This window comes from Pleurodeles waltl, chromosome 3_1 (genome assembly GCF_031143425.1).
Source record: "Pleurodeles waltl isolate 20211129_DDA chromosome 3_1, aPleWal1.hap1.20221129, whole genome shotgun sequence".
NCBI classification, from domain to species: domain Eukaryota; kingdom Metazoa; phylum Chordata; class Amphibia; order Caudata; family Salamandridae; genus Pleurodeles; species Pleurodeles waltl.
This window is the reverse complement of record NC_090440.1, coordinates 1,935,478,254-1,935,622,432: the sequence shown is the minus strand read 5'-3', so window position 1 is coordinate 1,935,622,432 and position 144,179 is coordinate 1,935,478,254.

The window sequence follows — 144,179 nt, the reverse complement described above, 5'->3', positions numbered from 1 at the left end:
CTGGACCACCATCACCGCAGATGTGACCCGCACCATCATGAGCAGCACCCACTCCGGAGCCCCTATGGATCCCTGTCTTTACCACATTTTCAACAAGATTAAAACATCCATTGCACCCGAGGTCCTACACATCCTCAACTGTTCCATAGAGACAGCCATCTTCCAAGAGGATTGGAAGCACGCTGAGATCCGCCCACTCTTGAAGAAACCCACAGCCGACCCCCTGGACCTCAAGAATTACTGCCCCATCTCTATGCTGCCTTTCCCAAATAAGGTAATCGAAAAGACCATCAACACTGAGCTCCGTAAGCACATCGAGGACAACAGCATCCTGGACACCTCCCAATCAGGCTTCAGGACCAATCACAGCATGGAGACTGCGCTCCTTGCCACCATAGATGACATCTGATTACTGTTGACCGCAGCCATACAGCAGCCCTCATCCTACTGGACCTATGGGCTGCCTTCGACACAGTCTCACACATCACCCTCTGCTCTAGGCTCCACACAGACGGCATCCATGGAAAGGCCCTACAATGGATATGCTCCTTCCTGTATTGCCGAACAAAGCGAGTCAGACTCCTGCCTTACCTGTCAGAACCTATGGAGATCAGCTGCGAAGTTCCACAGGGCTCCTCACTGAGCCCCACACTCTTCAATGTCTACATGGCCCCTCTCACATCCATCATCAGGGACCATTGACTAAACAGATGAAGAAAACCTGCTTCAAGCTCAACTCTGACAAGACCGCGATCTTCATCCTTGGACCATCCTCAACAGTCTGGGACGACTCCTGGTGGCCATCGACCCTCGACACCCCCAAACCCCAACAAACCACACATGCAACATTATTCACCATGGCACGCCAAGTCAACTCAGTACCATTCTCCTGCTTTCACACACTACGACTTCTCCGGAAGATCTACAAATGGATTCCAAAGGACTGCTGCAAAACCATAACCCACGCCTTGCTTACCAGCAGACTCGACTATGGCAACGCCCTCTATGCTAGAACCACCCAGAAGAACCACATGAAATTACAGCACATCCAAAACGGCTCTGCCAGACTCATCCTGGACATTCCCTGCCGCGCATGTCTCCAATCACGTAAGAGACCTCCACTGGCTTCTTATCCAGAAGAGAAATAACTTCAAGGTCCTTGTCCACGCTTACAAGGCCCTCCACGACTTAGGACCCACCTACCTCAACAACTGCATCACCTTCCACTCCCCCACCAGAACTCTCTGCTCTGCTCAACAAGCACTAGCCACTGTACCGCGCATATGGAAGACCTCAGCTTGTGGGAGATCCTTTGCCTACCTCATGGCAAAGAGCTGCAACACCCTGTCCCTGCACCTCAGGCAGTCACCATTGCTACCCCAATTCAGGAAGTACCTTAGAACATGGCTCTTTGACTGAAGCTCAGAGGACAAGCCCCCTTAGTGCCTTGAGACCCTTATGGGTAAGTAGTTGCGCTTTATAAACCCTGATTTGATTACATTTTGATGCTGCCCCAGAGTTACGAGGATTCGTAAACCTGAGTCAGCACCAAAAACTAACGCCACCCCAGGGTCCTTACAAGTACTTTTATTTTTCCTCGTTTTTGCTTTTCCTAATTGTGCCTGCATTCTGCAGCACACATAGGAAGAGCAAAATGCCATGAATGATTGTTTATGTGCAGGAAGATGTCCCCTCCTGCATATGAAGAATCATTAAATAATGATGATTTGCCACTTCAATGTGTGCTCCATTCTGCAGTACACATAGAACTAACAAATCACCAATATTGTTTTTTAACCCCTCCCATGCCCAGGACGAGCTGGTCTCGTCCAGGCACACGATTGTTGTGTGCCTGGGACGAGACCAGCTCGTCCTGCACCCGGCCCACAGGGGGAGCCCTAGTGCTCCTCCAGTGTGCCTCCCTCCCATACCCCCTAGTCTGGGATGGAAGGGGAATCGCTTCCCCTTCCACCCCCGCAAGCCTAAGTGACGTCAGTGCGCAAATCATGCGCTGACCTCATCAGCGGTCACCTCGGATCGCGCTGGAAGCATGCCGACCAGGAGGTGGGGTGGAAAATGCCCACTAGACACCAGGGATTTGTTTTTAAGGGATTATCAATAATGGGAACGGCCCCTTGGGCAAGGGTCGCTCCCTAGGGGGCCGTATTATTTTTAGGCCATTTCTGCCCCCAGGGCGGGCAGAAAACCCTTAGACACCAGGGATATATATATATTTTTTTTATATGTGGGGAGCAACCCCTTAGGCAAGGGTCACTCCCCAGGGGGCCAAATGATTTTTAGGCCATTTCTATCCCCCGGGGGCAGATCGGCCTAATTATATTAGGCCGATCAGCCCCCGGGGGGGGGGGGCAGAAGCCACTAGACACCAGGGATTTTTTTTTATACTAACGCATAAGGGGAGTGGCCCCTTGGGCAAGGACAGCTCCCAGGGGGAGCAAAATATTTTTAGGCCTTTTCTGCCCCCTCTGGGGGCAGATCGGCCTAATATAATTAGGCCGATCTGCCTCCAGGGTGGGCAGAAACCGCTAGACACTGGGGATATATATATTTTTTTATTTACTTTATGTTTTTATGTGTAGGGAGCAACCCCATAGGCAAGGGTCGCTCCCCTGAGGGGCAAATTGTATTTAGGCCATTTCTGCCCCCCTTTTGTTAGGCCAATCTGCCCCAAGGGGGGCAGAAACCACTAGACACCAAGGATTGGTGTGTGTGTATGTGTGTGTTTTATTTGGGGGGGGGGCAGCTCCTTGGGCAAGGGTCACTCCCCATGGGGCACATTACTGTTGGCCATATCTGCCCCCCCAGGGGACAGATTGGCCTATTTTTGGAAGGCCCATCTGCCCTCAATGGTGGCAGAAAGCTCACCAGATTTTTTTTCAAAACAAGAGGTTGGGGGTATGGCCATACCCCCACCCCAAATAAATGGGGCCAAAGTTGTTCTGCCCACCAGTGGGCAGATGGGGCAATTACCCCCGATCCACACCACGGGGCAGAAAGTCTACTAGATGCAATGGAATTTAAGAAAACAAAAAATAGCGGGTGGTGGCTACCAACCAGTATGGGCCTGGGTATGCCCCACCCCACCTGAAGCGGGTAACAGTCCCTCAGCTCTCCCCCGCACACTAAAACAACTTATCCCATGGCAAGCAAGAGGACATTTGATTATTTTGCGTTTTGGTTTCATATTTGGGCCATGAGAGCTTGGTAACTCTCAAAATCATCCCACTAGGAATGGTGAGGGCTGCACTTTTTTGGCTTTGGGATGCTGCCATGTAGACAAATCTACAAGACCTAGACACATCGGAAAACTAAACATCTGGTTGAGTCCAGGGAGGTGTGCTTTACATGCACCCCGCACCATTTTCTTACCCACAGTGCCCTGAAAACCTCCAACTTTGCTGGAAATCACACATTTTCCCCACATTTTTGTGATGGAACCTTCTGGAATCTGCAGGAATCCACAAAATTCCTACCACCCTACATTGTCTCATCTATACCAATAAAAATTCTGCTGCACTTGTCAGCCTAAAAATGTTTTTTTTCAAACTGCCCTTTTGGATACTCTTTGGTTCCCCCTCAATTTCGACATGGTTTTGGCTCTTCCCCGTCACAGGCACTTGGCCCACCTACACAAGTGAGGTATCATTTTTACCAGGAGACTGAGTGGAACGTTGGGTGGTAGGAAATTTGTCCCGATGTGGTGATCCCACACAGAAATGTGGGAAAAAGTGATTTTATAGCTACATTTGAGGTTTGCTGAGGATTCTGGGTAAGAACACATTGGGGGATCCACACAAGTCACATCTCCCTGGACTCCCTTGGGTGTCTAGTTTTAAGAAATGTCTGGGTTTGGTAGGTTTCCCTAGATGGCAGCTGAGCCCAAGACTAAAAACGCAGGTGCCCTCCGCAAAAACAGGTAGTTTAGTATTTGATAATTTTGATGTGTCCAGATAGTGTTTTGGAGCATTTCCGAAATGAGAGGAAAAAGTGTTTTTTTTTTTTGCCAAATTTTGCGGTTTGCAAAGGATTCTAAGTAACAGAACCTGGTGAGAGCCCCACAAATCACCCCTTCTTGGGTTCCCCTAGGTGTCTATTTTTAAAAAATGTGCAGGTTTGCTAGGTTTCTCTTTGGTGCCGGCTGAGCTAGAGGCCAAAATCCACAGCTAGGCACTTAACAAAAAATAGCTCTGTTTTCTTTGGGAAAATGTGATGTGTTCCCGTTGTGTTTGTGGGTATTTCCTGTTGCGGGCGCTAGGCCTACCCACACATACCAAACCTGCACATTTTCAAAACTGGACAGGTTTGGTAGGTTTCCCTAGGTGCCGGCTGAGCTAGATGCCAAAATCTACAGCTAGGCACTTTGCAAAAAACATGTCAGATTTCAATGTAAAAATGTGATGGGTCCATGTTGTGTTTCCTGTTGCGAGCATTAGGCCTACCCACGCAAGTGAGGTACCATTTTTATCAGGAGACTTGGGGGAACACAGAATAGCAAAACAAGTGTTATTGCCCCTTGTCTTTCTCTACTTTTTTTCCTTCCAAATGTAAGACAGTGTGTAGAAAAGACATCGATTTGAGAAATGCCCTGTAATTCACATGCTAGTATGGGTACCCCGGAATTCAGAGATGTGCAAATAACCACTGCTTCTCAGCACCTTATCTTGCGCCCATTTTGGAAATACAAAGATTTTCTTGATACCTATGTTTCACTCTTTATATTTCAGCAAATGAATTGCTGTAGTCCCAGTATAGAATAAAAAAAACCACTGCAAGGTTCAGCTCATTTATTGGCTCTGGGTACCTAGGGTTCTTGATGAACCTACAAGCCCTATATATCCCCACAATCAGAAGAGTCCAGCAGACGTAACGGTATACTGCTTTCAAAAATCTGACTTGGGAGGAAAAAGTTACAGAGTAAAACGTGGAGAAAAATGGCTGTTTTTTTTTACCTCAATTTCAATATTTTTTCGTTTCAGCTGTTATTTTCTGTAGGAAACCCTTGTAGGACCTTACTGCACATAAACAATCATGCACCACAACGCAAACACCCTTGTACTGTTTTGCAAGGGTGCCTGCGTTGGTGCTAGGCAGTTAATTTTAGCGCCAGCGCTAGGGGAACCACAGGGCTGTGCGATATTTTTGTAAATATGGCTCATCCCTGCGTTTCTGAAGTGACACAGCTCAGCGCTGCAAATTTTGTAAATGGGGCCCATGGTCTTATGTTTAAGGCAAAGAAATGTACATTTTGTTGTAGGGAATCTCTTCCTTAGGAGTTGATCTCAATAGAGATGTGGTTAGAATTATCCAAGCTAAGCCAAGTCCAGAGAAATGGGAAGAAGTGCATACATTTTGGTGGGTGGATGAATTTTATTCCAGTTTTGCTGGAAACCTTATGAAGACATAGGTGGTCATTACAACCCTGGCGGACGGTGTTAAAGCTGCGGAAATACCGCAAACAGGCCGGCGGACAAAAAAAGGGAATTACGACCCTGGCGGAAACCGCCAACTAAGACAGCCACTTTAACACATCGCCCGCCACGGCGGTACAGACAAACAGCGCGGCGGTCACCGCCAACAGACAGGTGAAAGACAATGTACCGCCCACAATATCACAACACACCAATCCTCCACCTTTCCCGGGGCGGATTCACCTTGGATAAAAACACAGCGGAAACAGCTTGTGCTATGGGAAAACGCTCACCTCAACACATCCCACGAGGAACGAGGACACCATGGAGCCGGAACTACAAATCTTACCTGCCTTTGCATTCCTGCCCATCTACGACCAACAGCGACGTAGGCACAGAACATACCGGTGAGTACAGCACCTACGACACGGGGGAGGGGGGAGGCAAAAGTTACGGGGACACCCACCAAACACCCCCACCCTCGCATATTACAACATACACACCAATGCATTCACAAAAATCACAGTAACAACCCACAATCCCCCCGGAAGAATGCAAAGACAAAGCGAATAGCTGTCAAACTTTGTATTCTGCCAATATACTACTCATTAAAAAATATACGGATATATATATCACGAAATCTGTAAAAAATAAATGTACAATACAAGAAGTAGTGCAGAGATGAACACAACAATGTCCGTGCACCAACAGTCCAAAAATGCATGGGCGACGCCCACAATAGATACCTGACCAAAATCCGAGAGAACACTGCCGGGGCATCAGATAGAAACAATACAGGCACCTCAGGGGGAAGTGAAGGGGGGGCACCTCAGCCAGATGAATGCGAAGCCAGATCCATGACGGGGCTCCATGCCCATTGATGTATCCTGGGGAGTGCAAAGCCACAGTCTCTCGTCTCTACAGTGGGTGGTTTGCCCACTGTTCAATCCTGGGGAGTGCAAAGCCACATCTTCGCAAGTAGATGCAGTTCTCTACTGGTACTGGGTGGGACTGGTGCCCAGACTCGATGAGTCTCCCCGTGAAAGTACATGTCCTGTCACAGTCCCAGCTGCACATGGGAGAACGATGCCTGATGTGCCGGACTATTCATACCCACACGGTCTTTGCCCTGTTCAGCGGTCTTCACCATGGCGGTCTTTGCCCTGTTCAGCGGTGCTTAGCCATGGCGGTCTTTGCCCTGTTCAGCGGTCTTCACCATGGCGGTCTTTGCCCTGTTCAGCGGTCTTCACCATGGCAGTCTTGGCCTTGTTCAGCGGTGCTTAGCCATGGCGGTCTTTGCCCTGTTCAGCGGTCTTCACCATGGCGGTCTTTGCCCTGTTCAGCGGTCTTCACCATGGCGGTCTTTGCCCTGTTCAGAGGTGCTTTGCCATGGCAGTTCTGGTACGGATATTGGTGTGTTGCATTACGATCTCCACACTGGACATTGGTGTGTGGCATGACGAACTCCACACTGGACATTGGTGTGTGGCATGACGAACTCCACACTGGACATTGGTGTGTGGCATGACAAACTCAACACTGGACATTGGTGTGTGGCTTGACGTTCCATCATTGCCCAGCGGGGCTGTGGGATTCTGGACACTCATGGGCTGTGACTCCGGCGGTGGCGGTGGTCTCCTGACCAGTAACGATACTTGGGCCCTCCTGGGCTATGACTCTGGCGGTGGTCTCCTGACCAGTTACTACTTGAGCCCTCCTGGGCTATGACTCTGCCGGTGGCCTCCTGACCAGTAACGATACTTGGGCCCTCCTGGGCTATGACTCTAGCGGTGGTCTCCTGACCAGTGACGATACTTGGGCCCTCCTGGGCTACGACTCTGGCGGTGGTCTCTGGACCAGTGACGATACTTGGGCCCTCCTGGGCTATGACTCTGGCGGTGGTCTCCTGACCAGTGACGATACTTGGGCCCTCCTGGGCTCTGACTCTGGCGGTGGTCTCTGGACCAGTTACGATACTTGAGCCCTCCTGGGCTATGACTCTAGCGGTGGTCTCTGGACCAGTTACGATACTTGAGCCCTCCTGGGCTATGACTCTGGCGGTGGTCTCCTGACCAGTGACGATACTTGAGCCCTCCTGGGCTATGACTCTGGCGGCGGTCTCCGGACCAGTTACGATACTTGAGCCCTCCTGGGCTATGACTCTGGCGGTGGTCTCCTGACCAGTAACGATACTCGGGCGCTCCTGGGCACTGACTCTGGCGGTGGTCTCCTGACCAGTTACGATACTTGATCCCTCCTGGGCTATGACTCTGGCGGTGGTCTCCTGACCAATAATGACGGTGCTGGCGGTTGTGTCTGGACCGCTGGAAATGATGGCGCACTTCTCCGCCGTGACACTCACAACAGGTTGGGGAGACTTCCTCGGGACCTTCCCCACCTTCTTTTGAGTTACAGATGACTCACCAATCGCCTTGGATCCCATTTCACTGTTTGTCCCACCAGGAGTCTTGACACGGTCCCGTCGTCCACTCTCGAATTGCGGAGCGTTTACTGGGGGTGGGCTGACAGTGCCTTGGCTCCGGGTCCTACTGCCTGCCCTGGTGGACGGGGCACTCCAAAAACCTGGTACACGCACCACTGGTACTGGAGGCTTTTTGGCTGAGGCGCTACGACGGGACTGATGAATTGGAGGGGGGGTGGGGGAAAAAAGGTCAATTTCACAGAGGGACAGTTTCTGACGTACACTGGGATGGGTAGCTGGAGGGGCTCTGGGAGTGGAGGAAGAGGAGGTGGTTGTAGGAGGTGTCACTTTAGCTGTTTTGGGTGCAGGTACTGGAGGCTGTCGTGAGGTGGATGGATGTTGGGTGAGTGATTGCCGGCGTTTGGGTACTTTGGGAGGGGGCGTCACAGACACACTGGGAGAGGACACAGGGGACGTGTAAATGGCAGTGGAGGTGGTGAGTGCAGGTGAGCGGCTTGTGGTGCTGGGTGTCCTGGTGCGAGTCCTAGTGCCTGTAGATGTGGTGCATGCAGGTGTGTGTGTGTAGACGAGACTGGGAGGGAGGAGGGAGAAGAGGAGGAGGGGGACACAGTGGAGACAGTGGATGTTGCTGTGTCTGTATGGGTCTGATGCTTGTGTGAGTGCCTGTGGTGTGTGTGGTGCCTATGTTTGCTTGAGCTACTTGTGTGTGTTGACTTGTGTGCATGCTGGTCTGTAGGTGTGCTTGGGATGGGCTGGGGTACAGGGGATTGGGTCTGGGTGGAGGAAGTTGGAGGGGGGAGGCTGGACACAGGGACAATGGCTGCCATCAGTGCTGAGGCCAGAGATTGCAGGGTTCGCTGAAGGACAGCCTGACCAGAATGAATGCCTTCCAGGAATGCATTACCGTGTTTCAACTCTCGTTCTACACTCTGGATGGCATTCACAATGGTAGACTGCCCAACAGTGAGTGACCTGAGGAGGTCAATAGCCTCCTCACTGAGGGCAGCTGGGGTGACTGGGGCAGGGCCTGAGGTGCCTGGGGCGAAGGTGATTCCCACCCTCCTGGGTGAGCGGGCACGGGGCGAACGCTGAGGGACTGCTGGGAGGGCGGTGCTGGTAGGGGAGGTGGTGGCTGTACCTGTAGTAAGTGGGGCGTACAGATGGTGCCACCACCACAGGGGAGCTCCCATCGGCGGACGAGTCCGTGTCGCTGTTTGGTGATCCTGTGGCCGACGTGAAGCTCCCCTCGCCCTCCGTCCCACTGGTGAATTCAGAGTCTGTGGTGTGGACCTCCATGGCCATGTGGGATGCAGCTCCCTTGTGCTCCGGTGCCACTGTACCTCCGCCTGTTGATGCTGATGTACAGAAGGACAGGGAGAGCAGAAAAAGGGTGGAGACAGAAGAAAGAGAGTTTTAGTGCATGGCATACCGCTACCGTTGGCGGACAAGACAAACGCAGTAACCCCCTGCATTACGCCGTGCTCCTGCCCTCTGCACATGCAATTTCTGGGATATGGCCTACATGGCAATGGTAGAAATCTGCCCACATGGATGGCAAGGGGGCAACTATACATCAATTTGCCATTTTTTTGAGCTGGGGTAGAGTGCCACATGGCCTACATAACAGAGGGGCCTTGCCTACCTAACTCGCCCTGGCCTAGGGACACCCACAGCCCACCACCGCCACCCAGACAGCTCCACTGCATGCAAAGTCCATAGGATGAGGTTGTACTCACCCCCCTTGTGTCTGCTGTGATGTCCTTAAGCGCCCATCCAACTCCGGGTAGGCCACCGCCAGGATCCGGAACATCAGGGGGGTCATGGTGCGACGGGCACCCCTCCCACGTTGGGAGGCCATCTCCAGCTGAGCCTCCGCCGTCTTCTTGCTGCAGCAGCGAATGTCCTCCCATCTCTTCCGGCAGTGGGTGCCCCGTCTCTGGTGGGCCCCCAGGGTCCGGACTTCCTTGGCGATGGCACGCCAAATGTCCCTCTTCTGGTGGGCACTGACCTACATGACATGCACAAGGAAAGTGGAACAGTCATTACCTACAGCACCGTCGTTGTAATTGGCCCCCTCCCAACTCTATCCCTGTGGCCCATTCATCCCCATGCATGACTGTTCTATGTACTCTGCCCCCTTCCCTCATCCACCCAGCCCTCTCCACCCAGGCCTATCCCATACAACGTGCTCCCTGTGTACTAACCTCTTGGTCTGGAGGATCATAGAGTAGCGTATACTGAGGGAGGACCCCATCCACAAGTTTCTCCAACTCCTGTGCAGTGAAGGCAGGGGCCCTTTCCCCAGACGCAGCAGACATCGTCGCTTCCAGACCGAGGTCACAGCAGCACTAGCAGTGTAGGTCCTCTCCTGTCGAAGGTCAGGTATCTAGTGATTGAACAGATAGAAAATGGTGGTGACGTCCGCGGCGGTGACGTCCATGGCGGTGCGCATCATCACCGCCAGCGCACCTGTTCATTGGCTCCTGGGACCCATAGGGTCCAATGTTAACCAATGCAGTATTGCGCCGCGCTCTACGACCGCCTACCACGACGGTGTCCAACGCCAGCGCAGTTACCCCACAATTCCAATGTCCCAGTTTAGAGGTCAGGCAGCCGCCATTTCAGGGGCCCACATGGCTTCAATTACTACTGCATCACACATACCGAGGCCTACACTCAAAACCTTTCCCGGATGGGTTAATTGTCTGGTGTAGTCTTGTGTGTGACTGCGGGCACATACCTGGAGGAATGCTGACAGTTTCTTCGCTGTTGTCCTTCTTAGGCACCGTCAGTTGGGACATATTGGAAGATGGCGGAATCCGCCGGTGTACCGACCGCTGGTGGACCTGTTGACAATGGAAGAGCGACATGTCATCGTGACCTACCGGTTTGACCGTGCCACAATCCAGGAACTATGTACCCAGTTGGAGCCAGACCTGATGTCACCAATCCGCCATCCTACTAGAATCCCTCCTGATGTGCAGGTGCTGTCAGTGCTCCATTTCCTTGCAAGTGGGTCTTTTCAGACAACAGTGGCCATGGCATCAGGGATGTCCCAGCCTATGTTTTCCAACGTGTTGTCCAGAGTGTTGTCTGCCCTGCTGAAACACGTAAGGAGATACATCATTTTCCCTGAGGTGGCGGATTTGCCTACAGTGAAAGGTGACTTCTATGCCCTTGGACATATCCCCAACGTCATAGGTGCCATTGATGGGACCCATGTAGCTCTGCCCCCCCCGCAGGAATGAACAGGTGTACAGGAACAGGAAGAGTTATCATTCCATGAATGTCTGTTTGGCAGACCAGTACATCTCGCAGGTAAATGCAATGTTCCCTGGCTCAGTGCATGACGCCTACATCCTGCGGAATAGCAACATCCCTGATATGATGGGTGAACTCCAGAGGCACCGTGTATGGCTTTTGGGGGACTCTGGTTACCCCAACCTGTCCTGGCTACTGACCCCAGTGAGGAATCCCAGGACCAGGGCAGAGGAACGGTACAATGAGGCCCATGGGCGGACTAGGAGGGTGATCGAGCGGACCTTCGGCCTCCTGAAGGCCAGGTTCAGGTGCCTCCATATGACAGGTGGGTCCCTACTCTACTCACCGAAGAAGGTGTGCGACATCATCATCGCCTGCTCCATGCTCCATAACTTGGCATTGCGACGCCAGGTGCCTTTTCTGCAGGAGGATGATCCAGATGACGGTGTTGTTGCAGCGGTTGAGCCTGTGGAGCCTGTGGACAGTGATGAGGATGAAGCTGATGAAGATGAAAACGACAACAGGGAGTCAGTCATACAGCAATATTTTCAATGAGACACAGGTGAGTACAATTTCATGTTTCACATTATATTACATTTCACACGTCTACCTCTATCCTGTACCTACATTTCACTCCCTATTTGGTAACTGAGTTGTCCCCTTCCATTTCAGTTTCAGTAATGTGGTAAACTACGTGTCAACAGCTTGCACCCTTGAAAGGCTTGTGATGTGTGACATTGGTATGTTGACATTCCAATGGGTAATCTTTTTTAACACTGTAATTGACAATACAAAGTTCACAATCATTGACTGACTCCAATATTATTGAGGTTTCAAGGGTGTTTATTGAAGTGCATAAAAATGTAGGGGGGTTGTGAAATGGGGAGAGGTCATGGTGGAAGAATGTCCATGGCAGAGTCCAGTCTATTAGTCCCACAGGTACATTGCACATCTGGCCATTGGAAGTGGAGCTGGGGCAGTTCCAAGCTGGACAGGGTAACAAAGTGGGACAGTGGGGGGACAATCAGGGTGGTCTTATTTCCTGGCGGGGGTCTTGCCATCTTGCTCTGTCCTGTTCCTGGATCTCAGGGCCCACTTTCGTGGTGGTTGTCCGTCTGCAGGGGGTGGGGTGCTGGTGTGTTGGTCTTGTGGCGGGGCGTCCTGTCCACTAGTGCCGGCGGAGGTGGTGGGCATTTCATTGTCCTGGCTAGTGTCAGGGGCCCCTTGGAGTGCCACGGTGTCCCTCAAGGTCTTTTGAATGTCCGTCAGCACCCCTACGATGGTGCCCAGGGCGGAGCCGATGGTCCTGAGCTCCTCCCTGAACCCCAAATACTGCTCCTCCTGCAACTTGTCCAGGACCGTTGCCATCGTCTCCTGGGAGTGGTGGTATGCTCCCATGATGGAGGATAGGGCCTCGTTGAGAGTAGGTTCCCTTGGCCTGTCCTCCCTCTGTCGCACAGCAGCCCTCCCAGTTCCCCAGTGTTCCTGTGCCTCCGTCCCCTGGACCGTGTGCCCACTACCACTGCCCCCAGGTCCCTGTTGTTGTTGGGGTGGTGGGTTACCCTGGGTGCCCTGTAGTAGTGGACACACCGCTGATTGACCTGTCCTGGGTAGGGAGGTATGGGCCCGCTGGGTGGGTGCTGTGCTGGTGTTACCAGAGGGTGTAAGCTCGGTGTTGGGCTGTGGCTGGGCAAGGGGAACCGAGTGTCCTGAGGCCCACGATGGTCCGGGCTGGTCATCAAGATCCAGTCGGGCAGAGCTGCTGTTGTCACTGTAGGCCTCTTCTGGGGGTAGAGTGGTGTTGTCTGGACCCTCTGGTGTGGTGACGTTCCTTCTGGTTCCTGCGGGGATATAAGTACATGATTATTGCATGTGTGTGTTTTATGGTGTGCAATGGTTGGGTGTGCGTGAACCCCAGTGCAGGCATTCCTGTGTGGGGGCTTGTGTGGTGATGTTTGGGGGGTGTTGTGGGTATGTGCAGTGGGCATGCTTTAGTGATGGGTGTCCATGCTTAGTTGTGTCATGCAGGTCTTGGTGTTGGGATGGGTGGTTGGTGTTATGGGTAGATTAGTGAGGAGTTAGGGTGATAGGGGAGGGTGTGAGGGTGGGGGTGTGTGATAGCATGCAGGTAGGGTGGGGGATATGATAGTGAAGATTTGACTTACCAGTGTCCGTTCCTCCAACGACTCCTGCGAGGCCCTCAGGATGCAGGATGGACAAGACTTGCTCCTCCCATGTTGTTAGTTGTGGGGGTCCGCCGCCAGTCTGCTGTCCCGCGATGTGGTGCCTGGATACCGTGGAACGCACCTTCCCCCGTAGGTCGTTCCACCTCTTCCTGATGTCCTCCCTATTTCTTGGGTGCTATCCCACAGCGTTGACCCTGTCAACTATTCTTTGCCATAGCTCCATCTTCCTGGCTATGGATGTGTACTGTACCTGTGAGCCAAATAGCTGTGGCTCTACCCTGATGATTTCCTCGACCATGACCCTGAGCTCCTCCTCGGAGAAGCGGGGGTGTCTTTGGCGTGACATGGGGTGGTGTGTGTGATGTGTGGGGTGGTGTATGTGTTGATGAGTGTGGTGAGTGTAGTGGTATGTGGTGTTTTGTGCGTGGATGTTGTGTGGGTGATGGTGTAGTGTGCCTCTGTGTGATGGTGTTATCTATTCTGTGCTGTCTCTCTCTGGCCTTCGTCTCTAATTTGTGGTCGTAGGGGTTTGTGTGTGATGTGGGTGGGTGTTTTATATTGTGTTGGGTGTGTGGGAGTGGTGTGTGTATGTGTATCAGGTGTGTGTATTTGTAATTGTCCAATGTGGCGGTGTTTTGGAGGTGTGTGTGTATTTTGAGTGCGGCGGTGTGTACCGCCAATGGAATCCCGTGGTTGAAAGACCGCCGCGTGGATTCGTGGGTCGTAATAGCATGGGCGTGTTTCTGTTGGCGTGGAGGTGGAGGATTTGTTTCCGCATATTTATCGCTGACCTTTGGTGTGGCTGACTTGTGTGGGTGTCTGCATTTAGGCGGAATCCGTGATGTGTGTCATAATAGCTGTGGCGGTCTCCCGCCGCCGCGGCGGTGTATTGGCCGTCTTCTGCACAGCGGTAAGCGGCTTTTACCGCCAATGTTGTAATGACCCCTATAGTCTTCTTAAGAAAGATGTAGAGTGTAACTGGAGTGAAGAATATGAACATGATAGAGTTAAGAAAGATATTATGGGTTCTCAACTCAACCAGGGTTTCTTTCCATTATTATCTTGTTACTACTGATGCCAGTGGAAGAGGCGTTGATGCAATGTTGAAACAGAAAGAGGAAGGTGAGGATGTCACTATTGCGTTTACTTTGCAAGTGTTACAAGGGGCTGAGTATAAGTACTCTACTATTGAAAAGGAAGTACCTGCAAGCTTTTGGGCTCTAAAAATTGTTTTTAATTCCTATGAGGGTGCAGTTCGAGGCATAGTCAAATCATAAACCACTACTGGAAACAGGGTTTAGATGCTATCTTCTCAAGAATATGAAGATGGATTGTGGAATTACAGGAGTTTTGTTTTGCAGTCAATTATATTCCAGGTTTAACCAGTCGAATGGCTGATTGTTTGGGACATAGGCCTCAGGGGGGAGGGTGTATGGGGAGTGACTCCCCACTAATACGTACTTAGTTGGTCTTGCCTGGCTCTGTCAGTCGGATCTTCTGTTTGCAGCAACATTGATATCAAGTCACTATTGCCACGTACTCCGTAGATGTGGCAAGCCAACATATTAGTAGTGAGACTCGAGCCAGAACCAGGCTTGGCTCTAAAAGTCTAATCATGAGCAGAGACATGAAAATATTTAGCATGTAAATCATGCAACAAACATCGTAAAATTGTGATAAATTTGCTTTAAAAAGAGTATGTCTTTAACAATTGGATGTACTGCAGTACTTCAGATTATATCAATGCATTGAAAGGCATTTATTAAAATAATAGTTTTAAAACCTAAGCTTAGAAATATTCATACCGCCTTCCACTCTGACAACAATGCCCTACTAGAACCGGAGGCAAGTCAATTGTCATGTGTAGCCGATATGTGGCCTGCATTATTATCGATGGAGCAACATTACAGTATAGTCTGTTAAACATTAGAGTTGTTTGTACATTGCACTTCCTGAACTCACACACTTGAAGGCACTCTCATTTGTGATATTGAAGAAAAAGAAGTATCAGTGAAATAAAATATTTGGCTAGAATCAAACATTTTTTGAAAGTGAGGAAGCCAGGATTCATGCAAGATTTTCTGTTTTCGCTTTATGAAATGCAGCTACTACATAGGTATCTCTTTCCCTCACCCACTTCATCGAGTTGTAAATCAGGCCCATAGTTCTGTTGGAAAATCAAAGTTGTATTGTACCTGCTTTAGATGCCACAGTTTGTCTTTGGCGCTGTTGGGTTTATGATGCCTCTGTGATCAAAGCAGAGAGAAGAATGCATTCCAATGTTCTAATCCTGACAAAACATGAATATCCAAGTTATATTTGAGTACAGTCACTAGTCAAAAACAGTAATTAAGCAACGTGTTAGTTTATAACAAACAAAGTCATAGAAATACCCTATTGGGTGGCAGTTATATTGATAACATAAGGACATAAATGCACGTGTAGTTGGTTTGTGTTGATTAACATATCCATCACCTTACCTTTTTTTTCTGTGAGAGAGGAAAGAGAATACTGAGAATCTATTCAGAAAGAAGGGGATGTAGAAGTAGGGGACATTGTTGAGAAAGGTAATAGATACAATGATGTGAGAGACAACTTAGAGAGAAGAGAGTACAGGTGGGAGAAAGGTGAGATACAACGAGGTTAGAAAGACAGTTCAAAGAGGTGGGGAGGTGGACAGGTGAGAGAGTGATAGATGAAGGCAGGGAGAAAATTGAGAGTGTGGCAATACAGTGACACAGCTGAAAAGGATACAAAGGTGTACAGTTCAGAAAGAAAAAGAGACAGAGACAGGTGAGAGACAGACAGACAAGAGAGTAAGAGATGTGTGGGAAAGGTGAAATAGAGGTGAAAAGAGACATTAAGGGCATTAAAATAAGTGATAAAATTGATGCTGTGCCGCTCTGTGCCTATGACATATTAGTATATAAGAAGGACTGGGTTGGCTCAGTAACATCTGTGCCTCATAATTTAGATTATTTTAGACAGTACTCTGGACTGAGCACTAACTGCTGTAAGTCACGCCTGTTCCCTTTGGGAGCAATGGCCATGGGACAACTGCCTGATTTAGGATTACAGTAGCAGCATGATCCCTGAAATATTTTGAAACACGTGTGGCCCATTCAAAGGCAGAAGAGGTAGACTTGAAAATAGACAAAATACTGCAGGGGGCGCTGCACTTTTTCTTCCTGGAAGCAGTTGCCACAGTCATTGATCACTAGAGTGGTTGTTGTTAAAATGATCCTACTCTCTAGATGTCTTTATGCTTTTCAGAGAGTGATGGGTTTGCATATGGTGAGGAGCAGGTGCTGCCCCAGAATTAAGCTCACTACACTGAATTTGCCATATATGCAGGGTGGGTTAGCCCTACCAGATTTTAAATGCTACTACTTTGCGGCTCTGTTAGAATTCCTTCCGCAGTGGAATTTATAGGGCTCGCAGCAGTGAAGGATTATTATTTCCGGGTTGTTACCCAGACTCAAAATTGCTCACATGGCTCTAAAGCTTGAGAATCAAGAGACTCAGGCCCTTATTATGAACCGTGCGGTCTCAGGACTGCCAGGTTTGCTGTGGCGGTGTGAGCCTCATATTACGACTGCGGCGGTCGTGCTGCAGTTGGATTGCCAGCACCTCCAGGATTAGTCGTCCCATCAGTCTGGAGGTCATGTCAATCCTAATCCACCAGGGAAGTGCTGCCTTGGGGATCACAACTTTGTTCTCTGCCAGCGATTTCATGGCGGCATCACTGCCATGAAAATGCTGGTGAAGAACGGGTGCAGGGGGCATGGGCAGTGCAGGGGCCCCCCTGGCCAGCACCGTCACAATGTTCACTGTCTGCTTTGCAGACTGTGAACATCGCAACGGGTAGTTGTGCACCCTACGCACTACAGCATTGCCGCTGGCTCTATTCTGGGCCATTACCCGCTAGGCCAGCGGGTGGAAACTGAGGCTCCGCCTGCTAACCCATTGGGAAACTCGTAATGGGCCCGGCGAGGAGGCAGCCACAGTGGTGGCAACCTCCCTGTCAGAATTTCGGCAGACGTGCGTTTCCTTCCACCAAAATCGTAATGAGGCCCTCAATATTTGATATTGCTGATGTCACAAATATGGGACCGCCTGAGCATGATCATTTTAAAAGGGACCTCTTTTATGGCGGGTGCTGGAATATGGGGATACCCACACTTCCAGAGATAATATAGGGAGGTGTGAATCTCTGCTTAGATGGGGGGTGGATACTGTGTACTGAGTGACTTGTAGGAAGGCCTTTATAACATTTGGAGTGACAGACAAAAATGTTCAAATGGCGCAAAACAGTCCCTGACCCTCACTAAATTATACTGCATGATTGAATTGGGGGAGAGGATTCCCTGGATGTCCCCATGAACCCACTATTCTGACTAGCTTAACTAGTCTCACGCAGGATGGGTGACCCATATTGTATATCTATACAAAAGTTCTGTGGGACCGGGCAGCTAACCCAAGGAACATTAAGGAGACATTGACTTGGACAAGATACCCCTATACCACATGAGGGTGTCTAGCAAAGCACAGTTTAAAGTAGTGGTTCCCAACCTGTGGTCTGGAGACCACTAGGGGTCCACGAAGCCTACTTAGGGAGTCCACAACTGCTTAGAAAATAAATAATATTCTCAGATTAATAAAGAAAAAGCAAAACGTGAATCTGAGCATGTTAAAATGTTCTATAATTTTTAAATTGGAGGCTAAAAGTTAAGTAAGTGTCCTCATTTTGATTAGTTGAAGCAGTGGAAGTGCATCAAAAAGAATGTAGTATGGACGACTAGTGGCCTCAACTGCGTTTTTTGTATATTCGTCTGAGAATTACGTAAATGATTAAATATTTTGAGTTTCTGTTTTATAAATGCTTGTTTCTGTATTTAATGTATATTGTTTTGCTGTTCAAATCATCGAAAATGCTTAGACTGGGGTCTCCTACTTCAAGTAATGACTCAGTGGGGGTCGTCCACGAATTTCAGTAGTGAATCATTGGGGGTCCCTAGGTTCCAGTAATGATTAAGTGGGGATCCAGAGGAGTCAAAAGGTTGGGAACCATTGGTTTAAAGTGTTAAGGTTTATCTCACCCAGAGTACACAGCAAAATATATGACCAGGTTAGGAGACTGCCCGCACTGTCGTCAGGCAGAAGCAGATTTTTACAAATGGTGTGGGGTTGGCTGATGGCCGTGGACTAGTAGCGACAGATGATTGCTGCCTTAATGAAAGTGCCACCAAGAACAGTGACATGCTCAATAATACACTGTATACTTTGTTTACGTTGTAGGCAGAAGACTGGAAAAGTCAAAGTTTTGGGCTGCTGGTAAAGCAGCACCTAAATTATCCACTGGTTTGTAGCCACAAGGCTCCTCCAAAGAGCCCTCATGTATGAAAATAACAGGTGTATGAAAATGACAGGAAGTGATGAAACACCCCATGTGACAATCTCTATGATGAATTGAGAAGACATAGAAACTAGAGAGAAAAAACAGCCATCTTTAATGAAATTCAAATTCTCCTGTCATTTAATTTGAAGAACCGCTGTTCTGGAGTCAGGTCTGATTCATGGGTATCCAATTTAGCTTCAATGTCTATTAAAAATGTCCAGGATAACTACCGCATGAATAAATTCCATTTAGATTATTTCAGTGAAAATGCTCCTTTTGTGCAGAATTTCTGGCATGGCTCCAGCAATCCTAGATTAACGTCTCAGAAAAACAATGTCTTTTCCAGCCACACGGTGGCAGCAGATTCCATTAATACGTCGTTTCCACTAACCCTATGAAGGTGGGAAAATCAGGACACGTGAAAAAATTGTTGCTTTGTTTTTTTGTTGGTCATTTTATGGCGCTTCGTGTCACCTTATGCCCGTCTCGAAGCGTTGACGGAGTGGTAGCGGTCAGAAGTAATGTAAAAGAGGAATGGGTGGAGGGAGGGTTGAAGGCTGGACAGAAGAAGGAAAGAATGCGACAAGAACTCTGGTGAGTGAATGAGTTTACACCTGAACACGAGCATCTAAGGACGTGGAGATTACCTTATGGCAGCTGAGGACTTTATAACCCGTTTTTATATAGCGCAAACTGGGACCGAAGATATTGGAGCACTTTACATGAGCACCAATTACATTCCTCAATCATATTTCCTAGACACTGTGAGATTAACTGATAAGTCACAAGATGTTGATCCGAGGCGAATGTAGTTTCCCAGTTCAAACGTCACCTATGACCGTAGCGTCTCGACCTTGCGCGTCTTGTTTCACAAAATTCATCACCCTTCCCGCCTTGCCTTTGGCTCTTTAAAGTTTCACACCACACAAGTAGTCGTTTCTTTGGCGCCTCACGTCCTCTAAGGACTTCCTGGGACTGTGGCCTGCTGTTTACTGCACTAAAAATCTGTAAACCGCGCTTTTTATGTATATTCTGATATTCCAATAACTTTTTTTACTTTACTGGGACTCTAGTGACGTGCTCACCGGCCCTCCCGCATATTTCAAGCAAATGAGAGTGAGAGGGGTAGGGAGAGAAAATGTGTGTCTGTATGTATATAGTTCAGCAACGCGGTGACTTTCTGTTAAGAGCTGTTTTCAATGATACGAGGAGTGTAGTTTGGGCACACGGGTGTGGGAGGAGCAGTGGCGTAGCGTGGGTTGTCAGCACCCGGGGCAAGGCAAGTAATTTGCGCCCCCTAACCCGTGGATTTTAGCACTCGCGAGTGCGAGCGCGCCCCCCCCAGATGATGCGCCCGGTGCGGCCGGCCCCCCCTGCACCCCACGCTACGCCACTGGGGAGGAGGGCTGACGGGAGGTGGATGGGTGCAGGAGGAAGTCATCTACCAAAGTGTTCTAGCACCTTCAAGGGGAGCAGGAAGAGGCTTCTTTGTAGGTGGTACAGACCTTGTCATTTGGAGTTTTTAAACTTTTATTGATTTGGCCGCCTGCGAGTCGTTGCTGGTTCTGTGCTCTTTCTCAGATAACTCACTGCCTTTTAAAGCCTGCCTTTACAGGGCAGACAAGCAGGTCCCATTTGGTTTACTAGAGCCAGTTCAATTGACTTTTTGAGTGGAAAACATTCATGCGCTAATTTTATTTTTTCTTAAATTAACGGAATGAATCCCTTTTTTTCTTGATGAGTTTGGTGACCCCTCACTCCTGTGTGGTAAGGTTCATGTTGCGTTACAAAATCTTGAAAAAACACAAGAGCAGTCAAGTTCTTTTTAAGCCTGGTCTAGAAACTGCAGACTGCTTTAGTTGTTTGGTGCTTCATGTAATAAAAATTATTATAATTAAAAATGCATGCATAAATTCCTCCAATTCGAGGACTTTGGGACAGCTCACTACCTCCATTTGTCTGTTTGAACACACAACGAACCATCAACCCACTTGCATCACATATACATATCCGCCTGAAAGAAGTGTGTTGGTATCTATACATGTTCGAAGTATTCCCATCTGCTAGGAAACACCCATTATGTTCTATTAAAAATAAATACAGTAGTTCATTTTAAAACAATAAATAAATACATTCTTTATTGCAAGTTCATGATTGTCACATCTAGGCAGTGTCGCTTTTTCTTTGTGTTTTACTTTAGGACCAGTCTACAGACAGTTTTAGCTCTATAGATAATCCCATCCTTTCCTGAAAATTCATGCATCTATCTATCTATCTATCTATCTATCTATCTATCTATCTATCTATCTATCTATCTATCTATCTATCTATCTATCTCTATCTATCTATCTATCTATCTATCTGCTGTCTGTCTGTCTAGTCTGTCTGTCTGTCTCTCTGAAACACAGTGGCAGTTGCTACTATGTAGTTGAGGGTATACCTCACTGTATATTGAAAAAAGCACTTTTTAATTTGCTTATAATGTTTTAGCCTGTGGTCGGATTTGCATGAAACTTCTAACTCACTCAGTTTTGGCATGCCAATTTTTGTGACGAACTGGGGAAAAAATAAAATGGGAAAGAAAAAGTGTATCCTTTCCCATTTGAGGTCCCATACAGTGTTTTGCCGTAAGACTGAGCAAAAAATGCTGAATGCGTTTACACCAAACTTGGCATGAGAGTAGAACTCAGAATCAGGGACATATAGAACACTTCCGCAGCCCCCACAGTGCAGGGGCAGTCTTCTCTACACAAAAGGGGCCACTTCAGCCTGTCTGTGCAGTGTGTGTCTCTCTAAAGTAGCTGCAGTGTGCTGCTTGCTTTGAGCTGACCCAGCGCTGGCCCAGAACCTTATTTGTTTCTTTTCAGTCTGAGCCTGCCAGGCACTTTACAGGAGTGGGTGGGGTCCCCTGAGAGAGAGCGTCCTCGTCACAGCACTGCTCATTTTAGAGAGAGGAGGCAGCACAGATCTTACTGGAGTAAAGAGGGAGAGTTTCCACCTTGCCCAGAGAAAAATGCTCTTCACATTTTAAGATTTTGCAAAAGGTCTATACGCTTTTGTTAAGTGAAATAATCTGTATTTATCTTAACATTGGCTTTATGTCGTTGTTCACTTAAGTTATCAGTCAGGGGTTATTAGGACTGCTATAGAACACATCTTAAAAATTGTTCATCCTAGATTAGCTGTTTAAAGTATGTACTGAGAAGGACGAAAGCCATATGGCTAGGACATTAAATGCTTGTCACTGTAGGTGATTTCACAATGTTTCCATTAAAGGATCTGATGGAATCCCTTAGTTCTTGTTTTCCTCGGGCATGCTTTGAATAACTTTGAATAATGTGCCAGGTCAAAATTAAGAGGAAAAATGCATTGAAAAACAAAAGTGATCAGCTTTATTGAAATATTTGCAAGATCTTCATGTATTTTTGTTTACACCAAAGTAAAGCTTCTGTGTAACATAAAAAGGTTCTGTCACTTCAATATTTAAATGACCAAATTAGGTATTCTAAATCAGAGCTCATACCCTCTCTCTTGTCAGATGTATCTTTTCATTAAACCAGGGTCTTGTTATTTTGCTTTTCCCATTATAAACAGGACTACAAGTACCAGAATGCAATTCATCACCTATTCATAACTGAAATGGAAAAATGTGAGGTCACTGTGTAAGGTCAAATGGATAATTTATTGTACACATATGGAGCATAGAAGCCTTTTTCTTTCATTGTTTCCACAAACTACGTTTTCATACTGGTAGCTCCCTTTACAGGAATGTACAGCAGCACTGGTTATTTTAGTTTCCAAAATAAAATCATTTTTTAATGTATATAACAAGGCAGTCAGTGATACTAAGGCAGAGTCTAAGGGGCTATAAGGAATGCGCGAAACACATGATTTTATTGGGCATGTGATGATAGTGGCCAGCGGCCGTAAGGGAATTATTGCTAAAATGGGAGTCATGATCTTGTGAGAGGTTCAAATTGTCAATATGTATTGCTAGGTAAAATTCCTGACACAATTATGGTAAACTACTTGAAAAGGGTCCTTGAAAACACCTCAGGGAAAATTCCAGCTATGTGTGCACAAAAATTAGTTGCTTGGGTCAAAGACAAATTATTACCTGTGGTGTCACTCAGATGAGGCCTGAACATGTTTCACATTAGCTGCTGTAAACAATGAAATGTCACACTCAAGCGGACTTAAACTTGGTAGCCCTGTATAACATAGTTGTATGTAGGCACGGTGTCCCCTGCATATGCAATAAATTAAGGAGATGAGTTCTGTCAGGTCATGTGATTTCTTTTAATCCAAGGAAATGCACTGAAAGGTGACCGCATCCCTTGCACTGAATGTGAACCCATCAACAAGTGATTTAAATTTGTTACCAGTGCCATTGGAATTATGCAGCATGGAAGGACAAAAATATGTGGCAGCATTGACTAAATAATGCAGCAACAAAAGGCAAATTATGCAATGCAATGTACTGCATTGTGTTGATAGTATTACTGTATACTTTTATAATTTTTCAACAAGTTAAGACTGCCTGGGTAAACGGTTGACCTAATTTGTACCAGTTAAACATACAAATGCAGTAAAAAGCAAAAGAAAGTTTGCTTGTCAGCTTTTGCACAGGACCTTCTACTGCACAGTAACACATTTCACTTAGATTTTAGTAACCTTTAATCCATTTGAGTTAGAAACAAATTTTGTTTTGTTAAAATCTGTAGCGTATGCAGCAGAGGAGTTATGTATCAAATGCATAATAATGTGGAAAACAACGCAGCTGCAGAATCACATGATTCCAGTGTTCCTGTCTATGACCCAAAACAGCAATTACCCATATTACCCATGCCTGCGTGGGCCATTACATACATCTGCATTATTTTCGCAGTATGTGATGTTTAAAATACTGCTATACAGACTATCACTGGTGTCCCTAGAAGTGAACTTTACCAGGGGACACTCATTAAGGCACAGATAAACTGGTGCTCTACCTGGGCACTCAGTATAAGACATTAAGTAAAAAGGGGAACTGTAAATTTTATAGAACAGCAGCTCCTCAAAATTATGGTAGATTAATTTGCTCTGCCAAAATGGAAATAGCCTGCTTAATCTTCAACATTTTGGTGACTAGATATAATCTGTATCTGCATATCCCTTACAAACCTAGGGCCAGATGTATTATTCATTTTTGCGATCGCAAAAATGCATTTTGGTATTTATGAATTCCAATTTGCGATTCAGCAACTTGTTATCGAATCGCAAATTGGAATTGAGACTACATACCGATTCGATATTAGGAAGGGGCATGTCAAGTGTGTCCCTTCCTAATACCGAATCACAGCGGTATGTAGGAATGGTTTGTGACCCAAATGCGGTTGCAGAACATTTGCATTTTACACCCTACTTCAAGTAGGTGGTAACCTAATTGCAAACGGGAAGGGGTCCCCAAGGGACCCCTTTGTGAATGCATGCAAAAACATTTTTTAAGAGCAGGTAGTGGTCCCAGTGATCACTGCCTACTCTTAAAAAATGAAAAGAAAACTTTTAATTTTTCTTTTCTAAACGCATCCTGTTTTCCTTTAAGGAAAAAAACAAAAGATTGCTTTGTTTAAAAGCAATCACAGATATGGTGGTCTGCTGAGCCCAGCAGGCCACCATCCATCTGATTATAGCCATTCACAATGGGTCACAAATGGCTACCTACCTCATGAATATTAATGAGGTAGGTTGATTTGCGAGCCATTTGGAGTTGCTAAATGAAACTCCTGTAGTTTCATACATTCATAAAGCAATTACGTAATTGCGATTAGCAGATAATCGCAATTAGGTAAGTGCTATTTGGATAAATTATACATCTGGCCCCTAGTCCCCTAGTTAGGTGTAAATGAGGGGAACATTCACTAAGCCCCTAAAGTTGAATTCTGTTAGTAAAAATAATGATCATGTTATAATATAAAATATGAACACAACTCGATTTTTAATGTGGATGTATCTAGAACATGCTCATCCCACAAGGATAACGTTTCTCTCTTTGATGGTAACATATCACGGAAACTCCTGCTGATGGCAGGATTTGAAGGATTTACAATTTTATATAGCTCTGCCGTTCAAACTCGAGTCAATCCTGTCAATCACATTCTGAATTTTTTATATACAATGTGATTGACTGGATTAGGGGTGATTTGTTTCTGCCATCATGAAACTAGAATGTGAACTTTGACTCAAGAGTGTCACAGTGTACAAAACAAAACTTCCACAGCTGGTAAGGAGCCATCCCCAAAGGTAGATGACATAAGGGCAGTGGTGAGGGGTGCCTAGACACACAGGAAATATAAAGAATCCCTTAGAAAAAGCGTTGTTTTCAGCTTCTGACACTTGAGTCAGATCTGACTCACAAATAGCCACTTTCAGTGCTGGAATTAACTGCCATATTTCCCCTGTTAGGCTTTACTTCTAAGACAGGAGATAGGGTGCAGGGCCTGACCTCAGGCCAGGCTCTGTGCCCAAACCCCAGTGCACAGCACGCCCCCCTCAAAGGTTAGGCACAAGGTCTGGCTTGGCTCATGCCCTGAACCCAAACATTGATTCTCATGGCTGAAGGCTGCAGGCTGTGCACAGGTGGGCTTGGCAACAAAGGTGGGTTGGGTGTAGTGCCCAGCCACAGACCATGTGGTCAATCCCTGCAGCCACATGCCACTGTGCACGCTCAAAGGCTGTATGCCAACTGGATTGAAAATTAAGTAAGTTATAAAAGAATGAAGTTCATTGACAAAAATGCGTCAATTAAAAATTTAGTTATGGTTCTGTCTTAGACTCATCAAACCTCTGAAATGTTCCTGTTGTGATTAGTACCCCCAAACAACACATGCCATAACTCATGTCACCCGCCCTGAGGCAATGTTGTTATTTTGATCACCCTTTGGGTTGCTTCCGATCTTTTGCCAAATTGGTGTTTTGAGCATGGCAGGTTGCATGAGTTATTGTAAGTTTTTTACTTTTCCCTATACTGTTCCTGGATTATGTGCAGGTGGTGTTTGAGATGTTGGATATGTCTTGTCGACAGTGGAACAAGATCCCCGAAGAGCAACTCTTCTCAGCACTCGCCGCCAACCAACCCACCATCACCACCGACCCCAACGACGCAGCCCTCAGCCTCACAAACTGGATCTCCAACTGCGCAGACTAGCTTGCTCCGCTCAAACGCACGCATCGACAGACCAACACCAAAAAACCTCTCTGGTTCTCTGACACCCTCAAAGAATCAAAGAAAACTTGTCGCGCCCTCGAGAAGGCCTGGCGGAAGGACCACACCGCTGACAACATGACCGCCCTCAAGAACGCTACCCGCGAACACCACCGCCTGATCCGCGCTGCTAAAAATAACTTTTTCACCCACAGACAGGACAAAAACAGCCACAACAGCAGAGAACTCTTCAGCATCGTCAAGGAGTTCTCCAACCCCAATGCCAATGCCGTCACGCCCTCACAGGATTTGTGCGAATCCCTCGCCACTTTCTTCCATCGCAAGATCAGCGACCTCCACGACAGCTTCGGACACCAGACCCAACATAACACCACCGAACCCGCACCCCCGGCCATTACCCTCAACAACTGGACCCACATCAACACTGAAGAAACCAAATCCATCATGAACTCTATCCACTCCGGCGCCCCTTCGGACCCCTGCCCTCACTTCATCTTTAACAAAGCCGACGACATCATCGCCCCGCACCTCCAGACCGTCATCAACTCTTCTTTTTCTTCTGCTACCTTCCCCGAATGCTGGAAACACGCCGAAGTCAACGCCCTACTAAAGAAACCTACGGCTGACCCGAGCGACCTGAAAAACTTCCGCCCCATCTCTCTTCTGCCTTTCCCAGCCAAGGTAATAGAGAAGACCGTCAACAAACAGCTGACCACCTTCCTGGAAAACAACAACCTGCTCGACCCTTCACAAACCGGATTCCGAACCAACCACAGCACGGAAACCGCCCTCATCTCAGTCACTGACGACATCAGAACCCTGATGGACAGCGGTGAAACAGTCGCCCTCATTCTCCTCGACCTCTCGGCTGCCTTCGACACCGTCTGTCACCGCACCCTAATCACCCGCCTCCGCTCCACCGGGATCCAAGGCCAGGCCCTGGACTGGATCGCCTCCTTCCTCTCAAACCGTTCCCAAAGAGTTTACCTCCCTCCGTTTCACTCAGAACCCACCGAGATCATCTGCGGCGTACCTCAAGGCTCATCGCTCAGCCTGACACTCTTCAATGTCTACATGAGCCCCCTCGCCAACATCGTTCGCAAGCACAACATCATCATCACTTCCTACGCCGACGACACCCAACTTATACTCTCCCTCACCAAGGACCCCGCCAGCGCCAAGACCAACCTACAAGAGGGTATGAAGGACGTCGCAGATTGGATGAGGCTCAGCCGCCTAAAGCTGAACTCTGAAAAAACAGAAGTTCTCATCCTCGGCAACACCCCGTCCGCCTGGGACGACTCCTGGTGGCCCACGGCCCTCGGCACTGCACCGACCCCCACAGACCACGCCTGCAACCTCGGCTTCATCTTGGACCCTCTTCTCACCATGACCAAGCAAGTCAACACCGTGTCCTCCGCCTGCTTCCTCACCCTCCGCATGCTCCGCAAGATCTTCCGCTGGATCCCCGCCGACACTAGAAAAACCGTGACCCACGCCCTCGTCACGAGCCGCCTGGACTAAGGCAACACCCTCTACGCCGGGACCACAGCCAAACTCCAAAATCGCCTGCAACGCATTCAAAACGCATCGGCACGCCTCATCCTCGACGTACCCCGCAACAGCCACATCTCCGCACACCTGAGACACCTGCATTGGCTCCCAGTCAGCAAAAGGATCACCTTTCGACTTCTCACCCACGCACACAAAGCCCTCCACAACAAGGGACCGGAATACCTCAACCGACGCCTCAGCTTCTACGTCCCCACCCGCCTCCTCCGCTCCTCTGGTCTCGCACTCGCTGCCGTCCCTCGCATCCACCGCTCCACGGCGGGTGGGAGATCTTTTTCCTTCCTGGCGGCCAAGACCTGGAACTCCCTCCCCACCAGCCTCAGGACCACCCAGGACCACCCCGCTTTCCGGAGACTCCTAAAAACCTGGCTATTCGAGCAGCAGTAACCCCCCCTTTCCCCTAGCGCCTTGAGACCTGCACGGGTGAGTAGCGCGCTTTATAAATGTTAATGATTTGATTTGATTTGGATATCTGAAGCAGAGGAGACTTTCAGGTAAAGACAAGTGAGGTACAGAGAAATGGAGGTGACCTAAAGCTAAAGATGTGGCTGATAAATAGGTTCTGTAGATGGTGTAGAGAGTGGGCAGTGTGAAATGGAAACAACAGCGTATTGAGGAGTAGAGAGAGGAGTGAGGAAGAGATACAGAGGTAGACACGGAGAGTGATGACAAAAGAAAGTGGTAGTGACGGATGGGGCAGAGAGGTGCATTTGAGAAAGGTGAGTGCGAGGGTAGGTACATAGAAATGTAGAAATAGGTAACAAGAGAGAGGTAAATACAGTAGAGAGAGATAGAATAGGTGAAGTAAAGAGCTAGGAATGATCCAGAAAGATAGGTGTGGTATAGAAAGAGAGCTAGAGCCTGGTAGATAGGTGAAACAGAGAGAGACATATTTGAGGAGTAGATAAAGAAGTGCAGTAGGGGGGAGATGGGAATTAAGTAATTGGCAAGAAGTGTAAGATTATGTATACAACAGAGAGGTTGAGAAAGATGTGAAACAGAGAAAGGTGAGATAGCAAGGATAGGGAGAGGTAAAGAGAGAGAGGCGAGGTAGACAGAGGAATAGAGTTTTTCAGGGAGTTCGACAAAATTCAAACGAGGTAAAGTGAAGTGAAGCCAGGCAGAAATAGAGATGACAGAGCAACAGCCCACTTTGTCCATACCTTAAAATGCCTCTGCTGACACCGACAACTAGAGGGTGGCATGGTAGAGACTAGGCCATGAGCTGAAGTTCTGCAAACATCTCCCTCAGCCACATAAACCCAGTAAACATGTGAGCTCCACATGTGAAAAGCAGAAGAGAAGACATTGTGCCACAGAGTGAGTGTTGCTATTTTATTGGCATTAGTATATTGACAATCTGTCACTGGTGCTCTCTGCCTGCTGCCAAGAGTCATCATCGTTGTGAAGAGGCAATAGTTCCGATAACCCAGCCCAAACTTAGTCTATTCTCTAGAGTGAGTGTCCATGTTGCACATACTCAGTAGAGCAGTCCATACTGAGTCTGGGAGGGTGCCCATGTGCTAGGACAGGGTTCTGCAAAGTCGGTCCTGGAGAGCCAGGTCCATGCCAGATTTTTAGCATGTCCACATTTAGAAACATGTAGATTTCTGAAACATCTTTTTTCTAAATGCGGATATGCTAAAAATCTGGCATGGACCCGGCTCTCCAGGACCAACTTTACAGAACCCTGTATAGGACAATAAATGACGCACATATAGAGTAGAGCAGTCCATACTGAGTCCGAGAGGCTGCCCATGTGCTGGGACAATATATGCTGCGCATACAGAGTAGAGCAGTTTAGACTGAGTTCAGGAAGATGCCCATGTGTTGGGACAATCAATGTTGCATACGCTTAGAAGAGCAGTCCATACTGAGACTAGAAGGATGTCCATGTGCTGGACCAAGCAATACTGCACTTACCTTGCAGAGAAATCAAAACTGATCCTAAGAGAGTGTCCCTAGGCATTTATGCGCTGGGCCCACAGAGCAGCCCACAAGGAGTCCACTGTTCAAAGCGGGCATCAATGTGCAGAGCTAGAAGTGCACATACTTGTCAAAGCAGTGTGTATGGAGTATGAATGGATGCCAATACACAGTATTGCATTTTTTCACAGAATGATCCAAATAAAGGTCGGAGAGGAGTCACTATGCAGAAACAATGCTGCCTACACCCACCAGGGCTGTACCTACTCGGGTGGAAGTCTAGTAGTTTTAATACAATTATGCAAAGACACCATCATGTGTACCTGGTAAGGCTGTCTACTGAGGTGGGTTCTAGTAGTGCTGTAAAAACACCTCAGCCTATACCTGGTTGTGCTGTTTGTAATCACGGAGTGGTCAAGTTAGGGTCACTGCACTGCATGGAGTCACTTCTGCCAGAACCCCGTCAGAGTGTCTGTATTGAGATGGCATCCTAGTGCTAGGGTCACCTTATAATGACTGTGCTGTATATACCTGGTTGGGCTATCTATATATCGTATAAGTGACAGTCTACATGTTAGGGTCATTGGGTAGAGAAACTACCGAATATACCTGGTTGATGACACTATTGCCTTTAACAGAGTGGAATTTTGTTCTTGGCTTGGCTGTCTAGTATTGTTATGGTAAATGTGCAGAAACAGTACTATCTAAGGATGGTCTGCTGCCTAAATCATGGTAACAGTTTAGTAGTGTCATTGGTTATTGTCTATAGAGACTACTGTCTATACCTGGCCGGAGGGGGCCATTCATCGTGTTAGGGTCCCTGTGCAGAGACACTCTTGTCTCTACCTGGTCAGGCTGTCTGTATCGAGGAGACAGTCAAGTAGAGTTTGGGTCTCTGTGCAGAGACCCTACGGCCTATACTGGTCGGGACGCTTATATACCAGGATGACAGTCTAGTAGTGTTATGGTAAGTTTGTAGATATACTACTGCTTATACCTGGTGGGGCCATTTGTCTCAAAGCGAGTCTGATAGTGTTACGATAAATTTGTTGACTCTACTTTATATATCTTGTCTGGCTGCCTGTATCAAGGGGATGGTTTAGTAATGTTGTGGTACCTTTGTAGCAACACTGCTCTTATGCCTGGTCAGGCTGTCTGTAGCTTTATGGGAAATGTGTAGAGACAGTACTGTTTATGATTGGCTGAGCTTTTCTACTGAGGTTGCCATTCAGTAGTGTTAGGTTCACTGTGTAAAGCTGTTAATGAATGTGGGTGTCAGTAATGGCTATTCTGTGCTGGCTGTCTAGTGTGAGGGTCACTGCAGACATTGTGTAGTCCAGAAGGGTCTATCACACTGAATCCACTGTTCAATGAAAGAGTCACTGTATGAAGGCAGCACTATAGAGCTCGAGGAAGGCTCTAAGCGCTAGGTTCATCTCAGTCTAGGGTGTTGGTCAATATGCAAGGCCCCTGGCCTCCCTGCCTCTCGCCGGTCACTGCTTCCTGTGCTTTGGCAATAGAGTTTTGGAGAGGCATATGTGAATAATCATACCCTAGTGGGTTCTTTCTTGACCTCTCACTGATTGCATTCAAAGGGGGATTTAAGCAGAGCGGTTGTGGCTCAATTCGCCCCTGTTCTCTCCTAAATTCCAATCTTTGCATTCACCCTGGTGTGGAGTGGAGGAAGGCCCGGTACTTAGAAACTATGGTGTATGAGGGACCTCTACTTTTGAAGTTATAGCTTGTGCCTCGGCATGGCACTGCCTGCTTCCATCTGCAGTGGTTGCCTTCTTGTGCCAGGTGACTGCAGGTGAAGTCCTACTTCCAAAGGCATAGGATTCTAGCCCATCCACGTCTACAATGTCACTGCTTCCAAAGGCATGGGATCCTGGCACTACTTCCAAAGGCATGGGATCCTGGCCCATCTAGGTGTACAGTGTCACTGCTTCCAAAGGCATGGGATCCTGGCCCATCTAGGTGTACAATGTCACTGCTTCCGAGGGCATGGGATCCTGGCCCATCTAAGTGTACAACATCACTGCTTTCAAAGGCATGGGATCCTGGCACTACTTCCAAAGGCATGGGATCCTGGCCCATCCAGGTGTACAATGCCACTGCTTTCAAAGGCATGGGATCCTGGTCCATCTAGGTGTACAATGTCACTGCTTCCAAGGGCATGGGATCCTGGCCCATCTAGGTGTACAATGTCACTGCTTCCAAAGGCATGGGATCCTGGCCCATCTAGGTGTACAATGCCACTGCTTCCAAAGGCATGGGATCCTGGCCCATCTAAGTGTACAATGCCACTGCTTCCAAAGGCATCGGATCCTGGCACTACTTCCAAGGGCATGGGATCCTGGCCCATCTAAGTGTACAATGTCACTGCTTTCAAAGGCATGGGATCCTGGCACTACTTCCAAAGGCATGGGATCCTGGCCCATCCAGGTGTACAATGCCACTGCTTTCAAAGGCATGGGATCCTGGTCCATCTAGGTGTACAATGTCACTGCTTCCAAGGGCATGGGATCCTGGCCCATCTAGGTGTACAATGTCACTGCTTCCAAAGGCATGGGATCCTGGCCCATCTAAGTGTACAATGCCACTGCTTCCAAAGGCATGGGATCCTGGCACTACTTCCAAGGGCATGGGATCATGGCCCATCTAAGTATACAATGTCACTGCTTTCAAAGGCATGGGATCCTGGCACTACTTCCAAAGGCATGGGATCCTGGCCGATCCAGGTGTACAATGCCACTGCTTTCAAAGGCATGGGATCCTGGTCCATCTAGGTGTACAATGTCACTGCTTCCAAGGGCATGGGATCCTGGCCAATCTAGGTGTACAATGCACTGCTTCCAAAGGCAAGGGATCCTGGGCCATCTAGGGCCCATATTTCTACTTTTTTAGCGCCGCATTTGCACCGCTTTTTGACGCAAAAACTGCGAAAACTTACAAAATACAATTGTATTTTGCAAGTTTGCGCCGCTTTTGCATCAAAAAATGATGCAAATGCAGAGCTAAAAAAGTATCAACATGGGCCTAGGTGTGCAATGTCACTCCTTCCAAAGGCGAGGGATCCTGGCCCATCTAGGTGTACAATGTCACTACTTCCAAAGACATGGGATCCAGGCCCGTCTAGGTGTCTAATGTCACTGCTTCCAAGGGCATGGGATCCTGGCCCATCTAGGTGTACAATGTCACTGCTTCCAAAGGCATGTGATCCAGGCCCGTCTAGGTGTCAAATGTCACTGCTTCCAAGGGCATGGGATCCTGGCCCATCTAGGTGTACAATGTCACTGCTTCCAAAGGCATGGGATCCTAGCACTACTTCCAAAGACATGGGATCCTGGCCCATGTAGGTGTACAATGTCAATGCTTCCAAAGGCATGGGATCCTGGCCCATCTAGGTGTACAATGTCACTGCTTCCACGGGCATGGCATAATGTCTCTGATGGAAGAGGAAGCTGTTGAAGCTGCTCCGGCACTGGAGGTACTGCACCTGTGCCTTCCACACTAGTCTAGATCTCAGGAAAAAAGAGAAATTACTGCCAGTCCATGTCCCTGGCGGCGGTACATCATTTGTGATCCAGGAAGAAGGTGAAGATATTCCTTGATACAAAAGATTCGAGGAGTAGCTGGCACGTGCTGAGGAAACAAACATTCAAGAAGTCACTTTACAGGGAATCTTAGCAATGCTTTCCAGAAAAATTCCTTTCTGAAAGCCATGCTGCCAGTTGCCGATGCACACCCTGGAGCTTTACTGAAGCTGTTGCAAAATGGTCGCTTTCTACATCCGTTCAGCTGGATATCTGGAAGCTGCGAGAAGTCCCAGCAGGATCTAACTGGTGGTCTTTCTTTTGACACTTTTGGGCTACTTGCTTAAGAGACATAGGAGACCGGTTTTATATTTCCTTCATGACAAGTGCCCCAAAAAGATGTTTAATATGTGTGTGTTAAGTTTTACTGCATTAGGCATCGGAAATGTCAGAGCTTTCATGTCCAGCTGCCTCTTTTTTTCACTGGCCCATTGGTCACCTGACAGAAGACCCGCCTCTGAAAGCAGGTTAGACTGACACAAATATGCAAGCCGGTGATGAGCTGTCGAAACAAATACCGAAACTCAAGGTGCTGCACTCTGAAGGCAATCTCGGTGTAGAGTGTCTGGCCTCAAGCCTGAGAGACTAACGAAACTACTGAAAATGGAGCTCGACAGGAAATATTTTCTTTCTTTCGGAATGCTTACTAATATCCTGCTTCAGCCAAAACAACAAAACTTCACACGCCTGTGACTAGGATACATAAAGAGGCCCAATTTACCAGCATTAGCAGCAATATTGATACAACAGAATACCCTTTCAACATCACTCCTTCAACTCTTGAAACAGAAGTAAATTAGTGTGAGGGTACTCATGAACCCGCAGGACTTGCTGTCCATGAGAAGTACTGAAGCATGGTGAGAAGTGCCTGCATGCTGCCTTGCAAATAACATTTGTGCAGGTTAGGAGACCATTAAAGTACCAACACATTTTTAGGTTGCGGGCAGAAAATCCTGATTTCAATAAAGATGGCACATTCTCCAATTAGGAGGGCACCGGTAGGCATCTTACATTCCTCTTCAGCTTCCCTTGCCACACAATCCACACTAAGGCCCTCATTATGACCCTGGCGGGCGGTGGTAATAAGGTAGAAAGTACTGCCAACAGGTTGGCGGTACTTTCCACCATATTATGACATTGGCGGTTTGGCTGAAGCCAAATTGCCAATGTACCACACCGACCGCCATGGAGGTAACAGCCGCGGGCTGGAGATATCAATCTCCAGCCCAGGGGGAGGAGCCAAGATGGCGGCCGGGACGGTCGCTTGATCCGAGCGCTCCGTCCCCGGCCACTCCGAGATATCCTAGTAGGCGCCCCCCCCAGCGGCCTGGCAGTGACGGCCGGGACGGCGGCGTGGCTGGGGGAGACCGGGGCATTCAACTCGTGCTGCGAGCGCTCCCCGGACCTCGTGCGAGGCGAGTCTGGGACTCGTCGGTCCGCGTCGGGTGCAGCGCGAGGCGGGGGGAGCTGCGGCTGCAGCCCCGGTCGCACTCTCACCGGGCGCGGCCTCTTCCTACCTCCCCGCCTGCCCGCGACTGGGAGAGCAGGGGAGGCGCGTCCGGAGGAGGATTGTGCAGTTTGTCCTGCTGTGCGCCCCGGGACACCGACTCGAAGAGCTGGGGCGCCATTTTAGATCTCGGCGGCTGGCAGGAATGAAAGTGGCGGAGGAGCAGTGAGGAGGCCCGGTGAGGCAGACGCGAGGCGGCGACGGCTCAGCAGGCAGCGGGGATTCCAGGATCAGAAATATTTTAATTTAAAAAAAAAAAAAAAGAAAAGGGGGGAAAAAAAAAGAAAAAGATAAATTAAAGAATAAGGTGAGGAGGGCGCCTACGAGGAGGGGAACACCAAAATTACACGGAGGAGGTAAACCTAGGGGACGGCAAGCGGCCCCCCCCCCTTCACTCCACTGCTCCATCCTCGCAACTGGGCAAGGCAGATGCGGATTGCGTGCTCCTGGGAGCACAGCTTATTCACCAAATGCAGAATGGATGGCTGGGCCGGACTGTGGATGCGTGGACTGCCCTGGACTTCCTAGCGGTGGGTCCCTGCCGCAAGTGTTCCTAGCTGCACAAGGTATATTCGCAGCACCCCGTGAGCGCCTCAACCCGGGATCTTTCCCGCGCCTCGGCGCCTCACCCGACCATCCAGCAATTCTCCCCTCTATCTGAGGGAAACCTCTGGCACCAAGCCCTGCCGCCACACAAGAAGAAGCAAGTGTTCTCCCCTAATGACAGTATCCTCTACGCATTTCAACGTGCCCGGTGGACAGCTCCACGGGAACGCAGAGTTAGACCATTGAACTCATTAATGACTGCAGTATTTGTCACTGAACACACAGGCCATAATAAACCAAATTAGGACTGGATGCTCCTTTGCTTTGCTGCCTAATCGCAAGCCCATCAGTGCGAAATCTCTGCAGACCGGGAGGCAATCTCATAACAGCCAAAATGGCCGGTAGAGCCAAGTCAACCAAGAACCCAGATCGAACTACCCAAGCGATAACGCCTACAGATCAACAACTTGGCCCATCCTTACAATCTCTGGAAAACACACTTCTAGCGCATTCTGCTCAGTTCGAGAAAGTATTGCAGGCAATACTGGACACTAAGTCATCACTGGAGGGCAGAATTGATGCAGTCGTGCAAGACCTGAACCTCCTACGAGTGGATCATCGTAGCCTAGCCGAAAAAGTAAAAACAAATGAAGCTGAGATAGCGGAACTAACTCCAATAGCGCAAGGGAATCAAAAACAAATTCAGCGCATGGATGAAGAGCTGAAGATACTCTGGAGAAGATCCGAGGAAATGGAGAGGAGGGCGCGCCGAAATAACGTGAGATTTCTGGGCTTTCCGGAAAGTATGCGTCAACCGGAATCAAAAATTTCCCTAGAGCAGTGGCTAATTAAAGAGGTGTTAAGTGGGGCTCCATCCAAGTTTTTCTCAGTTGAAAGGGCTTACAGAGTTCCGGGTAGGCCTCCAGCCCCCGGCCAGTCCCCCAGACCATTGATTGCCAGGTTCTTAAATTACAGAGATCGAGACGCAATATTGAAACAATTCCGCAATAAGGGCCCGTTCAAGTATGAAGACTCGAACATCAATGCCTACCCAGACTTCACGCAAGAGGTGCAGAATCGGCGTAATTCTTTTGTTAAAATCAAGCAACGCTTACGAGAACAGAACATAAAATATGCCCTGCTCTTCCCAGCCAAGTTAAGAGTAGTGATGGAGGACCGTACCCATATATTCACCAGCACCGAGGACGCCTGGACATGGCTCCATGCCAAGGGCCTTGCACACCCCCGGGAAGACGCAGAGGAGGACGAGAAACGGGGGAGATCCACTGCAGGGACGCGATCCAAACGGCGTACCAGAGGCCAGCCCAATGTCTGGCAAGCAGCAGAGGAAAGAGCAAAAGTGCTTAAAGAGACGCCGCTACACATGCAAAGCAGCAGTATAACTCCCGGTGGGCTTGTGGAGCTGGAACTGGATTCAGACACAGCCAGCTCCGCATCCATGGTAACAGGAGAACTAGGTGGGCCGAAGGTCACCCCGAGATCTGCCGATGAACTATAAACTATTGGCTCAGATCCAGAGTGAACACTAGGGATGGCAATTGCAACTGGAAAACCTACAGAGACTCCACGATACTGCCGAGCTGCGGGGATAGAGTGCTTCCAACAATATACATCTTTGATATAAGCACTAAGCTAAGTGATTTGGGGCACAAACAGGTGGCAAGTGGCGGGCGGGTTGGGCCAGAGGGAACGGAAACATGCCAAGGGGGGGCGCCTGAAGATATTGGCAGACTTAGTCTGCGGCATGATGTGAGCCCCCTACAAGAGCCACATCTGTAAGATATGAGAATCCCACTAAGCAAATCCAACTGGATAAAAGTTATGTTACACATTTTTAAGTTTTGTAGTTTCACTGCAGTTGTAAGTAGTATAGGGGGTTTAACTAGGGGGGTGGGGATTAGTAGTTTAGTAGAAATGCAGCGATCGGAATCACTTAATGCACTAAAGATGGACCTGCACCCGCTATATCTAAATATTAGCAGCAGAAAGGCAGAGACCAGGTGGGCCAACATTAAAACCCAGGCCCACGATACAGCAACATATCCCCTGCACCCTACAAGATGTCTTCTAGAAGCAACATGGGGAACCAGTATATTATATTAACATGGAATGTCAGGGGCCTTGGGATGCCGAACAAACGGGCTAGAGTGCATGCTCGACTTAAGAGACTAGGAGTGCATATCGCTATTTTGCAAGAGACACATATGCTTGAGGGGGATTTACGAGACATGCGCGTGAAGTGGGGGGGCCAGTTGATAGGCACAACATATTCGACCTTTGCGAGAGGGGTGCTGATTTGGATAGCAGCGGGAGTTCCATTCCTCATGTCAACACACAAGATAGACCAGGGAGGGAGGTACGTAGTAATGGAGGGCAGATTAGATGGTAGACAAATGGCTGTGGTCGGGGTATACGCCCCCAACAGTGGCATCACAGGCTTTCTTACCACTCTCACCCCAACGCTGCTGACCCACCCCATGCCCCTTGCCATCTGGGGTGGTGATTTTAACAGCACCCCAGTAGCAGCATTAGATAGAACTAGCGCCCACCAGAGCGCATCAAGTAACAGGAAGCTCGTAAGTCCCCTGCAAGAATGGGCAAACGTTATGGGCCTATATGATGTATGGCGGTTAGGCCATCCAGAGCAAAAATAATATTCATTTTATTCGGTCCCACACAACACCCACACTAGAATTGACATAATATGGGGCACCCGCGGAATAGGGGCGCTGATCACTGAATCCGAATACTTGGCAAAGACAGTCTCGGACCATGCGCCTCTGCGGGTCACCCATAACTGGGGCAGGGCACGTCAGGTAATTCCCACTTGGAGATTCCAGGCGGAGGCTCTACAAGACCAAGCATTCGCTGCATCACTGGGGAAATCTATAGGCCAATATTGGGAAATAAACGCTATGTCTGCAACAACCCGGGCGATAGAATGGGATGCCCACAAAGTAATGGCCCGTGGAGTATGTATGCCCACTACGTGGGGAGTGAGACGCTCCTTACAGACGGAAATTAGCAAACTCAAGAAGGAGCTGCGGATTGCAGAAAAAGCGGTAGCACGGGGGGAAATTACCAGCACTGTCCTTAAAGAAAAGCGCTTAAAATACAATGAGGCAGATAGCAGGCTCCGCTGCCACGACTATAAATATTACTTAACCAGGTTGCAAACGGAAGGAGATAGATCAAGCAGAATGCTAGCGTGGCTACTCCGCGAGGATAGACAGCAGGCTCCGATAGGGGCCATCCGGGTGGGCGCGCAAGAAATGGCTACTACACAAGCAGAAATAAACGAGGTGTTTAGGAATTACTACTCTAACCTATACACTAAACGTACTTCGTGCACAGCTACACAACTAGAGGCCTTTCTGGCGGACTCCTTCCTACCCCAACTACCACAACTAGATAGAGATGGAATTGAAACCCCTATAACAACAGCAGAAATAGAACTAGCCCTTGCACAGCTGCCCAGGAACAAAGCGCCCGGCACGGATGGCCTCCCCTGGGAGTATTACAAAGCCTATTTACCCAGCCTGAAATCCCATCTGCTAGGAGTGTTCCAAGAGGCGTGGACTAAAGAAAGCTTACCCACATCTCAAAGGGAAGCTATGATAGTGGTACTCCCTAAACAGGGTCGAGATCACACGGATGTGAAATCTTATAGACCACTATCGCTGTTAAATACAGACTGCAAAATATTAGGCAAAATATTGGCCAACAGGTTAGCCCCCCTCACTTATTGATACATACAGATCAGAGTGGCTTCATCCCCAAGCGTAACACCTTCCTGAATATTCGAAGATTGCTGGGCATAATAGGAGACACCCCCAAGAATGCATAGGAGGAAATGGTGCTCTCATTAGACATAGAAAAGGCCTTTGATACGCTCGAGTGGGACTTTCTGTTGGCCACGATGGCCCGTATGGGAATAGGCCCTAATTATATCCGCTGCGTTCGCACATTGTACTCTAACCCGAACGCCAGGGTGAAATCAGGCGGGGTGATTTCTGATAGTTTCCCGATTTTTAGGGGGACACGGCAGGGATGCCCCTTATCCCCGCTACTGTTTGCCATAGCAATGGAACCGTTAGCGGCAAAAGTTCGCCTCATGGAGCACGAATGGGGAATTATTAGGAACGGGTTACATCACACGATTTCATTATATGCAGATGATGCGTTGATATATATCAGGAACGGTTGTGCAGCTATCCCACCTGTAATATCTTTATTGGCTGAATTCGGAGGCCTGTCTGGCCTTGTGGTAAACTGGGAGAAATCGTGTGTCTTTCCCCTGGTAAAAAGGGCTCCCAACAATCACGATCCCCCAGAGGTAGGACATCTTAAGTGGTGTCCTACAACATTTAAATACCTAGGGATAAACATATATCATGCCACGGAAGACTTAAGAGATGGGAACCTGGGGAAGGCGCTAACATCTATAAAAGGCTCCCTACAATTCTGGAACAATCTCCCTCTCTCGCCACCCGGCAAGGTGGCGATTGCTAATATGTTGATTCTACCTAGGCTTTTATATTACTTTGCGGCCCTACCGATAATTATTCCCAAAAGCTTCTTTAGCAATCTAAACACAGCATTGCTGCAGCTCATTTGGGGAGTTGGCAGAGCGCGAGTGGCGCTATCCACACTACAACGCCCGCTGGACAACGGTGGCCTAGGAACTCCGAATTTTGAAAAATACTACGCAGCCGCACAACTTCAATGGGTCCAATATTGGATCCACAGACCAGAGCAAGCGGAACCTACGAGCCTAAAGCCTTGGCGGAACGGGACTCCCCTTTTAAATTGGCTGTCGACGAAGCCCCCCAAAGTGGCACTGGTCAACCCATTGCTTGCAGCTGCGTACGCGTGCTGGGCCAGATATGTGCAAAAAAGAGCGGATAAGATCCCATACTCTCCACACGTACCGCTAAATTACCTATTGGTGGGAAATGCAGCCAGAATGCAAGCTGTAAAGCTGTGGAATGAAGCAGGAATACTGACCGTAGGGGATTGCTATGAAGACGGTAAATTAATGACGTTCGAGGCCCTCCAGGCCCTCACGGAGATAAATCCGGGACAGTTCCTGACATATCATGCCGTATGTCACGAAATCAGGAAAATATGGGGAATGGGCACCTCGGAACCAGAGATCTCCCCTGTGCTTCACCAGCTTCTACAACATAGCGATCAAACAAAAACAATATCCAATCTATATAGAATCCTCAACAAGACCCCTGATACACAGACAGGGAAAGCATGGGGTAGATGGAATGCAGTACTCTCCACCCCGATCCCACTGGAAGACTGGCCCAAGGCCCTGTCCCACATCAGAGGTGTGTCAAGGAATCCCAGATTTAGATATACCCAATTCAATTACACGCATCAAACATATCTTTCCCCAGCCAGAATAAAGCGCATGTTCCCCGATGCAGTATCAATATGCCCCAGATGCAGATTGCCGTCAGCACCCTTTTTCCACATGGTATGGGATTGCCCGAATATACAAACGGCCTGGGCGGAGGTGGTAGAGGAGGTATCTGGACTTACGGGACTGGCACTGGTAGCAGACCCCGGGTCCTGCCTGCTGGGACTTAGGAAGAGACCAAAAAAACAAAGACATTTACATAAATTTATAGACCTGGCCTTTTTAATGTATAAAAGGTTAATAGCAATGCATTGGAAAGCCTCTAAGGCTCCCGATCTGAAATCCTGGCACTCTCTAATAACACGCTGGGCGTGCACTGAATATCAGGTACTAAAAAGAATGGTGCGTGAAGGGCGACAACATACAGGATGCTCTACCTGGGAGGATATGGTAACAAAGCTGGAGGCCAAAAACGATGAGAAGCCTCCTTGAATCGGGGCGCGCGTATTCGCAACAACCACAGCATAAATTCCCCTGCACCCCCCATCACGGAAACAGAATTCATAAGACACCCAGACAACACAGTGCACATACATCATCTCCTCCCATCTCTCTAGTAATAATCGCCCACTAAAACTATGTCACCACAGTGTTAGCGCGGCGCGGGGAGCAGAAAACCAGGGGAGCCACCCGCATACACTAATCTAGTTGATGCCCCCCCCTCAGACACTTAGGGAACCCATGCACGCAAAGCAAGGTCCACACTGGTCTCAAACGAATGCCTATATAAAATAAACAATGAAGGATAAACCTATGGAGGGTGCAACCAGAAATGATACTGCAAGATTAGAAGTGTTCCGTGAAGTGCATATTGGGGGGGTGTGTATCTGTTTCATGACTTAGATAATTAGCCATTGTTTTGGTTTATCCTGTAGTTGCAAATTGAACAATTTGTATCATATTTTGAAAAATAAAACCAATAAATATATTTTAAAAAAAAAAAATCAATCTCCAGCCCAGCGGCCGTCACTGTACCGCCTGCGGGATAATGTCCCCGCCTACCGCCATGGTTTCCATGGCTTCCTCACCGCCATGAAAACCATGGTGGTAGGCACTATCAGTGACAGGGAATCAGTTCCCTGTCACTGATAGAGGTCTTCCCCACCCCCCCCTCTCCAGATTCCCCCCAATCCCCTTCCTCTCTAAAACCCCACACATTCATGTCCTCCTTCACACACACACACACACACACATCCATACACTCACCCATTCCCACATGCATCCACGCATGCATACATCCATTCACACACACATCCGCACACACTTTCATACATACACACAGACATGCATTCACAGACCACAACATACACACACTCACACCTCCATACATACACACACACACATTCAACACGAAACACACACCTGCATACACGCACGCACATTCACACACACACTCCCACACACACACAACATCCCCCACCCTCATCCTCTGTTGGAGCACCCACTTACCTGTGTTCAGGGGGTCCTCCGGCAGGAGGCGGGACGGGGCGTTGCTACCACCAACAGTGTCCGCCAGCAGAACACCCGCCAGGCCGTATTAGGGTCAAAATACGTGTGGCAGCAGTCTACTGTTGTGGCGCTGCTGGTGGCAGCAGCGCCACCTTACCGCAATCCACCGGCATGTCCACCGCTGGATTTCCGCCATCCTTCTGGGAGAAATCTGGCTGTGGTCATAATACGGCGGATTGCTGGTAGCCGTGGCGACGGTCTTTTGGCGGCCGTTACGGCGGTTGTAGGCGGTATTTACCGCTAATATCATAATGAGGGCCTAAGTGTTGAAGGTTCTTTACATTTGAGCCTCCGTCCCTTTCTTTACCAGAAGAAACACATTCCTTTAGATCAGTCTTCATCTAATCCTTTTACTGCAGCGGTCACTGCAGCAGGAGGCGGGGATGTTGAAATTGGTTTGGGAAGTGGCATTGAAGAGAGTTTCTGGTTGACTCCTTTAGAATAGTGTCAAGAGGGAGTCTGCGGAGAACTTGAGCTTGAGTGTCAGGGTTGTGTTTGGTGATGGGAGTTCAGGGGTTGAGGACAGTGATATGGACAGGGGAGTGGACAATGGGGCAAAGTAATGCTGGGAAGCTTACTGCTAGGAAGTGAAGGGCTAATGCCCAGTAATGGCATACACGTGAATAGGGGAGTGTTGGCGAACCTGGAATCCTACATCAGTAGTGCAAAGGATCTCCTGTGGGTGACAACTGGTTTTGAGATGAGAATATTTAAATGCTAGGAGTAGAATGGCACAAGGGAGAGAATAGAAAATTGTGTCCAGCCCTTCATAGAACATGCTGGTTAAGTCAAGGGACCGATAGTACAGGACTATACTTACTGTGACAGGGGAGTGGTGGGATTTGTAGGTATAATGTGATATAATCACAGTATAACTGATTAACTCCAATAAATGCAAAGGCATTTGCAATTTACCATACCCATACAGTGAATAAGGCAGTGGTTCCCAACTTGTGGTCCGGGGACTCATGGGGTCCACGAAGCCTCAGCGGGTCCATGACTGCCTAGAAAATCAAATAATATCAACAAATCAATGTAAAGAGTATATGCATGAAGAGACTAGATGCATAATTGAAACATACTGTAAATGTCAGGGAATTTGATATTAGAGGCTAGAAATTAATTCAGTATCCTCAGATTGATTCATGGGAGTGCAGGTGCATCAAACAGAATATAGTATGGGCGATGTGTGACTTCAATTGAATTTAGAAAAGCTCTAACCTTCCTATTAAAGTTAAAAAGAATGTTTATATTTGTTTGAAAACTAAGATGTGTTATCATTTGTGTATGTGTTAGATGGAATGCTTGTTTAGTATTTTTTGTGTATTGATTTACGGTTCAACTCATCAACAGTGGTTAGGCCTGGGTGTCCTGTCTTCCAGTAATGACTCACTGGAGGGTCCCCAAATTCTAATAATGATTCATTAGGGGTTCCCGGGTTCCAATAATGATAAAATGGGGGTCAACAGAAATCAAAAGGTTGAGAACCACTGTTATAGGGTATATTAGTGGCAGAGGAGAGGATATTTCAGGCAGACAGTATTTTACATTCTAGCATAGCAGAGAGAGGTTTTGCACCTGAGCTCTACTTCAGAGCATCCAACAGGAGCACCCAAACATGAATTTTAGCTTCTACTATCCATAAACACTTTATTAAGTGCCACAAAGCAAGTCAGTTTCTTTAGTTCACTATATAAATGGTTATGAATTATATAATTACACACGCACCTGCCATTCACACAGAAGACAACATAAATATGTGACATTGAAAATGAGCTTGAAAAAGTGAAGAACACCTTCAAATCTCTGTTTGTCTCATGGAATCCTGCAAGGTGATTTGAGAGTGTGTTTTTGTTTGCCCTCGTGTGGCTGATATGTTTGGTGCTAGGGTGTGAGTGTCCCAAGCGCTCCTCTCCTTGTCATTTGAACTCCAACCACTGTATACAGCAAGGACACAAATCAAACATAGTTAATTACTGATTGTCCATCAAGTGAGCTGCTTATTACTGGGTGGTACACTGCTGAGGAAATCTAGATCTTCTTGCTCCGAAAGCCACAACCTAGGGGCTTATTTAGAATTTGGAGGAACAGGATCACACTGTCAATTTGTAGTGCTCCTGCCCAACTTGTGCTTACCTGCTCAATTTAGAGTAGGGGGAGAGATGTGTTTACATTCTCAGAGACTTCCCTGGTGGTGCCAGTATGTACCACTGACCTGCAGTCCTATCCACCAAAGTGCTGCTGGGTCATAACTTCAGCCATCCCACCCAATTGACATCAGGAGTGACTGTCACTCAAAAGTTCCATCTTGTATTAGAAAAATGAAATGTACACTGTTGTATTCAGTGATGGTAATAAATGTGTACTGAGAAACCAGCACCAATGCTCTCCTTCTCTCGAAGACCAAGCAGTTTAATATTCCCCATGATCCACTGGTGATTCAACATTGTGGGGGTGGGGAAACTTTGTTGGTGCTCGGATACATCCCCTACTTAAAGTTTAATCTCACAACAATACCACTCATCTCAAAAGCACTCTCTTTAACAAACCTGCATTTGCCTCTGAGACCTAATTTATATTCCCAACCGGCTGTATATTTTAGGCTTGTGACCAAATACCTACGATTTTCTTGTGATTTCTGAACATAATGCAAAAAGAAGAAGAGAGAATCCTTATTTTCTTCCTTATAGGAATCCATTGGTTGGTTTTGGCCTAAGCCAGGCCAGACACTTCCCAATATTCCATCATCCTTATTACAAGTGCATTAGGACTTTCAGCACCAAAGGAAAGCCTTACATTTCCAATAAAGCAAGGGCGTGGCGTTTGTCAGGCATCCTTCAATGCTAGTTTATTAGAAATGGTTAGCACAAAAGAGAAGCCTTAGATTTCCAATAAAACAAGGGCAGGGAGTTTATCAAGCATCTCCCAATGCTGATTGGTTTGAATTGGTTAGACGCTCTTCCAGCTCTGTCCAATGGCCATGTGAGCCTGAGGTGCTGGAGCAGGCAAGGAGGACATTACCAAGTATAGAGTAGTTCTTGGCACCCAACCCTCCATCAGCCAGTGGTGTATCCTCACCTAACCTTCCCTTCACTTAGCAGAAGCTTAAGAAGCACTGGAGGGTGTGTGTGATCAGCACAGAAATGAAGTATTCCAGAGGCCCCCTTGAAAGTCTCCCTGCTTACCTTCTGCCTAGACAAACATAGAAGGGACCCTGCAGATGGTGTGGGAGGGACTTTGCTAGATACAGCTGCTTTTAACCACAGGTCTGTCCCAATATTGATGTGTATTTATGCATCAAGGCCTTCTATTTTGCGGGTCTCTCAGGCAGAGAAGTTGGCAATAACATTGATGAGCTTTGAAGTTCTGGCTGGTACCAAGCGCTGCATCTCAAATGGGTTCAGGAATTCCTCCATCCTCTATGACCACTTTCTACTCTTGGCTGTCTTGGGTCTCAAAATGACCTGTGAACTTGGTTCCTAGTCTTTCAGCTGACAAGGAGGAGGATGAGGCATTTTTCACCAGCCGTCTTGCCAAAAGCTTTGCCTCTGCCTCTGTTATGCTATCCACATCTCTTTAGTGCAGGCACCATTAGTATGCCTCCAATGTGTTTTCTTTATGTCCGTGCTTCCATTTAACATGGTTCTGAGTTTGCCATTGATTGGGTGTATTTGGGTGTTAGTAATGTCTTAAATGTCAAATTTACTAAAATTAGGGTTAATGCGAAAGCAAAATGGGCTTGAACCACAGAACGATTTTTATTGTGTGTTAAGTGTATGGATGGGTTTGCCAAAATACATTCATTTGTTGTTGTGCTGGGTGGTCTATTAACCATATCTTGGCCTAAAAAGATAGTTTTATATATACTCTTGCCCCTAGCCAGGTATATAGCTATGATGTCATACTATACATGTGAAATTGTGGTACGTTTAAGCTACCTTTAGCTAACTGTTCTAAGATGTATGCTATTGTAGTGCAAAAACCCACTAGTTGGCAGCCCTTTGCTAACTATAGTACATTTGTGCCATATTGTGGACAGAAGCATGTCAAAGTTCTTTCTAGTGCAGCGTTTCCCAAACTGAGGGTTGCAAACCGATTTTTGGAGGGTTGCTAAAGTCCTAGCAATAAATAAATATGTCTTTAAATTCTGTATTAATCTTGTCACTTTTGCTAAGCTTCACATTCAGTGGTCAAATGTCAGGCTTTGACTTCTGCACAGTTGCTTCCTATTTTTTTATTATTGGTATTGGTGTTTATAAACTCCTTCCACTTTCCAATCAGAGAAAGAAAACTAAAGTGTATTGTGTGATAGTCTTTGTGGGGTGTAGGGTGTATGAAACACAAGGTTAAAGGATGTGATTTCAGGCCTCGAAAAATCCACTCACCCACTCACTATGGCAATTCATATTTTATCAGGTCGACCTATTTTTAGGACTTACTCCCCCTTCTGGCGAGTTGAGAAAGACCAGGTGCTCTGTTCACGCACAAAGTGAAGGAGCAATAAAGATGCCTTTAAATCTTGTTCTTACCTTGTGACATTTGCTCTTTGTTCAGAGACAGTGGTCATTGCAGAGTTTCAGGATTTTGTAAGGTGACTGATCTGCTGTACAAAGACACACAACATGTAAATAACTAAGTCAACTGTGTAAACATTTCAAAATATATTTCACTAGTTGTGAGAGCCCAGTTTTTGTACTTCTGTGTGCTGAAAAAAAACATTTTAATAGCATGAAAACAAATCAGAAACCTTTACTTGGTGATGTGCAAAAGATAAATATGTTTTCTGAAACACAATTTTCACAGATTATTATACTAAATAGTTTTATCAGTAAAGCTGCAAGTTAGTGGGAAGGTTTTGGAGCATTTCTTGGACATTTACTGTCTGTAAATAACAGTGTGCTACCACATCATGCTTTTGGTAATATATTTATTAAAAGTGAGTATTTAAACATAAACTGAGAAACACTCCTTCCCTGATGGCAATGGTATTAGTAAACTAAGGGGCAAGTCATGGATCATGTGTCCCCTGTAAGTGGGCTACATTTGTTTTATACATGGAGCAAACGTTTAGTCTATTTAATCAAACGAAAGAGGTTTTTTGTACAGCAGAGAAGCTGAGCTCACATATTTAAAGGTGCTCTTATATATGAGAATGAAGAAAAAGGTGACTCTGTGAACTAAAATATTTGCCTATGATCACACATTTTGAGACCTGTGTACGGGTCAAGTACATTACAGTTAGTTTGACTAGATTATTCAAGTTACTCGACCTGTAGGTCTTGAAACATTTTTATATCTTTTCGAGGCCTGCACTTTTTGTAACACACAAAAAAATGAAAAGAGCTGCAAATGAACGAAAACACATTCAGCAGTTAGGAAAGCAAAAATGAAGCACACTTCTTAATTCCAAAGTGTGATGGAAACAAAGATTTTAACAGAATCAGAACAAATAAAGACACTTTACTTGGTGATGCACAAATGATAAATATTCTTTGGAACCCTATTTCCACACATTATCATTTATGTGTATTATAGTTTTATCAGTAAAACTGTGGCCCTCATTATGACTGGGGTGGTCTTTTCCCAAGACTGCCACAGCTGTGGCCACTGGAAGACCGCCAGTGTTGGTGGTCTTCCGACTGCCGTATTATGATTGCCACCGGATATCCGCACCGCTAACGGTTGGATATCCGGCGACATTCACTACGGCAGTTGGCGGTTGTGAGAAGGTAGCCTCTTTCTAGCCTTGTTACCCCCACTTTTGGCCTGTTTGTGAGTGTATGTCAGGGTGTTTGTCACTGTTTTCACTGTCTCACTGGGATCCTGATAGCCAGGCCTCAGTGCTCATAGTGAAAACACTATGTTTTCAGTATGTTTGTTATGGGTCACTGGGATCCTGCTGGTCAGGACCCCAGTGCTCATAGGTTTGTGGCCTATATGTATGTGTCACTGGGACCCTGTCACACAGGGCCCCAGTGCTCATAGGTGTGCATGTATATGTTCCCTGTGTGGTGCCTAACTGTCTCACTGAGGCTCTGCTAACCAGAACCTCAGTGGTTATGCTCTCTCATTACTTTCAAATTGTCACTAACAGGCTAGTGACCAATTTTACCAATTTACATTGGCTTACTGGACCACCCTTATAATTCCCTAGTATATGGTACTGAGGTACCCAGGGTATTGGGGTTCCAGGAGATCCCTATGGGCTGCAGCATTTCTTTTGCCACCCATAGGGAGCTCTGACAATTCTTACACAGGCCTGCCACTGCAGCCTGAGTGAAATAACGTCCACGTTATTTCACAGCCATTTTACACTGCACTTAAGTAACTTATAAGTCACCTATATGTCTAACCTTTACCTGGTAAAGGTTAGGTGCAAAGTTACTTAGTGTGAGGGCACCCTGGCACTAGCCAAGGTGCCCCCACATTGTTCAGAGCCAATTTCCTGAACTTTGTGAGTGCGGGGACACCATTACACGCGTGCACTACATATAGGTCACTACCTATATGTAGCTTCACAATGGTAACTCCGAATATGGCCATGTAACATGTCTATGATCATGGAATTGCCCCCTCTATACCATCCTGGCATAGTTGGCACAATCCCATGATCCCAGTGGTCTGTAGCACAGACCCTGGTACTGCCAAACTGCCCTTCCTGGGGTTTCACTGCAGCTGCTGCTGCTGCCAACCCCTCAGACAGGCAGCTGCCCTCCTGGGGTCCAGCCAGGCCTGGCCCAGGATGGCAGAACAAAGAACTTCCTCTGAGAGAGGGTGTGACACCCTCTCCCTTTGGAAAATGGTGTGAAGGCAGGGGAGGTGTAGCCTCCCCCAGCCTCTGGAAATGCTTTGTTGGGCACAGAGGTGCCCAATTCTGCATAAGCCAGTCTACACCGGTTCAGGGACCCCTTAGCCCCTGCTCTGGCGCGAAACTGGACAAAGGAAAGGGGAGTGACCACTCCCCTGACCTGCACCTCCCCTGGGAGGTGTCCAGAGCTCCTCCAGTGTGCTCCAGACCTCTGCCATCTTGGAAACAGAGGTGCTGCTGGCACACTGGACTGCTCTGAGTGGCCAGTGCCACCAGGTGACGTCAGAGACTCCTGCTGATAGGCTCCTTCAGGTGTTAGTAGCCTTTCCTCTCTCCTAGGTAGCCAAACCCTCTTTTCTGGCTATTTAGGGTCTCTGTCTCTGGGGAAACTGTAGATAACGAATGCATGAGCTCAGCCGAGTTCCTCTGCATCTCTCTCTTCACCTTCTGATAAGGAAACGACCGCTGACCGCGCTGGAAGCCTGCAAACCTGCAACATAGTAGCAAAGACGACTACTGCAACTCTGTAACGCTGATCCTGCCGCCTTCTCGACTGTTTTCCTGCTTGTGCATGCTGTGGGGGTAGCCTGCCTCCTCTCTGCACCAGAAGCTCCGAAGAAATCTCCAGTGGGTCGACGGAATCTTCCCCCTGCAACCGCAGGCACCAAAAAGCTGCATTACCGGTCCCTTGGGTCTCCTCTCAGCACGACGAGCGAGGTCCCTCGAATCCAGCGACGCTGTCCAAGTGACCCCCACAGTCCAGTGACCCTTCAGCCCAAGTTTGGTGGAGGTAAGTCCTTGCCTCACCTCGCTGGGCTGCATTGCTGGGAACCGCGACTTTGCAGCTACTCCGGCCCCTGTGCACTTCCGGCGGAAATCCTTCATGCACAGCCAAGCCTGGGTCCACGGCACTCTAACCTGCATTGCACGACTTTCTAAGTTGGTCTCCGACGACGTGGGACTCCTTTGTGCAACTTCGGCGAGCACCATTTCACGCATCCTCGTAGTGCCTGTGGCACTTCTCTGGGTGCTACCTGCTTCAGTGAGGGCTCTTTGTCTTGCTCGACGTCCCCTCTCTCTTCAGGTCCAATTTGCGACCTCCTGGTCCCTCCTGGGCCCCAGCAGCGTCCAAAAACGCCAAACGCACGATTTGCGTGTAGCAAGGCTTGTTGGCGTCCTTCCGGCGGGAAAACACTTCTGCACGACTCTCCAAGGCGAGAGGGATCCGTCCACCAAAGGGGAAGTCTCTAGCCCTTTTCGTTCCTGCAGAAACCTCAGCTTCTTCTGTCCAGTCGAAGCTTCTTTGCACCCGCAGCTGGCATTTCCTGGGCATCTGCCCATCTACGACTTGCTTGTGACTTTTGGACTTGGTCCCCTTGTTCCACAGGTACCCTAGATTGGAAATCCACAGTTGTTGCATTGCTGGTTTGTGTCTTTCCTGCATTATTCCTCTAACACGACTATTTTGTCCTTAGGGGAACTTTAGTGCACTTTGCACTCACTTTTCAGGGTCTTGGGGAGGGTTATTTTTCTAACTCTCACTATTTTCTAATAGTCCCAGCGACCCTCTACAAGGTCACATAGGTTTGGGGTCCATTCGTGGTTCGCATTCCACTTTTGGAGTATATGGTTTGTGTTGCCCCTATCCCTATGTTTCCCCATTGCATCCTATTGTAACTATACATTGTTTGCACTGTTTTCTAAGACTATACTGCATATTTTTGCTATTGTGTATATATATCTTGTGTATATTTCCTATCCTCTCACTGAGGGTACACTCTAAGATACTTTGGCATATTGTCATAAAAATAAAGTACCTTTATTTTTAGTATAACTGTGTATTGTGTTTTCTTATGATATTGTGCATATGACACTAAGTGGTACTGTAGTAGCTTCACACGTCTCCTAGTTCAGCCTAAGCTGCTCTGCTAAGCTACCATTATCTATCATCCTAAGCTGCTAGACACCCTATACACTAATAAGGGATAACTGGGCCTGGTGCAAGGTGCAAGTACCCCTTGGTACTCACTACAAGCCAGTCCAGCCTCCTACATTGGTTGTGCAGTGGTGGGATAAGTGCTTGAGACTACTTACCACTCTTGTCATTGTACTTTTCATAAGAGAAAAATATACAAAACAAGGTCAGTGTATATACACATAGCCAAAAAGTTTTGCATTTCCTCTTTTCACTCTTTTCTAAGTGCTGAAAAGTACTTCTAAACTTTCAAAAAGTTCTTAAAAGTTTAAAAAGTTTTTTCTGTCTTTCCAAAAAATTCTGAAAACTTTTTTCTCTTTTTCTATCACTTTAACTCTCTCTAAAAAATGTCTGGCACAGGCAAAAATGTTGAACTGTCCAAACTTGCATATGATCACCTTAGCTGGAAAGGAGCAAGGAGTCTCTGCATAGAGAGAGGTTTGAGTGTAGGGAAGAATCCTTCCTTAGAACTGTTAATTAATATGCTTAGAGTACAGGATAAGGCCATAAGTGCCCAATCTGGTGAAAAAGTAGCTAATGGTTCTCAATCTGATCCAGGGACTCCCCCAGGAAAAGGTTCAGGAAAGAAACTTCTCAGCCTGCCCATTACTAGACAGTCTAGCATAGTTGGTACAGAGGTTGAATCACACCATACTGATGGTGTGCTCTCACATTATACTGGTAGCCAAGCTGTTAGGGTGCCCTCTGTAAGGGACAGGTCTCCTTCTGTTCATTCCCATCATACCTCTGTATCTAGAAATGTCCCTCCCACCCACCCTGATGACAGATTGTTAGAAAGGGAGCTCAATAGATTGAGAGTGGAACAAACCAGACTGAAGCTCAAGAAGCAACAGCTGGATTTGGATAGACAGTCTTTAGAATTAGAGAAGGAAAGACAGAAGTTGGGTTTAGATACCCATGGTGGCAGCAGCAGTATTCCCCATAGTCATCCTGCAAAAGAGCATGATTCCAGGAATCTGCACAAGATAGTTCCCCCTTATAAGGAGGGGGATGACATTAACAAGTGGTTTGCTGCACTTGAGAGGGCCTGTGCTGTACAGGATGTCCCTCAAAGGCAGTGGGCTGCTATCCTATGGCTATCATTTAGTGGAAAGGGTAGGGATAGACTCCTTACTGTGAAAGAAAGTGATGCCAATAATTTTACAGTTCTTAAGAATGCACTCCTGGATGGTTATGGCTTAACCACTGAACAGTACAGGATAAAGTTCAGAGAGACCAAAAAGGAGTCTTCACAAGACTGGGTTGATTTCATTGACCATTCAGTGAAGGCCTTGGAGGGGTGGTTACATGGCAGTAAAGTTACTGATTATGAAAGCCTGTATAACACAATCCTGAGAGAGCATATACTTAATAATTGTGTGTCTGATTTGTTGCACCAGTACCTGGTAGACTCTGATCTGACCTCTCCCCAAGAATTGGGAAAGAAGGCAGACAAATGGGTCAGAACAAGGGTGAACAGAAAAGTTCATACAGGGGGTGACAAAGATGACAATAAGAAGAAAGATGGTGAAAAATCTCAAGATAAGCATGGGGATAAGGGTAAAACCAAAGATCCCACTTCAAATCTTAAACACTCTTCAGAGGGTGGGGATAAAACAAATTCTTCCTCTTCTTCCCAACCTGCACACATTAAAAAGCCTTGGTGCTTTGTGTGTAAAAACAGAGGCCATAGGCCAGGGGATAAGTCCTGTCCAGGTAAACCCCCTGAGCCTACCACCACTAATACATCAAGCTCTAGTGCCCCTAGCAGTAGTGGTACTAGTGGTGGGACTGCTGGCAACAGTCAAGCAAAGGGTGTAGTTGGGTTCACTTATGGGTCCATAGTGGAAACTGATGTCATCAGTCCCAAGACAGTTTCTGTCACACCTAGTGGCATTGGCCTTGCCACACTGGCTGCTTGTCCCCTTACAATGGATAAGTACAGGCAGACAGTTTCAATAAATGGTGTTGAGGCCTTGGCCTACAGGGACACAGGTGCCAGTTTCACTTTAGTGACTGACAACCTAGTGCACCCTGATCAACACATCATTGGACAACAGTATAAGATTATTGATGTCCATAACTCCACTAAGTTTCTTCCCTTAGCTATAATTCAATTTAGTTGGGGTGGAGTTACTGGCCCTAAGCAGGTGGTGGTATCACCTAGCTTACCTGTAGACTGTCTCTTAGGTAATGACCTAGAGGCCTCAGGTTGGGCTGATGTAGAGTTTTATGCCCATGCAGCCATGCTGGGCATCCCTGAGGAATTGTTCCCTCTCATTTCAAGTGAAATGAAAAAGCAAAGGAGAGAAGGCCTGAAAACTCAGGATCCCTCTCCATCAACAGGTAAAAAGGGTATCACAGTATCCCCTAACCACCCTACCATTCAGGATACTATTCCTGTGGTGGGAGAAACCTCTCCTGGGGTGGCACCTGTTCCAAGGGAATCATCAGCTGGCAAAGCTGGACTCCCTGAGGTGGAAGTACCTCTCTGTGGGATAACTAACATTGGTGAGAAAAACAGCACCATTTTGGTTAACATGGAGCATCCCTCCAACCCTCCCAGAGAAACTTTAGTGCAGAAACTCTGCACTGCCTCACAACACTTAGGACAGCATCCCTGCCCTAGTGTGGAGCTGATAGAACAGCATCCCTGCCCTGCTCCAACCCAAGAGAAACAGCATCCCTGTTCTCTCTTCCAGCCATATGGACAAAGTTTTTGCCCAGCTATGGCTTTTCTGAGACAGCATCCCTGTCTGGCATTTCCATCACTACAAATAGGTTCAGTGGACAATTCCCACTGCTCTAAACTAAAACTTACTGATAGAAACTATGAAAATACATCTTCACATTGTTGCTTAGCTAAAAAACTTCAAACAGGGTGGTTTACATCCCCACAGGGAAGTAACCATATAGTGGATGATAAAGGGAGTAACCAGTCTATTGCAGAGCTACTCTCTACTTATCACCACTTAGACAATAAAGTCTCAACTGGCCAAGGTTAGCCTTATTGTCCTTCGTTTGGGGGGGGGGGTTGTGTGAGAAGGTAGCCTCTTTCTAGCCTTGTTACCCCCACTTTTGGCCTGTTTGTGAGTGTATGTCAGGGTGTTTGTCACTGTTTTCACTGTCTCACTGGGATCCTGATAGCCAGGCCTCAGTGCTCATAGTGAAAACACTATGTTTTCAGTATGTTTGTTATGGGTCACTGGGATCCTGCTGGTCAGGACCCCAGTGCTCATAGGTTTGTGGCCTATATGTATGTGTCACTGGGACCCTGTCACACAGGGCCCCAGTGCTCATAGGTGTGCATGTATATGTTCCCTGTGTGGTGCCTAACTGTCTCACTGAGGCTCTGCTAACCAGAACCTCAGTGGTTATGCTCTCTCGTTACTTTCAAATTGTCACTAACAGGCTAGTGACCAATTTTACCAATTTACATTGGCTTACTGGACCACCCTTATAATTCCCTAGTATATGGTACTGAGGTACCCAGGGTATTGGGGTTCCAGGAGATCCCTATGGGCTGCAGCATTTCTTTTGCCACCCATAGGGAGCTCTGACAATTCTTACATAGGCCTGCCACTGCAGCCTGAGTGAAATAACGTCCACGTTATTTCACAGCCATTTTACACTGCACTTAAGTAACTTATAAGTCACCTATATGTCTAACCTTTACCTGGTAAAGGTTAGGTGCAAAGTTACTTAGTGTGAGGGCACCCTGGCACTAGCCAAGGTGCCCCCACATTGTTCAGAGCCAATTTCCTGAACTTTGTGAGTGCGGGGACACCATTACACGCGTGCACTACATATAGGTCACTACCTATATGTAGCTTCACAATGGTAACTCCGAATATGGCCATGTAACATGTCTATGATCATGGAATTGCCCCCTCTATACCATCCTGGCATAGTTGGCACAATCCCATGATCCCAGTGGTCTGTAGCACAGACCCTGGTACTGCCAAACTGCCCTTCCTGGGGTTTCACTGCAGCTGCTGCTGCTGCCAACCCCTCAGACAGGCAGCTGCCCTCCTGGGGTCCAGCCAGGCCTGGCCCAGGATGGCAGAACAAAGAACTTCCTCTGAGAGAGGGTGTGACACCCTCTCCCTTTGGAAAATGGTGTGAAGGCAGGGGAGGAGTAGCCTCCCCCAGCCTCTGGAAATGCTTTGTTGGGCACAGAGGTGCCCAATTCTGCATAAGCCAGTCTACACCGGTTCAGGGACCCCTTAGCCCCTGCTCTGGCGCGAAACTGGACAAAGGAAAGGGGAGTGACCACTCCCCTGACCTGCACCTCCCCTGGGAGGTGTCCAGAGCTCCTCCAGTGTGCTCCAGACCTCTGCCATCTTGGAAACAGAGGTGCTGCTGGCACACTGGACTGCTCTGAGTGGCCAGTGCCACCAGGTGACGTCAGAGACTCCTGCTGATAGGCTCCTTCAGGTGTTAGTAGCCTTTCCTCTCTCCTAGGTAGCCAAACCCTCTTTTCTGGCTATTTAGGGTCTCTGTCTCTGGGGAAACTGTAGATAACGAATGCATGAGCTCAGCCGAGTTCCTCTGCATCTCTCTCTTCACCTTCTGATAAGGAAACGACCGCTGACCGCGCTGGAAGCCTGCAAACCTGCAACATAGTAGCAAAGACGACTACTGCAACTCTGTAACGCTGATCCTGCCGCCTTCTCGACTGTTTTCCTGCTTGTGCATGCTGTGGGGGTAGCCTGCCTCCTCTCTGCACCAGAAGCTCCGAAGAAATCTCCCGTGGGTCGACGGAATCTTCCCCCTGCAACCGCAGGCACCAAAAAGCTGCATTACCGGTCCCTTGGGTCTCCTCTCAGCACGACGAGCGAGGTCCCTCGAATCCAGCGACGCTGTCCAAGTGACCCCCACAGTCCAGTGACCCTTCAGCCCAAGTTTGGTGGAGGTAAGTCCTTGCCTCACCTCGCTGGGCTGCATTGCTGGGAACCGCGACTTTGCAGCTACTCCGGCCCCTGTGCACTTCCGGCGGAAATCCTTCGTGCACAGCCAAGCCTGGATCCACGGCACTCTAACCTGCATTGCACGACTTTCTAAGTTGGTCTCCGACGACGTGGGACTCCTTTGTGCAACTTCGGCGAGCACCATTTCACGCATCCTCGTAGTGCCTGTTTCTGGCACTTCTCCGGGTGCTACCTGCTTCAGTGAGGGCTCTTTGTCTTGCTCGACGTCCCCTCTCTCTTCAGGTCCAATTTGCGACCTCCTGGTCCTTCCTGGGCCCCAGCAGCGTCCAAAAACGCCAAACGCACGATTTGCGTGTAGCAAGGCTTGTTGGCGTCCTTCCGGCGGGAAAACACTTCTGCACGACTCTCCAAGGCGAAAGGGATCCGTCCACCAAAGGGGAAGTCTCTAGCCCTTTTCGTTCCTGCAGAAACCTCAGCTTCTTCTGTCCAGTCGAAGCTTCTTTGCACCCGCAGCTGGCATTTCCTGGGCATCTGCCCATCTACGACTTGCTTGTGACTTTTGGACTTGGTCCCCTTGTTCCACAGGTACCCTAGATTGGAAATCCACAGTTGTTGCATTGCTGGTTTGTGTCTTTCCTGCATTATTCCTCTAACACGACTATTTTGTCCTTAGGGGAACTTTAGTGCACTTTGCACTCACTTTTCAGGGTCTTGGGGAGGGTTATTTTTCTAACTCTCACTATTTTCTAATAGTCCCAGCGACCCTCTACAAGGTCACATAGGTTTGGGGTCCATTCGTGGTTCGCATTCCACTTTTGGAGTATATGGTTTGTGTTGCCCCTATCCCTATGTTTCCCCATTGCATCCTATTGTAACTATACATTGTTTGCACTGTTTTCTAAGACTATACTGCATATTTTTGCTATTGTGTATATATATCTTGTGTATATTTCCTATCCTCTCACTGAGGGTACACTCTAAGATACTTTGGCATATTGTCATAAAAATAAAGTACCTTTATTTTTAGTATAACTGTGTATTGTGTTTTCTTATGATATTGTGCATATGACACTAAGTGGTACTGTAGTAGCTTCACACGTCTCCTAGTTCAGCCTAAGCTGCTCTGCTAAGCTACCATTATCTATCAGCCTAAGCTGCTAGACACCCTATACACTAATAAGGGATAACTGGGCCTGGTGCAAGGTGCAAGTACCCCTTGGTACTCACTACAAGCCAGTCCAGCCTCCTACAGCGGTGCTTAGGCGGTTCCACTGCCTGCACTGCCATGCCAGAAAAAGACCGCCCACAGAATTATGAGCAGTAATTCTGTGTGGCAGTCTTTTTCTGGTGTGGCGGTGCCGGCAGTGGGAGTGCCGGATCTCGTCCTCTCACGGAGAAGCACCTCGTAAGACGTGGTAAGGGTTGTCCGAAGGGGTGGGGTTTGGGGGTGTGTGAATGGGTGTCTGTGAGTGTGTGTATGCGTCTCATGAATGTGGGGGTGAGGGGGTGTGATTGTGCGTGTGTGTCTGTGTAAATGTGGTGATGCATGTGTGTATGCATGTGGACGGAAGGTGGGGGTGTGTGCATGGGTGAATGAGGAACGGGTAAAGGGGGTGTGAATGAGTGCATGCGTGCAGGTGCGTGTATGTATGTTGTTGAAGGGATGGGGTGGGGGGATGGAGAGGGAATGCGTGTGTGTGTGATGTGTATGATGTGTATGTGTGTATATGGGGTAAATGTTGTGAGTGTATCTGTGAGTGGGGGAGTGTCTGTGTGTGATTGTGTGTGTGTGGGTGCATGCATGCGTGTGTGTGGAGGTGTTTAGGGGGTATCCCGGCAACAGGAACGCAAGTTCCTGTTATCGGGATACCTTTCCGCCAAAATTTCGTGGTGGTGAGACCACCAGAAAAATGCTGGTGGTGTCCCTAGTTGGAATAACCTCATCGGTTATTCGACTCCTGCGGGGCTGCAGGTGGAAACTCCAGCCCAGCGTGCTGCGGTAAAGCGGCGGGATGCGCGGGGATGCAGTGGTTTGGCAGTCTGCACCACCGGTCCCGCGGCGATCAGACCACCACAGTGGCCCTGGCGTTCCATGGACTGCCAGGGTATTAATGAGGGCCTGTATGTTTGTGCCATTCCAATGTAATATGTGTTGTCTGTAAATGACAGTGCAATACCACATGTTGCTTTGGTTACATCAAAAACGCAGCTTCCTCATGTGCATTAAAGTTTGGTGGATAGTAAAAAATAGATTTTCTACAAATTGGGCCCTGGTTCTAAAAGTTTTGGGAAACACTGATCTAGTACTTTCTTGTAATGCGGACTTAAGGCTCAATTTTGTCAACTGCATGTGGTGGAGTTTTTTCTCGCTTGCGACTCTCCAATGGTAAGCTGGCAAGAGTGAGCGATATTGGGTGACACCTAGCATGCTTTTCGGTCGCTAGAAGGGCACCGGTTGAGATTTCTGCAATGCAGGAGGTCGTGACCATTCGCGGTGAGAGAGCTGCCTCCCGAATAGAAATTCTACTCGAGCGCAGCAAAATCAACTCAATAAGCAGTGCCCTCTGGTGTGCTGAATGGTGCTATTTGCACTTATTTTTCAGAATGGAACAAGCTCCCACCATTACTTGCCTATTTCCGCTCATTCAAAGAATTGCATGGAGTTTTCATGTAACTCCACGGAATTTCATGGAGTGTAACTCCCTGAGTTCTGCCCACCCCTAATTGTTAGGTAGAAACTGCTTTTGGGCAGTGCAGTGATAGCCGATTTTGGCATATGGGGAAGTCTATTGGGTTTGTTGGATGGAATCTGTCTACTAGAGACTGATTTGCTGATTGTGTGGTGTCCTTTGTGTTTGTGTGATGTATGCATAATAGACATGGCTATTATTTGACAAACCTCTGCCACTTTGAATGCATGTGGGGTGTTAAGTCAGACTCATTGAAAGTGTGATCGTCCTGTGGGAGAAAACCAGGCAGAAGAAAGAAAACGTACAACAAGGTAGAATTTAGAAACAACAGAGAGCAGACACTTATGTTATGTTTTGTTGTTTGCTTGCATTCATGCAGTGGGCTTCCACTACCTGCATGACCCCACAGCTCTCTCGAACCATAACAGTTCAGATTGTATTACTGACCTAAGCCAAAGTGGTCTGTCTGCGTGGCACCTGGTTGTGTCAAGCCTTTCAGAAGAAATCCACAAGATGGTTTTATTCATTTGCTGCGCACCACACCAAAATATGCATGTAAAACAAGCAATTTCAGAAATAGGCACTGTTGCTTTAAAAAACTTGTCACGTGCATGTGAGTAATGAACTGTGCGTTCTATTGAAATTGCCAAGAGGATCCCCACTGTCTTGTAACAGTCTGCAAGAAGCACCTGGTTCGTGCATTGACTGTGGATGGTTTGAGCAAAAGGGAACTCAGGTTAAAAATGCTATAAAGTGTAACACAAAAGAATAGGTGAAAATGGTGAGGCTGGCGCTAGATTTGCAGTCACATTACTTTATCAAAATCTCTGTCGTACCTCCTAGTTTCATCTTTTAGCACTGCTGAAAGCCCCTTCTTGGCCAAGTATTTTGGGTAAAAACCAAGTGCCTGACCTTGTACTGAGTTACAAGAATGAGTCCGATCAATACAGAGCAGCTGGTGCTTTAAAATTGTCCTTGGAAAAAGTAACATGTGTATCAACATCATATTAATTGTATAAGTCAAAAATGCAGTTAATATAAAAGCAGTAGTACTTAAAAGTGGTGCTTAGACTACCCTGGGCTTTGAGTCCTTCACTGCACTGTCTATAGCTGCAGGTCTTTGCAATTATAAGTAAATGTGCAGTTAGAACGTATGCATTCTCTAAGGCACAGGGCAAAACATAAATATAAAATATGCTTCAAAACATTCAGCCATTATCATAAGATGCCCATACGTATGTGTATTTATATAATAGCGCCTGTTACAAACATCGTAGGATGATATTTAGATCCAGTGATATTCATTTTTGCCAATATAAGTGCATTGGGAGTTTGACAATTAGGCGATTATCCATACTTCAGAATCTGACTATCAAAGTAAAATGATTAGGTATTTCGAAGTTTGAAGGCCCCTTAAAATGCGTATTACTTGTCGAGGTGGCTAAATACAAGGGGACAGTCCCCTGTAACATTTACTTTGAAAATGTTACCATCTAGCGTACATAAAAAGGGAGTGGGGTATAAAACAGGCTAATATATTTTTTTTAAGAATCTTAACATCCAATCAGGAGCCTAAATATATTTCGGTCTTGAGCCAAAGTTGCAAATTGTCCAGTCCGTTCAAGTGGCCAGGTAATCTTCAGGGGTAATGTTAAAACACCTAAATAGTGGGAATCCATGGAAACTGCCTGAATTATAGTGACACTTTTTCATTATTTTGCTCTCTCGTTCTGCCACACAAAAATGACTCTTTGCACAACAGCAAATTTTGCTCGCAAAAGAACTCCTGCACACAACCGAATAATTTGATTCTTGACTCTAGAACAGCCAGAAGAAAGAAACAGCAGGCCTGGCTTTAAAGAATAGGCAACTCCTGGGTTGAAATTGGTGCTGTAAAGACAACATTCTTTACTGCATTTTTTGTTCTTCTGATTTCAGCCTGATATCTTTCGTGGAAAGTCTTTGGTGTTTGGATACCTACAACCTGGATCTGGAGGAACAAGCCTCTGGGATTGGTTCACTGTACATGCACCTTGAAAGTCTAGTGGCTGTTTGCTGTGCCCAGTAGAAGGTCTGGGCCCCTCTCAGGGGAGAGAATATTGTAGAAGCTCTCCCAAGTAAGATACAATGATTCAGGACTATGGGCATGAACTAATTAAAACAGTTTCTGTCCTTGTCCTATTTTTATCAAGATTTTGAATTTCATTTTTGGCAGCTAAATTAGATGGCAGATATTTCGCTTCCAATTTATGTGTAAGGCCTGCATAGATCTGGGAGCCATTTAGGGTGCTAATTTTCAAAACTTTCTGTTAAAAATTCAATCAAATGACTGCAGCCCCTTTGGCAAGCAACTTCTATGCTACAATGAACTTTTTTCATTTGCTTATTCTTAGCCTTACACTTTCATGTTATACAATACTGCAGTTTCTCCCCAGAGCACACTAAAGCATTTGTGTCACCTTACATGTTTTAAATAGTGTTCTCCATTTGCACAAAATCATTGTGCTTGAATTCAGAATCCCCTATGTTATGAGTCGAGATACACTAGTCTCAAAAGTAAATCTGGAATTGTGTGGACACTATCTTCGCTAAATGCATTATGTAAAATCGTAAAAGCTTGGTTGTTGATATAGGCCGCTATATGTTAAACAGCTGCTACCTGGGTAAATGGCAACGCGTCACATCCCAGAATTAGCGCAGTTGAGGTTTCGTCCACTGCACAGCACTGAAATGGCCCTTCTAGCATGGTGGATGGCCTTCAAAAGCCAGCCAATGAGGCTGAGCCCTCAGCTCTTGTGTTATTAGATCTGTCCACTGCATTCGACACGGTTTCACATACCACCCTACTCCCCAGCCTGAGGGAGATAGCTATTGAAAATAGGGCACGAGACGGGTTCAAGTCCTACTTATCAGACAGGTCACAGTATATCTATTTCCGTTTATATCAAAACACAAGACCCTGCTCCAAGGGGTGTCCTAGAGGTTAGCACGCAGAGTGACACTTTTCAAAACTTATAGACCCCGCTGGTGAAATTATTTAAAAAAATCTTTTGGCCTTCGGTGTATGAATTATGCGGGTGACACCCAGCTTATTATCTCCTTAGGTTGGTCAGGTGCTGACACTTTGGATGGAATCTTTCCATCTGTGCATGGCAGTGGTCTCAGCAAGGCTTCAACGAAACTCACTAAAATTAAATTCTGACAAAAAGGAGGTGCATTGGCTAAAACATTCTCATATCCCAAGCCCTTTGCTCCCAGATTTCTGACTCCCTTTTTTGGTCCACCTTGCCTGTCCCGGCTAAGGTGGTAAGAACCTTTGGGTATATCGGATGCCAGATCTTTCCCTAGCTGTGCAGGTTATGCAAACGGCTGCAATGGGTTCTATCTTCTCAAGGTGCTCAAGAAGATTCTCCCTTTCCCTCCAAGGAGTGTGTAGTAAAGTGATGTAACCCAGTGATGCAATATGGAATGTATACAGGTTCTGAGGAGTAGAATCCTAGTTAGTTCAGTTGAAGATAGACATTAGATAAGACGCTAACTATAGAAGATTAAATAAACAAGTATTTAAATATAATAAAATATAAATGTATTTAAATACCACAGAGTGCAAATCGAGTGGTGATTCAGGCGACTATACTTAGTCTCCTGGATTACTGCAACTCTCTTTTTCTGGGGCTAGATGTCGCCTTATGATGAAGTTGCAGAGGGTACAGAATGCTGTTTCTTAAATGGCATTAAGACTCCCTTGCTTCTCCTCTGAGGCTTTAAAATCTTTGTACTCACTTCCAGTGATAAAAGAAAGATGTTTTCAAGGCCTTCTGCACGTTTTTCAAGCAGTCCATAGGATTGGACTCGACTATTTAGTACAAAAATGCACCTACTTTACACCTTCTTGTTGCTTACACTCTTGGAATGTTCATCTATAGGTCCTACCTAGAACCAAACAAACTCATTCAGGTGAAGAAGCTTTCTCAGTCAGTGTGGCCAGGTTCCACAATGAGCTCCCCTGCTTTTTTTTGCAGAAGATCTCCTTCCTATTGCTGTTTACAAAGTCTTCGGTCTTTACAAATTAGGACAATTATCTGTAGGGCCTTATCAGGAAATTTTGGTACCATCACACCAGTATATTGAAACCCGTCTACCTCGGTTCCAACACATGCTTTGGGATATTTCTTACACTCTAGAATTGGTATAACATAGCATAACATAACATCCCTAGACAAGAATGGTTTTAGTAAATGATTGTTTAATTTCAGTACAATAAAGTACGTTGCCCATTTTTTAGTCGTTTTTTGTCTGTACTGACCATGGTTGTTTGCAAGTACTATGAAAATCAGAATCTTGCCAAAGGCCAAATTTGGCCCAGTATGCAAACCAAGCCTAGATCGAACAAAAATATAGTTGGGCTGACAGTTGTGTTCTGTACTGTAGATGAAAACATCATATTAGACAGTGACCACCCACATTAGACTAGACTGATGTATTGTTTATTTATGCAGTATATTAAGATGAGCCTGTTGGACCACCTCCAAGATTTCTGCATAGATGTATGTGTATGGATATGTCTGGCTGCACATTCATATTTTTTCCGTTCTGCTGGAGAGTACGATTGTCCATTATTGAGTTTGGAGAGGATTTCATTTAAAGACATCTTTGCCATTGATGTGCCTTGGATATTTTGTTGTGAGCACGTGATCTAGCATACTTATATTAATTTAACATTCTAAGGCAATGGTGGTGCTTAGTCACTTCCCAATGGCTCTCTCTGACCACTCCAAGCCATGTGTCCAGTGTAATTAATAAACATGCAAACTACTCATTAGTCATGAATTTGAATTTTAAATATTGAAATATTGTATTGTCTGGCTGTACTCATTTGTAGCTATTACCCGTATTTTATCATCTCTCTGCAAAGATAACCAAGTATTTCTGGGTATTGAGTATTGAGCTTTACTTACTGCTTCAGATCTCCACAATTATGTGGATAGATGCTTTGAAACACCTTCTTGATGTTCTCCAAAAACCTGTGCACTTCATCCCAGAGGTTCCAGGGTTCTCACTTCCATAAGTTCAGATTCACATAAACATGAAGAGATAATGCCTATTTTGGATCTATTCCAGCTCTGCTTTTGAGCGATATATAAAAAGTGGTCCCTAGCCCAGACCCTATCTGCAGATCAGAAAAGAATGGATTATTTAGAGGGCACTACAGACTCAGTCCAGTACAAGACTCTTCCTTTGAATAGCAGTACAGTCCCAAGTGATTCTTCTTTCCAGCCCTCTTTATTGCTGACTTGCAGGAGCACTGCCATCTACTGGCTGGTACCGGTACAGGGGGTAAAATGGTGTGAGAACAAAAGGTGCATGCACACTGCACTCATTCCCCTTCAAACATTGTTTGTAATTTTTTAACTGACTCAATCAATCAATTAATCAATCACTTGTGAAGCACAACTTGTCACCCGTGGGGTCTCAAGGTGCTGTTGCTGGCAGGCTGCTCACTCAAAAAGCCAGGTCTTGAGTTCCTTCCTGAACTGCTTCAGCAAGGTGGCCTGTCTGAGGTTGACTTCAGCAAGGTGGCCTGTCTGCGGTTGACTTCAGCAAGGTGGCCTGTCTGCGGTTGACTTCAGCAAGGTGGCCTGTCTGCGGTTGAGTGGGAGCGTGTTCCATGTCTGGGCTGCGAGATAAGAGAAGGATCTGCCTCCAGCTGTGCTCTTCCTGATTCTGGGGATGTCGGCTAGAGTTAGTTGGGAGGATCGGGGCTTCCTGGGGAGGGTGTAGAAGGTCATGTGGTGGTTGAGATAGGCCAGTCCTATGTTATGCAGTGCCTTGTAGATGTGTGTCAGTAGCTTTTAGGTGATGCGTTTGTCAACTGGGAGCCAGTGCAGGTTTCTGAGGTGGGCGGAGATGTGGATATGGTGGGGGTTGTCCAGGATGAGTTTGGCTGCTGCGTTCTGGATTCTCTTTAGTCTTGTTTGGAGCTTCTTTGTGATGCCGACTTAGAGTGCATTGCTGTAGTCTAGTTTTCTGCTGACAAGCACGTAGGTGACCGTCCTTCGTGTCTCAGTAGGGATCCACTTGGAAATTTTCCGAAGTAGGCGCAGGGTGTGGAAGCAAGACGATGAGATGGAGTTGACTTGGCAGGTCATGGACAGTGTGGAGTCATGGATGGTGCCCAGGTTGCGTGTGTGGTCAGTGAGGGTGGGGGTGTTTCCTTGGGCCATTGGCCACCAGGAGTATTCCCAGGCGAAGGGGGTGGAGCCAATTACGAGGATCTCTGTCTTGTACGAGTTGAGTTTGAGGCAGCTGTATTCCATCCATGGGGTGACTGCTCTCATTCCATTGTGGAAATTCCTCTTGGCTGTTGATGGGTCGTCTGTCAAGGAGAGGATCAGTTGGGTATAGTTGGCATAGGATACAGTGTTTAGGCTGTGCTGTCTGATGATTTTAGCAAGCGGGCCATGTAGATGTTCAAGAGGGTCGGGCTAGGTGAAGACACCCTGGGGTACTCCACAGCATGCTTCTTTGGGTGCTGAGGTGAACGGCTGGAGTCTGACACTCTGGGCTCTTGCAGTGAGGAAGGATCAAATCCATTCCAGTGCATTTCCATGGTTGCCGATGTCGTGGACTCTGGTGCAGAAGTTGGTGTGGGAGACTGTGTCAAACGCGCCGGAGAGGTCGATGAAGATGAAGGTGGCGGTGTCTTAGCGGTCCAGTATGGCGCGGATGTTGTTGGTGGCTGCAAGGAGGGGCTGTTTCAGTGCTCCGGTTGCTCCTGAATCCGAACTGGGAGGGATCTAGGACCTGGTTTGCTTCGTGGAACTTCGTGAGTTGCATGTTGATGGCCTTTTCAGTAACCTTGGCTGGGAAGGGGAGCAGAGGGATGCGTCTGTAATTCTTCAAATCCCTTGGGCCGGGGTGAGGCTTTCTTTAGGAGTGGGTTGATCTTTTCGTGCTTCCAGTGGGATGGGAGGGTGTCTGTTTTGATGGAATAGTTGATAGTCTGGCAGAGCTCTGGTGGGATGGTGGCACTGGCCAGGTTGAAAATGTGATGTAAACACAGGTCTGAGGGTGCCCCTGAGTGAATGGACTTCATGAGTTTCTGGGTGTTTTCTGTGGAGATAGGGGCCGAATGGCTCAGTGTCTGGTGCAGCGTGGGGTGCATGGTGGTGCTGGTGGGTGGTAGGAGTGGCCTTTGGTTCTTGAATCCTTCATGTATGTCCTGGATTTTCTGATGAAAAAAAAGGACAAGGTCGTTGCAGAGGTCTTGAGAGGGGGGATGCCTGAGGTGTCAGTTTCGGGATTTGTAAATTCCTTGACTATGGTGAAGAGCTCCTTGCTGTTGTGTGCGTTGGTGCTTGTTAGAAATGGGATCTTTAGCTGGCAGTTGGTTTGCACCCTGTCCAAGTAGGGACCCTCACTCTAGTCAGGATAAGGGAGATACCCACTAAGATAACCCCTGCTCACCCCCTTGGTAGCTTGGCACGAGCAGTCAGGCTTATCTCAGAAGCAATGTGTAAAGCATTTGCACATAACACACAGTAATAAGTGAAAACACTACAAAAGGACACCACACCAGTTTTAGAAAAATAGCCAATATTTATCTATATAAAACAAGACCAAATACGATAAGAATCCAACATACAGTAAGAAAAATATGAATTATACAAGATTTACTCAAAACTACAGTTCCTTGAAGTCGATAGCTCCACCTGGGGCTATCACGGCGTCGTGATCAACAAAACCAACAGTTCAGGCCGGCCGCAGCGTTGCGGGCCAGCTACGGTGTCGGGAAGACCTGCAAACAGTACCTTGGATTTGCAGGGCATCGTGATCCTCGCGGTGAGCTCCAGAGGCGGTGTCACTGATGTTGCGGTGTCGGGTCCAGAGTAGGTACAGGAGTCATCGGGCCCTTGAGGCCACACGCGTTGCAGATCGAACTCCAGGCTGATGAAGTCAGGTGCGCCGGCATGGATGGCGTCGGGGCTGCGGTGTGAAGTGGGACGATGCGACGTGCGGTGCCCACAGGTCACAGTGCAGGCAGCGGCTCGGTGACGGCATCCAGCGGCGTCGGTGAGACCAGGGCTGCGGTGTGAAGCGGGGCGGTGCGACATGCGGTGTCCACAGGTCACGGTGCAGGCAGCTTCGTCATAGTTGCTGAAGCGCTGTCGTTGGTAGGCCCAAGCCAGCGGTGCAGGACAGGACGGTGCTTCGTGACCCTCATGAGCAGTGTCCACAGGCCACAGTGCAGGCAGGATGCCTGGTAACGAAACAGGATTCAATGGTGCTGGCGTCGGTGGACAGGGGCTGCGGCACAGGACAGTGCTTCGTGTACCTCATGAGCGGTGTCCACTGGCAACGATGCAGGCTGTGGTGCTGGTGTCAGCAGGAGCTGCATTGTCGGGGATGCCCAGGCTGCGGGGTGAGCAGGGGATGCCCAGGCTGCGGTGTGAGCAGGCGATGCCAGAGTGCAGGGCCCACAGGTCGCGGTGCGAGCAGCGGCTCAGTGAAGTCGTCTGATGACGGCGTCAGGGAGACCAGGGTCGTGCTGCGAAGCGGGGCAATGCAACTCCGTGTGGTGTCAGCAGGTCACGGTGCAGGCCAGCGGCATCGTTGGTGGCGTTGTGGTGGTTTCTCCTCTTGAACAGCACAAAACACAAAGTTCCCAGTGCTGCAGGTCAAGGAAACTGAAGTCTTTGGTGCCCCTGAGACTTTCAACAGGAGGCAAACTCTACTCCAAGCCCTTGGAGAATTTTCTTAAGCAGGACACACAGCAAAGTTCACCTTTTGCACTCTTTTCAGGCAGAATCAGCAACTGCAGGCCAGTCCAGCAAAGCAGCACAGCAAAGGGACAGTACTCCTCCTTCAGCTCTTCAGCTCTTCTCCTGAGCAGAGGTTCCTCTTGATTCCAGAGAGATTCTAAAAGTCTGGGGTTTTGGGTCTTCTTCTTATACCAAGTTCTGCCTTTGAAGTTGGCAAACTTCAAAGCAAAGTCTCAAGTGTTTGCAAGATCCTTCTTTGTCCAGGCCAGGCCCCAGACACACACCAAGGGGTTGGAGACTGCATTGTGTGAGGGCAGCACAGTCCTTTCAGGTGTGAGTGACCACTCCTCTCCTCCCCTCCAGCACAGATGGCTAATCAAGATATGCAGGCTACACCCCAGCCCCCTTTGTGTCACTGTCTGGAGGAGAGGTGTGAACAGCCCAACTGTCAAACTGATCCAGACAGACAGTCCACAAACAGGCAGAGTCACAGAATGGTATAAGCAAGAAAATGCCTACTTTCTAAAAGTGGCATTTTCAAACAGACAATTTAAAAACCAGCTTCACTAAACAATGTATTTTTAAATTGTGAGTTCAGAGACCCTGAACTCCACATTTGTATCTGCTCTCAAAGGGAATCAGCGCTTTAAGGATATTTAAAGGCAGCCCCCATGTTAACCCATAAGAGAGATAGGCCTTGCACAGTGAAAACCGAATTTGGCTTCGCCAGTATTTCACTGTTAGGACATATAGGACACACTAGTATATGTCCTACCTTAAACATATACTGCACCCTGCCCATGGGGCTACCTAGGGCCTAACGTAGGGGTGCCTTACATGTAGTAAAAGGGAAGGTTGAGGCCTGGCAAATGGGTACACTTGCCAAGTCGAATTGGCAATTTAAAACTGCACACACAGACACTGCAGTGGCAGGTCTGAGCCATGTTTGCAGGGCTACTAATGTGGGTGGCATAACCAGTGCCTCAGGCCCACTAGTAGCATTTGATTTACAGGCCCTGGGCACCTCTAGTGCACTTTACTAGTAAATCAAATATGCCAATCATGGATAAACCAATCAACAGTACAATTTCTATAGAAAGCACTTGCACTTTAGCACTGATTAGCAGTGGTAAAGTGCGCAGAGACAATAAACCAGTAAAAACAGGCCTCACAAAATAGGAGGAAGAAGGCAAAAGGTTTGGGGATAACCCTGCAAAAAGGGCTATTTCCAACAGTGCTGATGCATTCTTGAATTGCAGCTTTCTTGGAGGTTGTGATGAACTGGTGGTGCGTGGTGACTGCGAATTTGTAGGCTGTGTGGTCTTCAGTTGCTTTGCTGTTTTTCCACTTTCGTTCCAGTCTTCTGCAGGTGCGATTAGACTCTTGGAGTTCTGTCGTGAACCAGCTTAGTTTCTTGTGGTGATGGTTTCTGGCAGGTTTTCAGAAGGGGGCTTTGCTGTTAGCACAATCTGTGATCCTGCGGTGCAGGCGCATGCTGAGTCGTTCGTGGTGTCATGTGGGGGAGTGGCTGAGTGCATTGGTGAGCTGCACTTTGGTGACTTTGCCCCAGCTTCTGCTAAGGGCTTGGGGGGTATGGTGGCATGCGGTGGTCTTCGTGAAGGTGAAATGGATGCAATTGGTGGTCGATCCACTGGTGTTTAGAGGTGTGAGAGATGGTGATGATATGTCCTGCCTAGAAAACGGGGTCGAGGGAGTGATGTGCTGCGTGAGTGAGGAGGTTGAATTGTTGCTTGAGACTGAGGGTTGTGAGGTTGTCCAAGAGGGTTGTGGTATTTGAGCCATCGTGGTTGTTGAGGTGGAAGTTGAGATCACCAAGTAGGATGTAGTCGGTGGAGGTGAGCGCATGGGGGTAATGAGATCCGCAAGGGTTTTTCCAGACTGGGTTCGGTGCCCAGGTGATCTGTATGCGAGCGTGCCATGGAGAGAGGTGTTCGGGTCAGTCTGGATCTGGAAGTGTAAATGTTGTAGGGTGGATAGTAGGTTCTTTGTCTCGATAGTGGTTGATAGGCAATGGGTGTATCTGTACACTATGGCGATGCCTTCTCCTGGACGATTGGCTCGGTCTTTGTGGATGATTTTGTAGCCATCGGGAATGGTGGTGGCGATGTCCAGGGCTGAGGTGGGTGATCGAGGTCTCTGTTAGGAAGGTGACCTTAGGGGCAATCTAGTCAAGGAGGTCCCAACCTTCTACTGCATGTTTGACAAGAGAGCGGGTGTTGAAGAGTATGCACCTGAAGTGTCCGATGCGGGTCATATGGTGGGTGGAGGCAGGTGAAGGAGCATAAGTGGCAGGAGAATAGTCCATGAGTGTTCTTCGGGTCGGCTAGGTGGCGGGCTGAGGATCTTCCAGGGTTGAGGGCGTGCAGAGCTTCAGCGTTGTACCAGAGGGTGGCATGGGAACCAGGATCCGTGGCGCTTGGCACGGTCCAGGCGAGGATGGGTGCAGACAGGCTTGCTTTTGGCATGCCTTTGCACGCCAGCAGCCCACCACCTGCACGGCCGTGCAGCTGCCACCATTAAGAAGGAGAGGGAGGAGGGACGGGCTGGTCAGCTGGGAGGCAGAAGGGTGGGAAAGCCCTTTCTGGGGAGGGGGGTTGTACCACAGGGGCTGCAGGGGCAGGAAGGGAGCGTGGGGAATGGCGCAGCATGAGAGTGCAAAAGAGAGAGGAGAAAAACAGACAAAAAAAAACAGGAAAAAACAGGAAAGACAGAGTCTGAAGGAAGCAAATAGCCACTAGGCCACCAGGGATAAGGCACAGGCTGGTGCCTGCAGGTGGAGGCGGGCCTCGATCTCAGAGCTGGCAGGCTCTTAAGGAGATCGGATGCAGAGGCAGCAGCAGGTGGAGCTGGGCAGGAAGGAGCGAACGGACGCTGACCAGTGGGTCAGTGGAGTGGTCCTTCACTGCGCAGCGGCCACCATTAAGAAGGGAAGGAAGGGGCTAGTCAGCTGGGAGGCAGGAAGGTGGGAAAGCGCTTCGCAGGGAGGGGGCGGGCCACAGGGGCAGCAGCAGCAGGGAGGGAGCGTGGGGAACGGCGAAGCACAAGAGTGCAAAAGAGAGAGGAGAAATTCAGACAAGCAGACAAAAAGAGTGAAAAAAGCAGAAAAAGCAGAGACAGACAGAAACATATGGCCAGTAGGCCACCACGGATGAGGCGCAGGCGGGTGCCTGCGGTTGGACGTGGTCCTCGATCTCAGAGCTGGCAGGCTGTCGAGGAGATCGGACGCAGAGGCAGCAGTAGGTGAAGCTGGGCAGGAAGGAGTGAACAGATGCTGACCAGAAGGTGAGTGAAGTCGCTGACTGACTGACTGACAGAGATTATATGAAATGATTAGAGTATTACCTGGAATGATCAAATGTCTCTCAACCCGTATAGATACTCTGAATGCCTTAAAGCAGACTTTTACCCTGGTTCCCCGGGTTTCTTCATTGAAGATGTTGGATTGCTCAAGAATATTAGAGGGTGTTTGAATGCATTCTTCCCTAAAAAGGGATAGACCTAGACATAACCTTTTATATGCTGATGATGTGGCAATATTTGAAAGGTATAAATGTACCATTAAAATTATTCCATAAGCCTTTCTTGAAAAGTAATATGTCTAAAAGGAAATTGATAATATTTGCCAAATGAAGCACCTTTTTTTATCTGTTGTATTGACTCGGACACATTGGAACAAGTAAAACAATATACACATCTCTTTCTATTCCTGTTACAAAATACGTCACATAGGTCATGTGTAGTCAAGCGCACTAGGAGGAAGATAACACTTGGCAGTGGGATTGATAATGTGTACAAAACTCTGGGTAAGAGACATTTGACTAGTTTTGCCGAAATGTATGAGGTAAAGATTCCCCTAACGTATCTTTTGGAGTTGATTATATATCACCTGAATGCCAGTCCATTTTTAATGTTTCCTAAGGAAAGGTCTTAAATCTATATTGTCTGTTAGGCAAAGCATTCGGGTGCAAGGCCTTCGCTTAGGCCCTGAGTTACCAAGTGATAATTACAACGCTGTAGGTGCTATTGCTTGATGCTCCTATTGTATATGAATGGCCTTAACTGATAGCTTGAGGGTTTGTTTGTGAAAGTCATGGTTCTCAGCACCTGGAGTTACACTTAATCTCATAAATAATTTTAATTTTGTACAACGCTCTTTGAATATGCAGTATTCTGACTAACTAAACTGTGATTCAGGTAATCAAATAAGGTTGTTCATTAAAAAGGCAGTCAAGATAACTAATGTGTTTTTTTAAAGAAAACAAACAGTGTTCGGATGTATTGTGTTATAAATATTTGAGCAGTGTGACAGTGCAAAATCCAGATAATAATTTGCACAGCTTGTAGAGCACATTGCACAGGTTTTGTCTTAATTTAAGACACTGCAGTATATTCTTGGGAAGTGTAATCGAGATTTGTTCTTTGTTAGTCAGAGCCGAATCTGTGTGTAAAGGCTGCAATCTGGGGATAGAAGATAGTAGAATAAAGGGGCATATTTATACTCCGGGGTCGCGCTGAACTTTGCCGGGAACCGAGGAGGAGGTGGGCAGCAGCTGTGTGCTGCCTTCAATCAGGGCAGGAGCCCTTTAAAACCACGTAAGCGCTCCCGCTCCGCGGGTCGCGCTGAACTTTGCCGGGAACCGAGGAGGAAGTGGGCAGCAGCTGTGTGCTGCCTTCAATCAGGGCAGGAGCCCTTTAAAACCACGTAAGCGCTCCCGCTCCGCGGGTCGCGCGCGGGCGGCGCCCGGGCGAAGCCCGGGCCAAGGGCGGGCCCGTCCTTGCCCGTCATTGCCAGGAAGAGGCAGGGCAGGGCCACCCCCCTGATATTTACCTTAAACTGTGGTCCCAGATAACCACTCTCCATTTGACTGCCCGAAGGACAAACTCAAGCCTATTTACACTGCGTTGGGGTAGCTTTCCCCCAAAGCTCTAGGCCTCTACCTAGCTAGTGGTCAATTACCATTATTAATCTGCCTTTGCTCGCCCCGCTGTGATCCTACTTGAATCTCCCACTAAATTTAAGGCCCTTGGTTTTTAGTAAAATGGGCCGACGACGTGTGGGGGGGCTGGACGGGAAATTGCACTCTAACAAAACCCTGGACGGCTTTTTACAAAAGGCCGTTGGGGAACTTGAAAGAGAAATAGAATTAGTGCAACGTCGCCTTGCTGCCCCTCCTTCTGCATCCATTAGTTCAGCCCATGATAGCCCAGTCTCACAGCCCCACCCGCGACTAGAGCTCCAGTCTGTCCCGATTATCCCTTCCCCTTCTTCGTCCAAAATTCCTCAAGAGATCCAAGATGATACTCCAATTGCACCTGCCATTTGTGCCGTACCAACTTTGTTGGTCCAGTGTCCCCCAATAGAAGGTTCCCTTACTTTAACTGAATCTAATATCAAAGGGAAAAGGAAGCGTAGGGAACCTGTCCTCAAAAATAAACGATCTAGAACCTTGAGTCCCTCTAACTTGGCCCAACCTTCTATTAAGGATATGGCATCAATCTCCTTACATAATACCAATAACTCTCATGCAAATGAGTTTATTAGGGATCTCATAATAGATGAGCTCTCTAAACTACTTCTTCCTATCTCCAACCGTCTTCAAATAATTGAGGACAAACTTGAAAGTCTTACGAGCAGTCAGCTACCAACAATTTCTTTACCTGTAGAAATTCAACCTAATCATGACTCTATTGTTGCCAATAGTCACATTGGCCAAATACCCAAAACTTTTCCTCCTATTCTAAATCACGACTGGCCTAGTTCTGCTAAAACCCCCAGTATCCTGACGACCAAGCCCCATATGGCCTTAGCTCCCTTATCAAAAGGAATCGCCTCATGGAATAATCCAGCAACTAATTCGGGAGACGGCACCCCTATTAGGGAATTCTCACAATCAGCATACCAGAAGAAGGTTAAGAGTAGGGACTCCCAAGAACCTAAAGTGCTCCATTTACCACCTGAATCATGCCCTTATGTTCTTATTATATCAAATGTTCCTGAACTCAAACCTCATTTTTCCGAATCCTTCATCGAACTCAAAAACAAGGTTATCCACTGGTTGCATGTGAATGCGGGGTTTGCTTTTTCCATGTCATCTTCAATATTGATGGTGAGAAGGGTAGGGTGGGTGGGCGCTAGAAGGGTGGGTGGGCCCTCTAGCGAAGATCGGTTTTGGGGATTGTATCGTTATTAATTTTAATTCCCCCGATCTTGTCCAACGACTTTCTTTAAATGCTAACAGACTTTATCCTACAACTGGCAAAACTTCTCTTTGCAGGTTACAAGTGTTTTATCCACCTTCTATGTCGTCCTGGAGTACTCAATCACCATCATCACACGGGGCCGGCTCGGTTACCCACACACTGCCTACCCCCGTAATTGGTCCTAGACGTCCTCTATCCTCGCTCTCTGAGGCAGATTGACTAGGAGATGCCTTTCAGGATGTGGTATTGTCTAATTGCGAAGCTGAGTCCATTTGCCCTATTGGTCTTAACAGCTTGGCCGATTTTGTTGTCCCGGGTTCACCCAAAAGTTTATCATGTCAAGCAACTGAGGAATGCATTTCCAATCTGTCAAACGCTCCCTATACCTTGGGTCACATCTGCATGGTCAACTCACCAAATCCAAACACTATTGGGGTTACTTCCAGTGAGGTTTTAAAGACACAGAGCGAGAAATCTTCTGGTCTTAATCCTCCCGAGGGAAGCACCATGGTCTTTAACAGTCCCCCCCTAGTATTCTATATTCCCAGAATAAAGTTGGGTCCTCATGCTCAGAGGATCTCGATAAGGTGCTCAGCTGGAATATAGCTGGATTGGAAAGCAAATTACATAGCCCAGGTTGGGGTAACCTTATTGATGATCACTTGATTTGTCTTTTTCAAGAAACATGGGCATTAGAACCCAAATATAGACTCGGTTTCAAAAGCTTTTGGGTTCCGGCACGTAAGTCATCTTCTGGGAGACCTTCGGGAGGGTTGCTCGTGTGGCTAAATACTTCTCTCAGGTGCAAGATAGAAGAATTAGACACTGGTTGCCCGTACCTGCAAGCCCTATTGTTAATGATTTCTGAAGAAAAAACCCTCCTTTTAATTAATATCTATAATAGGAATGTGAGTCCCCACTTTGAGTCTGACGTTCTGTCGAATTTGGACTATGTTCTTAAAAGTAATCCCTCCTCTTTTGTCTTAATTGGAGGAGATTTTAATGTTACCTTTGAACCTAATCCTTTAGTCCAAGGAATTTGTAAAGAAGAGGATGCCCATTGGGTCATCCCCCAGTTAGTCTCCAACAAAAAACCAAGATTGAACAAATCAGCACGCTTTTTGGCTGACATTGCACTAGCTCATGGCCTCCGAACCTGTAATGGCCGCTCAAACTCAGATGCTATTTTGCGACCTACTTTTAGGCGCGGAGAACATAGCAGTCGCATCGACTACATATTTCTTGATATCCGTCTTTGGCGTTACATGGTAGATATGAGGGTAGATGAGCAGCCCGTGAGCGACCACGATCCTCTGATTCTATCAACCAGAGGTCTTTTTCCTTCGTTTATAGTGCCTCACTCTAGGTCCAATGTTTCCCAACTGGCCCTAACCAATAATAGATGCAATCTTAAATGGGAATCTGTTATCTCCTCCCCTAAACATTTAGCATCTATTTACAGCTTGCTTGCAAATCATATGGAGTGTATGATCTGGTTAGATGAGTCTGAGGAGGGCGATAGCCTTCTTACAGCCCACACTGATCTCTTCCAATCTTTAAAACAACTTTTCACAAAAGAGACTGTTAACAACTCCAATAAAAAACACAATGCCCCTTGGTTCAATAACTCTTGCAGAATAGCACAACTAGCTCTCCTGGATGCAATTAAAGAAGGCCATGCTGCGACGTTGAGAATAGCCAGGGGCACTTATAAGAAGGAATGCTCAAAGGCACGCAGAAGCTGGGGGGAGGCCAGATGGGCCACTATTCTGGATTCAGCCTTATCTAATAATACTTCCAGATTTTGGAAACTAATAGCTGATAATGACAGTGACTCCCCAGCCGCGCCTGGCTCTACAATTCTCTCAGCAACTTGGGTAGAGCATTTTGGGCAACTTTATGGAGGTCCACCAGAAGTTTCTCTGTGGCCCCCCAATGATTTAACAAACCAAGAGCTCATTCCAATTTCTTTTTCTCTATCCGAAACTAGAGCTGCAATAGACTCCCTGAAATGGGGGAAGGCTCCTGGCCCAGATAAAATCCCAGGTGATCTATATAAATCTAGACCTGATATATGGGCTCCCTACCTCAATTTTATCTGCAATGCTATTGCAGCAGGCGCTCCAGTTCCATCTTCTTGGAAAGGGGCTGAAATTGTACCGATTTTTAAAAAAGGAAATCCAAACATTCCGGCTAACTACCGTCCAATTAGTCTCCTCGATAACTTCCAAAAAATGTATGCGAAACATCTTCTGTCCCACCTTGAGGAATGGATTATTGAGTCTGAAGCCCTTTCTGATTTACAAGCGGGTTTCAGACCCGCAGTGAGCACAGTTGACCAAGCTCTAAGATTTATGTCAATAAAATGGAAGAATGTTGACCTGGGGGGGGGTAACCTTTATGTGGTCTTTATAGACCTAAGAGCCGCATTTGACCTGATCCCCAGGAATCTGCTGTGGTCAACATTATCAAACATGGGAGTGCCAATTGGCCTCCTGAAACTTATAGCTCAGTTGCACCAAAATACCTTTGCCCAAATCAGCTGTGGACAGGGGGGCGAGCTGACTGACCCTGTAGCTATCAAAAAAGGAGTTAGACAAGGTTGTGTTTTGGCACCTACTCTTTTTCTGCTCTACATTAACAATTGCATCCACTACCTAGAGAACTGCATAAATGATTCTCCGAAACTGGGTGGGAAAAAAATCCCCTGCCTGCTATATGCAGATGATACGATCCTACTATCAAAATCGCCAATGGGAATTCAACACCCGATCAACCAGTTCTGTGCTTACTGTAGTGACTATGGTTTAGATGTTAATATTAAGAAAACTAAATTTATGATATTCACTACCTCTAAAAAACGATTGCGTACTAATATTGAGATGAATTCAACCCCATTGGAGAAAGTCGAAGAGTTTGATTATTTGGGTTTCAGATTATCTACATCAGGCAAATGGAAGGCAGCTATTGACAAAGGGGCTCTGATCATAAGCCAAAGAGGTGGGGCCTTAGTCCGCAGATCTAGAAAGGCTCCGAGCCCCCCTCTGAACATTCTCGCGGAGATTTATAATGTTCAAATCAGAGCAGCAGCCCTATATGGAGCGGAACTTTGGGGGTCCCATAAAAACCTGGACATTCTGCAAACCAAGGAAAATATTTTCCTTAGGCAGGTGTCCAGGCTAGGTACGGGTACACCAATGACCCCTTTAAGGCTTGACCTTGGTTTAAATGGCATTAAAACCATAGCGGCCTTAAGACCCCTTTCCTACTGGATTCGTCTATGGAAATCTGCTGAACTAGAACCATATAGGCTGGCTATAAGAGAGTTGATAGCCGCCCCCAAGGCATTGGAGAGAATCCCTTGGCTGAAAGAGATGAAAATTGCCTGGGACAAAATGGGTCTTTCCCATTATTGGAATCACCCGGATCAAATCCCTGATAAGACTAGGAGATTTGTTACAAGCAGATATTGGGAGAAAGTTAACGAAGATTCCCTGCACCAAAAGAGGGCGGGTAGGTTAACAATGGATTTTCTTCAAATTAAGCATGAACCCTGGGCTGAGAATTTCCTGAACCTCCCTATCACTCCGCATGCCCGCGCTCTATACCTGCAGTTAAGATATGGTACATTGCCTACCAATGGTTTCACGGCCCACTGGCCATCTAACATTGCTACAAATGATAGGTGTATCTTCTGTCAACATTGTAAAGAAACATCAGAGCATGTATTATTCTTCTGCCCTTTGTATAAGACACCAAGAAAGAGGTGGATTATTCCCCTCTGTAAAAATATGTAATTTCAGGATAGAGTGACCGCCATTAGAATCTGTACGCATGATTTCTCTCCCAGGGTAGCCATTCCAGTTACCAAATACTTATCGGAGGCCTGGTACATCTGTCGCAAGTTCATTGCACCTAAAGGCTCCTGAGTCATCTCTATACTAGTCTTTAGAAGGATTTTAATCTTCTCTTTTATCCTTTTTGTATTGTTTTTAGTAGGAAATTTCCATTACGAATTTGTTGCCTTTTTTATGACTATCAAGACTGCACAAGCTTATATAGCCTTCCCATATAGTTTTTCTGTTGTTTTTTTTTTGATTGGTACTCTGATAATGTTTCCTTTCAGTCCAACTAGACTATTTTCTGTCTTTTTTGTCTTCTGGTTGTGCACACTGGTCCTCCAGACAAAAAGTTTTATATTTTAGTTTTTAGCTCTCTCCCCTTTTTTACTATATCTATTTATGTCCTATTTTATTGTATTTATACACATAATGAAATGCTTTGTTCTGTTGTTCTTATTGTTACAATGTTTTGATGTCTATTGGCTTTATATTGTTACCATGTTTTTATCACATTCTTTTTCTTATGTACGATTGTTATTATTTTCTCAAATGGACTAGACTTCTAGACCGAATGAATTTAATAAATAAAATACTCCGTTTGCGCTGGAATTGCGTTGTTTTTTTTAACGCAATTTCGACGCAAAACTAACTCCATATTTATACTTTGGCGTTAGACGCGTCTAGCGCCAAAGTCCATGGAGTTAGCGTCATTTTTTAGCGTGGACACCTACTTTGCGTTAATTATATGCAAGGTAGGCGTTCCCGTCTAAAAAATCGACTCCGAGGCATGTGCGTCAGATTTATACTCCTGGGCAAAAATCACGCCGGGGAGTGGGCGGGTCAAAAAAAATGACGTACGGCCGCTTTTGCGCCGTTTTTTAGCGCCTGCAAAAGGCAGGCGTTAAGGGACCTGTGGGCTCTGAAGGAGCCCAGAGGTGCCCTCCCATGCCCCCAGGGACACCCCCTGTCACCCTTGGCCACCCCAGGAGGACACCCAAGGCTGGAGGGACCCATTCCAGGGACATTAAGGTAAGTTCAGGTAAGTGGTTTTTTTTTTTTTTTTGTGGCATAGGGGGGCCTGACTTGTGCCCCCCTACATGCCACTATGCCCAATGACCATGCCATTGGGCAAGGGGGCATGACTCCTGTCTTTGCTAAGACAGGAGTCATTTCTATGGGGGTTGGGAGTGAAAAAAAATGGCGCAAATCGGGTTGAGGCGAAAAAATTGCCTCAACCTGACTTGCCCCATTTCTTGACGCCCAAGCCCCATATCCCCCTACGCCGGCGCTGCCTGGTGTACGTCGTTTTTTTTAACACACACCAGACGGCGACGGCGGCTAACGCCGGCTAACGTCATTCAATAAATACGGCGCCCGCATGGCGCTTCAGAATGGCGTTAGCCGGCGCTAATTTTTTTGACGCAAAACTGCGTTAGCGCAGTTTTGCGTCAAAAAGTATAAATATGGGCCAAAATGTGTTGTAAAGCGCATGTGCATTCCTTGGGGTATTTTGGTGCTGAATAACAGATGTTTAGTGTTACTCAATGTATCAACTCTAGAAGGATGCAATGCCAAATGGACCAACCAGGGTTTGAACCTGCTACCATCAGGTCGAGCACAGAGCCATTGACCGGATGAAGTACTCCTGTTTGCTTCACTCCAAAAAAAACACATGAATGCCTATTTTCTTAGATTTAATATGATTACTGCGAGAGATGCATCGGGTTTTATATATGTCCCTCATTCTTCTGTTAATTGCTAGCGTGTTTTAAACATTTTAAATGTTTTCTATATTTGTAAAAAATGGATCCAAATATTAATGTATGCGATGATGACCTCTGTAGACCCCTGGTCGAGATCCATATCAAATTAATACATAAACCTGAATTTTGAAATAAATTGAACCTCTGCGGTCTTTCTTTTCCTGTCCCATAGTGAGCGCCCTTTACATAGGTCCATTAGGCTCTGCGGGCCTGTGCCATAACATCACACATTCTGTAAAGGGCTGGGGCTGTGTGGGGGTGCACGTTGCCTTTAGATATGTCTTTTCTAGTACGCCTCACCTAAACAATTCTGACTTATAAGAAGAGCCTAGATAGAAAGATAGATATTTTTACTGACAATTGTTCTCAATAGGTGTAACTTAAATGCTTTCCTTGGTTTTCAACTTAAGCTCTTCCGGTATGTCATATTTAAACATTTATGGTTAAAATAAACAGGGGGATAAATGAAAAGGGTTTAAATTAAAGAACATCTGGGCGTGGTTTTACCTTAGGTGAAAACTGCGTAAACTTCGTTCTCCAAAAACAAATGGAAACAGTGCTCACAGACACTCGAACTGCTATTTTTCGGACATTTGTAATCTGTGCTGTTTCTAGTGTGACCACACTGTGGCGCCATCGACTCAGGCAAACATTAATTAAACGAAAAATTTATTGTTTTTTCGATCGTGAATGAAATGAACGTCCTTTGCGCCGACCAAGTAATCCATGCTTGTGTTCAGAATACAGATTATAAATTCACTGCCGTTGGACATAGGAAGGTTACGAAACAGGGGGGCTAACGTATCGTTCTCCATTCCTAATTTGACAACATGAGCATTTATTACATTGAGTAAGGTTAACAATTGTTACGAAAGCACCCGAAAATGCTACCCTAGGATTAAGCGCTATAGAAAAATAAGCATTTTCAATGCAACGGGTCTCGCTTTTATTCGAGTTAGAGCTATTAGCGTGGTAAAGCAAAAAAAATGCAGCATGTTCGCGCTGCGTGGAAAATAAAAAGATAAAGTAGTCCGGACCCCAGGCTGAAAACGTATGTTTTTGGTACTTTACCGGTGCTGTGTAGTTGGGCTAAACACCTGAAAAGGCATGACCTATGCATGCTTTCACAAATGAAAGCAAGTGGATTTTAAAAGGCAAGCGCACAAACCAATGTAAGTGACGGACGTGGCAGGGGCGTAGTTTTAAGCCCAAAGAGAGATTACAGAATGGACGGAGCACTTTGCGCGCGCCTATAACAAGGCATTATCCTTATTGTTGTGGTGGGCCTGCACAGGTCAATGATGAGACACACACAACGTAGTTGACTGCACAGGGGAAACAGCGTCAGCGCAGCCCCGTCTTTATTTTTATAACCTCTGTTCCGCGCTCCGCCCGGACGCGCAGAACAGGACACAATGTATAGGAGAGTCCGGATGGCTCTCTACATCCCTCCCATGTTTTACTTCACACAGAAGCAAAATGATCACAGAGAAAGAAAAGACATAACCAAATACTAGGATCCAAGACTGGAGTGGGGAGGGAAAAAAAGAGAGAACGGAAACAGGGAGAGGAGAGGAAGAACAAACAGAGAACAGAACCAGCAAAATACCTTTGTTCACATGAGCACCAGAGTGGCACGCACCCAGCCTTCTTACAGTAGTCAACTTGTTTCTCCAGATCTCTGGAGCTGTCCTCCTGTCGCCGAGTCATGACACCACAAGGGTCCAGCAGATGGATGGTGGTGCTGGGATACAGTTCATGACTAATCTAGTTTACAGACAAAGTCCTTCAGCTGACTGTTCGGTGCTGGGTTGGGACGCAGATGATACGTTCCACTTCGGGTTAGCGATCCCTCATTGCCGGTGTCACCAGACGGCAGGTCCTGCTTACTAGGCACCGCTACCGGTGCACTCCCTGTCCCTTCCTCTCCGCTCTTGGATACACCCGTCGCTTCGTCTATCTCTCCTTCCTCTTCAGACGGGGCCGAGACTCCCGCTCTCCTGAAGTGTGACGCGTTCCTGGTAACTCTCTGCCTGCCTCGAGCTACCGTTATCATGGCGCCTCGAATACCGATGATCTTCCACTCTTCAGGCTCAAACGGTGTTTGGAACTTTCTTCCTGCCCGACGACTCTTTACTACCACCCTATCACCTTCCTGAAGGTCTCGATGTCTAGTTTGGCGTTTTTCATTGGCCTTCTGATTAGTAAGTTCTCGGCATCGCTGGGTGGCTTCTACATCTAGTTCTGGTGACTCCCAGTGAGGACCAGCCGGGATGCAATCTCGTGGTGGGACCTTGAACATCAAAGCTGCGGGTGTACACCCAGTGGTACTAAGGGGTGTCTGGCGATAGGCACTCAGGAACTGCTGCAGGCATTGTTCCCCCTCTTCTCTCTGTTTCACGCCTATCTGGATGGCCCGATTCAGAGTTCGCATGAACCTTTCAACGTCACCATTTGCCTGAGGCCAGTAGGGCTTGATCTTGCGATGACGTTATGTCCAAGCCATCAAGGTAGGACCGAAATTCTTGTCCATGAAAAGGGGGCCCATTATCTGTCCTGATCTCGTCAGGGAGCCCAAACATCGCAAATGTCTTTTGAAGTTCTGGCCGTACGTTTTCAAATGAAGTAGAAGATATGACCTCAACAACGGGAAATTTAGTGTATGAGTCCATAAGGACGACTGTCAGCCGCCCATCCGGGAAGCTTCCGAAATCCATGCTCACCTTCGCCCAAGGCTTCTGACTGGCAGGTTCGTTGATGATTGGGCAGCTGGGTGGTTCTCCGGGTGTGATGACGCATGAATGACATCTCCCCACCATTTCGTCAACCTGGCTGTCCATGCCAGGGAACCATACCTTGGCGCGCAACCGAGCCTTGGTTTTTGCAGCACCTTGGTGGCCCTGGTGTGCTAACTCTTTCACTCGAGTCCACAAGCTCTGAGGAAGTATAATTCTCCTTCCCAGAAGAATTAGTCCTTCACTGTCTGTGGACAGCTCAGCGCGCGCCCTCCACATCCATTGCATTGCCATCTTATTTTCATGGCTGGACACCTTTGTTTTCTCTAAGAAGTGCTTCCATTTTCTGTGGTCTAACGCTTCCTTGACCTGGTTCAGTACTGCATCAGCCTTGGTGACGTTTACAATGTCTGCTATGACAAGGGCACTGGGACATGCGGATTGTACGACCATGCTTACAAAGACTTCGGTGCTCTCCTTGTCTTGTTCTTGGTATTCATCCGATGTTTTCGGGGACGGGTGACGAGATAAGTAATCATCCATTTGTTCACCCCCGGTCGACAGACGACTGTGAACCGGTAGGGTTGGAGCAGGACGGTCCATCGTTCGATTCGGGGAGGTGCCAGACTCGGGCTTCCGGCGAATAGTGAAACTAAAGGCTTATGATCAGTCACCACTTGGAATTCTTGCCCATAGATGTATAAATGAAAGTGTTTGCATGCCCATCGGATCGCTAAGGCCTCCCGCTCAATCTGAGCGTATCGTGTTTTGACTGCGGATAGCGCCCTGCTGGCATACGCAACCGGAACCCACTCCTGATGGTTTTGCTCCTGGAGAAGAACGGCCCCAAGACCCACGGGGCTAGCGTCTACCACCACCTCCGTCCATTTGTGAGGGTTGAAGTAAGCCATGGTTGACTTGTCCAGCAGTGCTGCTTTAATGTCAGCAAACACCTTGTTCGCGGCCGGGCTCCACTCCCAGCGGTGCGCTCCTTTGGTGAGCTGTCGGAGAGGGTCAGCCATTGTGGCGAGCTGCGGTATGAACCTGCCGCAATACGTTGCCATTCCCAAGAAACTCCTTACTTCGGTGGGACTTTGGGGAAGTGGGGCTTGACGAATGGCATCTGCTTTGCGCGGGTCCACTTGCAGACCATCCTTCGAGAATATGTAACCAAAGAATTCCACAGACGTTTGATAAAACGCGCATTTCTTCTTGTGGAGTGTCAGCCCGGCATCTGCTAGTCTCTGCAACGTGGCCCTTAGATGGCGATGGTGTTCGTCCCTTGTCCTGGAGTGTATTAGGATGTCATCACTCAAGTTGATCACCCCCAGCAGCCCTGGCAAGGTCTCACTAATGGCATTCTGGAACACTTCCGCTGCCGAGGACACCCAGAAGCTCAGCCTCCTGTACCGCCGGAGCCCCACGTGTGTTGAGAAAGTGGTGATGTTTCTGCTATCGGGGTCCAGTTCCAGCTGATGATAACCAGCGTTGAGATCCAGTTTTGAGAACCACTGCGCCCCGTTTCTGATCTGCTATGATGTCCTCCATCGTGGGCGTTATGTGTCTCTCTCTACGGATGGCTTTGTTGGGTATGCGCATATCAACGCAGAGGCGAATGGCTCCGGGTTGCTTGGGTTTCGGCGCTATCCCCAAAGGCGAAACCCATAGCGTTGGCCCTTCTACCTTTTCTATGACTCCCTGGTCTTCGAGCAACTGCAGTTCCTTTTCCACTGCTGGTCGTAGGTGGAACGGCACACTTCAGTGTCTTAGGGCGACTGGAGTGCCACCTGGGTCTATCTGGAGTTTGATGCATTTCCCTTTCAGCCGTCCCAACCCTTCGAAGAGCTGCGGAAACTCACTGATGAGGTGTTCGGTGTGAGAGTCATATACTTGGCGCGCAAAGAATACCAACGCCAGATCCTCTGCAGTGTGACACCCTAACAGGGTGCCTCGATCTCCGGTCACCACATAAAACTTTGCTTGTTTCGAGAATTTCCCACTGGTTACTGATACATCCACCGTGCCCTTCAGAGGAAGCGGCTCTCGTCCTCCATAGTTGTATATTTTGGTGGTGGTTGGGGTGTGAGATGGTGTAGGGGTTAACTGTTGGAACAAGGTCTCATCCATTACGTTGACTGATGCCCCCGTGTCTACGAGTACTGTTGCTAACGTGCCGTTGACCTGTACGTTGCTCATGGGAGGTGGTTGCTTCTTCTGTTGTCTCCCGCCGGTGAATGAGATTACAAAGATGTCTTCGTCCTCATCTTCCTCAAAGATGGTCATTCCGGGGGCTGTGTTTTCTCTGGAGTTGTCATTTTCTTTGATTACGCTCCTGACCTTAGCGTCCTTTCCCTTTGGGTCTCCTTGCCTGTTTCTTCCTGATTTACACATTTTTGAAAAATTGAAGTTTTTGCCACCCCGGTTACATGATTTTCCTTTTGCCGGGCACCCCATTGTTGATTTGTGTTCATTTCTACAGCTTCCGCAGGTACGTTCACTGGGTCTAAAGGAGTTTGGTCTGCGTCCTGGTGATTGGCGGGTTTGAATGACGTCTACCTGCTCTTCTTTCACCTGGACTGGACGTGTGGTCGAAGCAGCTGCCAACGATTGTCCTCTCACCACCGCCATGGCATCCGCCCGGACCGCTGATAGTTCGTGGGAGCATGCAAGGACCAGGATTTTGAGGAGGGAGATGCCTTGCTGGCGTAAGATGAGCTTTCTCAGAGTGTTGGACCAGCATCCCTGGATGATCTGGGCTCTAATCTCCTCTTGTTGATTGAGGCCTACGCACGAGCTTGCTAGCTTTCTCAGTCGTGCGTTGAACATGTCCACTGACTCGACATCCGTTTGTTGTGCCTGGCGAAGTTTGAAGCGTTCATAGTCTGGATTCAGTTGGGGGTCAAAATGTTTATTCAGGGCTACTACTGCTGCATCAAAGTCAGATTTGTCACCTGTGTCTGGGAGCGTATCAAATAATTCTTGCTGTTCGTCCCCCCCATCGGCAACATGAGAGACCTGCGCACTGCTCCAACCGTTTCCCTTGTGGCGCAGAAATAGTTGCCTAGACGAGTAAACCATAGGCGTCATCTTGGCGCCCCTGTGGCCAGATCAATCAGTTGGCTGAACGAGGGCAATGCAGTGATTGAGGAGTGGGCACTGGTGTTCAGTTGTGCGGGCAGCTGGGGATTTTCCTGTGGTGGTGCACTCATCCTGTCACCCCTTATGTGTGCACTTTCTGGTTACTTGCTGCTTGGGTGCAGTTTTCTTCTCTGTGTTTTATTTTCTTTTATTTATTATAAAAAGTTTTTTTTTTTTCTAATGTCTGTGTACTTCTCCACGCCAGTGCTCTTTCTATACATTTTTTTTCTTTGTGCTTGTCAGTATCTTTTTTTTTTTTCTCGCTCTGAGGCACCACTGGGTTATTTTTCTGTGTTAAATACGGGGACTCACCCCTCCGGCGCTGCTCCATGCGCTCCCTGGGCCTCTCGCCTCCAGGGAACGCGATCTGGGCTTTTTGTTGCCGTTGCTCGGCAACAGGGTGTGCGTGTGTCTCCCGACGCGCACCCCCCACGTTGTGTCTTCGCGTCTCTGATGGGAGCGCAGGGCCGGGCTCACTGTGGGAGGCAGGACGGGTTTGTCGCTCCCGCAGGCCGCATCAAGGGAAGCCACGGGACACAGTGCAGCACAGCCGGTCCAGGTGAGGTGGCGGCTGCTACTGCACGTCTATGCTCGCCGGTGGAGACGTGAGGCGCGCCCTTTCATGCACTTCGGCTGGCACAGAGGAGGGGGCAGACACAGGTCCGTTCGCTGTCGTTTTTTTTTTTCTTCGTGCCCCTTCTTCACGACACCGTTCTCCGGGGCCCGATGTCGTGCTATGCGGGTGCTCGAAGTCCCACTCACCGCCAATGTGGTGGGCCTGCACAGGTCAATGATGCGACACACACAATGTAGTTGACTGCACAGGGGAAACTGCGTCAGCGCAGCCCTGTCTTTATTTTTATAACCTCTGTTCCGCACTCCGCCCGGACACGCGGAACAGGACACAATGTATAGGAGAGTCCAGGTGGCTCTCTACAATTGTGACTCTTTGCTATGATATTGCAAATCATATTAGTTCTTAAGCATTATACATGACCGAGGAAGCCACCAGGGTTTTTATTGTGCCCTAAGTCTGTTGACTGTCAAAACCTTGTAGCATCCGGCAAGGGTTAGTTTGTTCCTTATAATAATTGAAGTCCTCCATCTTGTAGTCACTGGATTTTCTGGACCTACCCTTAAGGTGCAAAGGACACCCAGAGTCCAAGGTTACTACAGGATTATACAAATGGAGGGTTTGTGCTACAGAAATGCAGGTAACGTAGCATAACATATGATCCACTTTTTTGCTACACAACTTGCAGATTTAAGAAAAAAAAAATTGAATTCAGATGGATTAAAGGATACTTGAGACCGAGCACACTAGATGTAACAAAGCTTCCAGCACCTCACAAAATTTAACTGGTCACCTTTCTCGTGCAGAATGCTGCCTTTAGGATTTTACTAGCTAGTGTCACCATAGATGAATTGGAAGAAGGGCTGTTGTAAGCTGCAGTACACAAAACCCTGCCCATTTAACTGCAAATCAAACAGGAAGGAATGAACGATTCTTTCTTTGTCATGAAAATGTTTTGTTTCAAAATTCCTCAAAATTAATGTTTAGGTCACATTGGTTTTTTTTAAAACGTCTTTTTGGACCCTAACCACAAAATTATGCCACCACCTGCGCATACCCTTCTGTCTTTAGGCATTTCCCAAACATTCGCAGATGTACGTCTGAAAAGCTGCAACAGGCACAGGTTCCCAGGCACACTTCCAGTAATGTCACGTGACTTTTTTTAAAGTCACCTCTCCCGTCTGTGCAGAGTTCTCCATAGTGGGCAAGTTCGCAGAGGAGGAAAGGGGGCCACTGTGCTCCACGGGGAAAACAAGTTTCCTTGTGAACAAAGCCTTCTGCTGCACCTCTGACAAATGCTGCGTTGAGATGTTTTCCTTCCCACCGTGAAAACAGAATTATTGCAGCCAGGCGCTGAAGAAAATCTCTGACTATTCCAAGGGTCCAGACATGTCGGATCAAAGCTTGGTAATAAACAAAAACTCACGTTTGTGGGTATTCCCAGACTTCCGAGGTAAACTGTCCCTCGGAATGCCCCTTATTACCCATAGAGTGGGAATTACAAGTGCAGGTTTCACCGCACATCGAGGTAGAGAAATGCGCACAAGTAAAACCATTTATACCTGCCAGGTATCCCTCTAAGAATTACTGGCAGGAGAAATAAAGTTACATTCTTTCGTAAGCTTACCTATGTGACTAGGCCTCTTTGAGTTTAGAAGAATCCCAAATAGCTTACATCTCTGTTTAAATTTGATGGCATACATTTAAAATGCCTTCTAGTTCCACACGTACAAAACAAATATACAATCTATGATATTTTTTGCAGGAATGTGTCTTGTTAGAAAGAGGACACTTCAGAGGCTCCAAAGTCTGAACAAATGCAACATTGGTTATGTTTTACACAAACTAGGTCGATATTAATAAAATAACATTCTCATTCATCCATATTAGACAACGGGCCTCACTTAAAGTTTGGCAGCGAGGGACCACTACTGTAAATCAGTGGAGCTCCTGCCTCACCAAACTCATGGTTAACCTACTCTATTTAAAGTGGGGAAGCACTGTCTTTATACCGGTAGAACCTTCGCCATCCCTGTCAGGGTAAACCTTTGACATGTCAGCCCGTCTGCCAAGGAGCCACCAAATCACAATGACGGTCTTCCCATCACATTGATGTTAGATGACTGCTCAGGGGCGTTGCCTGTAGGAAAGTACCATCTTGTCTGGCATGTTACCCCCATTTTTACTTGTATGTCAGTTTGTTTTTGCCTGTCTCAGTGGGATCCAGCTAGCCAGGACCACAGTGCTCATAGTTTGTGGCCTGAATGTGTGTCCCTGTGTAGTGACTAACTGTGTCACTGAGGCTCTGCTAATCAGAACCTCAGTGCTTATGCTCTCTCTGCTTTTAAAATTGTCACTGTAGGCTAGTGACCATTTTCACCAATTCTAATTGACACACTGGAATACTCTTATAATTCCGTAGTATATGGTACGGGTACCCAGGGTATTTGGGGTTCTAGGAGATCCCTATGGGCTGCAGCATTTCTTTAGCCACCCATAGGGAGCTCAGGCAATTCTTACACAGGCCTGAGTGAAATAACGCCCACGTTATTTTACAGCCATTTTACACTGCACTTAAGTAACTTATAAGTCACCTATGCAATTCTCACTGCAGCCTGAGTGAAATAACACCCACGTTATTTTACAGCCATTTTACACTGCACTTAAGTAACTTATAAGTCACCTATATGTCTAAACCTCACTTGGTGAAGGTTAGGTGCAAAGTTACTAAGTGTGAGGGCACCCTAGCACTAGCCAAGGTATTCCCTCATAGTTCAGGCAATTTCCCCGGACTTTGTGAGAGCGGGGACACCTTTACACATGTGCACTACATATAGGTCAATACCTATATGTAGCTTCACAATGGTAACTCCGAATATGGCCATGTAACATGTCTAAGATCACGGAATTGTCCCCCCATGCCAAATCTGGTATTGGGGTGCCAATACCATGCATCCCGGGGCTCCAGCATGCACCCCGGGTACTGCCAAACCAGCTCTCTGGGGTTTTCTCTGCAGCTACTGCTGCTGCCAACACACAGACAGGCTTCTGCCCTCTTGGGGTCTGGGCAGTCCAGTCACAGGAAGGCAGAACAACGGATTTCCTCTGAGAGAGGGTGTTACACCCTCTCCCTTTGGAAATAGGTGTTGAGGGCCTTAGAGGAGTAGGCTCTGGAAATGCTTTGAAGGGCACAGATTGTGCCCTCCTTGCATAAACCAGCCTACACCGGTTCAGGGAACCCCCAGCCCCTGCTCTGGCGGGAAACGGGACAAAGGAAAGGGGAGTGACCACTCCCCTGTCCATCACCACCCCAGGGGTGGTGCCTAGAGCTCCTCCAGTGTGTCCCAGACCTCTGCCATCCTGAATCCAGAGGTGTGAGGGCACAATGGAGGCCTCTGAGTGGCCAGTGCCAGCAGGTGACGTCATAAACCCCTCCCGATAGGTGCTTACCTGACTAGGTGGCCAATCCTCCTCTAAGGACTATTTAGGGTCTCTCCTGTGGGCTTTTCCTCAGATAACGATTTGCAAGAGCTCACCAGAGTTCCTATGCATCTCCCTCTTTGACTTCTGCCAATGATTGACTGCTAACTGCTCCAGGACTCCTGCAAAACTGCAACAAAGTAGCAAGAAGACTACCAGCATCATTGTCGCGCCTAATCCTGCCGGCTTTCTCGACTGTTTCCTGGTGGTGCATCCTCTGGGGGCTGTCTGCCTTCACCCTGCACTGGAAGCCAAGAAGAAATCTCCCGTGGGTTGACGGAGTCTTCCCCCTGCTAACGCAGGCACCAAACTTCAGCTTCACCGGTCCTCTGGGTCCCCTCTCATCATGACGAGCGTGGTCCCTGGAACACAGGTGGTGGATCCAAGTGACCCCGACAGTCCAGTGGTCCATCTGTCCAAATTCGGAGGAGGTAAGTCCTTGCCTCCCCCGCCAGACAGTAATCCTGTGTACTGCGTGAACTGCAGCTGCTAGGGCTTCTGTGCACTTTTGCAAGGAATCCTTCATGCACAGCCTAGCCCAGGTCCCCAGCACTCCATCCTGCATTGCTCAACTTGCTGAGTTGACCACCGGCTTTGTGGGACCCTCCTTTGTAGTGTTGAGATGACCGCCGTGCTCAGTTTTCTTGAACCCATGTTCAAGTACTTCTGCGGGTGCTGCCTTCTTCTGCATAGGCTCTTTGTATTGCTGAGGGCTCCCTCTGTCTCCTATTCCAAGTTGCGACCTCCTGGTCATTCCTTTGCCTGGGCAGCACCCTTTTTCTTCAACCGCGACCTTTGCACCTAGCAAGGCTTGTTTGCAGTCTTTATCCGAAGAAACAACTCTGCATCCTCCAGCACGCCGTGGGACATCTTCGCTGCAAAGGAGAAGTTCCTGGCACCTTCCCTTGTTGCAGAATCTTCAGCTTCTTCCACCCGGAGGCAGCCATTTTGCACCTTCATCCGGGGTTTAGTGGGCTCCTGCCCCCCCTGGACAGTTTCGTGACTCTTGGACTTGGTCCCCTTCCTTTACAGGTCCTCAGGTCCAGGAATCCGTCTTCAGTGCTTTGCAGTCTGTTGTGGTCTTTTCAGAATCTCCTATCACGACTTTAGTGTGTTTCTGGGGAAGTAGGGTCACTTTACTCCTACTTTTCAGGGTCTTGGGGTGGGGTATCTTGGACACCCTAAGGCCAGATGTATCATGAAGGCCTTTTGCGATTTGGAAATAGCGATTTTTCAGAAATTGCTATTTCCGACTCGCAAAATGCCATGTATCACATTTGCGAATCAGTAATAGCGATTTCTTAAAAATCACAAATGCTATTACTGAATCGTAAATTGCGATACCGGCCCCATTCGCACCTATGGGCCTATCTGCGAATTTTTTGCATTTCCAAAATAGCGATTCCTTAAAATTGCGTTCAGAATGTCTTTCATACATTCTGAAATGGCATTTTGCATTCGCAAACGGGAATTCGCACCGTTTGCGAATGCAAAATGCTTTCATACATCTGCCTCCTAGTGTTTTCTTACACTCCCAGTGACCCTCTACACACTACACTAGGCCAGGGGTCCCTAAGTGGTTCGCATTCCACTTTCTTAGTATATGGTTTGTGTTGCCCCTAGGCCTATTGCATCCTATTGTATTCTACAGTGTTTGCGCTACTTTTCTAACTGTTTACTTACCTGATTTTGGTTTGTGTGTATATTTTGTGTATTTTACTTACCTCCTAAGGGAGTATATCCTCTGAGATATTTTTGGCACATTGTCACTAAAATAAAGTACCTTTATTTTTAGTAACTCTGAGTATTGTTATTCTTATGATATAGTGCTATATGATATAATTGGTATAGTAGGAGCTTTGCATGTCTCCTAGTTCAGCCTAAGCTGCTCTGCTATAGCTACCTCTATCAGCCTAAGCTTTTAGAACACTACTAATCTACTAATGAGGGATAACTGGACCTGGCACAAGGTGTAAGTACCATCAGGTACCCACTATAAGCCAGGCCAGCCTCCTACATTGCCCCGCTGCTGAAAGCAGAAAAATAAAGGGATAATAAAAATATTTTATTATCCTTTTTTTTTCTGCTTCCATAGTGCGGGGCGGAGCCAGCCTCCTCCACGTCAGCAAGTGGGGGAGGAGTAGTGGTGCGCTTCTAAGTGCGCATGTCAGTTTGGCTGGCCATCTTAGGCCAGCCAAACTGACATGCACACTTAGAAACTCTCCACCCGGCTGTATTTTACAGCTGGGTGAAGATCAAGAGCAGTGCCCCACTCTCTCCCTGAGTGGCCTTTCTGCCAGCTCAGGCCAATCGCGCCACTTCTTTCATGCTGTGTAACAGCATAAGAGAAGTGTCGGATTGGTTTGGGAGGAAAGATGAGAAGCGGCTGGAGCGGGAGCGGTGGATCATGGAAGGGCAGGTAAGTTTATTATTATTTTTTTCTACTGCCCCCCTGTGGCCTCTGCTCCACGCGTTAACCTTCCTGGCAGCAGCCGCGATTGTGACTGCCACTTACGGTTCCTGCCCACATCTGTCAAGCATGGCACCCAATAGCAGGGAAATGCGAATGGCACTCACACACTTGGAGCAAACTTTCTGTGTGTTTGGCCACTTTGTTTGTATTGAGAAAACAAGCTCCTGCGTTTTGGCGTTTATATTATCAATGCAAAAGTTTGCTGAGCAGACGCTTTAAATATAGCACCAGGCTGGCAAACCTTCAATGCTGGAGACTGAACTACCACTGAGGCAGCTCCCAAATCCCCCAAAAGTAATGAATTATTGGTGTCTGAAATTTTCAACATCTGCTTATAGTAAATAGTTTCCTTTGTTTAAAAAACTGTATATTCTAAGGAGTTGTCAGAAAATGTGGCTCATATTTTCCTTTAATCACATAATGTGCTGTATACTGTTGAATTACCTGTATATTGTCCTTCATATCCTTGAAGAGCACACTGGCGTATGGGTAGTATGCTACACTCTTGATTCATGGTTGGATTTGAGCTGCAGAAGAGCAACCTACAGGAATGCACCAGATTACAGGAAAATAGTTTTTGCAGTCCGCTCATTTGTGAAAGAGGACATTCCTCCAGGCATGTACTGAGTACAGGAAGCCATGGCAAGTGATCTGAAGAGTCCACTCTGGAGTGACGGAAGCGCAACCGCCTGTCATGGACTGGATACCGGCAGCCATTGTAAACAGTGGCGTAGCGTGGGGGGCACAGGGGGAGGCCGGCCGCACCGGGCGCAACATCTGGGGGGGGGGCGCGCTCGCATTTGCAGTTCTCTGCCCCTGCCTGGCTCACTCACGCAAATTACTTGCCTTGCCCCGGGTGCTGACAACCCACGCTACGCCACTGATTGTAAATGACCTGAAGAGCCATCACTGAGGTGTTACACAGAAGCATTCACAACAGAAAATGCAGCTATAGGGACTACTCAGGATCAGCAGAGCAACAACCCCAGGCATGCTGTTTATAGGGCACCAAGGTCACAATCTGCTATGAAGGCCCACCAAATGAAACTATGCAACTTGTGCATAAAGGAAACAAACAGGTGTACAAAGTTTTACATCAAGGAGGCTATGGCTCATGTCCAACATCTCTAAGTCACATTCAGTCCGTTATCACTTACGAGTGCAGTAAGATGTCTGCGTTAGTGTACTAGGGGAAGTGCTGTATAGATCCACCCAGGTGTGAAGTAGGAGCAAAGCACTGGGGCGCAGTGGATGCTGTCATCTATGGTAACTGCATGCAAGCGCTCCAGAGTCCACCCAGGAGTGAAGCATGACCATCCTGCCGGGGTGCACTGGATCTAGTGTCTATGATAAATGCATGCAGGCGCTCCAGAGTCCACCCAGGAGTGAAGTGGGAACAACCTGCAGAGGTGCACTGAATACAGTGTCTATCACAAATGCATGTAAGCGCTCCAGAGTCTGTCCAGGAATGAAGTGGGAACAACCTGCCAGGGTGCCGGGATACAGTGTCTATGATACATGCATGCGAGCCCTCCAGAGTCCACCCAGGAGTGAAGTAGGAACAACCTGACGTTGTGCACTGGTTACAGTGTCTATGAGAAATGCATGTAAGCGATCTAGAGTCCACCCTGGAGTAAAGTGGGAACAACCCACCGAGGTGCACAGAATACAGTGTCCTTGATAAATGCATGCGAGCCCTTCAGAGTCCGTCCAGGAGTGAAGAGGGTGCACTGGATACAGTCACTCTGGGTAGGAGCCCTGTGGAATCAGTCTGTGAGTGACCAGGTGGCAGCAACACAGTGGGTATTTGTGGATCCAGCGAGTAACAGAGCTGGTCCTGAGGTAAGACTGTGTAATTTCAGGAGCCCGCCTAAACATGGCGCCCTGTGAGGCAAGAGATCTTCCAACGTTTAACTATATGATAACTATGGGCTCCATATAATAGAAAAAAGGTCAAGCCGGTGTATGAAGAGAAACGATAGCTTACAAATGTTTCAAACATTTTAATGGCTGCTGGTCCGGTCAGCAACAGCCAAGAAATATGAGGAGGGAAATGTTTCCTTATGAGGACGTGGCCACAGGCAACTTGTAGAGAATGTTCTCATGATAGGAATATGAGATGAGGCCTCCATTTCATCCAGTGCTTCAGTGGTGATTGCTGTTTCTCTACATACACTGAGTGCCGCCTCTGGCAGCAGGTGCAGTGGGGTTAGAAGTCACTTGTCATATTTCATCGCCCTTCAAGGCATCAGATGCAGCGTGTCATACAGGCTAGGGTCGACATTAAACTGGGAATAAAGTATTGCAGGCTTCTTCTCACATAAAATAAGGCCCGTCATTGATTTCTGACATCAGAACGAGTAATAAAACATTGCGGACTACTGCTGCATAGTGCCAGGTCTCCACGTGTAAATATTACAAAGGCTTGTAACTTTTAGCACATCAGGTAAGATGAAGCTACTGGGCGTGCTCCGTCGTGCAGTGACCTGCCTTGGAATTTGTTTACAACCTTTTTAAAATACAGTTTGTGTGGAAGGAGGCGGGTATTAAGGTTACAGAAACTCTTCTTCACTCTGTCCGGTCTGCGTTACTACCTCCTCCAGCGACTTCCCACATACCTGTGCTCCTCAGTGATACTATTGACTTACGTTACAAGTGCCAAGGCTTGAAGGACGTGTGTAGGAAAGTGCCTTTCTTTTAACATGGTCACCCACCCCCTCCCGCCCCGCCTGATTTCTGATACAATTTCCTCTGAAAGTGCACTGGTCCCTGTTAAACAGGTCCCCAGTGTAGGATCTCTTTCCCTAAAACTGCACAGTCATTTTTCCCAATTGGCAAACCTCTAGCTACCACTGTAAGTTGCTAGTAAATGGTAGCACTGTTACTGAGCACATGGGGTACAAAAGGAAGGTACCTGAGGGCTGCAGCACAGATTGTGCCACCCTCAGGGACCCTCTCACTAAATGCACCCAATGCAGCTTTTGCATGCTGTGTGTCTTGGTGCAGACCTGAAAAGAGAACACAGCATGACACACAGCCTGTGTGCCCTGTCCCCTGCGCACTGCATGCAATATATGTAAATCGCCACCCTGGCAGGCTTTCCAGCCCTAATGGCAGGGTGCATTATATTGCATGTGAGGGCACACCTGCTTGAGCAGATATGCCGCTGCTATGTCTTTGTTGATTCTCAGCCATAGTATGTGAACAGTGAAGCCATTTTAAGTACATGTGCTGGACACTGGTCATTACAAGTTCCCCAGCTACATGATGCCTTCACTGACAAGAGGGATGTTTGGTATTAAACATCTCATACTAATAAACCCTCACTGAATCCAGTGATGCATTTATTAATACACGCACTCAGAGGGCACCTTAGAGGTGCCACCTGCAAACCTACCAACTCCTAATGTGGGCACTGACTGGTCAAAACCAGTACAGCCACCTTAAGATAGAGTTCTGGCCCCTTGAGATGAGAGCCAGTGCTTTCGAGGGCTCAATACAAAGGCCTGCTCTGGGCAGAGGTGGGACCTCCTCTCCTAGGTAGGATGGACATTCCAAGGCGGAGAGCTTGAAAGGCCTTGATGCCTTTGAGATGCGACCCAGGCCTCTCCAAGTGGTGGAGGAGGCCGACCCCCAGTTCCTGACCCCACTTTTGGTGGCAGGACTGGCAGAAAAATTAAGTAAATTAGGAGGTGTGCCCACTTCATGCCAGTCCCACCCGTAGGGTGGATGAGCTGAAGTGGACACTACTTTTTAAAATCTTGCATGAAAGGAATTAGGCCAATAGGGTTAGAGCTATGACCACTTTCCCAAAGGAAGTGGTCGTAGGAAGGGTTTAGTCACCCTGAAGGTGAGTAACCAATTGGCTACCACCTGGCACCCCTTGTATCACCTGTACATTCAGTATTTAGGTGTCACCCCTGAACCCAAGAATCAGATTGCTGTTGACCTTAAAAGAGTTGGACAAAACAGAAGTCCCCCAGCAGAGACGACTGAAGACACCAACTGACTTGGCCCCAGCTCTACCAGCCTGTCTACAGCCTTCAAATAAACCTGCGCCCAGAAGATGACTGTCCTGCAGCCCAGTGACCGCCAAAGCCTTGGGAGGACTGCCTGACTTCAATAAAGAACAAGCGCTTCCATGGACAGCGAACCTGCCCAAAAGAAACATCTCCAAAGAAGAAAGAAGTCTGCCTGAGGAACCAGGAAACCGCTGCCTGGAACCACCTCGGCACCCGACTCCCACGGCCCAAGTCCAAGTGACCCACCAGTCCAATGAAGGTTCCCCATCATGGGCTGACCCCTGCTGGACTCTACAGCAATGCCTGCAGCCTAAATCCAAGGGCACCCCCTGACCGCAACCTGCCCAGTAAGCTGTTTCCCACACCAAAAGACACCCCTGCACACGGAGCCCCAGGGCCTTGGGGAGCTAGTCCGTTGGCGTCCCTTTGGCCCCTGGCATCTCAACTTACCTGGGTAGTTGTGGGTTGACTTCTCCTGGCCCCCTGACCAGAGCCTGCAGCCTATTTCTGAAAGTGAGCTGCTGCATTGGTTAGCATTGGGAGCCCGAACCTTTGTTGGCACTCTGCACCTGGCCACCCTTGTGTCGCTAAGGGTGTAAGTTTGGTGCTGCATTGTGGCCCCCTTTGCACTTACCTCAACTCCAGGAGATCCTGATCTCGCTCTTTTCACCTGGGAGCAGGGCATCTTCAGTTACCCCAGTCTCCATAGGATAACATTGCACACCCAACTCTGTGTTGTTTCAGAAAGTGATCTCCTGCATTGGTTAACATAGGGAGCCCGACCCCGTGTTGGCACTCTGCACCCAGCTGCCCCTGTGCCACTGAGGGTGTAAGTTTGGTGTTGCCTTGTGGCCCCCCTCCATTAACTCCTGGAGACCAACCAATGACTCTGCTTTTACTCACCTGTGAGCAGTGCATCTTCAGTCCCCCCAGTCTTCATTGGTTAACATTGGGCACCAACTCCAAATCCGACCTTTGCAACCGGCTGCCCCTGTGCCACTGTGTGTGCACTTTTGGTGCTGATCTGAACCTTGCCTGGTGTTGACCTAAAACCCTGAAGACTGGAACTGTAAGTCATGTACATACCTGCTAAACTGCATCTTTGTTTCCCTCCTTAGTTTAACATTGGAGACTCTGAAAATTGCACTGTTGATTTTTTAAACTAAAAAATATTTTTATTTCAAAAACTGCTTACCTTATAATAAAGTTCTTTGTTTAGAGCATATATAAACGCAAATGTTATTTTTCTAAATTGGTCTCAGATTTATTTATTGAGTATGTTTTTCATTTATTACCTCTGTGAGTACAACAAATGCTTATCACAACTCCTTGATAAGCCTAGCTGCTGGCCCACAAATAGAGCTATAGATCTATCTATTTCTGCCTCTGAACATGTGTGGGGATCCACTGGACAACCGCACAATGTACTTAATTTTAGTGAACTATATAGAGAGACAGCGTACTAATTTGGTGTAACATTGGTGGGGTCTGTAACTTTGCATTTGCTGATACCACTTGGTCAAAAAGTGACTACACAAATAAATCCAAAAGGTGCCTTTAGATAAATTGATTTTTTTGAATTGGGTATGTTAATACATTCCTAAAAGTAACTGTTAGGTCCCTGGTTAGGTTCCTGTAGCTTAACAGTAAAATTTAGAAGCTCACTTTGGTTAGGACTGCAAAAACTAGCTCAAAAAAAGTCCAGACTTTAATGAAATAATTAATACCACAGAGGACATGGTGGTGGAGCTCAACATCACCCCCTATCTTAGCTTTCTCACAAGAAGTTAAAGGCCCTCTGTAAGGGGTACAATATAAAACAGGTTCAAGCCCTACCAGTGCAAGGTTCCAGGAGCTGGTGGCAGAGTATGACCAGACCCATCCTACTGATGAGGCCACTGATTTTGTAGATCAGGATCAGGACGAGCCAAGTGAGGAGGAAGAAAGGGACCCTCCACGACTTGAAGTAGAAGACATGTACCACAGGTGTCTAGGACACCTTTCTTCAGTGAGGATGGTTCAGGTTCCTCAAACTCCTTTAGTGAGAATGGTTCAGGTTCCTCAAACTCCAGAGACAGAATCTCTAAGGAAGATGCCCTCTTAGAAAGGTTAGCTAACAGACTGGACCTGGAACGCAGGATCTTAGATATAGAGAGGGAAAGAGCAGGCATGGGTTTAGCACCCATGAATGGTGGCAGCAATAGCATAAATAGGGACAGAGTAGAACACTATGACCCTAACATCCCCAAAGGGATTGTCCCCAAATATGAGGAAGGTGATGACATCACCAAGTGGTTCACAGCCTATGAAAAGGCCTGTATGGCCAGAAAACGTAAGAAAGAGTACTGGGGAACTCTCCTTTGGGAACTGTTCTCAGGAACGTGTGGAGATAGATTCCTCATACTGAATGTGGCAGATGCAACTTCATATCAACTCATGGAGGCTACCCTGATTGAGGGATTTGGGTTGACTCCTGAGGAGTTCAGAATCAAATTCAGGGAGTCTCGAAAAACTCAGAGTAAGTCCTGGGTTGATTTTGTGGACTCTTCACTGAAAACTCTAGGTGGCTGGTTAAAAGGTAGCAATGTGCATGATTATGAGGGGTTTTACACTCTTTTGATGAAAGAGCATCTGTTGAGTAATTGTGTTCAAGAAACATTACACCAGTACCTGGTGGACCTAAGCCCATTTTCTCCTCAAGAGTTGGGGAAGAAGGCAGCCACTGGGCCAAAACAAGGGTGACTAAGACTTCCACTGGTGGGGGGGACCACAAGAAAGAGGCCAAAAAGCCCCCACAAGGGAAAGAGGGTAACCGCAAAGAGGACATAAACAAAGAGTCTTCTAAGGGCCCCCAAAACCTGCACAGAAGGGTGGCCTGAGACTCTTCCCAGCTCAAGGGTGGTTACAGGGGGAAATATTGGGATCCCAGAAAGGCTTGGTGCCATATCTGCAAAACCAATGGACACCAAACCAGTGGCAGCCCGCAATTTTAGGAGGGAGAGGGGCAGGGGGTATTTGTCAACATCAGGGCAGTGCGCGCTCTACGGGTGACTAAAATGCAAAAACCCAGTCTTTATGCAAGAGCATAATTCATGCATTGTGTTTATATGCAGTTTGTTAACCTTTTGCATTGCAGAGTTTTACCTTGAAACCACTATTAATGATGTTTGCAAATAATGTTCATTTGCAAAGTATTGCTGCAGGCTTACAGAGCGTATCAGGGTGTGGTCCCTTTCTAGGATCTTCTAGAAGCTTTCCCTGCAACATGACTGGGTGTGGTTTGTGGGCTGGGCCAGACTCTATATAAGGGAGCCAGCCCAGCTCCACATGCTCACTATTCTGAGGTCCCGGTGCAGAGCAGCAGCAACTTCCTGAGCTCCTGTTCCGGAGGCCTACTTTGACCTTTCAGGCCTTGCCCTTCATTGTATTGGTGACCCTTGAACAGGGCGGTAAGACGGAGGTCGGGCTGGGCCCCGACCCCGTTTTCAAAGGCATTCTAGTTTTTGGGCCTAGCTTTCATGTTGAAAGTTTTTCCTTGTGCGTGTGAATGTGCTTGTGTTTTTTTGGCATTTACATGTTGGTATTCGAATCAGCAAGACGCGCAATTCATTCCTGGCATTTGACTTTTGAGATTTGGGTCGGCAACAGTGTGCGTGACCATTTCTTGACATTTGCATATTGGCTTCCGAATCGGCGAGCCGCGCAATTCACTTCCTGGCATTAAACTCTTGTTATTCAGTGTGCGCTACCATTTCTTGGCATTTGCATTGTGGCATTCGAATCGGCAAGACGCACAATTCATTCCTTGCATTTAACTCTTGATATTCATTGTGCGCAACCATTTCTTGGCATTTACATTGTGGCATTCGAATCGGCAAGACGCGTGATTCATTCCTTGCATTTAACTCTTGATATTCATTGTGCGCAACTATTTCTTGGCATTTGCATGGTGGCATTCGAATCGGCAAGACACGCAATTCATTTCCCGCATGTAAACCTTGATGTTCAGATCGCTTACAGAGTGCGCGATCATTTCATGGCATTTGCATATACTTTTTGGAATCGGCAGTGTGCGCAATTCATTTCCCGCATTTAAACCTAGGTGTTCAGATCGCGTACAGTGTGCGCGATCATTTAATAGCAATCAGAACTTTGATGTGTAGTGTTTCCTGAAGTGCACACAATTATCCAGGGCCCTTGAATTTTCTGCAAAGGTGTTAAATTCAAGATGTTACATTCTATGTGCATGTTAAGTCCTTAGTACAATTCTTATTGTTTTCCAGGGAATGTTTAGATTACCTTTTATCCTCATGCAATGAGACAATGTTTGTTCTGAAACATTATTCTAGAAGGTTCTTATATTCCTAGACAGTATGTAACAACTCATGAAAAGTCCATATGAAACATTGTATTAACCATTCTTGAATCTTTTCCAGGTACCTAGATTTCTTGAGGCCTAGTTAGAGTCTAGTTCTAGGTCATTCATGTTCCTTTAGTCTAAGTGTTACTTCATGTTCGGAGTATCATTGAACTCTAGATTCAACAGAGTGTTACTTCATGTTCGGAGTATCATTGAACTCTAGATTCAACAGAGTGTTATTTCATGTTCCGAGTATCATTGAACTCTAGATTCAACAGAGTGTTATTTCATGTTCTGAGTATCATTGAACCCTAGATTTCAACAGAGAGTTTTTATGAACCTCAATGTGATTATATCTTGATATTGTGTTGTTTATCCTTTGTTTCCTACAGGTCTCCTTCCCAGCTGTTCCCTTCCTAATCCCCTTTTCCCCACTTGGACTCTCTTAGGCTCTGTAAGACTTCTATCAGAGTTCTGGAGCTGTCTTGTGGTGGACATGTTGGGAACGTGCGCAGACCCCGAGGATATGGTCTCCCTGACAGAATAGTGAGCCCATTAATTTATTATCCTCCTGGTTTGCGTGTGTTCTCAGCATGGCCACATTGGACGAGCTAGTCAAAGTGATCACGCAGCTCCAAGCAGAGGTAGTGTCATCAAAGGATATAGCAGCCAGCTTAGCTGAGAGAGTGAGTCAGTTGCAGGAAAGAGTAGGAAAGATGGTGCAGGGTCCTTTGGGTGCGGGTTGGCTTGGTCCTCCTCCTCAAGGTACAAGAGGTAATCCTCCAACTAACATTTCTCTCAACGTTCCCTCAGCCATTCCTCTGGCTCCTCCAGAACGGTTCTCAGGTGATCCTTTGAAAGCGCAATCCTTTTTGATGCAAGTAGAATTGCACTTTACCTATCGACCAAGTGTTTTTCCTGATGCCCAATCCAGGGTGGCCTTCTTGTTATCATACCTGACTGGGGACGCAGCCACCTGGGCAATTCCTCTTGTGCGTAAAGACAGTCCCCTGCTTTACAATTGGAGAAATTTTGTTCGTGAGTTTGAACGAGTGTTTGATCGTAGAACTGTGACATTGTCGGCAGATCGCAAACTATTAGACTTGCGACAAGGTAACCAAGATCTAGTTTCTTACTTAGCTAATTTTAATCGGGTGGCAGCCGAAAAATCCTGACCTGAAGAAAAGCAAGCAGCCTTGTTCTACCAAGGACTCAAGGACGAGTTGAAAGACATTCTTGCTCAGATAGACCCGCAGCCTACTGATTGTCAAGATCTAATAAACCTTGTTTTGAGACTGGATCATCGTCTTGCAGAATGAAGGGGAACACGCAAAAAAACTGAGAGATATTCCTGGGGTGTTCATGATAACAGAGAATCACAAGTTCAGAAAGAGAACAATGAGGAACCAATGAAAATTGGAACTATCAGGTGGTCCTTAACGAATGCAGAGAAAGACCTACACCGGAAAAAGAGACAATGCCTGTATTGTGGCCAGGAAGGTAATTTTGTTAAAGAGTGTCCAGTAAAACCAAAGAGCAAATTGGCTGATGCCAAAAAGGTTGTGACAAAACTAAAATCCCCAGAGTGCAAGGAAAGGTTAGTCTTGGGAGTTACCACAGACCCTTCTCAGGAAGAGACACAACCATTAAGAAAATCACGGTATTTGAAATTGGATCTAGAAATTCAAGTAGAAGGATACACCTACCTAAGAGAAGCTTTAGTGGACTCAGGTGCTACTGAGAATTTCATAGACACTCAATTGGTGGAAGCATGGGGGATCCCGTGTGAGAAAAAGAAAACACCGGGGTTAGTGGAGACCAGCAGATGGCAGGACCCGCAGATGGCAAGCTCCTAACTGGAGGTCCAGTGACTCTACAAACCCTGCCCTTGTCAATAACTTGTGATGGACAAACTTATGACACTAAACACGTCGAGTTGGTAACCTTTTATGTTATTCACGCTCCTCAGTATGGAATCATCCTCGGAATGCCCTGGTTGAGTTACCATAATCCTCAGATAGACTGGGAGGAGAGAAAGATAATATTCCAGTCATCTCTTTGTAAGACAAGATGTTTTAAAACTTTGAATGTTCTAAATCTGACTGAATCTCCGTTAGCTATAGTCGCTACAAAGGAAATGACGTTGCCTTCACAAAACGTATCATGCACTGGTGTCGAGGGGGCAAGGAAGAACGGAGAGCCCTTCTTGTGGTCCCCAGAAGCCGATAAGGCCTTTTCGGTTTCAAAGGAAGTCTTTTCCGGTACTCCTATCCTGACTCGTTCAGAGGCTGAAAGTCTCATTGTCACAGAAAGCTGTCTCCAGACATCAGTGGTATAGATCCTCAACAAGCCCACACAACCAAGGATGCTGAAAAAGAAGACTTCTCCACCGTCCCAGTCTTGACTCATCCCGATCTTGACCATCCAGTCACAGTAGAAACAGGAGCTTCAGATAGAACAAGTGGTGGCGTGTTATCGCAACGCAATAAAGACAGACAAAAGCATGCAGAGCATCACAACAAGAAACACTGTGAAGGACCTCAATATAAAACAGGTGATAGAATGTAGCTTTCTACACAACATATTGACTTCAAAAAAAGACACATGTTTAGTCCCAAGTTCACAGGTCCTTACACCGTCTTTCAACAAGGCAACCCAATAACCTATGAACTGCAGCTTTCTTGGAAACATTATGGTCCTGAGAGTAACTCATGGGACTCCGCTTTTGACATTCATGCTCTACGATTAGTGAGGCGTTTTCATTGCCTAAACCCAGGCAAAGCAGGCCCTAGAGCACGCTTGGGAGAGGGGAGTACTGTCAACATCAGGGCAGTGCGCGGTCTACAGGCGACTAAAATGCAAAAACCCAGTCTTTATGCAAGAGCATAATTCATGCATTGTGTTTATATGCAGTTTGTTAACCTTTTGCATTGCAGAGTTTTACCTTGAAACCACTATTAATGATGTTTGTAAATAATGTTAATTTGCAAAGTATTGCTGCAGGCTTACAGAGTGTATCAGGGTGTGGTCCCTTTCTAGGATCTTCTAGAAGCTTTCCCTGCAGCATGACTGGTGTGGTTTGTGGGCTGGGCCAGATTCTATATAAGGGAGCCAGCCCAGCTCCACGTGCTCACTATTCAGAGGTCCCGGTGCAGAGCAGCAGCAACTTCCTGAGCTCCTGTTCCGGAGGCCTACTTTGACCTTCCATGCCTTGCCCTTCATTGTATTGGTGATCCTTGAACAGGGCGGTAAGACGGAGGTCGGGCTGGGCCCCCGACCCCGTTTTCAAAGGCATTCGAGTTTTTGGGCCTAGCTTTCATGTTGAAAGTTTTTCCATGTGCGTGTGAATGTGTTCGTGGTTTTTTGGCATTTACATGTTGGTATTCAAATCGGCAAGATGCGCAATTCATTCTTGGCATTTGACTTTTGAGATTTGGGTCGGCAACAGTGTGCGCGACCATTTCTTGACATTTGCATATTGATTCTCGAATCGGCGAGCCGCGCAATTCACTTCCTGGCATCAAACTCTTGTTATTCAGGGTGCGCTACCATTTCTTGGCATTTGCATGGTGGCATTCGAATCGGCAAGACGTGCGATTCATTCCTTTCATTTAACTCTTGATATTCATTGTGCGCAACCATTTCTTGGCATTTGCATAGTGGCATTCGAATCGGCAAGACGTGCGATTCATTCCTTGCATTTAACTCTTGATATTCATTGTGCGTGATCATTTCATGGCATTTGCATATACTTGTTGGAATTGGCAGTGTGCGCTATTCATTTCCCGCATTTAAACCTAGGTGTTCAGATCACGTACAGTGTGCGCGATCATTTCATGGCAATCAAAACTTTGATGTGTAGTGTTTCCTGAAGTGCACACAATTATCCAGGGCCCTTGAATTTTCTGCAAAGGTGTTAAATTCAAGATGTTACATTCTATGTGCATGTTAAGTCCTTGTTTAGATTACCCTTTGTCCTCATGTAATGAGGCAATGTTTGTTCTGAAACATTATTCTAGAAGGTTCTTATATTCCTAGACAGTATGTAACAACTCATGAAAAGTCCATATGAAACATTGTATTAACCATTCTTGAATCTTTTCCAGGTATCTAGATTTCTTGAGGCCTAGTTAGAGTCTAGTTCTAGGCCATTCATGTTTCTTCAGTCTAAGTGTTACTTCATGTTCCGAGTATCATTGAACTCTAGATTCAACAGAGTGTTACTTCATGTTCCGAGCATCATTGAACCCTAGATTCAACAGAGTGTTATTTCATGTTCCGAGCATCATTGAACTCTAGATTCAACAGAGTGTTATTTCATGTTCCGAGTATCATTGAACTCTAGATTTAACAGAGTGTTATTTCATGTCCCGAGTATCATTGAACTCTAGATTCCACAGAGTGTTTCCTACAGGTATCCTTCCCAGGTGTTCCCTTCCTAATCCCCTTTTCCCAACTTGGACTCTCTTAGGCTCTGTGATACTTCTATCAGAGTTTTGGAGCTGTCTTGTGGTGGACATGTTGGGAACGTGCGCAGACCCCGAGGATCTGGTCTCCCTGACAGTAGGTTACACCTGCAACACATACACCTCACTGACACCCGTTCATTCACACACACTCTAATACACCCATTCACAACACTCACTAGTAAACGCACATACATTCATATACACATGCATGCACCAAACATAAAAAAAAAAACTTACCTCAGCAGCTCCGACAGGGAAGTCTCGAAGGTACCAGGAGGGTTGGGGCTGCTGCCTTCCCTCATTGGATGGCCTAAGATCAGCCAATGAGGGAGGGCAGCAGATCCAACTCGTTACAGAGTGGGATTGGGTTGGTGAGACTACTGAACCCACCCTACTCTGTGAAGAGGTATATATGATTGACCCTCTGACCCGCGCAAGGCACTTCAGGGCTTAAAACTGAAGCGCCCAGGTCCAAAGCAATCAGTGATGTTCCCCCTTGTCATAAGGGGGAGGGAGTTGAGGCATCTTTCCTAGGTTGAAGAGGTCACGTCCACAGGGCTGTGACTTCTTCAGCCCAGCAAAGTTCAGCTCAGGCAGCCAGGAGTCTGTGCATTTAGCACATGTCCAGCTCCTGGCTGCCTGACCTGAACCAGAAGAGTATCTATCAGGCTGACTTTTGTTCAGCCTGACAAATATTTTTTTCAGGAAAAAGGTAGGCGGTGTGGCCACTCAGCATGTACGGACGGGCCACTGCTGACTGTCCTAACAAAAAGAATGCTTCTAGTGTACCTTCAGTATATGCAGTGGTAAATCTCCAGATGGGATTCCAAGTAGGCCACGGCCATGTCAGTGCGCCTACTGAGGCATCTTTAGTCTCATAGGGTGGGGTGGATGTAGCTGCCCTGTCTTTCTGGCCCAGTAATCTGGAGAAGTACAGAAAACAGCCTCATATCAATGGGATTTAAGTTGAAGCACTGAGAGACACTGGTGCCAGGGTCACCATGGTGATTGAGCAACTGGTGTCCTCAGATCAGTATCTTCCTGGAGAGACATATACTGTCCTCAATGCTGACAATCAGGCTAAATTCCATCCCATGGCAATAGTGTCCTTTGAATGGGGAGAGGTTACTGGCCAAACGATACCATATCGAAATAGTATCTCCTGCTATACCTGTCCAGTGTCTGCTAGGGAATGATATGGAGTCCTCAGCCTGGGCTGAGGCAGAAAGAAAAACCCATGCAGCTATGCTGGGTATCCCTGACTGGGTGTGCATCAAAACCCAAGCAGAGAGCAAAGCACAGGGTGAAAAAGTAAATTGGAGCCTGGGATAATGCCCAACCTACCAAGATAAAAAAGGCAGGAAGACTGGGGGACCAGCTTCCAAACAGATCACAGAGCAGGATCTCTCTCCTCAGGGAGAAGACCTAACAGCCCCAGAGGGAACTGAGCCTCAAGAGCTTGGGCCTTACATGGCAGAGCTCCTAGGACCAGGGGGACCCTCTAGGGAAGATCTGTGCAAGGGACAACAAACCTGTTCCACTCTTGAAGGGCCGAGGCAGCAGGTTGCTGCACAGGAAAAAAATGATGTTAGTGGTACCCGCAGGATGTATTGGGAGGGGGGCTCCTGTATACTGAGGAAAGATACCTTAAACCTGGTGCCACCAGGAGACTGGTAGTGCCTCAGCAATGTGGAGAGTTTCTCCTAATATTGGCCCATGACATCTCCTTAGCTGGGCATCTTGGCCAGACAAAAACATGAAGTCCGTTGGGTAACCGCTGCTACTGGCCACGTATGTCCCAGAAAGTAAAGGAGTTTTGTATCTCCTGTGTCACCTATCAGGTCAGTGGCAAGACAGGTGGACAACCAAAGGACCCCTTAATTCCACTTCCAGTGGTTAGGGTTCCCTTTGAAAGGGTTGGGATTGACATTGTTGGTCACATTGACCCCCAACAGCATCAGGGAACAGATTTATACTGATGGTAGTCGATCATGCCACCAGGTACACCAGGAAACAATCCCGCTAAGGACTACTACTGCCCCTGCAGTAGCTGGAGCACTCATTGGTATTTTGTTTTACCAGCATGGGTTTTCCTAAGGAGGTGTGTCAGACAGAGCTACCAACTTCATGTCTGGCTACATGAAGCACATGTGGGCTTTATGTAGTGTGACCAATAAATTCACAACCCCATATCACCCCTAGTGCAATGGTCTTGTAGTGAGATTTAACAAGACTGTCAAAGGCATGATTGGTGGGCTCACTTAAAAAATCAGAAGGAGATAGGATGTCCTACTTCCCTGCTAACAGGGAAGTGCCACATAAGGGAGTTGGTTTCTCCCCATTTGAACTTTTGTTTGGGAATCCTGTTAGGAAAGCACTTCGCCTTGTGAAGGAAGGATGAGATAGACCTCCCTGAGAGCCCAAGAAGGACATAGTGGATTATGTGCTTGGCCTTTGTTCAAGGATGGCTGAGTACATGAAAAAAGCAAAATAAACCTTGAGGCCAACCAAGAGCTCCAGAAGCTCTGGTTTGACCAAAAAGCTGCAATGGTTGTATAGCAACCTGGGCAGAAGGTATGGGTGTTGGAACCTGTGGCCCTTAGGGCCCTCCAAAATAAGTGGGGTGGACCCTACCCCAGCCTAGAAAAGAAAGGGGAAGTCACCTATCTGGTGAGCTTTGACAGTTGCAGGAGTCCCAAGAAGGTGATCCAGGAAAACCACCTGAAACCGTACCATGACAGAGCTGAGCAGACCATGCTCATGGTCACAGATGAGGGACAGGAAATTGAGAGTGAGCCTCTCCCTGATCTCCTCTCCAGTAGTCTTTTGAGACACCCTCTCTGACCAGCAGCAGGCTAACTGCAGGCAGGTATTGCACCAGTTTGCTAAACTCTTTTCTTTCACCCCTGGCAGAACTACCTAGTGTACCCAGGATGTGGACACTGGATACAGGTTTCCTGTCAAAAATTAAATATCCAGACGATTTGACCATGTCAAGGAGAGCATCAAAGCTGAAGTCAGCAAGATGCTGTAATTGGGAGTAATTGAGCACTCAGAGGGTCCATGGACCAGCCCAGTCGTGCTGGTCCCCAAACCTCATTCCTAGGGTGGTATGGAAGAGATGAGTTTCTCTGTGGACTATATGGATCTCAATGCAGTGGCCAAGACAGATGCCCACCCAATTCCAAGAGCAGATGAACTCATTGACAGATTGGGAGTAGCCAAATATCTGAGTTTTTTTTATCTCACATCAGGGTACTGGCAGATAGGTCTGACTCCAGGAGCAAAAGAAAGATCTACATTCTCCACTGCTGGTGGACATTATCAGTTCACTGTTGTGCCCTTTGAGGTTGGTGAACAAAGTTCTTGCTGGGTTAGAAGACTTTAGTGCAACATATCTAGACGGCTTTGCTCTCTTCAGCTCTACCTGGCAGGATCACCTGATCCACCTCAGAAAGATCTTTGAGGCTCTGTACAGTGCAGGTCTCACTATCAAGGCAAGCGTCAGGTAGGGCAGAGTCAGTTTGTATACTTGGGACACCTTGTTGGTAGAGGCCACGCTCAACCACTCCAACCCAAGATCCAGGCTATTCTGCACTGGGTAGCTCCAACAACCCAGACCCAAGTCAAGGTATTTCTTGGCTTGACTGGGTAATACAGAAGATTTGTGAAGGGTTATGGCACCATTGTGGCACCACTCACAGAACTCATATCCAAAAAGATGCCCAAAAAGGTAAGTTGGACAGTCAGCTGTCAACAGGCCTTTGATACCCTGAAAGAAGCAATGTGTTCTGCACCTGTTCTAAAGGCTCCAGATTTTTCTAACCAGTTTGTTGTACAGACAGATGCCTCTGGACATGGGATAGGAACAGTCCTGTCCCAAATCACTGATGATGACCATGACCAACCTGTTGATTTCATTAGCTGGAAGTTACTCTCCAGACAGCAGCATTTAAGTGCCTTTGAGGGGGAAGCCTTTGCTGTGGTTTGGTCCTAAAGAAGTTGAGACCATACTTATTTGGGTCTCACTTCCTAGTTCAAAATGACTACAGACCTCTGAGATGGCAAATGCAAATGAAAGCTGAAAACCTCAAATGGCTAAGGTGGTCCATCTCCCTACAGGGAATGGACTTTACAGTGGAACACAGACCTGGGACTGACCACGCCAATGCAGATGGCCTTTCCAGGTACTTCCACTTAGAAGAAGAAGACTCCCCTGGGAAGGGGTAGCTTCATCCTATTTCTTTTGGGAGGCCTGGTTTCTGGTGCATTTTCAACTGAAAGTGTACTGGGTCCCTGCTAAAAAGGTCCCCAGTGCCAGATCTCTTTCCCTAAAATTATACAGTCATTTTTCCCAATCGGCAAAACCTTTAGTTGCCACTGTAAGTCCCTTGTAAATGGTACCCCTGGTACCTAGGGCATGGGGTACTAAAGGAAGACCCTGAGGGCTGCAGCACAGATTGTGCCACCCTCAGGGACCCTCTCACTAAGTGCACCCAACGCTGCTTTTGCAGCCTGCGTGTCTTGGTGCAGACCTAAAATGAAAATACGACATGCACACAGCCTATGTGTCCTGTTCACTTCATGCAATATATGTAAGTCACCCCTCTGGCAGTCCTTTCTAGCCCTAAAGGCAGAGTGCATTATATTGCATGTGAGGACATACCTGCATGAGCAGATATGCCCCTCTATGTCTTTGTCGATTCTCAGCCATAGTAAGTGAAACCATTTCAAGTACACATGCTGGACACTGGTCATTATGAGTTCCCCAGCTACATGATGCCTTCACTGACAATAGGGATGTTTGGTATTAAACATCTCATACTAATAAACCCTCACTGAATCCAGTGATGGATTTATTAATACATGCACTCAGAGGGCACCTTAGATGTGCCTCCTCCAAACCTACCAACTCCTAGTGTGGGCACTGACTGGTCAAAACCAGTACAGCCACCTTAAGACAGAGTTCTGGCCCCCTGAGGAGAGAGCCAATGCTCTTGATGGCACAGAACAAAGGCCTGCTCTGGGCAGAGGTGTGACTTCCTCTCCGAGGCAGGATGGACATTCCCGGGCGGGAAGCTTCAAAGGCATTGCCACCTTTGAAATGCAACCCATGCCTCACTAAGTGGTGGAGGAGGTCGAACCCCAGTTCCTGACCCCATTTTTGGGGGGCAATTAAATAAATTAGGAGGTGTGCCCACTTCATGCCAGTCCCACCCACAGGGTGGACTAGCTGAAGTGGACACTACTTTTCAAATTCCTCTATCTTGTATGGAAGGAATTAGGCCAATAGTGTTAAGTCTATGCCCACTTCCCAAAGGAAGTGGTCATAGGAAGGGTTTAGTCACCCTAAAGTTGAGTAGCCCATTGGCTACCACCTGGCTCCCCCGTAACACCCCTAAATTTAGTAAATTTAGTATTAGGTGACACCCCTTAACCCTAGAATCAGATTCCTGTTGACCTAAGAAGAGCCGTAGAAAACAGAAGTTGCCCAGCAGAGCTGACTGAAGACACCAGCTGACCTGGCTTCAACCCTACCGGCCTGTCTGCAGCCTTCAAGGAGACCTGCACCCAGAAGACGACTGTCCTGCAGCCCAGCAACCTCCAAAGCCTTGGGAAGACTGCCTGCTTTCAATAAAGAACAAGAACTCCTGTGGACAGCGAACTTGTCCAACAGAAACATCTCCAAGGAAGCAAGACGTCTGCCTGAGGAACTGTGAAACCGCCGCCTAGAACCACCTCTGCACCCGACACCCACTACCCGAGTCAAAGTGGCCCACCAGTCCAGTGAAGGTTCCCTAGCACTTCTGACCCAGAGCCCATCGTGAGCTGACCCCTGCCGGACTCCACAGCAACGCCGGCAGCCTAAATCCAAGGGCTCCCTCAAACTGCGACCTGCCTGGTAAGGTGTTTGCGATGCCAAAAGACAAACCTGCACTCGAAGCCTGTGGGCCTTGGGGAGGTAGACCGTTGGTGTCCCTATGACCCCTGGCATCTTGACATATTTGAGCAGTTGTGGGTGACCTCTCATGGCCAGAGCCTGCAGCTTGTTTCAGAAAGTGATCTCCTGCATTGGTTAACATTGGGAGCCCGAACCCGTGTTGGCACTCTGCACCCAGTTCCCCCCATGCCACTGAGGGTGTAAGTTTGGTGCTGCCTTGTGGCCCCCTTTGTACTTATCTCAGCTCCAGGACATCGACCCCTGACCTTGCTCTACTTACCTGGGAACAGTGCATCTTCTGTTACCCCCTGTGTCCATAGGATAACATTGGATGCTCGAGGCTGTGTTGGCACTCTACACCCGGCAGCCCCTCTGCGGCTGAAGGTGTAAATTTGGTGCTGCCTTGTGCCCCCCGATGCTTACTTTAACCCCCGGAGACCAACCTCTGATGTTGCTTTTACTCACCTGTAGCAGTGCATCTTCGGTCCCCCAGTCTTCATTGGTTAACATTGGGCACCAACTCCAAATCTTACCTCTGCACCCGGCCACCCCTGTGCCTCTGTGGGTGCACTCTTGATGCCGATCTGAACCTCACCTGGTGTTGACCTAAAACCCAGAAGACTGGAACTGTAAGTAGTGTACTTACCCGCAAAACTGCATCTTTGTGTCCCTCCATAGGTGAACATCGGAGACTCTGGAAATTGCAGTGTTGATTTTTTAAACTGAAAAGTATTTTTAATTTAAAAACTGCTTGCCTTATAACGAAGTCCTTTGGCTCAGAGAATATATAAAAGCAGATGTTATTTTTCTAAATTTGTCTCAGATTTATTTATTGAGTGTGCGTTTCATTTATTGTCTCTTTCAGTAGAGCAAATGCTTAACACGACTCCTTGATAAGCCTACCTGCTCACCCACACTACCACAAATAGAGCTCAAGACCTATTTAGTTCTGCCTCTGCACATCTTTGGGGATCCACTGGACTCTATGCACAGTGCACTTCATTTTAGTACACAATATAGAGAGACAGCTTCCTACTCAGTGCTACTAAACTCTTGTAGTCATTCTGCCTCCGGGTAATTCGTGGTGCAGCCCTGGCTAACGAGCTTCTAATAAAGATGCCCAAGGCTGGTTCAGTGGCACAGCTAGGCCAGAATATGTCCTTGGCCCCATGCTCCTTCCATACTTAGAGCCTAACTACAAACACCACTCTATCAGCCAACGACGCATCCCATAAATGAAACGGAGTGCTTTGTCGCCTCGTCAGGTGTATGAAGCGCTATATAGTTTCTACATTACAATGCCTTAATGCTAGTTCTTTGTTCTCGTGAGGCCTGTATTCTGCGACACGATGCAAGGTCTCCATGCTGCAGGCCACACCAGAGGCGCCAGGTTACCAGGCGCTTGGAGACTGATTTATGGCGGAGCCCCTTTCACATTGTTTATTCTGGTCTGACTGTGACAGTGGCACAGGACGGGGGAGCTCGAGGAGGTGCTGTGACAGGGGCACAGGACAGGGGAGCTCCAGCTCACTGTGTTGGCTGAGAGAGAAAGCAACGTGAGCTGAGGAGGGGCTGTGACAGTGGCACACGATGGGGGAGCTCGAGGAGGTGCTGTGACAGGGGCACAGGACAGGGTAGCTCCAGCTCACTGTGTTGGCTGAGAGAGAAAGCAACGTGAGCTGAAGAGAGGCTGTGACAGTGGCACAGGACGGGGGAGCTCCAGCTCGCTGTGTTGGCTGAGAGAGAAAGCACCGTGAGCTGAGGAGGGGCTGTGACAGTGGCACACGGTGGGGGAGCTTGAGGAGGGGCTGTGACAGCGGCACAGGATGGGGGAACTCGAAGAGGGGCTGTGACAGTGGCATAGGACGGGGGAGGTCCAGCTCGCTGTGTTGGCTGAGAGAGAAAGCACCGCGAGCTGAGGAGGGGCTGTGACAGTGGCACAGGATGGGGGAGCTCGAGGAGGGGCTGTGACAGCGGCACAGGATGGGGGAGCTCAAAGAGGGGCTGTGACAGCGGCACAGGATGGGGGAGCTCGAAGAGGGGCTGTGACAGTGGCACAGGACGGGGGAGCTCGAGGAGGGGCTGTGACAGGGGCACAGGACGGGGGAGCTCCAGCTCGCTGTGTTGGCTGAGGGAGAAAGCACCGTGAGCTGAGGAGGGGCTGTGACAGTGGCACGGGATGGGGGAGCTCGAAGAGGGGCTGTGACAGTGGCACAGGACGGGGGAGCTCGAGGAGGGGCTGTGACAGGGGCACAGGACGGGGGAGCTCCAGCTCGCTGTGTTGGCTGAGAGAGAAAGCACCGTGAGCTGAGGAGGGGCTGTGACAGTGGCACAGGATGGGGGAGCTCGAGGAGGGGCTGTGACAGTGGCACAGGATGGAGGAGCTCGAGGAAGGGCTGTGACAGTGGCACAGGACGGGGGAGCTCGAGGGGGGGCTGTGACAGGGGCACAGGACAGGGTAGCTCCAGCTCACTGTGTTGGCTGAGAGAGAAAGCAACGTGAGCTGAAGAGAGGCTGTGACAGTGGCACAGGACGGGGGAGCTCCAGCTCGCTGTGTTGGCTGAGAGAGAAAGCACCGTGAGCTGAGGAGGGGCTGTGACAGTGGCACACAATGGGGGAGCTTGAGGAGGGGCTGTGACAGCGGCACAGGATGGGGGAACTCGAAGAGGGGCTGTGACAGTGGCATAGGACGGGGGAGGTCCAGCTCGCTGTGTTGGCTGAGGGAGAAAGCACCGCGAGCTGAGGAGGGGCTGTGACAGTGTCACAGGATGGGGGAGCTCGAGGAGGGGCTGTGACAGCGGCACAGGATGGGGGAGCTCAAAGAGGGGCTGTGACAGCGGCACAGGACGGGGGAGCTCGAAGAGGGGCTGTGACAGTGGCACAGGACGGGGGAGCTCGAGGAGGGGCTGTGACAGGGGCACAGGACGGGGGAGCTCCAGCTCGCTGTGTTGGCTGAGGGAGAAAGCACCGTGAGCTGAGGAGGGGCTGTGACAGTGGCACAGGATGGGGGAGCTCGAAGAGGGGCTGTGACAGTGGCACAGGACGGGGGAGCTCGAGGAGGGGCTGTGACAGGGGCACAGGACAGGGGAGCTCCAGCTCGCTGTGTTGGCTGAGGGAGAAAGCACCGTGAGCTGAGGAGGGGCTGTGACAGTGGCACAGGATGGGGGAGCTCGAGGAGGGGCTGTGACAGTGGCACAGGATGGGGGAGCTCGAGGAGGGGCTGTGACAGTGGCACAGGACGGGGGAGCTCCAGCTCGCTGTGTTGTACAATGGCTGGTTCCTACAGCCCTGGGGATAAAGTAACGTATCTAAAGGATGCTGTGACAAGTCGGAGGCACATGTAAGGACGCACTCTCAAGCCAACTATTGTCACAAATAGAAGCGCAAAAAAACAGCTAGAATGCTTTGGTAATCACACTCAGAGTGTGATTACCAGTGCATTCTAGCTGTTCTTTTCGCATTTCTATTTGTGACTTTAGTTGTTTTCGTACAACGCTCGCATGATCTGGAGGCTGCTTCAGGCACTAATAAAAGTTGACATGACCAAAAACCTCTGAATATGTAAAACAGCATTCTATGGCACCCTTCCCATAATGTATCATAAATAAGTGCATTTGGCATGACACATCATCACTGATAGTAACCTTTTGAGTTCCCAATTTAAAGGGTATCAGATGCCCCAGGCTTCGTGAAGAAGACTTTGAATTCCTTAGTGGTTTATAGCGTTACAGGCTTTATTGCATGATGACATACATACATTTTTTTAATGCATGCCATGCATTGCCTCAAATATTTACTCCTTTGAAATGACAGGTAGATGAACAAGAAAAACATACCTTTTCAGTCATATAATTTCTTACCTTTTTGAGTGCATTGCAGTTTGCACCTCGGTTACGACTGCAAAGGAGGGAGTAATATGTTAGTGTCTGACCTTCCAATGATGCAGAAACAATATTGTCTATGTTATTAAATCTCTATTTATTGTAGAACTTTTGAAAATAAATTCTTAGCGCCAGCCTGGCTCAAGGGATTTGAGCACTTTGCAACAGAAGCAGACGATATTTAAGCACAGGAAGAATAAGTGATTTGTCCAGAATCACAGGATGCTGAGATGAGGCCAGCAATCAAATGTGGTTCCCGATTATTCCAAGGGAGAAGTTCTAGCCACTAGGCCGCATCTCCTTCCCAAAGACTTGTTACCTAGTTTCTGGGGATAATAAGCTGAAGTTTGGGTAGCCAGAACTGGTTTGTTGTCGTTATACAAAATTAATAAACAAGAGACTTAGCATTAGTCTTGGTAGTCTACAATGTGTGCTCATTGACTGGTCTTTTCCATGAACCATCGGCTACATGAGTGTGAGCAGGCAATCAACCAAGCACAGCCTTTTGGCTCGATAACTCACCTGGGCCTTTCAAATATTTTAGTAAACCTGGGGCCAGATGTACGAAAGTTGTGCGAGTCGCAAATTGGTCGCAGTGCTATTTGCGACCTCGCAAAAAGCAAAATGGTATGTTCCAATGCCATTTTGGAGTTCCAAATAGCGATGCAACACATTACCGACTCGCAATAATTGCGACTTAAAATTGCAACTCGCAATTAAGAAATCGCAAATTGCGAGTCGCAAACCAAATGCACAAGGCAGTCGCAAATTGCGAGTAGTCGCAAAAAGCCCGTTTTCACACCCAGATTAGCACTGATTCAAAACAGGTGGTAACCAGAAACAAAGTATAAAAGGAGACCCAGAAGGCATCTGGGTTTCTCAAAATGGCTGCACTATACGTTATTGCATGGAGGAGGAGAGTCCAGGCTGCCCAGCAGAGGAGGAGGACGCAGAGACAGGAGAGGATATACCGAACCAGGCAGACCCTCTTTCAACAAACTGAGGATGAGATTTATGATAAATACAGACTGAGCAGCGCAGTTATCCTAGAGATTATTGAACTGCTGAAACCTCAGCTAGTACGCCAGACAATGCGCGGCTGCTCCATCCCCACACATATGCAAGTACTCTGCTCACTGCACCTCTTGGCCTCGGGTAGCTGCCAGGGGGTGATTGCTGTTGCTGGTGAGGTGTCCCAAAGTGCCCTGTCACGATTCTTCAGACGGTTCCTAGATGCCATACTCGCACACATGTCCAGATATATATATACCTTCCCAGGAATGAGGCAGAAATTAACAGCACCAAGTTGGACTTCTACAGAATTGCCAACTTCCTCCATGTAAGAGGGTGTGTGGACGGTACACATATACCAATTTGCCCACCAGCAAATCTGGAATATGTGTTCCGCAATAGGAAATGTACCCACTCACTAAACATCCAGGTGGTATGTGATGCCCATAATGTCATTACTGACATTGTGGCTAAATTTCCAGGGAGTACACATGATGCGTACATATTCAGGCACAGTGGGATACACCGACGCCTAGAACGTGGGGAGTTTGGCAAAGGATATTTATTAGGTACTGTGTACTACACTCTGATATCTTAAGCACATGTCACTGCATAACCATGTGATGCCATGCTAATTTCGGCTCTTTTGTCACACAGGTGACAGTGCATATGCTCTGAGGCCATGGATACTCACCCCATACCTAACACCTGCCAATCAGAATGAGAGGCGATACAACATAGGACATTGGCGGACTAGAGCTGTCATTGAGAGGACCTTTGGCTTGTTGAAGCCATGTTTCCGATGACTGCACAAAAGTGGAGGGGCATTCCAGTATGCCCCAGAGACTGCATGCAAGATCATGGCTACATGTGCCATCCTCCACAACATCACCAGCAGACGTGGCCTACATCTCACCCTTGACGACACAGATTCGGAAGATGATGAGCAAGAGCTACAACACCGACAGCCTGGGGATGGTAGCATCGCATTGGAGGGCAGACAGGGACGGGACCACATTGCAACTCACTACTTTGGCAGGCATGTGGCAACCGTGACAACACGCACAAATGTAAGACACACATAGCCAGGTGGTGCAGTACAAAAATAAAATCCCTTTAATGTCAGGAGTGTAATAATGAACTTTTAACATCTCAACAGCAAGAAAAAAGCGAAATGTGATGTCTGACACATTTACATCATGTGCCTTAGGCAAATCCCAGAATAGGTAGATCACACCCTCCTGCGACTACGGCCACCAAGGGCCAATCCTGGTTGGTCCCCTGATCCTTGGCGGGTACTGCTACTCCGCAGGATGCATGCATCTGAGGCTGAAACGCTGCGCACTCTGGAGATGTCCTCACTATCCTAAGGGGTATCGCCAATGCCCCTTGCTGCCTGGGTGGTCTCTATTAGGTCCACTGCATGGCTGATGCACCCTAGTCCCCTTGCTACATCACCAGCAAAATGCCCAAGTTCAACCTGCAGCTTTACGGTGCGCCTTGACAGGCAGGTAGTAGTGGTTGCAAGGCGGCCAATTGACTGACTCCATCGGTCCAAACGGGCAGCAGTGTTGCGCTCTCTGCGCCTTGCATGGGCCCTATCTGCCACCATTTCCCTGACCAAGTCATTGATGGAGCTGGTGAGGTTTGCCATGTTGTTGTTCATGGCAGTGAATTGGTTGTCAACATTGGCAAAACCCTGTGAGAGGGTCTGTTTCAGTCTGTGCAGGTTCCTGTTCATAACCCGCATATGTTTATTTTGCAGGCGGTGACTGCTCAGTAAGGATGCCTCCAGTCCTAGAAATTGTTCACCTGTGACATTCTCCTCACTGGCTGACTGTGTTTGACGTTGCCGTCTCTGCCCAGACCCAGCTGACCTATGTGGCTGACTCCCACTCATCTGTGGCCCCGGTGTCAGGTTGTCTGGCTCAAGATCGATATCTGTGTCTTCGGTGGTCTCTCGTGCATGGTGGACAAGTGGTGTAGTCATGCACTCCCCTGCTGTTACACTGGCTGCCTCATCTGCTGTGTTGGTGGCAGATTCTTCTCCCTGCACAGTAGGGTTGTTGGTGGGTACTTGTGGGAGACCTGTGGGACACAGGGGATACACTGTCAGTGCCTCTCATATGTTTGGTGTATCACAATAAATATTTCTGAAAAGTTGGACTACTGTACTACATCGCCCATAATGCATTGTTCTGTAGGTTGCAATATGGGAATGGAGCAAATCTGGAGGATGCATACTTTTGTGTACTGTGGTTGTGTGCATGGTGCATTGAGTGGTGTAAATAAGTGAGTTTTGCTACTTACTTTTGGATGTTCCCGGTGCAGAACTGTCGAGGTCTCTGATTCCTACCACAGCCTCCGGCTCCAGAGTAGTCTCCACCATGCTCTCAATGGTTGTAGGAGGTGGTACTGGTGATGGTCCTCCTCCAGTTCCGTGCACCTCCCTCATCCGCTCTGCCACCCTTTCTTTGGTCCTGGACCTGAGGTCGTACCACCTTTTGCAGACCTCATCGATGGTGCGATGGCTGACTCCAATTGCATTGATTTTACTGAGGACGCCCTGCCAGATTTTCTTCTTTTGTGTGTCAGGGACACTCATTGATGCCTTGACAAACAAGACATCATGGTGCAGGCAGTACTCCTCAGTTAGGACCTCCAGCTCCTTTTCTGAAAACTTTAGTTTCCTCTTCCTCCCAGCAGTGAGTGTCTCCTTGTCCTGAGCTGACATGGCTGTAGTTGCTCCTCTCCGCTGGGTTTGCTTCTGCCGTCTGTGCTGGGTAGGCTCCTCCCTGTCCCATAGGGGTACTTCCTGGTTCTGATGTCATCACTCAGAACCAGGAAGTGTGTTTTCACCTATTTTATTTGCACCTGCGCGCAATTTGCGAGCCAGTCACAATTTGTGACTCCAGACCACACCCTTGTGCAATTTGCGATATCGCAAATTGCTATTTCGCAAATTGTGGTGCGACTTCGCCCGAATTCGCAAGGAGTCGCTATTTCCGACTCACAATTCTTTAGCTTCGTACATGTGGCCCCTGGTTCCTTTGAACATATGGCCTATGACTCACTGGTAGTTATTTATGCTACACGGTCTTTATACCCAGACTAGGTGGTAGTTTCTCATCCTGCAAACCCAGTTCTTAGGTTTGGTGCGGTAGACCTGTGTTCGGTAGTTCTACGACCTGCTGTGTTCTTAAGCTCTATGATGGATCTTTCTGATGCCGGTCTTGTGTTTGGTCACTCACTCGTACATCTTCGACCTGCAGAGTTCCTAGGCTTTCTGAAAGAGGCCTGTGCTCCAGGCCTCATATTATGTGACTCACTGTTAGTTCTTCATGATGTAGGCCCTTGTTCTGTGACTTGTTTGTAGAACTTCATGCTCCACATTCTAGTTTATTGGGCTCTACTGTGGTTCTCCTTGCTGCAGACTCTAGTTTTAGGTTGCACAGTGGCTCTATGTGAGGCAGATCCTGTGTTTTAATGCTTTGCAGTAGTCTTATGTGCTGCTAATCCTATATTTAAGTCTCTGGGAGAATTCAAGGTGCTTCAGTCCCTAAGTTCTTAGCAGATCATTCAGAGGTATGGAGGGCTTTGGTTGGCACATGTGGAGGTACGTGATTCATAAAGCAGCAGGATGTTCGAGCTGTGATATCCAAAAGCCATCCAGAAGGGACTGGTTTACAAGTGCATCCTGAACTTAAGATAACTTGGTCAGGAATCTAAAGGGTGGGCCCAACTTGTTCCATAAGCAGGATCCTGGGACCTCAAGGGCTCTTTCTCCACGTCTTTTCCTGATGGAGCCGCTTTAGCACATTTGAGCTGTATCTTGGGATGTGTGGTTCCTCTAGTTAGTTTAGTCAAAAGACAGCATATGGAGGTAAATGTGACTTATTTTCCAGATAGCCTTTTGCATGATGTACAGAACATTGAACCTAATCTTTTGGTGTGCCAGGAGCCAACAGACCTACGTCTGCTCGTCATATCACTATTCATGTAACAACCAGAAAGGATCTTAAACAGCTTATAGTGGAGGGTTGTATATGATTTCATAGAAAAGCAATTTCATAAAATACCAATACTGAGAAAAGATTTCACCAAAACTGATTAATGGGAAATTTCAAGCTGCATGGCATTTACCAGGACATGGAAACCAATTCATAGAATGCCTTTTTTAAATTGACTTTTGCAAACTTATTTTTAAGGTATAAATGCAACTGTTGCATGTCTTAATTCTGGATACATTTTTGCTGGAGGTATTTATGTCGTTTAAGTTACTTCTGGGGACATTACTTCAAATGTATATCCTTTACATTGTCAAACAGTTATGTCAGATGCTTTCAATTCATTGACCATTTACTACACCTAAACACCATCCATCCCTAAGCCCCTCATTACCATTAAACTACATCCATCCCTGACCCCTGCACCCCTTACCACTGCTAAACCCCATCATCCCTGACATCCAATGGACCGTCATCATCCCTAAACGCCACCAATCAGGGAGCCCTAAAAACCCTTTCTACCCCTAGCCTCCACCCAATCTTGAACCCTAAAAACCCTTTACCACCCATTCTTGACACCTAAAAATCACTCACCGCCACTAACCTCCACACATTCCATAAACCGTAAAGACTCCTTTCTACACTTAAACTCTACCCATCATTGCCCCAAAAAAATCATCACCCCTCAACACCAACCCTCTCTGAATCCAAAGCTAATGTAATTATTGAATTGTGTTTCTTTAAATTATCTTTCCTTTAAAATATTTCCTTTAATTGTTGATTTACTTGTATTTCCTTAAACCTGTCTTTCCTTAAAATTGTTTTTACACGCTTTGGTTCCCTCCAGTGTGTTTCTCAATTTTAATTTTTCTACTAAGTCACATAGATCACTTATTGAAAGAGGAGTCCATAATGAATCCTACAACTTGGTCACCGCAATCATTTGCTATTCTGCCTCTGTTTTATACACTATGACCAACCCTGCGACTTGGATTGTGGCCTTCTTTCCAAACTACAATTTACATACTATAACAGTTATGTAATTGCGCCCCACCCATGGGGCGTCTGACATCACCAATTAACCTCATTATGTGAAATTAACTTTTGTACTTGTTATGTAACTGCCTCAACTCAACCTATTCATGCATCTGCCTATGTCTCTCTCCTCTGCTTTTCTCCTTACTGCCAGCTAGTTTCAATGTAGGCTCGTAATTATGATTTGTATATGTAAAGCACCCTTGTATCTATGCATGTTCGTGATATTATTAGTAACTTTGGTTTTATTTGGAAAGAGCTGTAAAGCTCACTGGGAAATGTTTGTTCTGTGTTTTAAATTCAAAAATACAAAAATAAATGCTGTGGTTTCAAGGGAGCGTAATGTGTTCCATTTATTTGCAGTAAGACGCATTCTGCTGTTGATTCTGGTTCTTTTGGCTCTGTGCCTTGGGTAGGTATCCATAGATGATGTCAAAATGATCATATATTGGTTGGACCAGGGATCTTGTCAGTTCAGTCTGGTGGTTGGCCTGTAGTAGTGGAAGCTCTTTCCTTAGCAGGAGAGACTGATGCCCTCGTATTAAACCAGAGGTTGCAGTCTAACTCTGTGAGGAATACAGCTCTCGGGTCTTTTGCGTTTTCTGCTGAGGCATCATCGGTAAAGGGGACATGCAGGTGACAAGGCATGTCTGAGAATGCTCCAAAAGATATGACCATCTCCATTGAAGCCCCACTTTCTTTCTTTTATCCAGGAGAATATGTGCTTGAGGCATGTGGAGGCACTTTTTTGTTTCTGTGCAGTCAGAGAGCAATCTGGGTGCCCATAGCATGACCCTGAAGGTGAAGTTGGTAAATCTTGCTGATCTGGGCAAAGACATGATAACTTCATGTTGAAAATCCTATGTCCTGTGACTCGCTGGTAGACACTATGTTCAGTCAGCTGCAGGTACTTTGCTCTGTGACTCCATATTACATAGTCATGCAGTAGACCCTATGCTATTAGAATCTGGGGTATTTTTTCATTTTGTTGCAGAACCTATGCACTACGGCTCTGGGAGTTTTTCATACTATAGATCTTATGTTCTTTCAGAAGGGTCAGAGGTAGAGCTTTATGGTGCACGACCTATCTTCTTGAAGTCTTGGGTGGTTCTTTGTGCTACAGGTCCAACGTTCCTCAGCTGTGTTGTAGCTCTTTGGACTGAAGGCCCTATCTTATTCAGTTCGCTGGTAGTTCTTCATGATGCTGATCATATGTTTTTATGATACGTGGTAGGTCTTATTGCAGACCCTATCTATTTGGGCTTTGTGGTCCTTTTTTGTGCTGGTGAACCTATGGTCTTGGGACTCAGTGGTAGTTATTTGAGCCACATATCCTGTGCTCTTTGGGTCTGTTGTAGTTCTTCATGCTGCAGATCCTATATTCGTCTGCTCTATGGTAGTTCTTTATTTTTTGCTTAAATCTTTTTATTGTTTTCGTATTTATCATTGCATTACAGGCATATAAAACATGCACATTGTACAAACATAGTCTGTATTAGGGGAAGCTAGAAACAGTGCTCCCAGCATATATTTGTGAATGTCAAGTGCGTTGACTGGCAGTTTACATACCTGCAATTGGTGTCTATAGGCTACATCGAATACTAGAAGGGAGTGCATTAAGCCTAAAATTTATTACATAATCCCAAGTCAGGGCCACTCGTCGTGTCAAGTTTCAAGTTATATTGAGCTATCCCTTCTATGAACAGCAATTTCACTTAGCCCCGTGTAGGTGTGAAGATTCAGCAGGAATAGCATGTAAAACAATACAACCACAAGAACAGCTAACAACTTGGAGTCCGTTTCAAACACCCCCCGTCGCATAATTCTGTCCACTCCACCCATCTAGGTCCCGCAGTATGCAACCACAATGGGTTTTCCTCTTAATCGATCTACTGGGGTCTCAAATCTCCTGAGTGGGGATGCTAATGAGGCAAGTGCATTACTAGAGATATAACAAGTATTTCCTGTGTGTGAGCCGCTTATCCAGTCGCCAACGGTGTGTCTGAAGCCACAGCAGCTCCCGTGTCTACTCTATGGTTGTTCTTTATGCTGTAGATCCTAAGCTATTGGGGTGGGGGTCAGTTTGGTTTTTGATGGTGGAGATGGTATGCTCTTTGTAGTTCTGGTAGTTCTTTGCAGCTTTGCGCTGCAGATTCTATCTTCACATGCTCTATGGGGGGGACTTCATGCCGCAGGCCCCCTGTCCTTGAAGTCTTTGGTAGCCTCTGTACCGCACAGCCTATATTCTTATGATCAGTGGCAGTTCTTCTTTTGGCAGACCCTATATTCCTGGTGCACTATAATGCAAAGGTGCCTGTGTTACAGGCAGGTTGTTTTGTGCAGGAAGGTATCCCTTCCTGTACAAAAACAATAAAAAGAGGCATTTTCCCCTTTCTATGTTATGCGTAGAAGTGTCATGCCTTTCTGTGGTAGGTGTACCAAGTTCACTCAATTCCTCTTTTACAAATCTTACAATCCATGGGTGGATCCACAGGAACGCCCATGCTCCACTTGTGGAACGCCTATCACTTAGATACGTAACTTAACGCAGCACAAGCTGCTGCATTGCGTTATATTTCTTTACAGAGCCATGCAAGGCCACACAACGCAGGTCTTGCATGGCTCTGTAAGCCCTGAATAAATCTTTGAATAAACCTTTGCTTTGCCCTGCGTCGTCTTGTGCGGTGTAGGGCGATGCAAAGGCTAAGTAAATCTGCCTTCAGGGGATCAGTGGTAGTTCTTTATAGTGCAGATTTGTTTGTTCTCTTGTCTGTATTAGTTCTTCGTGCCACAGATACTATGTTCTCTAACTTACTCTTTGTGCTGAATCACAGGTCAAGGTGCAGAGATATTATATAAGCACAGAAATCACTTGCTCTTGCTCTGACTCAGGGCTGCACCCTGTTCCTGTAGTCTTGTGGGTGCTGGCAGTAGTGAAGCATATGCCCAGGAGCTGAATGACTATCACATGAAGTGTGTGCGTCAGGTGCTGGAGATGAGCGTGGGGTTAGGCAAAGTCTGAAAGTGACAGTGTCACCACAGACAGGGCCCTCCTCTCCACGGATGAAGTGTGGTTGTCACAAAGGTCTTGTGAGATGTCAATTGCCCCCTTTCCCTGTAGCCCTCATAATTCTGTGTCCCTCTACCATACCCCACCTCTTCGTCTTCATAATGTCAACCTCTCATTGACTCCTCACATTTCGAGTTCTCTCTCTCTCTCTCTCTCTCCCTCTCTCTCTTCCTAGTAGGCCCTTTTCTTTTCTACTCTCCCTCTCCCAACCCAAGGTCATCTCTCTCTCCAGGCTCTTAGTCTTCTCTCCCCATTCTCCTAATCTGAACACCTTTTCCCTCCACCTAGTCACATCTCTTCTCTCCCTCCTTCGAGCCTTTTGTTTCCTCTCCATCCTCCTAGACTTTTAAATTATCACGCTCCTCTTAACCCAGACTCTTCGTTTTTCTCTTTATCTCTCCCACCTCCCATGCCTCTTTCTTCACCCTTCTAGCTCAGTCTCCCCTCCCTCCTTTATCCACACCTTTTCTCTCCCTTCTCCTAGCCCTGCCCCACAGCCTCTACTTATCTCGGTCTCCTCTCTTACTTCTCCAAGTCTAGTCTCCTCTCTCGTTTCCTAGTTTTGCGAGTTGACTCTAATCTCCTGTCACAGCCTCTTCTTTCCCCTCCTAGCTGCATTTCTTCTCTCCCTCCCCAAGCGTAGTCTCTTCTCTCACGTTTCCTTGTACTGAGTCTTGTTTACAATCTCCTATCTACCCCCTCATAGCTCATTTTCTTCTCTCCCTTCCCCAAGCCCAGTGTGTTATCTCCCTCTTTCTAGCCTAGTCTCTTCTCTCCATTCTCTTGTCCCTGTTTCATTTCCTTCATGCTCCTAGCCCCTTCCTTTTTCCACTTCTCCTAGCCGGATTTCTTCTCTCCCTCCTTCTAACATTCTATGCCATGTCATCCTCCAGTCGCTTTGTTTCCTCTTCATCTTTCTAGCCCTGTCTTTCCTCTCCCTCCTCCTGCCCCCTCCCTCCTTTCCCTCTTCATGGTCCTATTTTCTTTTTCTCTTCCTTTCCCCTGTCTCTCTGACCTTCTAGCCCTGTTTTTCCCCTGTTCCGTACGTCTGAGTTCTGGTCCAGGTATCTGGGCCGTGCAGCTTCCCTGCTAAGATATAGAAATCTCACCAAAAGTGGCTTTGAATTTTCTCGTTGGTTCAAACTTGGGGTTGGTTTGAGTGTTGTATTTTGAGGGCAGGGTCTTCACACAAGAGCAAGGAGCCACTCAGGTAGGAGGTAAATTCTTTATTTCAAGTTAGCCCCGGGGGTTACAGCAGCGGCCTATCCTGTTAACTCCTGTTAGATCTTCACTCTCCTTCCAACTGCGGTCAACTCAACAATCCTTGCATTGTCACACTCTCTGAGCATCCACACTGAACACTCTACAGCAGGCTCACCCAGGCAATGTGTATGCACACGCCACATCACTACATCATCCCCTTTCCTTACACACAAGATGATACACTTATACCACATCATTAACGCGAGTCAAGAATCCACCTCACTGCCCCACCACCCAGGAATACCCTCTTGTCAGACCATACCCTCATGTTCAATGGAATGTACACACACTGTGTTCTGTGATATGTATTCACCATGACTGATCGCGCTCATTGGACCCTATAAGGTACAATAATGCACAAGCACTACTTACGATTTCATCCTGTTCCTATTTCTTTCCTCCACCCTACACTTCCTGTATCTACCAATCACTGTGCAGGTTCATTTTTCTCCCTGCATTCCCCTTTTTCTGTTTTTCAATTTTTTTCTACTGCCTTCTTTTCCCCTTTTTGGCCTTTCTCTTGCACTGGTCAATGTCTGATGATAAAACTAAGCCCTGGTCTCCTAAAACCACCTACACAAGTTAAGTACAGACTTCATACATGCCAACATTTCAGAAGAGCAAAGTGGGATATTTTAAAACAATTATCAGGAGAATGCATTTCCCCGACTGACTTCTATTGAAGCAGAGGCAATTTCAGGTGGGAGGCAACCAAAATAAAATTATTTTGGGCTTCAAACATCAGGAGTCTCCCACCTGAATGGGTCTATTGGAACGTGTGAGACTGTGATGCTCAGTAGCCCTGTCTGTACCTGCTCACTAGCCACTGTGGCACAAAACTATAAAACAGCAGAGCACCTTCTGCAGCCGGATTTCTTTTTGGCGTTTATTATGTGCGAACTCGACCCAAAAGTATTGGAGCACTTTACATGAGCACCGGTTACATTACACAAGGACACAATTAGCACAGATGAACCAGGCTTCAATTATAATTCACTGCAGGGCTCAGAGGCACAGGAGATCTGTTTCATTTTCTGTTATGGCAGCCACAATGAGGAACCCTCTTATAGAACTGAGAGACTGGATTCCTCAATTTATTGTCAGTCATAGGGTGGAGGGAGAAATGGTTGCTAGATCCACTGGGATGGGCATTGTTAATGTGATCAAACAGAAAAGGTGAGGGAGATGAATGCTTGCAATATGTCCAACACATTGTTCTGTTGCCCACCATGCCACCCCAGTTTGGACCAAGCCACATGCACATCAGTCTCAACCCTGCTCCAATAGGAATAGTCTAGTACGAACTGCCAAGCCAGGTCCTCCATTAAGTGTAACACAGGCAACTCAGGACAGGCTGTGCCCTGATTGGGGCTTCCCAGTTGGAAGTAGCTTGGTTCCAGTGGCACAGTGAGCATGGCACCCAGGTCTAGGCATACCACTGACCATTTAGGGCAGAGGTCTTCAAACTGGGGGGCACGCCCCCGTGGGGGTCCGTGGCGACATTCACAGGGAGGCGCAAATGCCTCAGTAAGTACCTGTAAATGAAGATGGCCTGGAAGCAGGACTTTGGTTTTTTTTGCGTTTCCAGATCGTCTTCATTTACATGACAGTTGAAGCCCATAAAAAAAGCAACTATATTCCTGGCAAAGGTCAACCAACAAAATATTCTGTAAGTATTTTGTTGTATTTTTAGATTCGCACAACTACATTTCAAATAAAACACACACGTTTAAAATGTAAAATACAAGTAGTTTAATCTCATTGATTGAAAATGTACTCTTTTATATTATCAAACTTGGTTGATGTTATCATTGCACTTTCTCTACCTGTGGCCAGAAAATCACAGAATTGAATCCTGTTTGATGCAGTGCATAATAGTGACTTGGATATGTAATAGTGCTATAAGGTTCCAGCATGTAACTGAAAGCACAGTGAATACGTAAGGCGTTATTCTAAAACTATATTACATACAGTATAAGACAGGCTGCCACACAATGACTTTGTGTATGTGATGAGGGCAACTGGAAATTATGTGGCAGGGGAGCACCAAATTATGTGGCAGCATTTACTGAATTATGCAACAAGAAAAGGCAATTTATGTAGTATAATGTGGCACATTTTTTGTAAGTATTACTACATTTGTCACATGGTAGTACTGTATGGGCAAAAAAGTCACCTCATTAGTATCAGTAGGATCAACTACAGTAATAAGAAACTGAAAAATGACCAGTTACCCTTTGTGGAGGGCTTCAAACGCACACAAACACATCGTCACGTTTTTTGTAATTTTTGATCTGGTAGAGCTAGAGACATTTTTTTTTGATAATATCTGCAGATCATGGACAGGTGGTGAATTATGTGGCAAATGCAGCAAATTTGTAATTGTGCGATAAATGCAGCCGCGGCAAAATAGCATAATTCCAATGGCCCTGTATTAGATTCAACAAGTGCTTTCAAAGAATACTTATTAGTAATAGCTAACTGGAGTGCACCTACGGCAGGCATTATATTATTAGTCCATTAATACAACACTTTTTAAAACTCAGCATCCTTACATTAGTCTTACATTATCTATCTAAAATAATAAAATAATACCATTTTGGCATCATGATGCTTCAAGTGACTACTTAAATTGAACCACTTTTGACACCCCTCATTCCACTTTCACACAGAGGTACTTCCGGGTCCCCATTAACAAATCGGGGGTTAGTTGTTTTTTTTCAAAAATTATAGGAACAGTTTGTGTAAAATTAAAACACGTGAGCACCTTAGCCCTTAAACATCCTGCCACCTTGTGCTGCTGTTTATGGATGTTCTTTCAGGTGAGCCGAGAGGGTGGAAGGGAGGAGGCCAAAAGAGTAATATTGAGAGTCCTGATCATCCGGACCCCTGGGGTTTCTGGGTAATGGCCCAGGAGAAAGAGGAAAGGAGCAAAATCCATAGATAGCGTCAAAGAGATGACAGAGAAGGGGGCGCATGTGGAATCTAATGTTTTCATTCATAAATAAGACAGATTTCCCCTTCCTCCAAGAGATGCCCCTAAGAAGTTGTTGAGAAATCCAGGCTCATTTTTTCAAAAAAGGCCATCGCTACCATTAGTGCAGCAGGTGCACTGGCACTGGGACACTGACTGGGACACTGATGAGAGGTGCTACTGCACCCCAATAGTAGGTGTGCTACAAGGGTATTGCATGGGTATTATTCCCTTTTTTAAAACAAAGGGGCAGACAGTCTGCGTTGGGCCTCAGGCCTAGAAACAATGGCCAGTTGAATGGGCAGAGGAGTATGTATCTTTGGTTCTGTAGGTGCAGTGGCACCAGAGCCCCAGTGGTATGAAGGCCTAACTAAGTTCCTCTTACTCATTCTTATCTTGCATTAGCGCTCAGTGCACCCTTGCTGTGCCAGTATCACTTTTGGCATTAGACAACGGCCCAAGACACGGGATAATTGGAACAGTGGAGGCACTTTAGTATTAAGCTTCAGAGAGGTGGCAGAAAGGAAGGGGGCTTTAAGAAGGGGTAAAGGTGATTTTCCACTTAGTGAAGCAGACAAAGTGGTACTGAGGCCCAGAAGTGTGAAGGGCCCACTGCATCACAATTATGACTGCCTTACTTTACAATAAGACATGCAGAGAGCGCTACAGAGAGAGGTGGACAACATGCGGGAGCTCATTTTTTCTGAAAGGGACAGACAGTCTGTTTCAAGGTTGGAGTGATGGCCAGATGTAGGAAGCCAAAAAATTGAGAGTCGGAAATTGCGAGTCGTTGCGACTCGCAATTTCCGACTCGCAAAATGGTATCCAACAAGAAAAAGCGACTTCATTTTGCGACTCGCAAATGAAGTCGCACCGCAGATTGAGAGACCGCTGGTAGCGAGGTCGCTATTTGCGACCTCGCTAAAAACGGACTCGCAAATTGCGAGTGGGTGTCGCAAATTGCAACTGTGCCGCAAATTGCATGCAGGTGCAGCAAAACAGTTGGAAAAACACTTCCTGGCTCTTGCTGATGACATCACAGCCAGGAAGAGATCAAATACACCTGGGAGGAGGGAGAACCACACCCTTTTCTAACTGCTGAGCAACCACCTGGAGGAACAGCAACAAGAATGGAAGACTCAGGCAGTGCAGGCAGGAAGAGAAAACTGAAGTTCTCTGAAAAGGAACTTGAGGTGCTGACAGAGGAATGCTGCCAGCACCATGACCAGCTGTTTGGAAAGGGCTGCCCTGAGTGTTCCAGACACAGAAAAGAAGAGAATCTGGCAAGACATCCAGGAGAGGGTCAGCGCCATAGGGGTGAGCCACAGAAGTATAGAAGAAATAAAAAAATGGTGGTATGACCTGCGCTCCAGGACAAAGGAGAGGGTGGCAGAGTGCCTCAGGGAGATGAGGGGCACAGGAGGAGGCCCATCCACCATCCAACCACCCACAGCCATGGAGGAACTGGTGGAACAGACCCTTGAGCCTGAGGCAGTGTCAGGAATGGGAGTACTGGACACGTCAGCGCCAGGGACATCAAAAAGTGAGTACCATGAAACATGCATGTACACCCATAACTGCCATACCCCCACCCACCCAGTACACAGCAGCATGCACAACCAAACTAGCTCCATTCCAGACTTGCAACCACCTGAATGGTGCATTATGGGCAATGTAGTACAGTAGTCAGCTTATAGGCAACTGTTTATTAGGAGGCATACAACAGATGTTAGATACTGACAGTGTGTTCCCTATGTCCCACAGGTCTCCCACAAGACACCCCCACCAGCCACAGCGTCCAGGGTGCAGAAAGCAGCCAACAGACAGCGCAAGAGTCTGAAGCAGCCACTACAGGGCCCAGCACCACACCACCACAGTTCCCTCCAGCTAAACAAATGGACATGGTGGAAATAGACACAACACCTGGTCCCAGCCACAGTGTCAGACAGCAGGACCCTGAAGCACCACCGCGTCGCAGACTCCATGTCCAAGCAGTGTCCCAGGAGGATGTAGGTGACTCATCCATATCTGCAGCTGAGGCAGCCCTCATATCTGGTCAGCGCCTGCAAACAAGGCAGATGAGAATCATTTCTGGGGCAATGCAACGGATGGAGCATAATTTCACCAATGGGCTGGCACAAGTGAACCCACAGTTCACACGTTTGAACGATAATGTCGGTGACCTTGCTCTCTCCATACGGCAACTGGTGACAGAACTAGTGTCAGAGAGACAGAGTGCAAGGCGCCGCGAGCGGCAACTGGTACACAGATTGGACCGCATGGCTGCATCCATCGTCCATCTCGCAGTCAACACCACAGGGCTGTCACGCCGTACTGTGAGTTTGCAGGTGGACTTGGGCCACTTTGCAGGGGATGTGGCTCGGGGACTGGGTCGCATTAGCCACGCTGTGGACATGCTGGAGGCTAGACAGGTGGCTAGGGGCACGGCAGAGACACCTCAGGATAGTGAGGAGGGGTCCACCATCAGCAGCGCATCTGCCACAGACACACGTGTCTTGAGGAGTGGCAGTGCACGTCAGGGGTCTGCTGACACACCTAGCACTAGCCATGCTGGGCGTCCCAGGCGGAGGTGTTAGGCCCATGCACTGCAGGACACATGAGGCACATGAAGTAAATGTGTCCTCATTGCAGGTGGACATTTACAGCCCCTTAACAAAAGTTCATTTCTTCACTTATTAGGTTCACGTAATAAAACTTATTGTTTGTTCCACTTCACAACTGGGCTCTTTGTGTGTGACATAAGTGTGTGTGGTGACAGTTACCACGTACCTTCCAAAGTATTGGTTTGCAATGTGGTCCCGTCTCTGTCTGCCTTGATTTGCAATGCTTCTATCCCCAGGATGGTGATGTGGTAGCTCTTGCTCTTCATCCTCCGAATCTGGGTCTTCAGGGGTGAGATGTAGCCCACGTCTGGTGGCAATGTTGTGCAGTATAGCGCATGTGCCAACTATCTTGAATGCTGTTATTGGGGCATACTGGAGTGCACCTCCACTTCTGTGGAGGCATCGGAATCTTGCCTTTAACAGTCCAAACGTCTTCTCTATGACATTTCTGGTCCTCCTATGTGCACTGTTATATCGCCTCTCATTTTCATTGCTGGGTGTTAGATACGGGGTAAGTATCCATAGTCTTAGCGCATATGCATTGTCACCTGTTTGGCAAAAATGAACAATGTTAGCAGGGCATGGATGGTTTCTACAGTGACCTGTGTGTTTGTCTTCAGGGTGTCTGCAGCAATACCTAATAGATATCCGTCTCCAAACTCCCCACGTTCTAGGCGTTGGTGTATCCCACTGTGCCTGAAAATGTAGGAGTCATGTGTACTCCCTGGAAATTTGGCTACCATGTCAGTGATGACATAATGGGTGTCACATACCACCTGGATGTTAGGTGAGTGGGTACACTTCCGGTTGCTGAACAGATATTCCAGATTTGCAGGAGGGCATATTTGTATATGTGTCCCGTCTACACACCCTATTACATGAGGGAATTTGGCAATTCTGTAGAATTCCAACTTGGTGCTGTTGATTTCTGCCTCATTCCTGGGTAGGTATATGTATCTGGACATGTGTGTGAGTATGGCATCTAAGAAACATCTGAAGAACCGTGAGAGTGCACTTTGAGATACCCCACCTGCCACTGCAATGACCCCCTGATAGCTACCCGAGGCCAAGAGGTGCAGTGAGCATAGCACTTGCACATGTGTGGGGATGGCACTGCCGCGCACAGTCTGGCGTTGAAGCTGCGGATTGAGTAGATCTATTAATTCTAATATAGCTGCACTGCTGAGTCTGTATTTGTCATAAATCTCCTCTTCAGTTTGTTGGAAACGTGTCTGCCTGGTTCTGTATATCCTCTCCTGTCTCTGGCTCCTCCTCCTCCTTTGCTGGGCGGCGTGGACTCTCCTCCTCCTTGCTATCACATATACTTCTGCCATCTTGAGTAACCCAGATGCCTTCTGGGTCACCTTTTATACTTTAGTTATGGTTACCACCTGCTCTGAGTTAGTGGTAATTTGGGTGTGCAAAATGGGCTTTTTGCGACTAGTCGCAATTTGCGAGTGGCTTTTTCATATGGTTTGCAACTCGCAAATTGCGTCTTCCTATTTGCGTGTTGCACAATGGGGTCGCAGAATTTGCGAGTCGGTAATGGCTCACGTCGCAATTTGCGATTCGGAAATGGGGTTTTGCATCCCATTTCCGATTTTGCGGGGTTGCAAATTGCAATTCGGGCCATTTGCGACTCGCAAATTTTTGCTACATCTGGCCCATGGTGAGGAAGGGGTGAAAGTGGCAGAGGGGATAGCCTGCTATTCAGATTCGCAGCTATCACTAGTTCTGATGGTGCAGTTGCATTGAGACCCAAGAGCGTGAGGGCCTCAATTTATGAGTAGTGTGTTTTTGCCTAGTTCAATTTTTATGTAATTGCTAATTTATTTAGTGTGAAGTGTGAGCTACTGAATAGGAACCCTGATATTATCTTATAAGCCCCGCCCCCTGTGCTCAGCCCTACCTCTTGCTCTGCACCACATCTTCCCATAAAGATTTTGAGGGGCCCCCGATTTCAAAACATTGTGGGTGGGGGGGGGCTCACAGCAAAAAAGTTTGAAGACCTCTGACTTAGGTCATCAAACACACAAAAGTTGATGGGAGGAATGTTTGTAGTAAGTCTAACCACTGGTATTGGCTCAGTGTAGCATTTTAACCCATTGTTCTGTTGCCTTCCATGCCACCTCAGTTTGGACCTAATCATATGACTCGGCTCCAATAGGAATAGTTCAGCCCGACACCAGTTTCACTCTGATTGCGGCTATTCAGTCGGTTGTACCTTTGTTCCATTGGAACAATGAGCACAGGTCCCGTACTATTTGTAGTTGGTGGTTTACTGTTGTGGACTGATACAATACTAAGTCATGGACGTGACCCGTAGCAGTTTTGTCTTATCTGAGTGTGATTGTGTCAAACAGTATAAGGGAATTATTACAATCAGGTGGCTAGGCAAAAAAGGCACAGTCCTAAGTGTACCCAAAGCTATATACAAAGTATTATTGGTACCAAATGTTGCTCAAGGGAGGAAAAAAGGTCACCCAACACTTTTACATGAACCGCAATGATTTAATTAATGAGCATTCAAAATTACAAAATGTCTGATAATAAAGTCCAAAGTATTCCAAGGATCTTCATTACAATCTTCACATCAGATCCAAAGGGCTTCTTGTAATCAAAACCCTCATAATTCCATATGCACATTGAACACGTGCTTCATTGCTATGGCACGTACGCCTTTGACTTCCACGACCGTTCTCACACGCGGTTGCTGGATGGAGTACTCTCAATTCGGATTATCGCCGTTAGGAAAAGACACAGCAGATACATTGATGCTACTCTGAATAGCCCTGAGGAAGTTGAAGGTGTACGTGCTGTAGCAACGAAACGTTTTGGTTCAGGCTCAAGATAGAATTGTGTAAGAGAAAGCAATGAAGGAGATTAAGAGGGCTGTAAAATAAAAAGAGGGGTTGGGGATAGCATAGCAGAGAAAAAAGAGAGAAGACAGCAGAGGGAGGATAGAAGAGAAATGGTGATGGAAAGGAGAGGGAACAAGGCGGAGAGGGCAAAGGGGAACAGAATAACAAGGAGAAAAAAACCAACCTTGAACCACCTCCTTCTAGAACTAGTTACTTTATAGGGGGTTTCCTTCTTGGATTGGCCACATTATTTGTGTTCACCAGCGAGGAAAGCAATGTCTTCCATTAGGAAGTGACACAGGGAGCTTGGAAACCCAGGGGCTGTTTAATGAGAAAACAAGCTATCTTTGTGGACACATTTGTTTTTACGAAATCTGCTTTAGGAAAGAATAAAACTGTGTATCCTGGTCTGTGAAAATGTAACAACGTACAAATATTGCTGCAACATTTTAATAAGTTCATTATGTATCTATGTTATACTTTAAAACAGCACAGTCAGGCTAAAACCATGATGCTCTGCCCCTGACAAAAACAGTTGCCACTAGAACACTTTTAGGTTTAGGCTTAGAGTTAGTGTAGGAAGCTGGCTCTGTATATACCATATCAAAATGAGATATAGTGTGCACAGAGTCCAGGGGATCCCCAAGAGGCTTGAGAGAGGCAATAATAGATAATCCTAATGCTCTATTTATGGTAGTGTGGTCGAGCAGTTAGGCTTATCAGAGGGTAGTGTTAAGCATTTGTTGTACACACCAAAGCAATAAGTGAAAACACACACTCAATGACTTAACTCCAGGCCAATAGGTTTTTTTTTATATAGAAAAATATTATTTTGTTAATTTATTTTTAGAACCACAAGATTCATTTAGCAGGCAAGTACATCAAATGAAAGGTACTTTGCATAGTAATACTTAGGACTTTGAATAGAATCAATGTTGTACACAGTTTTCTTTAAAATAGCAAAAAGCTATTTTAAAAGTGGACAGTACAATTTTCAACAGTTCCTGGGGGAGGTAAGTAAAGTACAGTTTCTGGGGTAAGTACCACACTTACGGGTTCAGTCTCCGGGGCATAGGTAGCCCACTGTGAGGGGTTCAAGGCAACCTCAAGCACCCAGCACCAGCAACTCAGGGCCAGTCAGGTGCAGAGGTCAAACAGGAGCCAAAATAACTAGGGTGCCTATGGAGATCAGGGGGTACTCTGGTTCCAGTCTGCTAGCAGGTAAGTACTCGCGTTGTCGGAAGAAAGACCAGGGGGGTTTGGAGGAGTACTGTAGGGCCCCCAAGTAGGCACAAAAACCACACCCTCAGCGGCACGGGGTGGCCAGGTGCAGTTGCCAACAGGGCGTCGGGTTATCAATAGAACTCTATAAAGGGACCCGGGGGTAGCTTAGGCGCTGCAGGCAGGGCACAGGGGGCCCTCTTGTGCAAGCCACTGACTGGGCAAGGGTGACTGCCGCTTGCTGATTGTTGCTGCACCGGTGGTCGGTTTCTCACAGGCCTGGGGGCTGCGGGTGCAGTGCTTCTCTAGGCGTCGGATATCTTCGTCCCGGCAGTCGTGGTGAGGGGGATCCTCGGGATTCCCTCTGCAGGCGTTGTCATGAGGAAGTAGAGAGGTCAGCCCAGGGTGGACACGTCATCGGAGTCGCCTGGGGGTCCTCTCTGGATAGCTGTTTTTTCTGGACATGGGCTGGGGCGTCGGGTGCAGAGTACTTGGACTCACGCTTCTGGAGTGAGGTGAGGGTCCCTTTAAATTTGATTTCTTGGTCCTTTCTTTGGGCAGGTCCGCTGTCCACTGGAGTTTCTTAGTCCTCGGTGATGCAGGCAGTCCCCTGGAGGCTTTTCAGGGGTCGCTGGTCCTGCAGAACGCGCCTCTTCTTTTTTTGCACCTTTTCGAAGCAGGAGACAGGCCGGTAGGGCTGGGGCCGAGTCAGTTGGTGTCTCCTTCTCTTCTTTGAGGGGTTTTCAGCTCAGCAGTCCATCTTCTTTCTTCAGGTCATCAGGAAATCTGAAGAGCTGGGTTCAGGGTTGCCCCTAAATACTGAGTTAGGGGTGTGTTAGGGTCAGAGGGCAGTAGCCAATCGCTACTGTCCTTGAGGGTGGCTAACCCTCCTTGTGCCCACTCCCTCTGGGGAGGGGGGCTCATCTTTATCCCTATTGGTCCTAATCCTCCAAAGCAAGATGGAAGATTTCTCAAGGAGGGGGTCACTTCATCTCTGGTCACCTTAGGGGTGGACCTGGCTGAGGGGTTGACTCCTCCTTGTTTTTCTCATTATCCCTCCTGACTTGCTGCCAAAAGTGAGGGCTCGTCCGCGGGGCGGGCATCTCCACTAGCTGGAGTGCCCAGGGGCATGATAACACCAGGGTTGAGCCTTTGAGGCTCACCACCAGATGTTACACTTCCTGCAGGGGGAGGTGTGAAACACCTCCACCCAGGAAAGGCTTTGTTTCTGAACACAGAGTGCAAAAAGGCACTCACCTCTTGTGGTCAGAAACTCATCTGAAAGTAGCAGGCAGGCTAACATACAGGGGCATCTCTAAGATGCCCTCTGTGTGCATTTTCCAATAAATCAGTGTGGGTTTATTGTGCTGAGAAGTTTGATACCAAACCTCCCAGTATTCAGTGTAGTCATTCTGGTGCTGTGGAGTTCGTAATGACAGACTCTCAGACCATGTACTCAGTCTGGCTATCCTGCACTTACAATGTCTAAGAATTGACTTAGACACTGTAGGGGCATAGTGCTCATGCAGCTATGTCCTCACTTGTGGTATAGTGCACCCTGCCTTAGGACTGTAAGGCCTGCTAGAGGGGTAACTTACCTATGCCCCAGGCAGTGGCTTGTGGGCATGGCACTCTGAGGGGCGTGCCATGTCGACTTTGTCTTTTCTCCAGTGTGCATGTACTGAGTGAGGGGTCCCTGAGGGTGGCATAATACATGCTGCAGCCCTTAGGGAACTTCCCTGGCTACAGGGTCTTTGGTACCAGGGGTACTCTTATACAAGGGATTTAACTGTGTGTCAGGGCTGTGCCAATTATGGAAACAAAGGTAAAGTTTTAGGGAAAGAACACTGGTGCTGGGGCCTGGTTAGCAGGGTCCCATCACACTTCCAATCAAAGCTGGCATCAACACTAGGCAAAAAGTGGGGGGTGACCATGCCAACAGTGGCATTTTCCTACAGTTGTGTAACTCAATAAAAACAATTACCTGGTTTCAAAGAAAATCATGTTTGTTCATCCTAAAAATCAGTGAAGATGATTTAAAGCAATGTGTCTTGAGTACTGAGGTTAGCGCACCTGTTAAGTCACTACAGTCTCAAATGAAATAACTTTTCTACACCCCTCCAAAAGCATTGTTCACACTTGGAGACTACCTCTCTGGTAGAATACAGCAAAGCATTCCTTAAGATTCCCTAAGTACAGGTCTGCAGAGTCAAGTATCAAAGCATCCAGCTCAAAAGAAATTTGTATGCAAAATTTCTCAAACCCGAGAACTCATTCATACTTGGAATTAAAAGCAGTTATAGCTGCTTTATCTTTTAGAAGCCAGCATTCTTTATAAGCTGCTGTTCAACTGATTAAACCCTGAAGATGCCCTGGACCTTCAAGCAAATTCCTCTCTCTGTGCACTGCGTCATATTTGCAAGGTGGCTTTGAGCCACTTTTTGTGGCTTAACACCACCTTGTAAATACGGCCCCTTCACACGCAGCACTTTGTGTGGAAGGGGTGTGCAATGGGTGTTGCTGTGGGTGTTCCACAGCCATTGCATTTTGAGGCTGCCCCAGGTTTACAAGGAATCGTACATCTATGGCAGCGCCAAAATCTAACGCCACTCCAGGGGTGGCATTAGCATGGTGTAACAAAGAGAAATACTTTCATTTCTCATTGTTTTCTTGCTCTTTCTATGTGTGCTGCATTTTGCAGCACACATAGAAAGAGCAAATCGCATTAATGATTGTTTTTGTGCAGGAAGCTGTCCCTTCCTGCACAAAAACAATCTCCCCAGCAACGCAGCCATCCTTGCACCATCGCAGAAGGGTGGCTGCTGTGGCGCTCGGCAGAAAAATCAGTGCCGGTGCAGGGGGGATCACTGGCGTGTGCCGTATTGTTGTTAATATGGCTCATCCCTGCATTTTGAAAATTACAGAGCGCGGTTCTGCCAAATTTGGCGCAGTGTTGCGCTCCGTCATTTTCTTATAAATCTGGCCCTTAGTGTCTTCCTGTGTCGGAGTGTGAAAGTATGCAGTATATTGTACTGCCTTGAAGGGGCCCTCAAGTATCATAAGGCACTAAATAAACATCAGAAATTAAACAACTAATTACACACTTTAGAGACCCTATGAGATGATAATGTATAAGAAGAGAACATTGCTCTATAGAAGACGGGACTCAATAAGTTTAGGCTGTGCAGCTATAAAGTGGGCACTCAATCATAAACCCAACAGTCTGGATCTCTTTGTGTAGGAAAATGGTGCATGGGAAGGTTGATGGAGCCATGGAGTCATCGACTTTGACTGGAATGAGGTGGACAGTGTGTAACTACAGCAAGGACAATAAATGGATGCACAGCATGCACGGCGGTCTCTGTGTGTTATCATGATGAATAACAGGACATGCCACATTTGTGCTGTGCTGAGGTACCATCCGAAGGTCCTGCTTCCTCCACCAGAAATAATGTCTTGGATACATACTGACTAGTCGTGTCCACCAGTAGTCTGTGCCAGCGTCTCTCTAAAGTACAACACAGGCAATGTTTTGTAAAGACTAATTATGAAATGTTCTAATTTGTTGCATTTACAGATCATTACATTGTGAGGTACTTAGTGGCCACCTTGTCTTCACCATTCTTATTTCAATACATCAGGTCAGGGGGCTCCTTAGAAGGATGCTGAAGCAGACCTAGCTTCTCAGCCACAAACCTCAATATAGACTGCTGCAAAATAAAATACCATAAGACTTTTTCATCCTAGAACTGTCAGATTATCTCACGTTTTACGGGTCTTCCAATTTTAAGGAACAGAGCCCCGCAGTTCTGGTGGCCAGCATACTAGTGTGGCTCAGGTCTATAGGCCATTTGGTGATGAGAACCGCATATTCTTTGGGACACATGTTAGTTGATTTTTGAAAGTTTTAAAGTCATCCACGAACAGTGAAGAAACACCACAAAAAGAATTTTAACGTCTAGACTTCCCTCGGAGGAATCAGGGTGAAGCAGCCCTATGAATTCACTGATAAGGTGTGGAGCCCAGCCTACTCTCAGCCTAATCCTGCTCAGTGTTTCCTCAAAACCCTGGGACAGCAAACTCCTAATCAGTGTATCTCACCTTGTGGGGTCCTTTCTGGTCACAGCATTCAGAGGACCACTGGTGGGAATGAGTGAACTTTAGAAAAGTGAAGGTAACTCCCTTGACGGGACACAACTTCCTGCCTGGTGCACCCCAGCTACACTCATGAATCAAACTCTTCTGGGCTCCTGGTGCCTCTGATGTGGCATTAAAGTCCCGGCCATGTCCTTGACTGTTTGCACACTCCATAGAACTTCATTATTCAAATGTAGCTGCAATTGATTTCCACTGAAGTAGTTGAACGTGATTTTCTTTACTTTATTGTTTCACTTGATAGTTATTCTACTTGTTGATATCTGACTCTTCTAGCACCACTGGTTAAGTTAAGCCTTTGCATTCAGCCTGCACCGCCACTGGTGGAACAAAGGGTGTTTCAACTCTTCTCTGTAAGACTCTGGATTTAGGTGGTGTGGAGGGAAGAGATTCAGCAAGGTTTGTTCAAACATCAGCTACTCTTGCACTCCTGAATTGCTAAAAGTTGTCTCACGGGGGTAACGCCACCGGTCCTTCAAGGACTCCACTACTCCTTAAGTCTACAACTCCAAGGAGTGAGTGAAAGATGATTCCACAACTAAATGGCAGGGCATGGAAAAACTACATAGTGGAGGTAACATCACAAGTATTTATTTTCGGTATGAGTGGGGGGCCTGACATATGTGTTAAGGAATGCCACAGTCCATCGTGAGGATTGTTAGCCCCCACCTCCATGGACATGTATGTGTAACTTTGCAACTACATTGGCAATAACTTCACATTTGTATTTGGAACTGCAGGGCGCAACTTCACAACTACAGCAGTGGAAAGAAAGTGCTAATCCGCACTTGCATTGGACATAATAGTTAACAACTCCACTATGAGAAGGTGGCAGAGATTAACTATATTAATTCTGGGGTTTGCGAAAGGTCAGCAGTTTGGAGTAAAAGCCCAAATCCGTGGTGATGGACAGTGTTAATCCACAATTTCATGTGGATTTGTCAATTTAACAAGTCAATGAATTAGCATGTAGCATGGACATTATAAACAGGATCACTGCAGCGGCGATTTTCGCGTAGTTACAGAATTGCCGCATTTACCACATAATCCATTATCTGCTGCATAATCTGAAGATTTTAACAAAAATAATTGTTTCTAGCTCAAATGGTTCAAAAGTTACTAAAAATGCAGTGCGTGTGTTGCCGTGCAGTGAAAGGCCCCTTGCAAAGTTAGATTTGTGTTGCTATATTGCTAAATTTGGGTGTTACGCTGATACTAATAAGTTCCAACAATGCCTAGGCAATGTTAACAACTTTGAAAATGACAAAATAATTAAATAGTACTATCACAAAATGTGCCTCATTATGCCGCATAACTTGCCTTTTCTTGCTGCATAATTTGCTCAACCCTGCTGCATAATTTCGCCCTCCCCTGCTGCATAATTCCAGTGGCTGTGATTATAAATGACCATTCTAGGGGGTAGCAGAATTTGAGTCTGGCGATCAAGGCAGTCCAGGTTGTTTTAGAAGTAAAGGTGGGCAAGCCACTGAAAGCTCAAGCAGGGCTCAAGCCTGAAGCCTGGCTCTGGCTCAAGGTCCTGTTGGAACCTTAAGCTTTCATGAGGATTCTGCCTGCTGTACCTTCACGCACAAAGAGGCTAAAAAGAAAACGTTAACATTGGAGGGAAAAAGGAGAAACAAATACTGCCCATTCAGTGGCTTATTTGCACAGTGTGAAGCCAGAAAACCTGGATTAATTGAAGTATCCTGTTTAACCAAACATTTTAGGCAAATATTTTATTTCACCTTTCCTCTTTTTTTGTCATTATCACTTGTGAAAGCACTTTCAAATACACAAGTACAGAATGCCAGTTGTACAAATACCTGTTGTGTTTACCTTAGTATACTATAATGTTTCTCTATAAGAATCAGGGTCACGTGACAACTGCACTGCCTTTTAGTTCACCAATGGCACTATCGCCAGGGTGGGGGCAGGAATGATTCTAGATTCATGTTTTAAAACGATCGCTCTTAATATGTACTTCTCCGTTCAGTGCTGTAATGTTACTGGTTAATCTTAAAGCTTCCACGTGTTAAAGAAATACACTTTGATGAATTTTGAACAGGCTTTCTTTTATTTTACGTGATTTTTTAGTATTATTTACGTGGCAAACATGTGCAGGGCTCGGCTTGCGCACAGGCTCTGAGAGCCAAGCCGGACTCTTGACTCGGCTCTCTCTCTCTTCATTTGTGGTTCGCCCCCTTCTATACATGAGGCGTATTTTTTTAAGCAGGTGGGAGATTTCCTTATGGATCTTTGAAAAAGTTCTAATAATGCCAGTGGGGTTCTTCTCTTTAGCAGGACCACGTGTTGCTGCCACATAATACCTATTACGTCGTGTGCTGAGTATCTTGTTTTGCAGAAGTCACAGGAGCATCTGGTAGGAGCGCTGACCCAGAGCCTGGGCAGAGCTATCTACATCAGGTATCCATCTGTGCAAGCCCTTCTGCTGGCTGTCATCAGAGCTGCCGGCTGCAAACGCGGTGCCGCCCACCTTCGGCTGCTCTTCTTAAGAAATAGCCCCCGCCTTCAGTCATCGCGGGCTGCCTTCTGCGAGGAGTGAGATCTCCCACTCAGTCTCTGGCGGCCTGGAGTTTTGACAGGTGCCCCGCCCCTCCTCAGTAATCGGCGCACTACTCTCGGAGGAGTGGCGCCCCCTCAGCTTGGACAAGCAGCACTCTGTGCAGAGTGGGCCCTCCTCGGCCAGCAGCTCCACGCCAGGGCTGGTTACCGGTGCTTCATCTGTGAATGAATGAGCAGCGCGACCCAAAAGTGAGCTTAGGAGCCCGCGGATGTCGGAGGGCCGAACACCGATGCTACATAGTCTGGAATCACCTCATACCCCTTCATCCACCCCCAGACGCTCCCTGCCCGTGTATTTCTCTCTTTCTTGTTTTCGATCCGTGTTTTCTTTCTATGGCTTTGTTTTCTCGCATTTATCTTCCTCCTTCCTGTCCCGTTTTCTGTTTTACTCTCTCTTGCTCTTTGTCAATGTCTCACGAGGAAAAATAAGTGCCGGCCCCACAAAATGACTGCCGGTGCGCACCTGCAACCAGCGCCTCAAATTAAGCACTGGGTAAGGCTCGCAGTCTCCGGCATGCTAGTGTCTGTGAACGTGCCCCCATCAGGCGTCTCGGGCTTCTGTGTAAGCACAAGATGTCAAGTACTCGTGGTCGCTCTCTGTAATAGCGGCCCACTAGGCAGCCCGCCCTTGTAATTGCTAGCCCCCCTCCCTTCCCTATAACTGTCTAGCCACTTTCCCAAATATCACAATTGCTTGTCCGCTGCTTGGTTCTCCTGTTACGGATGTATCTGGGATTTGTACAGCGCAAGCCCCCTTTAGAACAATGGGCCGCTGTACAGAAGACGAGGCTGTATAGTAGTGGACGTAGGGATGTCAGGGTTGAGTGGTAAGATGTGAAGATGGGACAGTGCCACAGAAAAGTGGAGGAAAGAAGGAGGACAATAGAAGGAAAGGGGGCTTTGGTGGGGGAGGCTCGCGGAGAGGAAAGGGTGAGCGGAGTTGGGGATGATGGTCACGGATGAAAGGATGGGGCATTCTTCAGCTTGTCTGCTGGTGAAGAAATTACATATCAGTAAGGCGCTGCTTAAAGCTTAGCATTTGAGCCCTTTTCTGAAATGGAGGAGGGAAGGTGGAGCGCTTCCTCCTAAATGTTCCAGTTCCACACCCTAAAAACTTAGGAGGAAACCAGCTGCTGCCCAGTCTTCCTGGAGTTTCTGGCTTGTGGCCTAGTGATGCTGTTAATGCTGGTGATGTTTCAGCCTCTCAGGTCTCAACAGTGGATGCCATGTATGGAGGTGTGCCACCGTTTAGAGGTTTGTAGGTGGCGTACAGCTCTGGAAGATGGTGTGAGTGGGAAGAGGAACCTGGAGATGCACTTTGAGTGCATGTTACTTCTGTTGAGATCAGACCGGACCAGTGCTTGGATGGATACTCTGATTTTGTAGCCTGGAAGCAATGGCTACATTTTGTGACACATGGGCAGTTGTTGTCGGATGGCTTTCATCTTGTGAACAATGTGAGTCTTGAATCTGAGGATGGTGTTAACATGAAAGGTCAGTGAGTTGTCACCTTGAGCAAGTTGTTGTGTGAAACTCTCTGGATTGATTTCATCAAGCAAATCCCCGGCCTAGAGTCGCTTGCTGATATAGGTGATACAATCAAACTCTGTCTTGGACGGATTTATGGCAATCTTGGCTGGAGGCAAGGCACACCCTCAGTAAGGAGATGCTATGACTTGATCAGATCTTCAGGTAGAGCTGTGTGTCATCTACGTATTGATGGATGCTACTGTGGTTCTTGACAAAAAGAACTCAAAGACCAAAGTGCTGGTGAGGGGATCAAGCCTTGTGGAGTGCTGTAAGTCATGGGATGGGTACTGACCAGGAAAACGTCATCTGCACAAGCTGCCTTCTGTTCTTCGGGTATGAGTTTTACCACAGTATGGCAACATTGTTGATGCCTATTCAGTGAATCAGTTTCTCAATCAGGCAGGGTTTGATGGTCAGCAGGATCAGAAGGTAGGGCTCACCGTTGTCTTGTTGTCTTTGATCTGGATGTCTTGATGGCGCTATCAATAACTGCGATAGCTGCTGTCTTTAGATTGCACTGGGAACTGAAGCTGGACTTGTATTCCAGAAAGAAGGAGTTGGGCTTGATCTTGTCATAAACTTATTTAACAACAGCATTTTGTGAAGATCTGGTTTAGGAATTAGTGATGCTTTATTGAATGGTACTTGGTGGAAGATCTGGGTCAAGATTCTTTTTTTGTAGCTGTATTAAGATTTATGCAGTCCAGTCTTCAGAGGCTATTAATGTTCAGTAGCTGTATCAGAGTATTTCTGGATAGTTCCTTTATGATGACTGATGGGATAGGAAGATTTGTTCAAGAACCAGAGAGGTGTTTCAGTAACATTTCCAGGTAGGGTCCAATTTGTCATTGTTCTCCTGAGATTTTCTACAGTTGTGCATGCCAGTGGGTGTCAATGGCATAAACATTACATTGGTTGTTATAGGAGCTGATGATTAGGACTAACAGTTCCAGGTGCACATGATCTCCATGTCCTTCACAGAAGCACATCTATTCAGGTTTGCCTTTTTTATTCCTGCTAAAAGGAGCTCTGCTTCTGGCTCACTCCTAGGATGTCTAAAGCTTAGAGTGGATGAAGACAAGCAAGTTGTTTCTCTGGGTCTATTAGGCCCATATTTATACTTTTTTTAGCGCTGCATTTGCGTCGTTTTTTGACGCAAAAGCAGCGCAAACTTACAAAGTACAATTGTATTTTGTACGTTTGCGCCGATTTTGCATCAAAAAACGACGCAAATGCGGCGCTAAAAAAGTATAAATATGGGCCTTAAAACCTCACTGTTCACATCAGAGATACCATCCATTGACTTTGATGTACTCCACTTCAGACACACTCAGGGGCATATTCACAATAAAGTGGCACAGTGCAGAGCGGCGCTGCACCAAAATTGACAGTGCAGCACTGCATCACTTTAGAAATTCAGGGATGTGCCGAATGAACAAGAATTAGGGTCACCCCTGTGTATCCCCCTGCACCGGCGCTAAATTTGCTGCTGATCGCCAACACAGCCACCCAGCGGAATGCAGCACACATAGAAAGAGCAAAAAACTAGGAGAAATGAAAGCATTTCTCCTCATTGCAACATGCTAATGCCCCCTTGGGGTGGCGTTAGTTTTTGGCGCTCCCTCAGATTTACGAAATCTTGTAAATCTGGGGCAGCGCCAAAATGCAATGGATGTTACTGTGGAATGCCGAAAGCAACACCCATTGCACGCTCCTTCCACGCAAAGTGCTGCGTGTTAAGGGGCCGTAT